The sequence below is a fragment of the Silurus aristotelis genome (genome assembly GCF_946808225.1).
Source record: "Silurus aristotelis genome assembly, chromosome: 4".
Taxonomy (NCBI): Eukaryota; Metazoa; Chordata; class Actinopteri; order Siluriformes; family Siluridae; genus Silurus; species Silurus aristotelis.
This window is the reverse complement of record NC_139577.1, coordinates 4398105-4507606: the sequence shown is the minus strand read 5'-3', so window position 1 is coordinate 4507606 and position 109502 is coordinate 4398105. Positions and strand designations below refer to the sequence as shown.

The following is a 109502-nucleotide window of genomic DNA, read 5'->3' as shown; positions in this document are numbered from 1 at the left end:
ATTATAAGTGATGTTCTTTCTGCAGTCTTATACAGTCTATATGGTTAGTAGCTCCTAGTTTTATAAGCTCAGCATTTGTGATCATCACAGATCCACCAACAGCTTCTGACAGAGTCATTTAAACACTCCAGTAGCTCCAATGTCAAAACCCCACATGTAGTGGGATCCAATTGGCACTGGTACATCTCTAGATGGTTCGGGATGTTTGCGAGTTCGGCATCTACTTTTTCAAAGGTCCATATTTTTCACGAGGGGGGAGGTGACTGGAGCTGGCCAAACCTCAGGATGCCTCGGGATGGGGAGGGAAAGAGAAGCAGTGGAGAGGAATTAGCGTAGCTGCTGTTCATGATATTAACAGCACAAGTTGAGAATGTGCATGTGATCAGATGTCCTGGAGCAGACGTTTATGATGTGAGACGTATGTTATGTGTAGGCTTTGCTAAAAAGATATGGTTTTAATCTGCACTTAAACTGGGAGAGTGTGTCTGAACCACGAACACTGTCAGGAAGACTATTCCAGAGTTTAGGAACAAAATGTGAAAATGATCTACTGCCTTTAGTGGACTTTGCTATTCTAGGAACTACTAGAAGCCCAGAGTTTTGAGATCTCAGGGAGTGTGACGGATTGTAGCGTGTTAAAAGACTGGATAGATACATGGAGATAATCCATTTAGTGCTTTATAACTACATATCAATCACATGCTGTAAATATGATACATGTTTAACACCTCCAAGCTGCCAGTTTTGGGCACCTGAGCAAGCCCTTAACTCACTACTGCTCATTTAGTAAATGAAATCATTAAGAGTCGCTCGGGATAAACACTTCCAACAGGAAGTGGCTATATCTCGCTATCTTTGTCTCTCTATTTTCTCTGTCTAATTGTCTCTGTGTCTCTTTTAGTAAATGTCTCTGTCTCACTGTATATGTCTCTCTCTTGCTGTCTCTCTATTTGTTTCTCACTCTTTATAAAGCTGTGTCTGTGTCTCTTTGGGGTGGAGAGTGAGAACTAACATGATTACTGAAGTATAAGATTATAAGTGATGTTCTTTCTGCAGTCTTATACAGTCTATATGGTTAGTAGCTTCTAGTTTTATAAGCTCAGCATTTGTGATCATCACAGATCCAGCATCAGCTTCTCCATGCCAGAGCCTTTAAACACTCCAGGAGGTCCAATGTCAAACTTCTCTAGATGGTTCGGGATGTTTGTGAGTTCTGCATCTACTTCTTCAAAGGTCCGTAATCATCATGAGGTTGGAGGTGACTGGAGCTGGCCAAACCTCAGGGTGTCTCGGGATGGGGAGGGAAAGAGAAGCAGTGGAGAGGAATTAGCGTAACTGCTGTTCATGATATTAACAGCACAAGTTGATAATGTGCATGTGATCAGATGTTCTGGAGCACAAAGTTATGATATGTGATGTGTGTTATGTGTAGGCTTTGCTAAAAAGATATGTTTTTAATCTGCACTTAAACTGGGTGAGTGTGTCTGAGCCCCGAACACTGTCAGGAAGACTATTCCAGAGTTTAGGAGCTAAATGTGAAAATGCTCTACCACCTTTAGTGGACTTTGCTATTCTAGGAACTACTAGAAGCCCAGAGTTTTGAGATCTCAGGGAGCGTGGCGGATTGTAGCGTGTTAAAAGACTGGATAGATACATAGGAGCCAAACCATTTAGTGCTTTATAAGTGAGTAGCAGTAGTTTGTAGTCTATTCGAAACTTAACAGGAAGCCAGTGTAGGGACGATAAGATTGGGGTTATGTGATCATATTTTCTTGACCTTGTGAGAACTCTGGCTGCTGCATTCTGGACTAACTGAAGCTTGTTTATTAATGACGCAGGACATCCACCTAGTAATGCATTACAGTAGTCTATTCTGGAGGTCATAAACGCATGGACGAGCTTCTCTGCATTGGATATAGACAACATGTTTCTTAACTTAGAAATTTTTCTAATGTGAAAGAAGGCTGTTTTTGTAACTTGGTTGATATGATATTTGAAAGACAAGTTGCTGTCTAAAATAACTCCCAGGTCTTTTACCGTTGAACTAGTGGTTACAGAACATCCGTCTAAATGCAAGTTGAGATGCTGGAGCTTCTGTATACTAGTTTTTGGGCCGATGAGCAAAATCTCAGTCATATCAGAATTTAATAGCAGAAAGTTATGGGTCATCCAATCTTTTATTTCCTTAACACACTCAGTTATCCGAGTTAATTGAGTTGTATCGCCTGGTTTAGATGAGATATATAGCTGAGTATCATCAGCATAACAATGGAAGCTAATTCCATGCCTTCTAATAATATTTTCTAACGGAAGCATGTATATTGTGAAGAGCAGGGGTCCTAGAACTGAACCTTGCGGCATGCCATAATTTACTTGCATTAGCCTGGATAGCTCTCCATTTAAATCTACGAAATGGTAACGATCGGACAGGTAGGATTTAAACCAGCTTAATGCCTGTCCCTGAATGCCGATGTAATTTTGTAAGCGATCTAGGAGGAGATCATGGTCTATAGTGTCGAATGCAGCACTAAGATCTAGTAGAACCAACAATGAGATGAAGCCTTGGTCTGAAGCTAAAAACAGGTCATTAGTGATTTTAACTAGAGCAGTTTCTGTGCTATGATGGGGCCTAAAACCTGACTGAAATTCTTCAAAGATATTGTTCTCTTGCAGGTAGGAACATAACTGGGCAGCAACAATCTTTTCTAAAATCTTAGACTTAAATGGGAGATTTGAAATTGGTCTGTAATTCGATAGCGTGTTTGGATCCAGATTAGGTTTTTTAATGAGGGGCTTAATAACTGCTAACTTGAGGGATTTAGGGACATGTCCTAACGATAGTGAAGAGTTAATAATATTCAGAAGAGGTTCACCAGTTGTATATAACACTTCCTTCAGTAATTTAGTAGGAATGGGATCTAACTGACATGTTGTCGATTTAGCTTTGGCAATAACATCATACAGCTCTTCCTGTCCTATACATGTAAAACAGTGGAGTTGTGGAGTTGAAGGTAACACTGTCTCAGGAGATGGTGTCAGAGGTTGAACTGCCACAATTGTTTTTCTAATGTTATCTATTTTTTTAGTGAAGAAATTCTTAAAGTCTTCACTACTAAACTGTGATGGAACACAATTTTCAAAGCCCTGATTTGTAGTTAGTTTAGCTACAGTACTGAAAAGGAACCTGGGATTGTTTTTGTTATTTTCTATGAGTTTGCTCAGGTGTTCAGCTCTAGCAGCTTTTAGCGCCTGTCTGTAGCTGAGCATACTGTCTTTATACGCAATTCTAAATACCTTCAATTTAGTTTTCCTCCATTTTCTCTCCAGATTACGTGTTGTTCTCTTGAGGGCATGCGTATGACTATTATACCAAGGTGCAGGTGCTTGTTCTCTAACCTTTTTTAACCGGATGGGGGCAACGGTGTCTAATGTGCTAGTGAGGATAAGGTTTATGTTGTTAGTTATTTCATCAAGATTATTATCAGTTATGGGTTTAGGGTAAAATTGAGATAAATCAGGCAGGTTATTTATGAATCTGTCCTTAGTGGTTGGAACAATAGTCCTACCAGGTCGATAGCGTGGTGAAACACGGCTAATCTGCTCTACCGGTAGTGTGTATAGTATAAGGTAATGGTCTGTGATGTCATCCCTCTGAGGTAAAATATCGATATCAGTGACGTCTGCTCCGTTGGATATTATTAAGTCTAGTGTGTGGTTAAAATGGTGGGTTGGTCTGGTGACGTTTTGTTTAACCCCAAAAGAGTTTAATAAGTCAACAAATGATAATCCTAGAGCATCGTTTACATCATCTACATGAATATTAAAATCTCCTACAAGCAGCACTTTATCAAAATTTATCAAGAGATCGGATAGAAAACAAGCAAACTCTTGAAGAAAATCAGCGTAGGGCCCTGGGGGTCTGTACACGGTGACCAGAGCGAGTTTTCTATGTATGTCTGAAAGTATAATTTTAAGAACGAGCACTCCAAATGATTTAAAGCTGAATCCTAATCTCTGACTAACATTAAGAGAGGCACTATAAATGGTTCCTACACCCCCCCCCCCCACGACCAGTCTGACGGGGCTCATGCTTATAAACATATCCTGACGGTGTCGACTCGTTTAGACCCATATAATCACCTGGTTTAATCCAGGTCTCAGTGAGACAGAGTGCATCGAGATTATTCTCTGTGATCATCTCATTTACAATCAGTGCTTTGGGTGCAAGTGATCTAATGTTTAAAAGACCGAACTTTAGAACTTTGTTGTGTTTGTTTATCTGCCATTTTTCAGTTTTAACTGCAATAAGATTATTTCTGGATCTTGTGTATGTAATTCTTGGTTTTACTACACGAGGAATAGATACGGTTTCTATAAACTGGGCTGTGTGTGAACTTGTAACTATTTGGTCTGTAGTATGCGTGTTCTTATAGTTGAAGATTTCCTGATGTCTTACCAGTCAGATGGTGTGAAGTATCCTAGAGATGTTATCTGATAGCACTGCTGCTCCAACTCTGCTGGGGTGCAGGCCATCAGGGCGGAAGAACCTAGGACGCTCCCAGAAACAGTTCCAGTTATTAACAAAGAGAAGTTTATGTTCTCGACACCATGACTGTAACCATTCATTTAGAGCTAAAAGTCTACTAAACTTCTCAGCCCCTCGCTGGTAAGTGGGAAGAGGTCCTGACACTATGATCCTCGTTGCGGGTGATGTGCTGCGTACCGTCTCCACCAGGATCCTGAAGTCCCTCTTTAAGATCTGTGTTTGCAAAGTTAAAGCATTTTTATTTATAGTGCATTTATCTCCATGTGTCTGATTTATTTTTAGTGGTAAGCCTACTGACACTTAATAGTGCACAATGTGCAGTTGTATTGTACTGTGAGCCGGTTAATTGAAGTTTTAATAGATTTTACACCCGCGGCGATTCTGCAGGACAACCAAGAAGACATTGCATTCGCAAAGAATCCAGTTTATTATTCAAGAGCAAAATCATGATTTCATCATAAAATCATCATAAACATTCATCATAAACATTCTATATGATTATATTCGTGTACGTGTATACAGAACTGCAATATTGTCCTAAAGATAACATGAAGGCAGATAATTTGTCCAAACCATTGATGAGACAAACATTTAAGCATCTTAGAGAAGTGAGATTAAACTTTTTTTTATTTAATTCTGGTTAGTCTAACACAAATTGATTCGATTTTGTATTAGATTTAAAATGTTACAACTGTAAAATTGTTAACAACCTTAGTGTGTCAATATGATTTATTGTATCTGGAAATAAAAAATTGTTTTTGTTTTTCCAAGTAATCAAATTTACTAAAATGGTTTATTGCTATTGGAAAAAAATTAAGTGGAGGTATTGTAATGTTGTAATTTGTCCAATAAGTCCACTGCAATTCTGTTTCTTTGTCTTTTGTGTGTGATTAAACCTTTAGTTGCAACATTAAATTGGTTGTTAAAATATCCAGATGAATTTCAGCCTACATTCAGCACGGTTAAATATATATGGGGTTTTTTTTTGTTATACTTTAATATGCATTATATACCTATGTTATATTTTATAGCTACAATACATGGACATTTGCAGCCTGTGTTAAATATTTGACATTAAATCTGAGTTTATTGCACTGTTTTTTGTTTACCAGCCTATAATTCTTTAAAGAATATTAAACAATATAATAAAATGAGTAAAAGACAGCAATTAGAAAATGTGCTGCCAGGGTTCTTCTCAGGGCATAGAAGAGGGTGGAGGCATTCACAAAGACAGGCAAATAGTGACTTTGCATTTGAGGGACCAAAAAGAAAGAGACAGCTGGTTAACAACCACTTTAAGATAAAGTTTCAACAGAGTAAATAAAGACTATTTAATCACAAGATTGAACCCATTGGGAAGCCTCAGGAGTCATGAAGGGCAGATTAAAAATAAAAAATAAAAAAAGCAAAAAAGCATTTCTGAGTAAGCAAACAGAGAGCTATCCAGGTTAATGCAAATGAATTATGATGTGCCACAAGGTTCAGTTCTAGGACCCCTGCTTTTCACAATATACAGTACATGCTTCCTTTGGGAAATATTATTAGAAGGCGTGGGATTAGCTTCCACTGTTATGCTGATGACACCCAAATATCTATCTCATCGAAAACAGACAATACAGCTCATTTGGCTCGGATAACTGAGTGTTTCAAAGAATTATAAGATTGGATGACCCGTAACTTTCTATTATTAAATTCTGATAAGACAGAGATTTTGCTCATCAGCCCAAAAACCAGTACATGGAAGCTCCAGCATTTCTAGTGGTTCCTAGACTAGCAAAGTCCACTAAAGGTGTAACGTATTCTCATGTTTAGGTCCATTTAACTTTGGAATAGTCTTCCTGACAGTGTTCGAGGCTCAGACACACTCAGATTAAGTGCAGATTAAAAACGTATCTTTTTAGCGAGTCCTACACATAACACACATCACATATCATAACCTTGTGCTCCAGTACATCTGATCACATGCACATTATCAACTTGTGCTTGTTAAAATTATGAACAGCAGCAACGCTAATTCCTCTCCAATGCTTCTCTCTGGAGTTTGGACATTAGACCTCTTTGAGTGTTAAAGGATCTGGCATGAAGGAGCTGGTGTTGGATCTATGATGATCGCAAATGTTGAGCTATGTTATGAGTTGCTCAGCCTAGTTCCATAATCTCAAATGACTGTATGAGACTGTAGAAAGGACATTACTCATAATCTTACATTCCAGTGCTCATGTTAGTTCTCATTTGCCAGTGTTCTGTATTGTTTAAAAAATATAATCACACCCAAATAAGGATGAGTTCCCCTTTAGAGTCTGGTTCCTCTCAAGGTTTCTTCATCATAACATTTAATGGAGTTAAAATTTACTTTGTATCAGAAAAGTGGATAGTTTATGGAAAAGGGAAGAAATTGCTAGAGTTCAATTGCATCCCGTATAAATAGAATAATATTACTGAAATACGTATTAATGTTAGGATTAATAATAATAATTTACATTAATATTTTTACGAAACGACTCTGCCATTCGACTCTCCTGAACAACAGAGTAGAATAGAGAATCGGCTCGATTCCTTTTGGGTGTTGATTCGATTCAGTTGAACGAGTACATACGGGTCCTCGTGACATTTTTTTTTTCCGTCTCAGTCGGTTTCGACGACGTGTCGTAGGATTGCGGATGGACGAAGACGCTTTCTTATAATTCCCCAGTAAAATCTCGACACCCCCGAATATCGTTGTGACCAGTGAGACACCAAAATGCCGGCGTATTTCCAGAGACCGGAGAACGCTCTGAAGAGAGCTAACGGTAAGCGTCCTCGCGTTTTGTGCCGTCAGCGCTACAGCATGGCGCCGCCGCCATCTTTTCTCCATTCAACGTGAAACCAGGCCATTGGCCGAATCGCAAATTTCCTCCTCTCATTCTATTTAGGGTCACTACGTAGGCGGGAGAATAATGGTCGGTGCACCTTCTATAGTGCTTGTATGTCCGATTTGGGACAGAGCCCCTGTTTCAGCTGCAATATGTCTTTGCTTAGCTAACGTTAATCTAGGTTTGTCGATTAGAGGGTTACCTAGGTAAATTTATAGTGCAATTGTGGCATTTATGTATATGTGTGTGTATATTTATATCTAAAGATGCTCGATCCCTCTAATAAACTTATTTCAAAATCTGCTCATCCTCCTCACGCCTAATAAAATTCAGTGTCTTCAAACTCTGTCGGTCTTATAAACCTTTCTTTTCACTCTTGCAGATACCCTTCCATTCCAAATCTCTCATTCGAAACTTCTCCATCCTGCCCTCTTTTGTCTTTTTTTTAACATACACTCCATTACTTTGCTCAGTTGAACAAAGGTATTAAAACTCACCCATATTTACCACTTCTGCTCCTTGCCAACCGACCCACTTTACTGCCTTCACTCTCTGTCTTACTTCTGACTTTTATTCCTCTTCTCACCTTTGTGTACCTCCATCTTTTCAGGTTCATCTCAACCTGCTCCCTACTCTCGCCACAAATCACAGTATCCTCTACAAACTAATACACACATACAAAAACCCATCTTCATTATACATAATGAGGATTAGATTCATGGGTTGGATAATTACATGCCTTGATGCCCCTGAAGAAGGTTAAGGAGTGTAATTTCTCTGTACTCAAGGCAGATCGCATGTTTCTGTTTCCACTTGCTTTTCAGAGTTCCTCGAAGTTGGTAAAAAGCAGCCTGCTCTTGACGTCCTTTACGATGTCATCAAGAGCAAAAAGCATCGAACATGGCAGAAGATTCACGAGCCCATCATGCTCAAGTACCTGGAGCTCTGCGTGGACCTGCGCAAGAGCCATCTGGCCAAGGAGGGCCTTTACCAGTACAAGAACATCTGTCAGCAGGTCTGTGTCTTTCTGTTGATGAACGTGAAGTTTTGTCTTAACTTTACAGAGTGTTGTATCCTCTATATTCAGGTTTATGAAATTCAAGATTGTTGGGCATCAATCTAAAAGATTTTGCTTTGCTTCTTAGGTGAATATCAAATCCCTTGAGGATGTGGTTCGTGCCTACCTGAAACTCGCTGAGGAGAAGACCGAGACTGCCAAAGGGGAGTCTCAGCAAATGGTGTTGGATATCGAGGATCTGGATAACATTCAGACCCCAGAAAGGTGTGTGACAATATTGAACAGTGTGTATAGATGTGCTGTGAGTAAGCGGATAAACGATAGGAGAATATAATCATTGTATCTTGTGTTTTTAGTGTGCTGTTGAGCGCTGTGAGTGGAGAGGACACTCAGGATCGTACTGATCGGTTGCTGCTCACTCCTTGGGTGAAATTCTTGTGGGAGTCCTATCGCCAGTGTCTGGACCTGCTGAGGAACAACTCCAAAGTGGAGCGTCTTTACCATGACATTGCTCAGCAAGGTCAGTGCATGATGTGTCAGATTTATAATACCACTTACATCACATGCGGTTCTTTACAAATGTAAATACATCTTTTTATCTTTTTATTTTACAGCTTTCAAGTTCTGCCTGCAGTACACTCGCAAGGCAGAGTTCCGTAAGTTGTGCGATAACTTGCGCATGCACCTTGGACAGATCCAGAGGCACCATAACCAGAGCACAGCCATCAATTTAAACAACCCCGAAAGCCAGTCGATGCATCTGGAGACTCGGTTGGTGCAGCTGGACAGTGCTATCAGCATGGAGCTCTGGCAGGTGCGGTCACGTAGAACGGTCATGAATGTGTTGGAATGGTGTAAACCTTAAGTGTTTCATGTACTAACATGAAACTGTTTGCATTTCAGGAAGCTTTTAAGGCAGTGGAGGACATCCACGGTCTGTTTGCCCTCTCCAAGAAACCCCCCAAACCTCAACTGATGGCAAACTATTATACCAAGGTGTCTACTGTGTTCTGGAAGTCTGGTAATGCTCTTTTCCATGCCTGCACACTGCACCGCCTATACCATCTCTCCAGAGAAATGAGGAAGAACCTCACCCAGGAGGAAATGCAGAGGTTATTGGGGTTTTTTTCTCAAGCTAATGAAAATGGAAAGTTTTAAATCAAAAGAAAAAAGTTTTAAATTCAATGTTTCCACAGGATGTCGACTCGTGTGATTTTGGCCACTCTGTCTATCTCCATAACCCCGGAGCGCACTGATATCGCACGTTTGTTGGACATGGACGGGATTATTGGGGAGAAGCAACGCAGACTGGCCACTTTGCTCGGCCTGCAGTCGCCACCCACCCGCAAGAGCCTCATCAACGATATGGTAATGTCCGTTTTGATTTGGTAAAACTGAAATAAAAATGTTTTAAATATGCAGCACCATGCTCAACAAATCATTAATGTTTCTACAGGTGAGGTTCAATTTACTCCAGTACATCAGCTCTGATGTCAAAGAGCTGTACAGCTGGCTGGAAGTGGACTTCGACCCCCTTAAACTATGTGCACGTGTCACCAAGGTACAGCCCTGAAATTTGTAAAATAACTGATTTAAATCAGAAATTGAGTCGTGATCATTGTACGCCTTTTGTTCTGATTGTATCTGTGGTTCTCCAGGTTCTGGACTGGGTCAGGGATCAGGCAGAGAATGAGCCTGACCTGCAGCAGTACATTCCTCACTTACAGAACAACACCATCCTTAGACTTCTGCAGCAGGTTGGTGTGCTGACTTCATTTCACACACACAGAACATGGTTTAAGATTAAACTGTAGAAACATTACACCAGTAAGAGTCAGTGATAAATGGTTATAAAAGTAATATTAACTAAAAACAGACTATAAAACATTTAGATGTGGATTTTCTTTCTTCGATGAGAGCTAATGTGCGCTAATCCTCTGGTATAATGCTTTCAGGTGGCTCAGATCTATCAGAGTATCGAGTTCAGCAGGCTGGCCTCTCTTGTACCGTTTGTGGATGCCTTCCAGCTGGAGCGAGCCATCGTCGATGCTGCACGTCACTGTGACCTGCAGGTAGTTTTCATTTCTGCTTCTTTTATAAAAAAAAAACTGCTTTATGTTTACATATTTTTATCGAACAAAAGTCTACAGGAGATTCAACATTGCTGTGTATTTTTAGGTCCGTATGGACCATACGTCCAGAACCTTAAGCTTTGGCTCGAATCTGAACTACTCTACTAAAGAGGACGCCCCAGTGGGACCTTTCCTGCAGAACATGCCTTCTGCACAGATCCGTAACCAGCTCACGGCCATGTCTTCTGTTCTGGCCAAATCGATTCAGATCATCAAACCCGCCTCCATTCTGGTAAGTAAATGGATTTTTCATATGAAGTTCTTGCACCTTTTTGTGTCTTTACATTTCTCTACAAGGGACGGCTTTTCATTTCCGTTTCTTTTTATATTAAACTTGACGTATTTTCAGGTAATTTCTGTCACGCTCTGCTGCACCATTCTAATTGTTGAATCTTCCTCCTGTAGCAAGAACGGGAGGAGCAGAGTCAGCTGGCCATCACTGCCTACCTTAAAAATACCCGTAAGGAGCATCAGCGCATCCTGGCTCGCCGCCAGACCATCGAGGAGCGCAAGGAACGTCTGGAGAGCCTGAACATCCAGCGTGAGAAAGAGGAGCTGGAGCAGCGTGAGGCTGAGCTCCAGAAGGTTCGCAAGGCAGAGGAGGAGCGCCTGCGCCAAGAGGCCAAGGAGAGGGAGAAAGAGCGCATCATGCAGGAGCACGAGCAGATCAAAAAGAAGACCGTGCGTGAGCGCCTCGAGCAAATCAAGAAGACCGAGCTGGGAGCCAAAGCATTTAAAGACATTGATATTGAGGTACAATGGGAGGAGTCCAGAACGTGAAATTAACTTTACACAATTCTATTCTGTTTCTGCCGAGTTCATGCCGATTGCTTTTAGTAAATTTTAGTGGCACTTGGTTTAGATTATGTGTTTCCAGCCTTCCAGAACGTTCTCCTAAAGGAACTTAAATGTTCTTAGAGCTCTGTTGATAACTTATTGGATGTCTTGTCATGGTTCTAGTTTAGACGTGTAACTGGGACAAATTTCCTCAGTATGTCTCGAAAACAAACAGTGATATCGCAGAATCTCGTATGTTATTTAGAAGATTGTGAATTTACCTCCAGGGTCGCTGGTTAACTAGTTTAGCTACTTGTTTGTTTTTTTTTTAACAGAGAAGTGGAATTGAAATAAGTTAGATATACACTTTATTATTTGTGTGTGTATGTGTGCTGAATTGCATGTGTGTTTATCTGTGCAGGACCTGGAGGAGTTGGACCCTGATTTCATCATGGCCAAACAGGTGGAGCAGCTTGAAAAAGAGAAGAAAGAGCTGCAGGAGCGCTTAAAGAATCAGGAGAAAAAGGTTGGGTTGTAGATTTCATGAAGACAATAATCTCATTTAGTCACACCTTTTGATATTTGATCTTACATTCCTTCTTAAACAGTTCTGACATTCTTTCATGATTCATTCTTCATGTTTATACTCAAATCCTGAACCTGGATTCCATTTTCCATATCTGTGAATTTGTAGGACAGGAACATTATTCCCAATATTGATAAGGTTAAATATTTAAGGGTTTTGTGTGATGATGTGTTTCAGATCGACTACTTTGAAAGGGCGAAACGGTTAGAGGAAATCCCCCTGATTAAAAAAGCCTATGAAGAGCAGCGCCTTAAAGACATGGAGCTGTGGGAGCTCCAGGAGGAGGAGAGGGTAATGGCTTACAGTTCATCTCCACAGTCTGTGCAGATCAGAAGACAGTCCTCTGCTTTTCTTTTAGCTCCTGACAAATGTGCATACAATATCCTTGGATTTAGATCATCCTCATACTCTTTGCCACTCAGAGATGTTTGCTTTTGCTTGAGAAGGTACAGTCTATGACTCGTTATACTCAGCTGGAATCAGAGAGGTGAATGTAAAGGTGCATGTGATGAACGGCATGTGTAGTGATGATGGGAGAATTTTGAAGCCGCTCGTGTTATTTCACACTGTTTAATTGTGCACATATTTTATAGATCAGCAACATGAAAGTGGAGCGTGAGAAGGCTCTCGAGCACAAAATGAGGATGTCCAGGATGATAGAGGACAAGGAGAACTTTGTGTCAAAAATAACAGCTGCACGAAGCTTCATTTACGAGGTAAAGGAGAATTTTCTTTTGTAAATTTAATAGCAGAGGAACTCATTCTGCAATGTGAGCTATGCATAATGGACCTTTTTTAATATTTGTAGGAAAAACTGGAACAGTTCCAAGAGCGCTTGGTTGAGGAGAGGAAAAAGCGTCTCGAAGAGCGCAGGAAGCAGCGCAAGGAGGAGCGACGAAATACTTTTTATCGCCAGAAGGAGGAGGAGGCTCAGAGGATCGAGGAGGAACAGCTGAAAAAGGGTACTGTTTGTGGTTTCGAGTACTTCAGTGTTTAGCACCTACTCTGTGTCCAGTTTAATTAGTAAACCAATTCAATTAAACTTTTAAAAAACTATAAACCTCAGTTACAACTGTAATAAATCTTGAAGATGGTTGAGGAAGATTTCAATGGTTGTATCAAAAGTTACTTCTGTAGCAAATTTAGCTTGCAAAAAAGGAAATATTTAGATTTAACGGGTTATAATTACTCCTAACTATTTAAATTAAGTTGTTGAATTGACTGTAATGGAATTAACGTTACACTTATTTTGTCTGTTCGTCTGCCGAACAGACAGTATAATGTTTTATCAATTCTATAAAAGGGGTATCGCCCCAGTCAAGAAATACTGGGGAGCTCATCCTTTGATTGAAATGCAGATGTCAAGGGTTAAAAGGAATTCCTGGGACATGAAATCTGAAAGACAACTAGCCAGACCCTACACTCCTCTATGAGCCTTAGTGTCTGTTACTTTGATGTGAACTTTATGGCCCAGTGGTCACGATGTTTGCTGGTTTGTTTCAGAGCGTGAGGAGCGTGAGCGTCAGGAACAGGAGCAGAGGGAGGAGGAGGAGCGCGAGTACCAGGAGCGCCTGCGCAAGCTGGAGGAGCAGGAGAAGAAGCAGCGAGCCAGGCAGCAGGAAATTGAGGAGCGTGAACGCCGCAAGGAGGAGGAGATACGAAAACCCCAGGAGGAGAAGTCTAGCAAAGTAAACACAGACGCACACAATTCACTTGGTCCCGGTCTCTCAATGGTGCCTCTACTGGCATGGCTTCAGTGTTTTTTAATACATTTTATAAAAAATAAAAATAAAAAATAAACTAAATTATGTGGTACTAGGACTTGTAGTGTAGACTGATGAGCAGAGTTGTTCCAGAGCAGGTCTCAGGCTTATTGTCTGTCTGTTACAGCAGGACTGGGCTGAAAAGGAGAGTGAGAGTGGCTGGAGGAGGCGTACAGAGACCACTGAATCGGAGTGGAGGCGCCCTGTTTCTGACGGAAGTGCGAAGTGAGTGAAGACCACCTATATAAGGATTATTTTAGGAGTTCTCACACTGACAGAATGAGCATTCTGCAGTCACATGGCTTTGACTATAAAGTCTGGTTTAATATGATTTGATTAACTTTTAAACAGGGAATGGCGTCAGGAAGGCCGTGAAGATAATGAGCGTGAGGAGCGTGAGCCTCCCTTCAGAAGAAGTGGAGAGGGTCCCCGCAGAGGCCCTTCAGATGACCGGGGCCTTCGTAGGGGCTTTGATGATGACCGTGGACCCAGAAGAGGGTTTGATGATGATCGCGGTCCCAGGCGTGGCTTTGATGAGGACCGTGGACCCAGAAGAGGGTTTGATGATGATCGCGGTCCCAGGCGTGGCTTTGATGAGGACCGTGGTCCCAGGAGAGATGAAGAGCGTGGGCCTCGACGCGGTATGGACGACGATCGTGGACCTAGAAAGGAATATGATGATGATCGTGTGCTTCGGCGGGGCATGGACGAGCCTAGAAGCTCCAGACGTGGTGCTGACAACGACTGGGGTCCTAGGAGAGGTGGCGGCGGTGAAGATGAAAAAGGAGGCAGGAGAGGCGGCGACGACTCCAGTACTTGGAAACCTTTGGGCAGATCAGGTACACCAGAAAGAGGATTATGAATAAACTATTAGAGTTTGTGTGCATTTAAACGGTAGCCTTGGATTAACCATAATCTTTCTCCTTTTTTGTGGCCGTATGATTATTTTTGTGCAGGTGGATGGAGAGAGAGAGAGAAGGCCCGTGAAGAGAGCTGGGGTCCTTCACGTGACTCTGGTGCTCGTGATGATGATCATGAAGAAGCTGAGCAGCATGATGGAGATCGTTTCGGAGAGCGTCGTCCCCCCAGGTACTTATCCTTACCAATATGGATATGCAGGGAAATGGTGATTCAGGTGCACTGGATCCAGTCTGAAACTTACACACACTGTGTTTGAAGGGAGGAAAATGCCTGGAGACGAGGCGGATCTGATGAGCCCAGCAGTTGGCGTGATAGTCGGCGTGATGACTTTGATCGCAGCGATCGGCGTGAACGGAGTGACATCAGAGATCGCCGAGACGATCGTGATCGTGATCACAGGCCCTCAAATCGAGAAAACGATGGCGGTAAAGTCCTTGTTTAAATCTGCTCCATCTCTGTAACTTCAATCTTTATACTCAGTGCCCTGGAGTTCGACACTGCATGCTTTATGCTTCGTGATTCAGGCGGATCCTGGCGCCGTGGTGGAGAAGACCGTCAGGACGACAGTAAGGAAGACCGTGACGGTCCTTCAAGACCTCGTGACCGTGATGGGGAGCAAAGCTCATGGCGCTCCGAGAAAGAAAAAGACATCCCACGTCGTACAAAGAACGAGACTGACAATGACGGCTGGACCACAGTGCGACGCTAAACTGTCTCTTAATGTCGTCCACTGCCTTAAGCTATTAATTAAATCAGTTATAGAAAGTTTGGCTCAACTGAATTCACTCTTAATTTTGGCACGACCATCAAACAGTTATGACAGATGGACGTTGAATAATTGAATAAATAAATAAAAAATTTATATGAAAACATCTGCCATAAATCTTTCACAGTTGGTTCCTTTTGTTCCTGCTCATCTATTGGGTTCGTGCGTATAAAGAACATGAAACTATTAGATGTGTAGCTGTTCCCTGTTTTATAGTGAATGTATGGAAGGAACTTTCTTCAGTGTGTTGTTGGAGTGGAGAACTTTACATCCTATAAAGATATTTGATGTGGTTCAGGTAAAAGGGTTTACAGTTTAAAATTCAGTCTGTAGATGTCTTCTGTTTGAAAAAGACAAAATTGGTGGAAGAATTAATGATTTAAACAGGCGGTTTGTTATATTCTGGATAATAAACTGACAACCGAATTACAACTTGCAGAGTTTCAATGGGGTCCTTGTTTCAGCTGCTTCATTCGGGGTCGCCAAAGAGAATCATCCGTCTCCAAACCTCCCTTGTTCTCTTCATCTGCCTCTTTCGACCCATCTACCTGCATGTCTTTTCTCACCACATCTATTAACCGCCTCCTTGAACTCTCTCCTTTCTGGTGGCTCCATCCTCAGCATTCTCCTACTGATGTACCCCATGTACCTCCTCTGCACGTGTCCAAACCATCTCAATTGTGATTCCCTCACCTTGTCTCCAAAACGTCCTACATGCACTGTCCCTTTACAGACAATCAGCTTTCTGTTGGCTAGAGGATTTCACACTGCAGAGGTGAGACTACATACCACAGCTTCTAAAGTTAAGTACTACATCTGTACCACCATACAGCTGTAGCACTTTGCTTAAATTGAATACATTCTTTCATGTTTCCTCGTGGTTGAGGAGGGGAGTTGTGATTTAAGGGTTTCCCAGCGTTTTTAAAAAAAAAGGGAAGTTCGCCTAAAATAATTTTCTTAGAGAAACCAGAAAAGTCGGACAAACTTTTTTTATTGTACTTTATGAACAGCATCACTGTGCGCATGTGCGATAATATAGTTATAAGTCCCGAGGGGAAAAGAAAGCTAACACACCCATAAAATGAACACAGCCCCCTCTTGTGGTATCACACCAAATTACACCCAAAAAGTTTTATATAATTAAACAATAAACCCCTAAAATAAGATGGTTATCCAAAGTCCTAGGTGGTTCAGTGGTTTAGATGGTGTGTGTTAGATTTTTAAATCCCAGGGTCAGTACTGTGCAGAGGTGGCAACCGTACACACATCCTTTACTTAAGTAGAAGTACAGATACTCATGTTTCAAAATACTCGGGTAAAAGTTGAAGTACTGATTATACCTTTTTACTCAAGTGAAAGTAAAGAAGTCTTGGCTCTTACATGTACTTAAGTAAAAAGTAGTTATTACTTCTGTTTTAGCTGTTAACTGGACCTCACATCATAGAGAGATAGAGAGCTGGATAAATAGATGGATGGATGTGATAGATGTGATAGCCTAGTGGGTTAATGTCAGGGTCCCCACGAGGATGAGTTTGAGATTTTAAATCCTGGTTGAGCTGGTTGCTGTGTTGGTAAATAAAACTTCTGGACCTTGTCCACTCTGAAAACATTTCAATTCTGTCCTTTCTGTGTTGGATTAATTTCTTGATTTCCTGGTCTTTAATGAAAGATAACTCCACCAAAAAGAAAAAAAAAGCACTTCAGCGGTAGCTCAGTGGGTTAAGGCTTGTCCCTGAACATGGTCCTTAATATAGTCCACGCTGGTGATAAGGTTTTAAAGCCAGTCCTACATGCCTTCTTTCTTACTGCGCTGGCATGAAACAAAGTATGAACCCTCCAAAAAGCACAGATGCCTGGATATTGCCCCCCTGCTTCAGGGTACACCCTCCGAAACCATCCACCCGTCTACGCAGCCATTCCTGACACCTTCCACACTCTTAACTTCAAGCCCTGGCCGGGGTTTGAATCGGCAACCTCTCAACACAGAGGCAAAGCTCTTCCAATTGAGCCACAGGATCTCCTGCAAGAAAGTGATTTTTAGGACCTTTTATAGTTCTTTATTAAAACTTTTTAAACAATTTAAAGGAAAGCTAAGGGGTAGGAATCGAACCGGGTGAGTCAGATAGCAGAAACCACATTACTAACCACTACACTACCACAGGGGTGGCAAACAAGGTTTTGCTTATTGGACCCTTGGTTTTCTATAGTTAAGAGATCACTGTTTTCTCTTAGTTCATGATTTCAGAGGGTTAAAACTTCTCCTTCCTGTACATTCTCTCAGTAACTCAAAGTCTATGAGAAGTGACCCAGGTACAAGAACCACATCTCCAACACCTGCACCACTGATATACCATGATTTACCAGCAACCAATTTTAATGATCTTTCATTGTTCTGTTTTTAAAAACTTCTTATAATGTTCAATATGAAACTAGAGGTAAGAATCGAACCAGGGAAGTCTTTCATCATAGATCACTAATGGCATGACTTCAAAACTCAAAACTTTGTTAGACATGTAAATAAGCAGGAAAGACAGAGACAAAGACAAAGAGACACAGACACAGCTTTAGAAAGAGTGAGAAACAAATAGAGAGACAGCAAGAGAGAGACATATACAGTGAGACAGAGACATTTACTAAAAGAGACACAGAGACAATTAGACCTAGAAAATAGAGAGACAAAGATAGCGAGATATAGCCACTTCCTGTTGGAAGTGTTTATCCAGAGTGACTCTTAATGATCTCATTTACTAAATAGTAGTGAGTTAAGGGCTTGCTCAGGTGCCCAAAACTGGCAGCTTGGAGGTGTTAAACATGTATCATATTTACAGCATGTGATAGATATGTAGTTATAAAGCACTAAATGGATTATCTTCATGTATCTCTCCAGTCTTTTTACACGCTACAATCCGTCACGCTCCCTGAGATTTTAAAACTCTGGGCTTCTAGTAGTTCCTAGAATAGCAAAGTCCACTAAAGGCGGTAGATCATTTTCACATTTAGTTCCTAAACTCTGAAATAGTCTTCCTGACAGTGCTCGTGGTCCAGACACATTCTCCCAGTTTAAGTGCAGATTAACAACATATCTTTTTAGCAAAGCCTACACATAACATACGTCTCACTTCATAACCTTGTGCTCCAGAACATCTGATCACATGCACATTATCAACTTGTGCTGTTAATATCATGAACAGCAGCTTCACTAATTCCTCTCCACTGCTTCTTTTTCCCTCCCCATCCCGAGGCATCCTGAGGTTTGGCCAGCTTCTGTCACCTCCCACCTCGTGAAGAAAATGGACCTTTGAAAAAGTAGATGCCAAACTCGCAAACATCCCGAACCATCTAGAGACGTACCAGTGCCAATTGGATCCCACTACATGTGTGGTTTTGACCAGAGGTGGCAAAAGTACACACATCCTTTACTTGAGTAGAAGTACATATACTAATGTTTCAAAATACTCGGGTAAAAGTTGAAGTACTGATTAAACTTTTTTACTTAAGTGAAAGTAAAGAAGTCTTGGCTCTGACATGTACTTAAGTAAAAAGTAGTTATTACTGCTACCTGTTTTAGCTGTTAACTGGACCTCACTAGATAGATAGATAGATAGATAGATAGATAGATAGATAGATAGATAGATAGATAGATAGATAGATAGATAGATAGATAGATAGATAGATAGATAGATAGATAGATAGATAGATAGATAGATAGATAGATAGATAGATAGATAGATAGATAGATAGATAGATAGATAGATAGATAGATAGATAGATAGATGTGATAGCCTAGTGGGTTAATGTCAGGGTCCCCATGAGGATGAGTTTGAAAGTTTGGTTGCTGTGTTGGTAAATAAAACTTCTGGACCTTTTCCCCTTTGAAAACATTTCAATTCTGTCCTTTCTGTGTTGGATTAATTTCTTGATTTCCTGGTCTTTAATGAAAGATAACTCCACCAAAAAAAAGGCACTTCTGTGGTAGCTCAGTGGGTTAAGGCTTGTGCCTGAACATGGTCCTTAATATAGTCCACGCTGGTGATAAGGTTTCAAAGCCAGTCCTACATGCCTTCTTTCTTACTGCGCTGGCATGAAACAAAGTATGAACCCTCCAAAAAGCACACATGCTTTTCAGCAGTGGTCGCTCAGTGGTTTAAGGCTTGTGCCTCATCTAAACATGCTTCCCAGTCTGATCTCTTCCATGGTGGAGTAGGTTAAGGCTGGTGCCTTGCTGATGGTGAGGATCAGGGTTTGAATCCTGCTTTCTGCCTGCTAGTTGCGATGTAGGTTATGTTCCTGCTTCCTAAATCTTTCTTTCGCTTTATAGTCTTGTGTTGATGGTTTAAAGGTAGATAGACCTGCTCTAAACAACCTTTTTGTCTTCCCTGATGGTTCAGTGGGTTAAATCAGGTTTCTTGCTTTTGGTGGGGTCCAGGGTTCGAATCCTGCTTTCTGTCTGCCAGTCACGATCAGGATTCACTTCCTACATCTTTCTTTAACGATATATTTTTGTTTTTAATGGGTTGAAAAGAAAGATAGACCTGCTCTAAATAAGCTTCATAGCCTGTCCTCACCAATGGTTCAATGGGTTAAGGTTGGTATCTCGCTGGTGGTGGGGATCATCAATTTGCTAATGTTGGTGGTCAGGGTTCAAACCTGGCTTTCTGTCTGCTAGTCATGAGGTAGGTTAGATTGCTGATTCCTACATCTTCATCTTCTTGTTTTGATGGGTTAAAAAGAAAGATAGACCTGCTCTAAACAAGCTTCCCAGCTTGTCCTTCCTGGTAGTTCAGTGGGTTAATGCTGGTTAATCCTGGCTAATGGTGTGAATCAGGGTTCGAATCCTGCTTTGTCCCTGCTAGTCATGTTATGGGTTTGCTTCCTACGTCTGTCTTTAGCATTATATTCTTGTATTAATGGTTTAAAAGAAAAGATAGACCTGCTCTAAACAATTGTTACAGCAGGTCCTTCCCGATGGTTCAGTGGGTTAAGACTGGTATTTCGCGGTTGGTGTGGTTCAAGGTTCGAATCCTGCTTTCTCTCTGGTCTGAATTGCTTGTTTTGAAGCATGAAACAAACGATAAACCCCCCAAAAAAAAGAAGGTGTGTTGTGGGACTTGATGGCTTTGTGATAAAAGCCTTGCCTCTGAGTTCAGAGGTTGCTGGTTCAAATCTGGCTTGTCCCCACACTGGGTAAGCTGTGTGGAAAGTAGTGTCTAGTGAGCAATGGAGTTGTTGACTGTGAACAAAGGCTGTGAAGACCTGCTGCTTCACAGCCTCAGAAAAAGTGAGGGTGATAGTTTTGCATATATAGGGAAAAATTTTGCCAAAAAACCTAAGTCGATACTTTTTTGGACGTTTTTGCTTCATAACCCCCTGTTTTCAGCTTCTCAGACACCGGGGGGGCAGATGCCCGGATGTTGCCCCCCTGCTTCAGGATACGCCCTCCGAAACCACATCCAACCTTTCACACAGCCATTTCTGACACCTTCCTTACTACTGCCACCGGAACCTTCCACACTCTTAACTTTGAACCCTGGCCGGGGTTTGAACCGGCAACCTCTCAACCCAGAGGTAAAGCTCTTCCAATTGAGCCACAGGATTTCCTGCATGAACCTGATTTTTAGGACCTTTTTTGGTTCTTTTTAAAAACATTTTAAACAATTTAAAGGAAAGCTAAGGGGTAGGAATCGAACTAGGTGAATCAGATAGCAGCGACCACTTCACTGACCATTACACCAACACAGGAGAGGCAAACAAGCCTTAGCTTATTAGACTCTTGGCTCTTCTATAGTTAGGAGACCAGTGTTTCCTCTTAGATAATGATGGTAGAGGGTCAAAACTTCTCCTTCCTGCACATTCTCTCAGTAACTCGAAGTCTATGAGAAGTGACTCAGGTACAAGAACCACATCTCCAACACCTGCACCACTGATATACCATGATTTGCCAGCAACCAATTTTAATGATCTTTCATTGTTCTGTTTTTAATAACTTCTTATAATGTTCAATATGAAACTAGAGGTAAGAATCGAACCAGAGAAGTCTTTTATCATAGATCACTAATGGCATTACTTCAAAACTCAAAACTTTGTTAGACATGTAAATAAACAGGAGAGACAAAGATGTACAAGCATCTGTACAGGGATTAAATATAAAGTCTATATCAGTGCAGAGACGTGTGGACATCATTTAGAGCCTTTGCTATGTTTCCACACGGACAGTTAATGAGGTGATACCGGAGAAAATGCACCTCTTCAAGTTGTCAGGAAGCTTTTATATATATATATATATATATATATATATATATATATATATATATATATATATATATATATATATATATATATATATATATATATATACAGTGAGGAAAATAAATATTTGAACACACTGCTATTTTGCAAGTTCTCCCACTTAGAAATCATGGAGGGGTCTGAAATTTTCATCGTAGGTGCATGTCCACTGTGAGAGACATAATCTAAAAAAAAATCCAGAAATCACAATGTATGATTTATTTAACTATATATTTGTATGATACAGCTGCAAATAAGTATTTAAACACCTGAGAAAGTCAATGTTAATATTTGGTACAGTAGCCTTTGTTTGCAATTACAGAGGTCAAACATTTCCTGTAGTTTTTCACCAGGTTTGCACACACTGCAGGAGGGATTTTGGCCCACTCCTCCACACAGATCTTCTCTAGATCAGTCAGGTTTCTGGTCTGTCGCTGAGAAACACGGAGTTTGAGCTCCCTCCAAAGATTCTCTATTGGGTTTAGGTCTGGAGACTGGCTAGGCCATGCCAGAACCTTGATATGCTTCTTACAGAGCCACTCCTTGGTTATCCTGGCTGTGTGCTTCGGGTCATTGTCATGTTGGAAGACCCATCCTCGACCCATCTTCAATGCTCTAACTGAGGGAAGGAGGTTGTTCGCAAAAAACTCGCAATACATGGCCCCGGTCATCCTCTCCTTAATACAGTGCAGTCGCCCTGTCCCATGTGCAGAAAAACACGCCCAAAGCATGATGCTACCACCCCCATGCTTTACAGTAGGGATGGTGTTCTTGGGATGGTACTCATCATTCTTCTTCCTCCAAACACGTTTAGTGGAATTATGGCCCCAGTCTGAGGGAGATTGACAGTCATGTTTAGCTTCTTCCATTTTCTAATGATTGCTCCAACAGTGGACCTTTTTTCACCAAGCTGCTTGGCAATTTCCCCGTAGCCCTTTCCAGCCTTGTGGGGTTGTACAATTTTGTCTCTAGTGTCTTTGGACAGCTCTTTGGTCTTGGCAATGTTAGTAGTTGGATTCTTACCGATTGTATGGGGTGGACAGGTGTCTTTATGCAGATAACAACCTCAAACAGGTGCATCTAATTTAGGATAATAAATGTAGTGGCGGTGGACATTTTAAAGGCAGACTAACAGGTCTTTGAGGGTCAGAATTCTAGCTGATAGACAGGTGTTCAAATACTTATTTGCAGCTGTATCATATAAATAAATAGTTTAAAAATCATATATTGTGATTTCTGGATTGTTTTTTTTAGATTATGTCTCTCACAGTGGACATGCACCTACGATGACAATTTCAGACCCCTCCATGATTTCTCAGTGGGAGAACTTGCAAAATAGCAGGGTGTTCAAATACTTATTTTCCTCACTGTATATATATATATATATATATATATATATATATATATATATATATATATATATATATACACACACACACACACACATATATATATAAAATTATAGACATTTTACAGATTTAAATGATGTATTGTTTTTATCTGTACGATCAATAATCATGGCAGATTTTGGTGTTTGATTTGAGACTCAGAAATTAAACAAAAGTTTACTGATTAAAAATATTTTTATCTGGAGTTCATTTATTTGTTTTATATCTAAGTAAAGAAATAAATAAATAATAAAATTTCGTGCCGTTTAAAATTATTTTAATTTTGACAGCCAAATATATATATATATTTATTTATTAATACAAAATTAATAAAAAATGTTGTTACCTAATGAATGTCCAGGCTGAAGATCCACATATAGAACACAAGCAGAGAAAAGATGATGATCAGAAATGTGTCTGTTCTCAGTCATGTTTACATCACTGACTCCCTCTGTCTCATCCACATTAAACCCAAACTTCTGACTGCCTTCTGCCCTGCTGATTCTTAGCTTCGTAAACTAGTCTACATCTGTGGTGAGAGTCAGGACTTTATACACCAGCGGATTGAAAAAGACGCACAGTAACAGGAAATCGGTTGTTCGGCTGAAATCAGCGCGCAGTGAAAAATAATATTTCACCAAATCAATGGATTAAAACTAAAGTAACGAGTCTGTTTTGAAAATGTAAGAAGTAAAAAGTACAGATATTTGTGTAAAAATGTAATGAGTAAAAGTAAAAACTTAAGTACAGTAACAAAGTATTTGTACTTCTTTACTCCCACCTCTGATTTTAATACATCCTTCATTACAACATACAACGGCATTAATAAAAGGTAACAAGCAATTTTGTTTATCTTTTCCTCCCCGAAATGCACCAAAATTGAACCACCCCCCGACTTAAAATCGAGGTACGTACCGAACCGTGAATTTTGTGTACCACCCCTAATTATAACTGAGTTGTTATATTTATAACAGAGTTTATTTGGTTTATTAATTAAACTGGACACAGAGTAGTTGATATATATTCCATATAACCACAAGCAAACAGGCCACATGCACATCTATTTCATAAGCAAATGCCTTTATTAATAGTTAGTTAGTATTAAGAGACAGTTTAGCGTCGCACTGTGGTCCAGCCGTCATTGTCAGTCTCGTTCTTTGTACGACGTGGGATGTCTTTTTCTTTCTCGGAGCGCCAAGAGCTTTGCTCCCCATCACGGTCACGAGGTCTTGAAGGACCGTCACGGTCTTCCTTACAGTCGTCCTGGCGGTCTTCTCCACCACGGCGCCAGGATCCGCCTGAATCATGAAGCATAAAGCATGCAGTGTCGAACTCCAGGGCACTGAGTATAAAGATTGAAGTTACAGAGATGGAGCAGATTTAAACAAGGACTTTACCGCCATCGTTTTCTCGATTTGAGGGCCTGTGATCACGATCGTCTCGGCGATCTCTGATGTCACGATCAAAGTCATCACGCCGACTATCACGCCATCTGCTGGGCTCATCAGATCCGCCTCGTCTCCAGGCATTTTCCTCCCTACAAACACAGTGTGTGTAAGTTTCAGACTGGATCCAGTGCACCTGAATCACCATTTCCCTGCATATCCATATTGGTAAGGATAAGTACCTGGGGGGACGACGCTCTCCGAAACGATCTCCATCATGCTGCTTCTCTTCTTCATGATCATCATCACGAGCACCAGAGTCACGTGAAGGACCCCAGCTCTCTTCACGGGCCTTCTCTCTCTCTCTCCATCCACCTGCACAAAAATAATCATACGGCCACAAAAAAGGAGAAAGGTTATGGTTAATCCAAGGCTACCGTTTAAATGCACACATACTTTAATAATAGTTTATTTAAATAATCCTCTCTCTGGTGTACCTGATCTGCCCAAAGGTTTCCAAGTACTGGAGTCGTCGCCGCCTCTCCTGCCTCCTCTTTCATCTTCACCGCCTCTCCTGCCTCCTCTTTCATCTTCACCGCCGCCACCTCTCCTAGGACCCCAGTCGTTGTCAGCACCACGTCTGGAGCTTCTAGGCTCGTCCATGCCCCGCCGAAGCACACGATCATCATCATATTCCTTTCTAGGTCCACGATCGTCGTCCATACCGCGTCGAGGCCCACGCTCTTCATCTCTCCAGGGACCACGGTCCTCATCAAAGCCACGCCTGGGACCTCGATCATCATCAAAACCTCTTCTGGGTCCACGGTCCTCATCAAAGCCACGCCTGGGACCGCGATCATCGTCAAACCCTCTTCTGGGTCCACGGTCATCATCAAAGCCCCTACGAAGGCCCCGGTCATCTAAAGGGCCTTTGCGGGGACCCTCTCCACTTCTTCTGAAGGGAGGCTCACGCTCCTCACGCTCATTATCTTCACGGCCTTCCTGACGCCATTCCCTGTTTAAAAGTTAATCAAATCATATTAAACCAGACTTTATAGTCAAAGCCATGTGACTGCAGAATGCTCATTCTGTCAGTGTGAGAACTCCTAAAATAATCCTTATATAGGTGGTCTTCACTCACTTCGCACTTCCGTCAGAAACAGGGCGCCTCCACTCCGATTCAGTGGTCTCTGTACGCCTCCTCCAGCCACTCTCACTCTCCTTTTCAGCCCAGTCCTGCTGTAACAGACAGACAATTAGCCTGAGACCTGCTCTGGAACAACTCTGCTCATCAGTCTACACTACAAGTCCTAGTACCACATAATTTAGTTTATTTTTTATTTTTATTTTTTATAAAATGTAATAAAAAACACTGAAGCCATGCCAGTAGAGGCACCATTGAGAGACCGGGACCAAGTGAATTGTGTGCGTCTGTGTTTACTTTGCTAGACTTCTCCTCCTGGGGTTTTCGTATCTCCTCCTCCTTGCGGCGTTCACGCTCCTCAATTTCCTGCTGCCTGGCTCGCTGCTTCTTCTCCTGCTCCTCCAGCTTGCGCAGGCGCTCCTGGTACTCGCGCTCCTCCTCCTCCCTCTGCTCCTGTTCCTGACGCTCACGCTCCTCACGCTCTGAAACACACCAGCAAACAACATCGTGACCACTGGGCCATAAAGTTCACTTTAATGTAGATCCAGTAACAGCCATCTTTTTTTATAGTGTATCGAGGTTTATAGTTTTTTAAAAGTTTAATTGAATTGGTTTACTAATTAAACTGGACACAGAGTAGGTGCTAAACACTGAAGTACTCGAAACCACAAACAGTACCCTTTTTCAGCTGTTCCTCCTCGATCCTCTGAGCCTCCTCCTCCTTCTGGCGATAAAAAGTATTTCGTCGCTCCTCCTTGCGCTGCTTCCTGCGCTCTTCGAGACGCTTTTTCCTCTCCTCAACCAAGCGCTCTTGGAACTGTTCCAGTTTTTCCTACAAATATTAAAAAAGGTCCATTATGCATAGCTCACATTGCAGAATGAGTTCCTCTGCTATTAAATTTACAAAAGAAAATTCTCCTTTACCTCGTAAATGAAGCTTCGTGCAGCTGTTATTTTTGACACAAAGTTCTCCTTGTCCTCTATCATCCTGGACATCCTCATTTTGTGCTCGAGAGCCTTCTCACGCTCCACTTTCATGTTGCTGATCTATAAAATATGTGCACAATTAAACAGTGTAAAATAACACGAGCGGCTTCAAAATTCTCCCATCATCACTACACATGCCGTTCATCACATGCACCTTTACATTCACCTCTCTGATTCCAGCTGAGTATAACGAGTCATAGACTGTACCTTCTCAAGCAAAAGCAAACATCTCTGAGTGGCAAAGAGTATGAGGATGATCTAAATCCAAGGATATTGTATGCACATTTGTCAGGAGCTAAAAGAAAAGCAGAGGACTGTCTTCTGATCTGCACAGACTGTGGAGATGAACTGTAAGGCATTACCCTCTCCTCCTCCTGGAGCTCCCACAGCTCCATGTCTTTAAGGCGCTGCTCTTCATAGGCTTTTTTAATCAGGGGGATTTCCTCTAACCGTTTCGCCCTTTCAAAGTAGTCGATCTGAAACACATCATCACACAAAACCCTTAAATATTTAACCTTATCAATATTGGGAATAATGTTCCTGTCCTACAAATTCACAGATATGGAAAATGGAATCCAGGTTCAGGATTTGAGTATAAACATGAAGAATGAATCATGAAAGAATGTCAGAACTGTTTAAGAAGGAATGTAAGATCAAATATCAAAAGGTGTGACTAAATGAGATTATTGTCTTCATGAAATCTACAACCCAACCTTTTTCTCCTGATTCTTTAAGCGCTCCTGCAGCTCTTTCTTCTCTTTTTCAAGCTGCTCCACCTGTTTGGCCATGATGAAATCAGGGTCCAACTCCTCCAGGTCCTGCACAGATAAACACACATGCAATTCAGCACACATACACACACAAATAATAAAGTGTATATCTAACTTATTTCAATTCCACTTCTCTGTAAAAAAACAAACAAACAAGTAGCTAAACTAGTTAACCAGCGACCCTGGAGGTAAATTCACAATCTTCTAAATAACATACGAGATTCTGCGATATCACTGTTTGTTTTCGAGACATACTGAGGAAATTTGTCCCACTTACACGTCTAAACTAGAACCATGACAAGACATCCAATAAGTTATCAACAGAGCTCTAAGAACATTTAAGTTCCTTTAGGAGAACGTTCTGGAAGGCTGGAAACACATAATCTAAACCAAGTGCCACTAAAATTTACTAAAAGCAATCGGCATGAACTCGGCAGAAACAGAATAGAATTGTGTAAAGTTAATTTCACGTTCTGGACTCCTCCCATTGTACCTCAATATCAATGTCTTTAAATGCTTTGGCTCCCAGCTCGGTCTTCTTGATTTGCTCGAGGCGCTCACGCACGGTCTTCTTTTTGATCTGCTCGTGCTCCTGCATGATGCGCTCTTTCTCCCTCTCCTTGGCCTCTTGGCGCAGGCGCTCCTCCTCTGCCTTGCGAACCTTCTGGAGCTCAGCCTCACGCTGCTCCAGCTCCTCTTTCTCACGCTGGATGTTCAGGCTCTCCAGACGTTCCTTGCGCTCCTCGATGGTCTGGCGGCGAGCCAGGATGCGCTGATGCTCCTTACGGGTATTTTTAAGGTAGGCAGTGATGGCCAGCTGACTCTGCTCCTCCCGTTCTTGCTACAGGAGGAAGATTCAACAATTAGAATGGTGCAGCAGAGCGTGACAGAAATTACCTGAAAATACGTCAAGTTTAATATAAAAAGAAACGGAAATGAAAAGCCATCCCTTGTAGAGAAATGTAAAGACACAAAAAGGTGCAAGAACTTCATATGAAAAATCCATTTACTTACCAGAATGGAGGCGGGTTTGATGATCTGAATCGATTTGGCCAGAACAGAAGACATGGCCGTGAGCTGGTTACGGATCTGTGCAGAAGGCATGTTCTGCAGGAAAGGTCCCACTGGGGCGTCCTCTTTAGTAGAGTAGTTCAGATTCGAGCCAAAGCTTAAGGTTCTGGACGTATGGTCCATACGGACCTAAAAATACACAGCAATGTTGAATCTCCTGTAGACTTTTGTTCGATAAAAATATGTAAACATAAAGCAGTTTTTTTTTTTATAAAAGAAGCAGAAATGAAAACTACCTGCAGGTCACAGTGACGTGCAGCATCGACGATGGCTCGCTCCAGCTGGAAGGCATCCACAAACGGTACAAGAGAGGCCAGCCTGCTGAACTCGATACTCTGATAGATCTGAGCCACCTGAAAGCATTATACCAGAGGATTAGCGCACATTAGCTCTCATCGAAGAAAGAAAATCCACATCTAAATGTTTTATAGTCTGTTTTTAGTTAATATTACTTTTATAACCATTTATCACTGACTCTTACTGGTGTAATGTTTCTACAGTTTAATCTTAAACCATGTTCTGTGTGTGTGAAATGAAGTCAGCACACCAACCTGCTGCAGAAGTCTAAGGATGGTGTTGTTCTGTAAGTGAGGAATGTACTGCTGCAGGTCAGGCTCATTCTCTGCCTGATCCCTGACCCAGTCCAGAACCTGGAGAACCACAGATACAATCAGAACAAAAGGCGTACAATGATCACGACTCAATTTCTGATTTAAATCAGTTATTTTACAAATTTCAGGGCTGTACCTTGGTGACACGTGCACATAGTTTGAGGGGGTCGAAGTCCACTTCCAGCCAGCTGTACAGCTCTTTGACATCAGAGCTGATGTACTGGAGTAAATTGAACCTCACCTGTAGAAACATTAATGATTTGTTGAGCATGGTGCTGCATATTTAAAACATTTTTATTTCAGTTTTACTAAATCAAAACGGACATTACCATATCGTTGATGAGGCTCTTGCGGGTGGGTGGCGACTGCAGGCCGAGCAAAGTGGCCAGTCTGCGTTGCTTCTCCCCAATAATCCCGTCCATGTCCAACAAACGTGCGATATCAGTGCGCTCCGGGGTTATGGAGATAGACAGAGTGGCCAAAATCACACGAGTCGACATCCTGTGGAAACATTGAATTTAAAACTTTTTTCTTTTGATTTAAAACTTTCCATTTTCATTAGCTTGAGAAAAAAACCCCAATAACCTCTGCATTTCCTCCTGGGTGAGGTTCTTCCTCATTTCTCTGGAGAGATGGTATAGGCGGTGCAGTGTGCAGGCATGGAAAAGAGCATTACCAGACTTCCAGAACACAGTAGACACCTTGGTATAATAGTTTGCCATCAGTTGAGGTTTGGGGGGTTTCTTGGAGAGGGCAAACAGACCGTGGATGTCCTCCACTGCCTTAAAAGCTTCCTGAAATGCAAACAGTTTCATGTTAGTACATGAAACACTTAAGGTTTACACCATTCCAACACATTCATGACCGTTCTACGTGACCGCACCTGCCAGAGCTCCATGCTGATAGCACTGTCCAGCTGCACCAACCGAGTCTCCAGATGCATCGACTGGCTTTCGGGGTTGTTTAAATTGATGGCTGTGCTCTGGTTATGGTGCCTCTGGATCTGTCCAAGGTGCATGCGCAAGTTATCGCACAACTTACGGAACTCTGCCTTGCGAGTGTACTGCAGGCAGAACTTGAAAGCTGTAAAATTAAAAGATAAAAAGATGTATTTACATTTGAAAAGAACCGCATGTGATGTAAGTGGTATTATAAATCTGACACATCATGCACTGACCTTGCTGAGCAATGTCATGGTAAAGACGCTCCACTTTGGAGTTGTTCCTCAGCAGGTCCAGACACTGGCGATAGGACTCCCACAAGAATTTCACCCAAGGAGTGAGCAGCAACCGATCAGTACGATCCTGAGTGTCCTCTCCACTCACAGCGCTCAACAGCACACTAAAAACACAAGATACAATGATTATATTCTCCTATCGTTTATCCGCTTACTCACAGCACATCTATACACACTGTTCAATATTGTCACACACCTTTCTGGGGTCTGAATGTTATCCAGATCCTCGATATCCAACACCATTTGCTGAGACTCCCCTTTGGCAGTCTCGGTCTTCTCCTCAGCGAGTTTCAGGTAGGCACGAACCACATCCTCAAGGGATTTGATATTCACCTAAGAAGCAAAGCAAAATCTTTTAGATTGATGCCCAACAATCTTGAATTTCATAAACCTGAATATAGAGGATACAACACTCTGTAAAGTTAAGACAAAACTTCACGTTCATCAACAGAAAGACACAGACCTGCTGACAGATGTTCTTGTACTGGTAAAGGCCCTCCTTGGCCAGATGGCTCTTGCGCAGGTCCACGCAGAGCTCCAGGTACTTGAGCATGATGGGCTCGTGAATCTTCTGCCATGTTCGATGCTTTTTGCTCTTGATGACATCGTAAAGGACGTCAAGAGCAGGCTGCTTTTTACCAACTTCGAGGAACTCTGAAAAGCAAGTGGAAACAGAAACATGCGATCTGCCTTGAGTACAGAGAAATTACACTCCTTAACCTTCTTCAGGGGCATCAAGGCATGTAATTATCCAACCCATGAATCTAATCCTCATTATGTATAATGAAGATGGGTTTTTGTATGTGTGTATTAGTTTGTAGAGGATACTGTGATTTGTGGCGAGAGTAGGAAGCAGGTTGAGATGAACCTGAAAAGATGGAGGTACACAAAGGTGAGAAGGGGAATAAAAGTCAGAAGTAAGAGTGTGAGAGTGAAGGCATTGGAGTGCCGTGTTCCAAATTATGCATTATGTAATATTAAGGTAGTAACTTTTCTGCTGTGGTTTGGATTTGAGAGGTCAAACGTCAAACAAACGTTTGTCGAAATATATTTAACTAGAGAATTTGTTTGACCTTCATTTACACAATGTTGACCACTTTATTTATGGCATGCCCACTAAAAACACAACATTCCATAGCCAGATAATTTTTTTATTGACATTTTTTCCATATTATTTGATTAATAGTGATGAGCGATGATGCTGGTGGCTTTGGAGTACCAAGAACCTCTTGATGAAGGAATCTTCAGAGGCTGGTAGTTGTGCATAAAGCTGTGATCCAAAGCTCACAAGGTAAACGGTTTGCAGGGGGCTCCAAAATACCTGAAGACTATTTTTAAATCTGTTTTGTTCACTGACGAAAGCTGTGCTACATCACATAGTCCAGATGGATGGAGTTCTGGATGACTGGTGAATGACCTCAATCCTATTGAGAACCTGTGGAGTTTACTCAAATTGAAGATCTATGAGGGTGGGCATCAGAAGAGCTCCAGACAACAGCTCTGGGAGGCAATGTTGGCATTCTCATATGAAATACAGACAGAAACTATACATGGACTTCAGGTTTAATGGATTAGAGTTGTTAAAGTCATCTCAAAGACATTTATGTGTAACTTGAAATGTACATTTCCTTTTTTTTATTGTTATTTGTAAGCTAAGTGTTGTCCATGCACCACATAGGACCGATTTGAATTTTGAACCCCTGTTGAATGTTTTCAAAGTGTATCCTGAATAATTATTCGGAACATAGTCTAATTTGCTAACTTTAGCTTTAGCAAGGCCTGTTGCGGCTAAAATGGCCTGGTTTCACGTTGAAGGGAGAAAAGATGGCGGCAGCGGCGCCATGCTGTAGCGCTGACGGCACAAAACGCCAGGACGCTTACCGTTAGCTCTCTTCAGAGCGTTCTCCGGTCTCTGGAAATACGCCGGCATCGTGGTGTCTCACTGGTCACAACGAAATTCGGGGGTTATAAGAAAGCGTCTTCATCCATCCGCACTCCAACACATACAATCCTACAGCACGTCTGCCCGGGAACGCCACGAGGACCCGTATGTACTCGTCCTGCTAAAGGGAATCAACACCAAAAAGAATCGAGTCGATTCTCCATTCTACAGTGTGGATTAGGAGAGTCGAATAGCAGAGTCGGTTCGTGAAACACTAAAATAAATGAAAATACATTTAAAAAATAGATAAATCCACTAAATGATCGTTTTTATAATAATAATAATTAATTATTATTATCATACAGGATACAAGTAATTACAAATGTTTCTGCACGCAGCTGCAAAGATCTGCATTATAAAATGGGGTGGTATTGTCTCAAATCATGAGCAATTTCATTTTTCATACTCTATCCCCATTGGTAGGTCATGGTGTCCTTGCTGAATCAACCCATCTCTTAATACCTTCGCTATGATACCACAGATATAAAAAACGTCAATATTATAGAGAAATGCAGTATTGCAGAGTGCTGCATCACATACAGGTATTTCATACACAGAGATGGCAAAAGTACACACATCCTCCACTCAAGTAGAAGTACAGATACTCATGTTTTAAAATTTTAAGTACCGACAACACTTTTTCGCTCACGTCAAAGTAAATAAGTTTGGGTCTTGACACGTACTTACGTAAAACGTAGCCATTACTACTACATGTTTTAGTGTCATGCTGGTAACTGGACCTCACATCATATAATCAAATTATTTTGTTATCTAATAAATGTATCCAGGCTGAACAACCACCATATAGAACACATGCAGAGAAAAGATGATGATGATGATCAGGTGATCAGGAATGTCTCTCTTTTCAGTCATGTTTACATCACTGACTTCCTCTGTCTCATCCACATTAGACATAATTCATGTTGTCCTCTGACTTGCTTATTGTTATCTTTGTAAACTAGCCTCCATCTGGGGTGGAAATGATACCACTCCACTCATCATGGAAATGATGAGTGGAAGTTGAAAAAGGCGCACGAATGACAAGAAATAGGTTGATGGGCTAAAAATGGCACACAATGAGAAGAACAAATATTATTAATGTCACCAAATAAATTATTATTATGTAGAATATTCAGATATTTGTAAAACATAGAGTGAAAGCAAAAAGTTCTGAATACCAAAAAGTACTGATACCAGAAAAATCTACTTAAGTACATTAACAAAGTTTTTGTATTTCATTACTTCCCATCTCTGTTCATACAGTAAGAATGAATGTCATTACTAAAGCAAGAAACGCAATGAACATAATTCTTCTTTCGCTGCCCACATACTAGCAGAAAAATCTATATAAAACTCATAAAATGACTCCAGGTTTTCAATGAATTTATTTGTTCCGAGCATTATGGTTTTCCCATTGATTTGAAATGAAGGCAAATTATGTGTTTTTGTACAAATTCTACAGAAAATCAAATGCAACCATTTTAATGGTTTTGGACCACATTTCCTTATTATGTCCAGCTTTTTTTTTTTTTAAAGTCATTCTTAAATTTGTCCTTGTAAGTGTATCTTTCTATCTGTGACCAAATCAGTTTCTTCTCCTCTGTAAGCCATTGTGTGGAAAAAAACACCTATTAAATCAATACCAAAATATCTGATATATGAGCTTTTGCAGTTTACTACAGATGCAGGTTGCGAGTCTGACTAGCCCACTCTCTGAGCATCCAATCAAAAGACGTAAAAATGCTGATGCGAGTGGCCAAATCGCAATCTGAATAGTTAAAGCCAAAGCTTCACGCAAGGTGGATTTTAACCTACTAAAAGTTGCTAATTTCTGATGGCCTTATAATAATATGATGCGATGACTAAAATCCTATTGGATAGAAACATAAAAATTTCTCTCTATGATGCAGCAGCAGACACGAAGAGAATGGAATATTGGATGAAATCTAATACATATTCATATACAAAATTACATGTAAATCAGTGATTCTGATAGAGTTTACGCCAGCAGAGGAGGCCTTGCTGGTCCTGATGTACGGCCACTTCTATATACTGTACATTATTCTGTAATGATTTGATCTTTGTCTTATCTGTAAATAAAAGATCAGCTCAGAAAGGCAAATGCCTTTTTTTTGGCAAACTCTAATCTAGCCTTCCTGACTCATGAGGCTTGTGTAATCTTCTCTTATAGTGGTTCTTAACCAGCTGTTTACTACTTTTGGTCACTTAAATGTAAAGGCACCACTGAAAAAGGTTTTGTAATCTAAATAATGTTCAATACAATGCCCTGAAATTAAAGCTGAATTGTCTGCACACTGAGGAGGAGTACTAAGTTCTCCATAGTTCATTTCTATAATGTTTGCAAGAGACAAAACTACAGCATTTTCAGACCTTACTGTATATCTAATCATTTATATGCCCAGCCTTTGTTAAGGTCTCCACCCTCTTCTATGCCTTGCAACTATCTGAGAAAAACACTGACAGCACTTGGCCTCATTTTCTCTTCGTTTTTAACTGCACACATACAGACCAGCGCTTAAGATAACAACTCCACCAAGTTTCCACTCTCATGTCTGTCTGTTATCTGATACAAAACAATAAAGCAATTTCATCCACCAAATTTAACTCATTTTATTGTCATATGTAATATGTTTTTACCAATCATAGGCAGGTGAACGATCAACACAGATTTATTTGCAATTTTATATCTCGCGCGTGTAATCGGTACCTCACATACACAGCTCTGATGAATTTCACTACAGCTTGCAGTGCTATAAACTCAGATATACTGCCAAATATCAAACACGGCTTTAAATGTCCATGTAGCTATACAATATATAGCATAGGTATATAATGTAGTTTGTGTTTCTACCTAGCTAATTATAATTATAATTTATGTTATATAAATTATAACATAAAACAATAACCTGTATGAAGGTTGAAAATATTTGTATACCTTTTACAAACCAATTGAATTTTAAACAATGGACATTGTTCTCAAGAAAACTTCGAGAGGAACCAGACTCAAGAGAGAACTCATTATAATCTGGGTGGCACTGAATGTCAATTCCTTCTAGTTTGATCATTCTCGAAGTGTACTGTTCTGTAAAAGGCACTTATATGCAGAACTGCTCATGCAAACTGTTGTCCAAAGCCATTGTAGCAGATTGTTTCTACAAATTACAGTCCAAATCCGTCCAGTTGTATTGTTTTATTACAGATCTAGTTATAAATAATCCATTGTCTGGATGTGAAAAATACAAATTCACTCATATATTCTGGATTAATTTATAGGCTTCTCAGATTATTCCTGGTCAGTGTGCTCTCACTAATGTATACTAAATAGGCAACACAGTCTTAAGGCATTTCGTGATATAGTCACAACATTTATTCTATTGATTTTAATCTATTGATTTGTGTTCATGGACACGAATTGGCCGCTTTTTTTTTTTTTTAGATACATTTTCGTCACTATATCATTAAATGACGTGAGACTGGACTCAATTAACACAATTCCTGCAAAAGTGACTTAGATTATCAGGGGTGCATGGATATCAACGTTGTCTGAAACCCAGGAAGACGCATGGCTCCTATAGCACATGAAAATGCGGTTTAGTTATGAGTCGTATTTACCAAGTTTGAACGCTAGGTGGAGCCATACCTTACTTTTTTCTTTTTTTTTCTTCAAAACAACCACAACGCACATAACAAACCTTAAGAGCAATATGACTGATAAAGTTGCAGAAAATCCCTCACAGAAACATCACTTTTGAATATAATGATCATATATGATTTGGTTTTTAGGCACCTCATATATTTGCGTGTCATATATTTTCTGCATGCAGTGTACATTTTTTATATTCTATGCACACTGTGATTATTACACATGATTCATGATTCGCTTATTTCCATTTTTTTTTAATGCATGGTCCACTTTTTTCCAAGTGATACTTCCTCACATCATTTATTTATTTGTAGGTGATATTTTCTTTACCCATTATTTATTATATTCATACAATTTGTTTATTTTCTAATGGGATCTTTTTTTTCCCCTACGATTGATTTTAACCCGCATTTCATGCATCACATGATTCATTTAGTTTCATGGCATAATTTTACCTAATACATTTTCAAACAATAAATGAATCTTTCGCATAAAATGTTTTTGGGAAGCTTTAGGGTACTCATGCAGACCATCCAAACCTGTGGATGTTGAGTTACAAGTGCAAAATGCTCCAAGCTAAGAAACTGCGTCCTTGGAATAATGGGCATGTCAGGATTTTTTACATCAGGCAGCAGCATACTTAAGTAAGCTCAGATGCTGGTTTATATTGTGTATATATTGTGATCATAGTGCATGCAGTAACTTCAGCAAATCTAGATATGACTGCATCCCAGTTTACCAACACTCTCCATGGCAATGGCTGTAAAAGAAATTTAACACATTGCTGAGTGAACCAGAGGTTTTTCAGAACTGCCAGTGTCTACCAGTGAGTACTAAAGGAGAACTGGAAGTCAATACCGTAGGGAAAAAACTCTGCTGTATTAGTGTGTGAAAAATTGGAAACAATCTTATTAGTGTTTTAAAGGGTAATATCTACATGAGCTTCAAATGAATCTGGAGTCAATAATTGAAATAAATTTTATTCAATTAAGCTTTATTTGTATAGCACCAATAGACATTGGCCTAAAGCATCTTTCCAGATATAAATAGGTTATGAAGTTGGAATTAAAAAATGTAGTGGCACACCTGGGTGGCACCGAATGTCCATTCATTATAGTTCCATCATTGTTGAGGTGTGCAGTTTAGTGATGTAGCAGACTGTTGATATTAATCACAATCCAAATCCATTCTAATAGTTCTTAAGATGCTCAGTAACTTCATGGACCTTTAGGCTGATCGCAGGTAACCATCCTGGAGTGCAGCTGCACAGAGGGGTCTTCATTTTAAGAAAACTCTATTCAGAGGTATTGTGTCAGGATAAATTAGGAAGATCTGCAGAGAAGAAAGTCACTGGTACCCTGAGGAGCATGTTTAACTCAACAGCGAGAGAGAGAGAGAGAGAGAGAGAGAGAGAGAGAGAGAGAGAGAGAGAGAGAGAGAGAGAGAGAGAGAGAGAGAGAGAGAGAGAGAGAGAGAGAGAGAGAGAGAGAGAGAGAGAGAGAGAGAGAGAGAGAGAGAGAGAGAGAGAGAGAGAGAGAGAGAGAGAGAGAGAGAATATATAGAGGGTCGACAAGGAGAGAGAAATCCTTATTTTTACATAAAAGTTTGAGTGTAGTGATCAGGGTGGAAGAGGCCAAAGAAAGAGCCAGAAGGTAACACAGACATGGAGGATCTCTGGGATCAGAGACAACTCATCACAACACCATTAACAAACCTGAGTAAATGCATGAGAGTGCGGAGACAACAGCATCCAAATATCCCAGTTCACCAAAACACTCTATATTCCTGATCCCTCCAGATCTGATCCCTTACCTAAGAAAAACCTACTATCAAAGGGCTTGACTAAAAAAATATGCTTTCAGCCTGGACTCAAACACTGAGACTACTCAACACTAATTGGAAGGCTTTACCATAACTGTGCTGCTTTGTCAGATGGCAAGGCATGGCAGATCATTACGGAATAAAATTTCGCTCATATATTATAATACGGGACTATTCAGTGCTCAACTCTGTATGGTCAGGATGGTAAAAAAATAATAAACGAAAAATAAAATATAATCACACAATGGTATTTTACTGTTGCACATGACGTAACTCGTTACATAATCAGAATGCCTACTTTTAACTCTAAAACTGTTCAGTTATCATTGTCAGCTCTTAATTTAATAATTGTATGGAAATAGATTTATAGTGTGTTCATGGTATTTTGTCTTTAATATTAGTTATTTTTCTTTATTTTGAGGAACTAAATGGAGGTCTAACAGCACACAAAGGACAGGCATTGCACGAAGGCTCACAGGGCAAACTGTACTTTGTAGCATATGCATGCACAGCTATATGAGGCAATAAGGAACTCCTTTATTATATCCACACTTGGTAGTATTATATGGCCTTTGAAATCTGTACAAATTTGGAGCTCAGTAAAGGAATTTGATCTCATGGAACTGTTCCGGTATATTAAATTGGATACAGGCAATCAAGTCAAGTAATTTGGTTTAGTTATCAGTTTTTTACTCTGAAAATAATAAATAACAGTCTTTACTAATCATTAATACCTCCATTAATATTACATAATGCTCTGTGTGTGTGTGTGTGTGTGTGTGTGTGTGTGTGTGTGTGTGTAAGGAAGACGGAAAAGACTGTGGTAATTCTCATTAAATTCAAAGTATCGTAGGGTAAAACTGACTCTTTCTTCTTTCTGGTAAAGTTGTCAGATATCTGGTTCGTAGTTCATGTCCATGTATCGGTACAATGCATATTTTTATGGCCCCTTTTGCCCAAAACACATACTTCATCCTAGCCTTTAACGTCTTTCTAAAGCAGAGGACTCCCACCTATTTCCTACGAAGGGCCAAAAATCAAACCTGAATGACGGCCATTGGCTTTAAATAAATGTTGCATTATATCAAACATTAGGGAAAAGAAGTAAAGTTTCCTTCTCGTTTATGTTTTCAGAATATTTAACATTAAATAAATAAACAGAAAACATCAATCTGTAATCTGCTTTACTAATGGAGTTTAATTTATTTTTTATTATAGTTCAGAGAAAATTATAGTACAATCAATTTCAGTGATTAATACAATTATTCAGTGACCTCATAATCAGAGAAATAAATCTTGTCCTTTTCCCCAAAAGTTTTTCCAAATGGAAAATAGTTTTTTCCTTTTTTCTCTCTTCTCATATACAGCATGGTGAGCCCAATTAAAGGTCGCTACAGGCCAAATTTGGACATCACTGTTCTAAAGTTTCAGGTCTTTTTACAGGCTGAGCAGCAGTAATCGGGCCCAAAAACCACGAGTGTAATATAAAAACACATTAACCAGAATAAGAGCATGCCAGCTGGCTCATCAGGAGCTTTTTTACCAGTTCCAAAACATCAACCCAATAATGTGCAACATTGTGATGGACAGGTATTTAAATCATCTGGCTGGCATGAAGTCAAGTTGCTCTCTCTTTCTTGAATGAAATCTGCTCAAGCAGGTTAAAATATAGTTGCTCGCCTCGGAGTTACTAGTTTCTTCCCAGAGCTGCTAGAAAGCCATCAGGGCAGGTTTGACTTACATGTACCATTGGCCAGATGACTACCACAACACTGTCCACATATGAACCACATATGCATGTGTATGTGACAAATAAAATTTGAAGTTTGATATGGCAGGTCAGTTGTCGCAATACATTTGTTCATAAAGTGTATATGGTATACTACTCATACTCATACTGCAAGTGTTTATAATACGGCTTCACAAACTTTGCCTAACAAGTCAAAAGATAATAGACAAAATATCATTTAGAGTGCAGATACTGTACCTGTCAATTATTCACCACCTATGAAAAGGAAATGTTTTTGATCAGAGTTGCTGAAGTAAAAAACAAACAAACAGCACTTCACACTTCCTGTTGCTGGTTTGTTTGTGTGTGTAAATATAAAAAAAAAGGCAAATAGATAGCAAGATGAAGCTTTGTTGAACAGTGAAACTTTCTTAATAGGTGTCTAGAAAATTTATTTCTTGTCATCCAATGCCATTGAGAGGCCCCTATATAACCCATGTATGAGTGTTTTAGTGTGTGTGATCATGGAGCCTAAATAATGTCCTCTGTAGACAGTGGCCATTCCACCATGCCACAGCAACATGAAATGCAAATTAGAAAAATAAAATGAATTGATGATGAACTTTCTGAAAGGAAAAACTTCCTTGCACCCCCCCAGGATTAGTTTTCTCCCTTAAATCTGTCCCAGTCTGCAAGATGCTTAAACTGAAAATTCTTCTGACAAAAACACTAAGCAAGCAACCTGCTCTGGAAAGAAACTTGGCTTTGGATGAATATGAGGTGACCCATATTGTGCTTGAACCTTGAACCCATGCTTGAACCAATATACTGTAAGTACCTTATGCATCTGCAAGTTTACATCACCCTACTAGAGACATAAACATGGCAATTATCTTTAAAGACCTTTCTAGTCAGTCCTAAGGTGCTTTAGTTTCACATGACACTGGATTGTTGGCATACCTTAACCAGGTGAGTTTTGCACACCTAAAGGAGTGCAATATGAGATTAGTTACATGTGTAACTATTCACTAATCGATAGCAGAGGGTTCAGGGGAACATTGCCAAAAGATAGTATTTATTGCAAATACGGTGCTGTATGTTACTTTATGACTTAGTTGGATATCTTGGCGTGCGCACACACATGCCTAATAAGGAAATATGTGACACTGCTCCTGGAGGTTATCCAAGGTAATCCAGCACAACAGAGTCAATTACAATTAAACAGAGGCAGTCGATTCTCAGGGATGCCCATGTTCTACTAATGGCGAATTCACTTAGTACAAAGACTGGGGGGAACTATTTGAAAGAAGGAAAATGGCAATCATTTTCAGAAACTTAAAAATCTATCTATCTATCTATCTATCTATCTATCTATCTATCTATCTATCTATCTATCTGTCTGTCTGTCTGTCTGTCTGTCTGTCTGTCTGTCTGTCTGTCTGTCTGTCTGTCTGTCTGTCTGTCTAATGTGCTAAAAACAAGTCTATTAGTCTTTTAACTATTTAGGTTCACCATATACAATACAAATATAATGAAATGCAACTTTCACATTTAAATATTAAAATCTCAAGTAACATTTTAAAATTCCACTTTATTAAAAAAAAAAAAAAGTATTAAAGTATATTTTTAATCATGGACTATACTGAAAAATGCTGCCTATTGTACAGTAGCATAGACATTAGAGGCTAAGCTGGGTCACAAACCTCTGCTTATCAACTGTAAAGACAAGAACAAATGCAATATAATTTACAGTAAAGATACTGTAACTGTCAATTATTGACCGCATATAATAGTGAACCGTTTGATGGTTTTTATTGCAGTAAAAATAAAAAGCAAACCTGTTGCCCTCAAACAAAAACAATGACTAAAAATAATATAAAAAAACTCTATTCTAAATGACTAAAAAAGTCTTAAAATTTAGACACTGCTTCCCTCAAAAAGTGTTCACTTATATGGCCTCCTCTAACACCGAATTAACCAACAATGCATTAGTTTTTACTACTATATACTTTTTGGACACATGATCATTGTATAGAATGCTGCAGGAACCAGACTCAAGAGGGACAACTGGGTTGCACCAAATGTCCATTTATTGCAGATATACAATAGTGATGGTCATCAGAAATCTCATCCAGGGTATCTGACTACCTTGTACTTAATGTTCTCAGGATATGTGACCCAACCAAGTGGATACTGAAGATGAATAAATGACTAAATGATGCACACTGGTGTAACCGCATGTATCCATAGCAATAATCAAGAAAGTATTGTGTGTGTATTAGTCACACAGATGCTAAACATGATTAACTGAATGAGATGATGGTAAAAATGTGCTGATTTTCATGTGCTTTATTCACAAGTGTGAACTGTATCCATCACCTGTAAGTCTAAGTCTGGGTAAATGATCTGAATCCTGTTATAGTGTAACGGTGTTTATGGGCGTCTACATATAAGGTGTGTATGTTTTCATATAACTCGAAGGACACACACGCGTCTCAAAGTTCATGTTTATCACTGTCGTTAACGTTCATATAAGGCAGAATACAGAAAGAGTGTTCTGTCTGGTTGCCAGGTATTAGCCAAGAAATATCACGCTCGAATAAGTCCAGGGTACAAGACATTCAGTGAACGGTTTGGGAGAAGCGGGGTCTCGGGAGGAGACGTTACCGGAACACCTGCTGTCTTTTAACAGTCTGGTGAGAATAAAGGACACTTTTTTGAATAAGAAATGGGTCGCTACACAGGGAAAAGCTGTCGCCTGGTTTTCATGCTGACCATGACCAGCGTGTTTTTCATGGCCGAGATTGTGTGCGGTTATGTCGGGAACTCTATAGCTCTGGTGTCGGACTCTTTTAACATGTTGTCCGACATCATCTCGCTGTCGGTGGGTCTGGTGGCGGCACGGGTTCGTCGCCACTCCTCCTCTCCACGCTGCACGTACGGGCTGGTGCGCGTTGAGGTGCTAGGCGCGTTGGCGAACGCCGTGTTCCTGGCCGCCGTGCGCTTCTCCGTGTCGGCACAAGCCCTCGAGCGGCTCGCACAGCCCGAACCCATCGACAAACCCGAACTGGTGCTTGTCGTCGGCAGCATTGGACTCTGCATAAACGTGGTGGGACTGCTGGTCTTCCAAGACTGGAGATGTCTGCGCAGGAAAAAAGGGCGCATGGAGCGCCGCCACAGCGAACCGAAGAGCGATATGGACACAGAAACAGGTGGAGCAGAGAGTGTGATGGTTTACTGGGTTTAATCTAAATCTAAAATACAATTATTCACCAATCTAAACCACCCCAACACATTAGAGTTCTAATTACCCAAACCAATAACACTTTCATGCTGAATCATGCATTAATTTGCATTTAATCACGATTAATGACATCTATATCTATCTATAATTTAAACAAAAAAAATCAACACAGTCTCTGCATTCCGAATTAATTTTGAGAAAATCAATTTGTGCATTAAGTTTTATTTGTTCGCAAAACTTTAAAAGTTTATAATCAATGTATTCATCATAACGCATTGGTTGTTTAACTGTTCTATTAAATGCAAATATTGAGCTGAGAAACTGAGCAGTTATTATAATATATAATATTTTTTTCAACAATGCTCAAATATCCGTTTATATACACTTAGTCTTCAAATGCTACTAATTCAAATTTCCGACTTCCAAACAACAGGACGTAATTTGTTACCAGTTTCTGACACAGATTTACCTGGTACAGATAATAAATGTAAAAATAATATGCTCTGTTTACAGGTGTCCATCAAAGAGATTTAGATGAAGAGGATGAATTTGAGGATGAAGGCCACCATCTTAACATTAGAGGTATGTCTGTACACATACAAAAAAAAAAAAAAAAAGGTCCATGCCACAAAGTTAAATTTATATATATATATATATATATATATATATATATATATATATATATATATATATATATATATATATATATATATATATATATATAAATAAATAAACAAACTACCACTTCAAAAAAAAAAAAAAAAAAAAAAAAAGGATCTATGCATTAATTAGTTTCGGAGGACATTCGACACTGATTTCTTTTGCATAACATATATAAGGCCACCATCTTAACATTAGAGGTATGTCTGTACACAGACAAAAAAAACAAACAAACAAAAAAAAAAAAAAAGGTCCATGCCACAAAGTTAAATTTATAATATATATATATATATAATTATAAATTTAACTTTGTGGCATGGACCTTTTTATTTTTTTATAAATTTAATTTATTGATATATATATATATATATATATATATATATATATATATATATATATATATATATATATATATATATATATATATATATATATATAAATAAACAAACTACCACTTAAAAAAAAATAAAATAAAAGTATCTATGCATTAATTAGTTTCGGAGGACATTCGACACTGATTTCTTTTGCATAACATATATTTCCCCATATTTCCTTTCTCAGGGGTGCTACTCCACATGCTAAACGATGCTCTAGGATCAGTGGTGGTCGTAGTGACCTCGGCTCTGTTCTACGTCTGGCCTAAGAAACCAGATACTCCATGTAACTGGCAGTGCTACGTCGATCCAAGCCTGACTCTGCTCATGGTAGCCATCATCATGCCCTCTGCCATTCCCCTGGCTCGGGAAACAGCAAGCATCCTGCTACAAATCATCCCTCGCGACATGCCCTTCAACAGAGTCTGTGAGTAAAATGAACATTGGAGGAAATATCCTCCCCTTTCCCTCTCAATGTTGGTTTTAGATGATTTTGCTTATTATAATTCAGGATAATTTACAATTCCCCCCCCCACACACACACACACAGTGCAAGAAGTGTGCAGCCTTCCTGGGGTCCTGAGTATCCACGACGCTCACCTGTGGGAACTGACGAAGAGCCGGTATGTGGCCTCAATGCATGTACGAGTCTCTGCCGAGCTCCACAGTTCTCTCAGCGGAATCAAAATACTCCACGAGCAGATCAGGAGCGCCCTTCATCATGTCGGCATCCACAGCGCGACCGTCCAGCTGGAATTTGGCGACGGAACCCTGGAGAAGAGCTACTGCAGCACTCCGTGTTCATCCCCCTACTGCATGAAAGTTTCCTGTTGCCCTTCCGATGTCGCTGGACTTCCATTGTTTAAAGCAAATCAGCTACCTTACCACGGAGAAACTCCAATAGACACGTATGAAACAAGCAACGTACTTAAAATATCGCCAGCTTCCTACACAGCCACAAAGTTTTAGCCATATGACAAATAATTCTATTCGACTTGTAACACAAGGCTTTACTAAGGCTTAACTTAGGTCAGAGTGAAATGCCACAGTCCTTGCAGAAGAGAAGCACAAGAGATTAAAGCTGTGAGCCTTTTTATTTTTAATAATGTGATTTAATGGTTTGTAGACTGCAGTCTAAAATTGGTTACTAGGCTAAAACTACAGTCAAAATACAAATCAACCCTGGACAACATGGATTTCACTTGGATTGTGTTAGTATTTAGTCAGTGAGTGACGGATCATGATGGAATGAGTCACGGAGTAAGATACAAGTCACCAAAGTTGTTCTTAAACATGTAGAGCTCCACAATCGTGTGTACATTCATGCATTCTTTTTTTCCATCTCTGCATTTTAAGATTTAGAAAAAAACGTTTTGTTATAATAATCTTATAGCTGTAAAGGAACATTGTTGTCTGTATACTTTAAATGTTAACTGTTTTGTAAAGCACCTTTTTCTATATAAAAACATACTTTCCGAAAATGTCGAGTATAGTAAGCGTTAAAATTCCAATTCATGAAAGGAGTTGAATAGTCCAATCAACCTTCATGGGTCTCACTTTTTGCACAGAAGTACTGTCATGCTAAAACGGTTGAAGGGAAGGGAAAGAAAACTAATGATGCAGCATCAAGAACTGAATACAAGTTCATGCTTTCAGATTTACGGCTACTGTTTGGAAAAAACCACATATGTGCATGATGGACGTGTCCATAGTGCCTTTTTGACTGCCTTTTTTAAGCAAAGCATCTCAACGTTTGCGGTGATTATAGGTATGACTTAAGGAGAAATACTTAGGAGAAACACACGGAATATCCTGTGTGCACATTGAAGAACCATCGTTTTAATTTATCTGTGTACATGTCAGTACATTGGATAAACGCAAACATTTTTTGAATTTAATTTTGCTTTGAACTCAAATAAATGGTACAAAATGTGCATAAAACAGTGACAATTCACAGCAACAAACATGCAGATTTGCACACAAACACAGATATTTAGAAACCTGAACACCTAAAAAAAATAAAGCAGGGGACAGATCCGACATGTCACACCCAAGTACAAGACGCAGGTTCTGGCCTGTGTTTGTCCACTTTTGAATGGCTGTGTAAAGAGGGACTTTATAATCACCTCGGATAAAATACACAACATGGTTAAAAGTGCTTGCAAAAAGGCAGAATAATCAAGAATGACATCGCATGAAGAATGATGCAAATTTGAAATGTCCACCTTTTTCACCAGTGTCAAACCGCAAGTATATAAAATCTCTCACATACAAACAAACACTACAGAAAAACATCCACAGCAACTTACTTTTTTCAAACAGAAACAAAAGAATAGTAAAAAAAAAAAAAAAAAGTGCAAAAGACCAAACTGGGGTACCAAGTAGATCCAGTTGAGATGATTTATATGAAAGGAGGCCTGAGATTAGAGTCATTAATACAGAGTGCGATGTGTGATTTGAAGTTTCAAAGCATTTGGCTTCGCTTGAACACCGGAGGAACTTGGGCAAAGCGGCGATGATCGCGATAGTTTAGGTTCTGCCATTCATTCAGGGAGAGTAGACGACTGCCGTTACACAGCCGGTAGTTTCTTTAAAGAACAGAGAAATTATGAGTTTATTCAATAGGCAGATATATATATATATATATATATATATATATATATATATATAAATAAATCTGCCTATTGAATAAACTCCGGATTGCTAATAAATGACTCCAAATTAAATGTGTAATTTGACCATAATTATGAAATCCCAGTTTTGTTTTTTATCATTGATATAATTATTAACTGTCTGCCCACTGTGGTGCCAGTGTTTTGATGTACAAGACAATAATCTGCCCTTTGCCTCCCACAATGCCAGAATACCTGCGTGTAAGGTCAGATGGGTGCTGCCACCTTCTCCCATTTCCTCCTCTCCCCTGATTGGCTACATCTTTCATGAGGCATAAAAGCTCAGTCATTACACCTGTAAAGTGGTCAGAAGTAAAGACACGTCAGCAAGTGATTATCACACAAAGAAATCATAATTGCTAATAAAACATTGTACAATCACAACTCTCCTCATTAATGATTGCTTTACAATGAGTCATGTTACAACATTAAACCTAATAGTGAGGCTTCCGTTTTAATCGAGGGAAAATTTTACCATGTTCAACTTTATCCGCCATGTGTCTCCTCACAGAGTCCACATACACCTTCTTTTCTTTCTCCCAGTCATCCTCACTGTACAACAACACCGGCCTGCAAAACCAATTCATAAAGAGGGTAACATGGCTAACATCTAGAAAAACAAACCACATCCAAGCACAAACCCTGATTAGTTTATTTAGCAACTAATAATCGGCACATCGCAATTCTACATGCAACATGTAAGAATTCTTCAGCTTTAATTTGGCTTATGCTTTAATTTGCAATCTTCTGCAAGGGTTATTACAAGAAAAAGAAAACTGTTAAAAGCTGGGATTAAAAGGACAGGAAAAACTTCAGGTGATGACTTCTCCTAAACATGCAGGCAGGTTAGCAGACATTAGAACCTGGGCCATATGTCAAACACAGTATACAGCCTAAATTTTGTTCACGTCTGACCATCAAACCCACATGTGGCTTTTAAAGGCACCATTCCAGATATAGTCCTTCCTTTTCTGTTATAATAAGCTCCCCTGGATTTCCGGTTCACCCCAAAAATAATCAGCGTGTTTGAGGTCATAGTCACGCTGGAAGAGATTTGGGGAAAATGCAATGCTACAGCATGCAAAAGAAATACATGCCTACTTTGTGGAAATAGTTTGAAGAACCACCACATAGGTGTAATGGTCAGGGAACCACGTATTTTGGCCTGTATAGCGTAAATCACATCCGAAATCATAGCTCAAATTGAGGTGGAAATGTTGGGGCTTCATTTAAAAATCTTTAGCAAACTGAAAGAGAAAATTTGGGGGGAAAAAAATACATGTCCAATAAATAATTCTTTTTCAAAAAATCCTAATTCATAACAGTATCATATTGCCCAGGTTTCATAAACATTACAGGTAATTCAAATGAATTGAAATGTATGATTTAATCTGGTGTGCAAACAGGAGTGCTTAAAGACGGCAGGAACCTTTCAAACAACTTCAAATGTCTGAGCTAAGGATCCATCGAAGAAAAGCTCAGAACTGATGAAGAGAAACGCGTCTTTACAAACAGCAGCAGCGCGCCCTCTACTGGTTAAAAAAAAATCCTATTTTCAGATATTTAGTAGATAATATTTACATCAATCTCATACCACAGTTTTTAAAAACTCAAGGAATTTGGGCACGTCTGTTTTTGAGTGTATTCAAATAGAGTACCTTGGGACGTCTTTGAAGACATTTCTTTGGCCCTCAGACACTTTTTTTTCTGGTTGTTGGTATGCATATTTGACTGCTCCTGGTTGCTGCTTGTCCGGTAAAACCACCTTAGACTTCACCTAAACATGACATGTTGGCTATTGTTAAGAAGTTTATCTGAAGCATATGATCATGTAATTCTGCAGGTCACTTTATAAAAGCATGTATGTAAATTGTTATTTTGTGTCAAACCTGGACCTCGAGCGGCAGCTTGTTCTCCGAGCCCGCCTGCTGCTGGCCAACAGAAAGTACTTCTTCGTCCTGCTTCACCTGGATAGCAATCTGCCTGTTGTCTGATGACTTGCCGATCGCAGTGCCTTTGTGCACCATGTTACCCGCTTCACTTTTAATGTTCAAGAACTCGATTGTTTTACCAGCATCCAAATTGAGAGAAATTGCAGAGGAAGCTTTTACAAGCTTGCAATTTATTGTAGGTGAGGACTGGCTCTTTTTGTCAAAATCGTTTTTCCAACATTTAACAAGCTCCCTGGATTTTTCTAAAGGGGTGGACATAATTGGGGTGGAGGCAAGCGGTGATGTATTTGACGAATTTGGGACAGTAATTTGAAGCAAATTTGACTCCGCTGGGCCACTGGTGCAATAGGATTTTGTAACATAACCCTCATCACTTGCACACTGTGTGTCTCTGTCAGTTGAATACTCCAATTTCCTTTGCCTTTGCTTTGAATAGTAGCATGATTTGTGGCCTTCCTCTGATGGACAGCTCTGAATGCAATCCTCCAGGCCATCAGCAATGGCATCAGCACAGTCAATTGGGCTCAAACACATTATCTCATCTACATCATAATCAAATGCAATAACATCTGCATATTTATTGTGTACCAACACCGGGCTGCTTGAGCAAATATTAGATAGTGAAGTGCTGCTTTGACTGGCAGTCATATCACTACCATAGGTCCAGTCCAGACCTAAAGACTTTTGACGAGACAAAGTTTTTCCTATCCTTTTCATCTCATCAAGTCCCACAGAAGACGACTGACTGGAGACTAGTTTAACTTGCCGGTAAGCATTAAAAGAATCTATTGTTGGTACGGAGGTTGAATGTGGAGAAAAGCGATTAGCCAGGCAGGGTCTTTTTGACGATCTATCATACGTCTCATCAAGACATGAATCATCCAATCGCCTTTTACGTCCAACAGATTCCCTGCTGTTAATTAACTCAACTTTCAAGTTCCAAAGAGGACTTTCGGGACTACAGGATGAATTGACAGAACAGGAACTGATGGCATTGCAGTAAACCTTGCGAGAATAAACGGAGAGGGGCTTAAAGTGTGAAAAATGTCTTGTCTCATCCGAGCCATGTTTGTGGGAAGCAGTCTTGATTAATTTCTTTGTCTCTGCCATCACGAGCTCCATCACTGATCACGGATCATTTTACACAGGAACAGTAACACTAATAAAAAGAAAAATTTAACCATTACATTTTGTATTGCAAAAAGTCACATATAAATCTCATTTGCTTAATTCTGCCTTTTGACTCTAAATTTATTTAATTTTTATGAACAAAATTTGATTTAATGATCTGAATGGGTTTTAATTCTGGACAAAATGAACTGGACCTAATAAGTTTAATCAGTGAAAACTTTGAAAATATATAGCTCTAATGCTCCAAAAACAGCAGGTACATTACTGCACATTTATACAAATAATAATCTTAATCTATGTCCCGAATGGTTGATTTGTGTCGCATGAGCTATTCACATGGCAATTTCAAATAGTAAATACAGTTTGGTTTCTTAGTGGACACTTTATTAGGTACACTGAGGTACCTATAATCTATTAATTGTGCAAGACAACAGTGAAGCGCTAGAGCAGGGGTTTTTATTAACTGGGTAATGTGTTTAATATTTTGTGTAAACAATCTGGGATTATTTACTTTCTACTTAAGATTTATCCTGTTCATGGTCACAGAAGAGCCTATCCTAGTAACATAGGCTACAAAATGAGAATACACAATTGGTGATATGGTGCATGTCATCACACAAACAATTTAGAGTGCAATTTAGAGTTACTAATCCTCCTGCACAGGTTTTTTTAAAAACAAATACCCATCATACCTATAAGTGCTTTTGAAATATCCAGATTCCAGAATTGGGCCCTGCTTTGTTATCCTATCAACCTTTACTCTTCTGGTGGCACACTTGGTTGTTTTAATTTATTCAGGGGTGTTCATTAGGGTTCAGGTCAACACCTAAAAACATTTTGGTTCTAAATCATAAAATGATTCCACTATTTTCAATACACTCACTGGAAGGTTATGGTCTTTAATTAAAAAAATAAAATAAAAATCACTGACATGACCACTGAAATGAGAAAACGTAAATCAACAATGCAATGTTTAACACTAAGCTGGAAGAAAAATGACCCAATTCAAAGACACAAAATCAAGCAAGTAAAATATTACCAAGTAGTAAAGTTACACGAGTATACATCGTTACACAAGCATACACATTATGTAATGATCTGATAGTGAACATGACAACACACTGTTTCATCTGGGCAAAATACAAACATATAAATCGCATATCTTTAGTCATAAAAATTCTCTGCTTATCATAAAGCTGTTGGTGTTTATCAAAATTTATCTCCAATAAATTTAATTCATGAAATATTTACAATAGCTACCTCTCGGTAGATAACTGCAATTAGATGTTAGTATTTATAGGAAGAGCATTAGTATAGAAAAGTGATTAAATTGAATGGAACAACCTCTGCACTCCAGCCAAACACACGAGTATACAGACATGGTATAAATGGGAAAGAAATGTCAATGATGTATCCAGAGTGATATGTTTTTGTCCTTTGATACAAATAACCATGTTAATAATTGTATATAGTATATTTATAGTATGATTTAACATCTGATTCAGTCGTCTATTATCATAACATTTTTAATCAAACTCCTGTTAGAAATTAAGGATTTTGTTTGTGACCAAAACCTTAAACAAATCTACTTTTTGATTACATTATTATGCAAAGAAATTGGGCATGCAAAGACCGTGTGTATTTGAGTTCCTCGATCATGATGTGAACACAAGAGCTAAGTGATAATGTCACACAGCAAAACGGTGAAACGGGAACACTTGTGCCTGCTTAGACCAATAAAAAAATATTCTTGACAGTAAACCTGCAGCAAACAGACTGCATCAAGTTATTAAATCGTGGAAAACTAGACTGTCATTAGCAACTCTATTGAATACATTCATTTGCATACTTGTATGATAATTTTTCAGACTTTAAAACTAAAACGGGATGTAAAAAATGCTAAATACCTGTCCATTAGAATGCAATAATTTTAAATGAACGTGAATAAAAAAACAACCACAAAACCATAATGTCTAATGCACTATAAAAACTCTTAGGGGTTACGTTACCAAGAGATTTAATTAAAAAAAAAGTAAGGAATATACACCAATCACGCCTAAATTTATGACCATCGATCAAGGTATAACATTATGACCACTTGCATAATACTGTGTTGGAGCATTAACAGCAATGCATCAATTAGCGTCTGCCGCATATGACCCTGTTGCCGGTTCACCACTGTTTCTTTCCTTGGACCACTTTTGATGGATACTGACCACTGCAGACCAGGAACATCCCACAAAAAAAATTAAATAAAAAAATGCAGTTTAGAAGATGCTCTGACCCGGTAATCTAGCCATCACAATTTGGCCCCTAGCTCAAATACTTACCCACTAACAGGTGCCATGCCGAACAGATAAACAGTGTTATTTACTCACTGGTCATAGTTTTATAATGTCATAATGTTATGCCTGGCTGGTGTATACAATACACCTCCTCCTTCAGTGTTTTGTCTGTCTTTTTTACCATTGTACATCAACGCTGAAGAAGTCCAAACTATAAAAGAACATGTATCTAATTATGTAGTACACAAAAACAAGTTAAACATCACACAAGGCCTTCTATTTGGTTCTTGAAATTTGTTTGGACTGATTAGCCTTCATTTGTTAAAGTACAGTATTTGTACAGATGTTGTATTAGCACTAGTAGATCTATTGACTTTGTACTCACCATCTTCTGCACAAGACATCTGATTAAGAATGCACAAAATGTCACAAGACACACCTGTGAATTGAACACCATTCCAGGTGACTAGCTCCTGAATCTGATAAGGGAATGCCATGAGTTTGCCACACCGTCATAAAATCTAAATATAGCTACTTTGGACAATCTAAAAATGTCAAACATTCTGTTTAGCACGTTTTTTTGTTCACTACATAATTTCATACGTACTCTTATCATGTGGATGTCTTCAGTATTGAATGTACAATGGCAAAAAATAAGAAAAATAAAGAAAAACCAAAAGTTGTCCAAATATGTCTTTTTTGGGGTGGGGGGGGGGGGGGTTACAAATACAGTGGAAAAAATAATATTAAGTGATTCAAAATATTAACAAACGAAACTTGTTAAAACTATTTTACACTGTAGGTGAAAATTTCTGAAACTTTGCTATTGACCCGTATAAGTAACGTGTGCTCATTAATTAGTTAATTAGTTAATTATTTAATAAATTAGCCGCTATCCGGGGTCTGTGCTACAGCTAATCTGTGCCGAGATTCTTTGCTAGCGTATATACAGCTAACAGGCAAAGTTACGAAAAATTTAATTAATAATTGTTTTTTTTACGTTTACTTAGATTTAGTTTTGGAATACGTGAGGTAAAAAAAAAATGCCTACCTCGAGAGTTGAATAAAGACCCTAGAAGAGCTGAAGCGACCGCAGAAACTTCGACGTACTTCGGTGCGACCCCTATTTATAAAGTTTGGCGAACCGTCTGTGGTCTGTGATTGGCTGATTTTTGTCCGTCCACGTGCATTCGTTTCAGGTGTTGTGTAGTGAAAACAGTGTGGTTTCTCAGCGGTCACTGTATTAGGTGCAATTTATAAGAGGCACCTACACTCATTATCAATTTGTGAAAGACAATAGTGCAGCTGTACATTGCCTGTCGGGTCATAGTAGTTTATACACAGACCAGGCATAACATTCATGACATTTTAACATTATTACAGGCGAGGTAAATAACACTATCTCTTCATCATGGCACCTGTTAGTGGGTGGGATATGTTGTCAGCACGTGAACATTTTGTTCTCAAAGTTGACGTGCTGGAAGCAGGAAAAATGGGCAAGCTTAAGGATTCGAAAAGAGCCAAATTGCGATGGCTAGACTGACTGGGTCAGAACATCTCCAAAATGTGCAGCTCTTGTGTGATGTTCCTGGTCTGCAGTGGTCAGTATCTATCAAAAGTGGTCCACGGGAAGAACAGTGGTGAACCAGCAGCAGGGTCATGGGCAGCCAAGGCTCACTGATATGCGTGGAAAGTGAAGGCCGGCCCGTGTGGTCCGATCCAACAAACGAGCTACTGAATCTCAAATTGCTGATTAATTTAAAGCAGTTAATGTTTGACGGGTCAGAACTGTTTTAGCAGCAAAAGGGGGACCGACACCATTTTCGACAGGTCGCAATAAAGTTATGGCTGATACGTGTATACTGGGTAATGTTTTGAGGAAACTATTTGAGATTCCTTCCTTGCTACCTTCTTGCTAAGTTTCTTGTTCAGGTCTGGGTTTGCAATAGAGCCTATCCCAGTAACATAGGCGCCACAATGAGAATACGCCACTGATGGTACGAGACACAGGCCACCACACACAAATAGGGCCTGATCTGAATCACGTTCTGCCAGAATAGTCCCACTGAGACATCCTCTTTAGTAAAGTAGTTGAGATCTGAGCCAAAGCTTAATGTTTGGGATGCATGGTCAATACGCAACTGAAAAACTCTAGGAACATTCAACAGTGCTATGGACTTTTGTTGAATAAATAAGTTAGGAAAATTCTATCCAATCCAATTCTATCAAATCACATGATGTCAGGGTCAAAGACTTCATCTTACAGTCTAGGTTGCTTGAACAGTTGCTTTAACCAATCAGATTGCGAGCTGGAGTCGCTGTGACCATCTAGAAGGCACCGAACGGCATTTTCACATACTTTGATTGGATGGTCTTGAGACTTGCTGAATTGTGTTAATTGGGTTCCTTGCTTTAGTAATGCTAATTTATTCTTACTGTATGAGATACCTATTTGTGATGCAGAGCTCTGTTATATTGCGTTTCTGTATAATATTCTAGTTTCTATAGTCATGGCATTTTTATAATGGGTTCTTCAACATCATAAAATGATTTCACTATTTACCACATACTCACTGGTAGGTTAGACTTTACTGGTAGGCATTTGTCTTTAATACAAAAATGTGTTATGCGATGCAGGTCAAATTCACTAAAATGAGCACTGAAATGAGAAAAGGTAAATCGAAACAATGTAATGTTTAACACTGAGCTGGAGTAAAGTAAAAAAACAAAACAAAACAAAAACAAAACCCAAGCATATAAAACCAAGCAAGTGAAATATTACCATGTTATAAAGTTATGCACAGCAAGTACACATTCTTTATGTAATGATCTGATAGTGACCAGGATAACTCACTATTTAAACTGGGCCAAATACAAACGAACAAACCACATATCTTTAGTTGTGAAAATGATTTCCCTGAAATTAAACCGTGTGCTTCTGGCAGGGAGTACAAAAATACATTTCCAATAAAAAAAATATTAGAAAAGATTGTCTTTAGTATAAACTCTTGCCGCATATTTTTGGTTGCCTGTGATGTAAAAGCTTTGCCGAAAAGCCGAAAAAAGCTGAAAAGCAAAAAAAATAAAAAAATAAAATAACAACAATGTCAACAATTCCTCCATCTAACCACCAGGTCATACACACCCCAGTCTACCTTCAACACAGATACCTTAACATATTAAGTAACAACAAAAGTGGTGGTAATCTCTCTACATGAGAGAACGTTACAGTGTTACGCTGCATAGACCAATTCTTAAAGCTGACCTGAACCATTGCAAAAAATTTACATACTATACAAATCCATACACGCCGATCTCGTCTCTGCAATTATCATACAGGTATTTTATATAGCTTACACAAAGATTTAGAGAATCAAAAATTACAAATAAAAATGCAACAGAAAGTATATTCATACAAAAGCAGACTAAAGCCAAATACCGCTCACACGAATAAAAAAAAATACTATTATTGCTTTGGTCTGTGCAGTTCGTGGATTCTAAAGACGACGACGCAGCATCTGTTTCGTTTCCACTCAGTCCCGTTCATCCGTCAGCAACACGATCTGCCTCTTTTCCCTTTTTACATTTCCATCCACCGTCTTTTCTCGTGCTCTCAGAAGCCGAACGCATCTTCGCTGTCGAATTTGTCCCAATTGCAGGGTGACAGGCACTCATCAGCGTTGTAGTCCTGAGGGTTTAGCCCAGTGTCCAGGACCTGGGGGTTAGCACGACACTCAGCGAGTCTGTATGTCACAAACATAGAAAGAACTATTAACTATTAATAAGCAATTCAATTGAATAATTACATTACAGGCTACAAACCTAAAAATAAAGGGCGGCAAAAACCCCCCAGCAAAAAAGACGGTGAAAACTTTCTAAACCTGGTATTGCATTCTACAGGTGCACTCTACAACACACTGACCTTCACACTGAGTTCTTTTAGGTATAGATTTTCATCATTTAAATAAATTTTTCGCCTCAATTTTTTTAATATTCGAAAAAAAGTCTTTATGAACCATGCCATAATGTATTTTACAGTTGAATTAAAAGTTTAAATACTATTTTTGCATAAAAAAAAAATGCTGGAACTTCTCTCAAAAGGCAAATCAGAGCCGATTTCATATTTAGTGGCATTCGTGTCATTAGACAATTTTAAAAACACTGCATGCAGAGCTTTGTTCATTGCCTAAAAAGCACGATGCTCCGCCACAAAATGTATATCGTTGGCTCTTATTCGATATGACAACAGTGTCCCAATCTGATGGCATTTTAAATTTTGTAAGTATAATGTACGATGGGATGAACAAAATGCACTAATGTGTACATACATGAAGAGCGAAGGCCTATTTGTAGTAAGTCAGACTGGATTTCCGTTTAATAATTGGGAGGAATTGCTTGGCTTGACTGTGTGGTACATTCTAAAAGGTCAGATCATGAAGTTTACATTCAGGGTCAAGATTGTAGGTTGAAATGAAGAGCCTTCTCCTATTCCAATTTTCAAAGGCTCTTGGTTGGGTCTTCACACTGACTTACTACCATTAGGCAACAGCACAGATTAGAAAATCTACAGTAGGCAAAAAAAAAAAACCCTGTCACTTCTAAATGGACTGTCATGCATTTTTGTGACAAATGAGCAGGTTCTGAGCAGGATTTATCAGCCAAATTAGAGAATTCTACACATCCGCTATGGTGACGGCTACCACTGGTGAGACCTGGTGCTAGGTGTAATGGCGATGTAAGTGGAGTAAAATGGACAGTGGAGGACGACAACACAAAACTGGTATTGACACTATGCACTGTATAAAGAACGTCTTTACCTGAACATGTTTCAAAACTATCCAAACTGTGGCTGAAGAGAAACAAATGATCACAAACACCCAGAGTGAGTAAAGACAACCCAGCAAGAAAAAGTTAATCTGCTAAACTAAAAAGAGTGAAACGTTTCCCCCTCGGCCTGTAGATGGCGATTTAGTACTGTAGTATCCTGTGAGTGTTTTGACCCTCTTAATGGACCACACGATGACAATCCTTTAAACACTTTACTAAAGATCAATCAGTGCTGAGGGAAAAGGTCATAAGGTGTGTGGTTTCGTTCACGATTATGACAAGATACACTATATTGCTCAAAGTATTGGGTCACCCGGTTATAAGTACAGTATGTGATTTTTGAGCATTACATTCCACATTTAGTCCCAATTTGCTCTTACAATTCGTCCACAATTCTGAGATGTTCCCCCAGATTTTGGTGTGTGCTTATGGATATTTGTGTTCATCAGCCACAAGGGTATTTACAAAAGGCAGGTACTGATGTAGGTGCGGTGAGGAGACCTGAGGTGCAGTCAGCGTTGCAATTCATCACAAAGGTGTTCAGTAGGCATGAGATCAGAGCTCTATAGCAGGTCACTCAAGATCTTCACTCAAGGAGCTCTTTTTGTGCACAGGGGCATTGCCATGCTGGAACAGGTTTGGGTTTCCAAGTCCAATTAATGCTAAATATTATTATAGCGCACCTAAAGACGTCCTGTACAATTTAGAGCCTTCAGCTTTGTGGTAACAGTTTGGAAAAGAACCACATATGGCAATACAGTGTATGTATAGAATATCTTCATAGGAATACATAGCCAGGAAGAACGGAGACAGAGAAGAAATAGAAGTGTTATTGTAAACTTTTTTCTTCTAAAAACTTGTATGAAGATTTTGGATTATTGGAAGGAGCCTCAAGTGTTAAGAACTTTTTTTGTGAGTGCACCACAATTATAACCACCAACCAACGGAGGATGAAACATTATAAAAAAAATAATTAAAAACAAAAATAATTAACTCATATTGGTAACAGTAACTTTTTGTTTCTGGTCATTTTCCTATTTTCCTATTTTACCTACCAAAAAAAAACCAAATTTGAACTGAGAAACCATCAAATATTTTAAAAACGTGAATAATCGGCGCAAAGAAGACTTTAAATTAGCCCCTACACCCTTACAAAAATACCTCGACCGCATTTTCTGAGGGTATGTGTTCAATTATTGTGTTCAACAATAATCCTCATTTGTTCACAACTGAAGTAATACATGAATCCACATTATTTACAATATAATAAGAAAATAATCCTTCTAAGCCTTCATTTGCTAAGGACAACGTGCCCTTTAAAGCATGTATCTCTGTTTTTTCGCAAATACTCAGGACATTTTCTAAACACCATAGCAACAGATCCAGTCACTTCACATTCATTCTCAGTGCTATCGCCAATGAAAATGGAAAAACGTGCCAAATGTCCGACAGTGAACCTGTGGCTCAAAGGCGAAGGGCTAAAGGTGAGTCTGTCCCCCTGTGAACCTGCTACACCTGCTCTGATCCTCTTTGTAAATAAACATTGAACCGAGACATTGAACTGAGACAAAGAAAATATTTCAGTAAGATTTATTTCTGGTTGCTTCAGTTTCACTGTATGTTACCATTAATTTATAGTAAGGAAAAAGGACACCTAGGATATAAAACCAGGTTGCAGATGTCAAAATTCTTCAGCTCATAGACAGAAAATGATGGCCTCTTTATTTTGGTGCTTGTTTTAATATCTCTATAAATTTTTTCCTTTATGTATCGAAACAAATATTAGTGATTAATAAAACATTTTTATTGGTTGCTGAGGAGTGGAAGCTCAGTGATTAAGGCTCTGGGTTATTGGCTTACTGATCGGAAGTTCGGGGCGACTACCAAGCTTCCTGTGTTGGGCCCTTAAGCAAGGCCCTTAACCCTCTGCTCTAAGGACAATGTATTATGGCTGACCTTGCCGTGTGGGAACAGCTACAAGAAGACAGTCCAATAGTCTAGCTTCCATTGTTTTCAGAGACAAAGAGTTAATACTGACTGGTTTATGATTAAATAGGTGGTGTTTAAGACTTAATACTGCAATCAAGTAATCAGCATTACATGGATGTCTGGAAAAGGTACAATTACTACCATAATACTGGAAGTAAACACGCAGTAAAACTGAAAAAAAAAAGGGTTTCCCATTTTGATTAAATTCATAATTAGTTCTAGAGTCTTAACATGGCTGGCAAGCAAAGCTGTCAATGCTTATGCCAGAGGTGACAGCTTAAAACCTCATGAAAGTTCATTACATGGCTAAAAACAACCACAGGGGCACGCCTGGCACTCGTAATTCAGGATGAGGCGAATTTTATTGTGTTTAGAATGTTATAACTTGACTTTCAAGCAGAATGGTCTGGAAGCGATGTCATGGCTACTAACACTAACAGCAGTGAACTCTAGATTTTGATTAATCCTGCCTAATGAACCATTAAAAGCTCATAAACAAGCCTGTTACAAGTCAAGACATAACCTTTGCAGTTTATTAAGCTTAGCTATAAGGATGGTAGCTGTCTTTTCTGTTGGATGCACACACACACACACACACACACACACACACACACACACACACACACACACACACACACACACACACACACACACACACACACGGCAGGCTTAAGTAGCTTAAGTTTCCCAGCAGCAACTGAAATGTCTGATATTAGCTCTAACTGGAATGAACCTGAGCGTCTCATCATATTGATTACATTACAGCTGGGTATGACTAATTGAATGTGTAGAATTTGCCCAGTCTAGGCACTCGATAAGCAGAATAATACAGGAGATTGAGAAGATTTTAGATCTTTGGGGCTCTAAGTTGTGAGCTCTCGTAAAATACATTTGGCTCCCAGTTTCTGGATATAGTAAAGAAATCTTAATGGTTGCAGTAAATGAAGGTACTTCTTGCTCGTTAATCAAATATTTAATGAATAGAACTGTTTGCAACATGAATTTTATTATTCTAAGAGAAAAAACATGCAGAACTGCATAGTTTAAATGCATTACAAATTGCTTCAGCCTATGTGCAATTCACTACTTTTATTTGGATAGAAACATATTTAAATGTTGGCAAGTTCATCTGTTTTTATCTTCTGCACTACAAAATGAATCTCCAATTTATCACTTCAACCAGTTAAATATTCAATAATGATGGTTTGAATAAACCTCACCTATAATATTTTTGAATGGTGCAATAACAGACTTCATGCAACACAGTTCCTATATGAAAAAATAGGAATGGGCGTTTTCATGCTCAAAAGTAAAACCATAACCCCGCGGTTTATTTTTAGAGCTGTGAGTGACGGACAGAAATGAATCTCTCGAATATGACTCATCAGATTCAGTTTTATAGTGCATAATGTCTGGTGTGGCAGTTTAGTAAGTGGTCAAACAACAAACGGATCATATGGGGAAAGCTACCATATGTATGACTTATTTATATAATATATGGAGAATAGTATTGAGACATGTGTCTTTTACAGCCATATGTGCTTCCTCCCCAAACTTTTACCACAAATTTGCAGATAATTGTATAGGATGTCTCAGGATGTGATTGCATTACATTTTCACTTCAGTTGAACTAGGAGACCCAAACCTGTTGACAATGCCCCTGTGCACAAAGCTAGCTTCATGAAGATATGCTTTACATGGGCTGGAGTGGAAGATCTGCAAGAGAGCTTCGGCCTTAAACATAATTAACACCTTTGCAATTAATTGAAAAATAATGCTGGCTGCACCCCAGGGCTCCCCACCTCACCTACATCAGTAAGTATACTTCAAGGCTTTTCTCTGTACTGGCACCAAGGTGGTGAAATGAACGTCCTGGAGTCCCTGGCTATCTTCAAGCAATGATTGAAGACCTACCTCTTCCTGAAACACTTAAATTAGCACTTTCCAAGTTTGCTTTGTAGAATTTAAGAGTTAATATAAATATAAGTGTGTAATCTTCCATACCAGTGTGGATTTTTCATCCCTAGACCCTCAAAGCACTTTTGTACGTCGCTCTGGATAAGGACGTCTGCCAAATGCCGCAAATGTAAATGTAAATCAGTACTAATACCCATCTTCCCAGAAAAGTGAAGGTTATTGTAACAGCAAACTGGGACTTAATGTGGAATCGGATGTTCAAAAAGCAACCAGTCTTATGGTCAGGGGTCCACAAACTTTTGTCCATGCAGTGTACATAGAAACCTGAAGCTGTGCACTGTAACGGGGTCTGAAACTGGTTAGATTTTTAATGTAGCACATTAAACTTTAAATGCAAATGTTACATTAAAACAAAGTTGTGCACCATGAACAAAACTGAAATTTGATCGATTGAACAATTCATGACGGATTTATCCGAGATCTTCGTCCAGGAACCACCAAAAGAAAACGCAGACACAAGTCTGAAAGCCTACTCATAAACACAAAATCGTCTCTATAACTAAGAGTTTTACTAAGAGATACACACTACATCCATATTAAACAAGGGAGCAGCTGTGAAATGTATTTGCAAAAATTTTAATAAGATTAGAGTTTTAGTAGTAGTACTAAATCTACTTAATAGTCTAGTAGTACTCTCTTGACTATGGGGGTGTTTAGAAATAGAGAAATTATTGTTTTACCTGGTTCATTTAAAATTTTTGTAAAATTCATATTTTCAATTATATTTAAATATATTATTGTTCATTTTCCCATTTTAGTTAATCGGCCCAAAAATCCAAAACAAACACTGGCTTTCTGCATCGCTACATGAACATTCTTATGGTTAAGACAGTGATGCATATAAAAAATAAACAAATTACGAATTGTTTGCTTAAAAAATGCAACCTAGAAAAGAAATAATGCAACATGATAACATGCTGGTCTTTTCCTGTGCGCTTCAATACTGCGAGTTAATCTGAAGTGAGTAAATAATATGCTGAAATGTTCCACACAAAAAATTTATTTCACTAACCTCGAGAAGGCTTCATCCAGACCATCATCAAGCTCCTGCAGGAAGAGTAAAAAAGTATAAGGCATGAATATTACAAGAAATACAGTATATGAAAATTCAGCACTAGAAGTAACTGTTGATTTCCTTGGTTCTTTAACCTGCAGCCTTTCTTCCAGCTCTAAATTCGGACTGGTGCAATACCCCGAGCTCTTAATCCCATCATTATGACTTCTGTCTACTGGGACGAACATATTTAATCTACATAAATTGTCCTGTCTAGACGGCCAAACACAGAGCTAATGAATGTAACCATGAATATTGTCAGTATTATTAGATATTTGAGCTAATTTAGGAGTATTTGAGTTTATGATGATTAATCCATGATCATCATTTTAAAAATAATTATACAGTATATAAAAATAAATTTAAAGGAATAGTTGCTTAACAATCATACTTGTATTTAAGTAAATTTTTTTAAACTAACATTTTGTAATATTTGGTAATAATAAAATAATACAAATATGCTGATTGGCACATCAAAACACTGCACCTTTGAATTCTCCAATTTGATTGGTCAGAAGGTCTGCTCTGACAGCAGTTTAGATTGATCTGCCGGTTCTAAAATATGTCTTATGTGTTTTTTTCTCTAAAGATATGCTTATATTGGACAGACTCTCCACTGTTGGCGTATTTGTAACAGCTAAATGTCAAACTGTAAATTTTCCAACACAAGAAACACGTTGCAGTTTCTCAGTTACATTTTATATTTATGCCATTTGGTGGACGCCCTTATCCAGAGCAACTTACACCTGAGCAGTTGAGAGTTAAGGGCCTTACTCAAGGGCCCAGAGGTGGCAGCTTGGTGGCGCTGAGATTTAAACTCCTGAACCTTCACCACTGAGCACTCAGCTCCAGTTTCTATGTAATGTGACATCTTTTGGTCTTGTTAATTCCAAGAAAAAAAAACAACAACTTGTTTACAGAGTTTTACCTGCTATATATATTTTTTTATAAATAAATTGTCCAGATTGGTAAATTGCTGTAGAATTTTACAGTTTACAGTTAATTTAAAATAGTAAACTTTGGAGTAGAAATCACAAATTAACACATGATTTACGGTCAAATTTTTACGATACAGCTTGTATCTATAAAAATCCAAGACTGTCCATTTATCTAAATCCTAGGAAAGACTTATTTTTGTCCTAAGAGAAAGCTAAATTGGTCACTGCTTCATGATTAAGCTTAAGTAAACTTACAATGATCTAGTCAAGTTTGGGCATGTCACACAAAAATGTTTCATATATTACAGTGTATTTCCTGGAAACCCAGTAACTCTTTAATCCACTCTTGCATTAACTGGAAAAAAAAAGATTTTTTTTTCAATGTTATGGCAATAATAACGTGACAGTTTGAAGGTTCCACTTATGGGCAATTAAAGCTTCGATCAGCAAGAACAGGCAAGCTGAATGAGTCACATGACGCACACCCAGCGTGATGAAGAATAAAGACACGCTGAATGTGACTCAACTGAACTTCCCATATGACAAGCTGATTTATGTAGAGAAGGTGAGTTCAACATTGTTTGTTCATGAATAGCGAGGCATGCCGAAGCACTGCTGATCGTTTATGAACCTGACGGGACGAAAAAAAAAGAAAAAAAGAAAGAAAGAAAGAAAGAAAGCAGTTACAGGAACCAACTGGTTCCAACACTGATTCACAACACGGAGCATCCCTCCTTACACGTCTCTCTCTTTCTCTCTCGCTGGTGTTTCACTCGAGTTTCACCTTCAATCATGTTGTACGTGATTAATTGATCCCACCTGCTGTTTTGGCACTCCTACGCTGCTTATTAAAACACAAACAGCCCCCTACTGATCAGCCCTAAAAAACCACAACAGGGCACTTACTATCACCCCTGGCTTTTTTCCTCGTTTTGGGTATGTGTTCAATTTGTTAATCAGTCCTTTTGTCTTTGTGCGTGTGCGTGCGCGTGCGCTCGCGCGCGCGTGTGTGTGTGTGTGTGTGTGTGTGTGTGTGTGTGTGTTACTCATACAGTGGTGGGTTTGTCTCTATGAACAAAGAACAGTTGAATTTTTTGTCAGGTTTAAGGAGGAATTATAATAGTTTGGATTCTGCAGTAAAAATCACAGAGCTGCTATTCTTCACCCAATGGATACTACTGTCTAACACACTGTGCTTCTTTGTCCTTAGCGTGTGTGTGTGTGTGTGTGTGTTTCTAATTCTCTGTACTGATGCTCAACTCTCTTAATTCAAACACACAATCTACATCTGTCACAATTATTGATGGACAAGCCACACAAACTGACAGCTAGACAACCAGCCAGAGACAAATAGCCAGACAGATAGATAGATCATTTGTTCCAGAATTACTGCCACTCTTGGGAATGATATTTGTACACAATGAACAACTACTCTTTGTTGTCATTTATTCTTTGTGTGTGTGTGTGTGTGTGTGTGTGTGTGTGTGTGTGTATGTTTTTGCACTTACCCAGACAATGTTGTTGTTCTCTGTGCTGATGCTCTGTGCTATATGTGCACCATCATCATCATCAGGTCCTGAATGTATAACTGCACCTTCCTCCAAGTTTAACAGATTTGCTGTAGCCACTTCTACACACACACACACGCACGCATGCACACGCACCCAATAAACATTCACTTTTATGGTTTGAATATATAACACACAGAATGCGGATGTAAAGCACACATAATTGTCAGCTTCATTTAGTATATTTATAAAAGCATTTAGTGAATGATTGCATGAGCAGACGTCTAAGGTACGGATTACTTGTTAGAGTGAGCTCTACTTCACAGCAGAGTTTAATGCAACAGTAGTCTTTTAGCACAAAACAACACCAGAGACCCGTCAGTCTAAATGATTACATTTCCCTGTGTCAGTGGTTCGTTTTTCACTCAATGCCTCATTGGCTTCCTTTGCAGTTTTTTCAAATCCGTCTGTCTTTCTGCAGCAGACTGAACATCTCCTCTTTCACAAGCAGAGCAATTATCTCAGGTCTACCGTGAAACCCAATGAGTGTGTGAATGTGTGTGTGTGTGTGTGTGAGGAGTGGCATGTCCATGACCTTTCAGATCATGCCAACCATCAGTCTTATTCTCTCTCTCTCTCTCTCTCTCTCTCTCTCTCTCTCTCTCTCTCTCTCTCTCTCTCTCTCTCTCTCTCTCTCTCTCTCTCATCCTTCTCTTTTCTTCACACACACACACACACACACACACACACACACACACACACACACACACACACACACACACACATATGCAGTACTGCAAAGTCATCCTCCTCACATAACACAGAGGAAGCTTGCTGGTTACATGTAAAATTGCCAAACTGAGTGTGTAGAGTGGCTCTTAACCATGACCTTTCAGTCCCTTTATTCAATCTCTCACTCAGTCCCTGACTCACTCATAAACGTACTTTCTCCCTCCCTCACCCCTTTAATAAATCCCTCAATAATTAATGTCCTCTCTCACTCATTCACTCTCTTTTTAAGATTCTCCCTCCCTACACCCCTCACATTCACTCTCTCATAAACTTACTTCCTCACCCTTTCATTCACCCCTCATTAACTTACTTCCTCACCCCCTGCATTCACTCTCTCAAAACCTTACTTCCTAACCCTCTTAATTTACTCCCTCATTCACCCCCTCATTAACTTACTTCCTCAACCCCTCCTAAACGTGCTTCCTCACCCTCTCATTCACTCCCTTATTAACTTACTTTCTCCCTCCCTCACACCCTCATTAAATTACTTTCTCCCACCCTCACACCCTCATTAACGCCCACATTTACTGCTTCATTCACTCCCTCACTTACTCTCTCCCTCATTCCCTCCCTCATTACCTTACTTATACACACCTTATTCAGTCCTCAATCACTCCTTTACTCACAATCCTATTACCAATAACATTAACCATTAAACTGGTGTGTGTTAGCAGCCTCGTCATGCTGAATAATCTTGACAGTCTCTTGACTGAGACGGCATTTCTAGGTATGATATTCGCATCGGTATTTGATGTGCTCGCCTATTAAAAAACCTGTTTTAAAGCATGAAACGACTGGACACAGCCTGAACAAGGATGCACGGAGTAATAAACAGACAGAGAGAGAGTAAAAAAAAGAAATAAAAAGAGAACCTCTCACCTCCTTCTTCCACACTTTCTGAATTCTGTGCCTGAGAGTTGCTGGGTGCAACCGGGTCCGGCTTTACTCGCTTCTCTTTTTCTAACAGATGAGGAAAAAAAAGAACTATTAGCATATTTAAATAATCAATAACAGAACACAGCTTCTTTTAAAGCCAAAAAGGTGGTCAATATCCGCCTTATTGGACCGTCTAAAATCAATAATGAAATTGATTCAAATACATAATGTACTAAAATTTGTTTGTGCGCTGGTCTGCAGAAAAAATGCCCAAAATTGAGTGGACAAATTATTTCAAGTGACAAGTAAAGCTTTTTTACCCCTATAACAAAAATGGTTCCTTCTAATCAGATAGTAGCTGAGATGGCAAAAGTATACACATCCTTCACTCGAATAGAAGTGCAGATACTTGTGTTTTAAAAGTAAAAGTTAAGAATTTAGAGCTCTGACATGTACTTAAGTAAAAAAATAGAATATAAAATAGCCTTTATTTGTCACATATTCTTTACAGCACAGTGAAATTCTTTCTTTGCATATCCAGATAGCTTGTTTGGAAGCTAGGGTCAGAGCACAGGGTCAGCCATGATACAGCGCTCCTGGAGCACAGAGTTAACGGCTTAGTTGTGTGGTGAGTTGGCGATACCAGGGCTTGAACCCCAAATCGAGCACCTTAACCACTTAACTAAGTTTCCAATTCTACTAAATGTTTTAGTTTCACGCTGGTAACTGGACCACGCATCACATTGATATATTAATAAAAAAGAATTTCAGATTTTGTTATCTAATAAATGTATCCAGGCTGAAATTCCACCATATAAAACACAAGTAGAGAATAGATAATTATAAGGTGATCAGGAATGTGTCTGTTCTTAGTCATGTTTACATCACAGACTCTCCCTGTGTCATCCACGTTAACCCCGTACTTCTTATTGCCTTCTGCCTGGTTTGTTGTTAGCTTTGTAAACTAGCCTACATCTGTGGTGTGTGAGAGCCAGGAAACGATACAGCAGTGGAGGTTGAAAAAGCCACGCGATGACAAGAAATTGGTCGAAAAACGCCACGACGAGAAGAAAAATATTGATCGTGTCACCAAATATATTAAAACTAAAGTAACGAGTCTGGTTTAAAAATGCAAGAAGTAGAAAGTACAGAAAACAAACTAATTGCCACTAAAAATACAAAGTGCCACTAAAAATACAAATCTAAGATTACGAGATAAAAGTCGTAGCAATACAAGAATAAAGTCATTGAGAAAAATGGCAGACTTACGAGAATAATGTCATAGCAATATGAGATTTAAGTGGTAATATTTTGAATAAAATCACAGAAACGTTTCGCTGTTTTGCATAAAATGGATGTGGTGGATTTTGTTTACTTTGAAATTTAGCAATTAGAAAAAATGTTTGTCTTTTTTTTTTTTTGCATTATCATGGAGTTATAATTAGTAAACTGATACTACAGCGGAAAAGTAATTTATTTAGAAGCATAAACCAGACAGACATTGAGGAAATTGCCTCTTTTGTGCAGTCTGAAATAGCGACCAGTGTCGACTCCAAGCATATTGATCGTTACATCTGCGTGCTATTCGAAGAGGATATGTTGTTGCTCAAGAGACAATCATGATCAAAGAAATCGAAGCTGAAGCCATTTTGACTTTATTCTCAAAATAGTATGATTTTATTCTCGTAATTTGGACTTTATTCTTAAAATATTTCGACTTTATTCTCGTATTGCTTTGATTTAATTCTCGCAAGTTTGAGTTTTTTTTCTTTTCAAATCAGAGACAGAGACATTTTTAAAAGTGACAAAAAATGGAGTCCATACAGTGCAAAATCAGTACAGTGCTAGAATACATGTGGTATGTTTTTGTCTTGAAAGGAATTGAATGTACACTTTATACATAATATTATATATAGTGACATCAACAGGATATTGTGGTTTAGTTTTTGTGTGTTCACAGCGAGTAGTGAGACAGAATGTTGAGAATGATCTTGACAAGGATTTTTTTTTTTTTAGAAAGAGCATAATGTGGGAAAGGAGGTGCCAATAATTAGGAGCAAAACCTATACCCACTGCACAGTGTCTCCATGGATAATGTACAGGTAAACATGCATAGCGCATAACAAAGCCATCAGATCAGCGTCTAAGTGAAAGCCTGCAGCCTCGCAATTCTGCATTAAGTTTCACAAGTACATTTCACTGGGTGGTGCTTGGCCCCTGCAATCGCTGCTCAAGGAGATTTCCTCACATCTATATAATGAAGTGTTGAATCTTAGGCAAATGTATGTGTGAGTGCCCACATTTTGATAGCTTTTTACAAGTTTAACTTCCAACATCACAGCACACAGATATATACACACGGTTTCAAACAGACATTAATCGGAATATTTAACATATTTACCTCGACAACAAGCCTGAAGCCACTCGCTTAGAATCGATCAATTATTAAATAGTGCTCGACTTAAAACTTAAAGGCGTATGTTTAAAACTGACTAAACATGCCAACGTGTCAAAGGATAAGCAAACACTTCAAATATGACACTGAGCGAGACACACACACACACACACACACACACACACACACACACACACACACACACAGAAAAACCCTCATACCATCTCTGCCTATCTCTCTCTTTCCCTCTCACTGCCTTTCAAAGGGGTCTCACCTTGGCACATACACTCTCCCTTTCTCTCTCTCTCTCTCTCTCTCTCTCTCTCTCTCTCTCTCTCTCCATCTCTCCCTCTCTCTCGCCCACACATTCACCTTTACAGACACATTATGTGTTTCAGTATTTAGATTAAGGGCTTAAAAAAAAAAAAAAAAAAAGTGTGGCCTTTCAGTTTTAGTGAAGAAGGCGTAGTTTAGGTGCCGGCCAGTCTTGGTGAAGGAGTCGTGGCCTCTGCGCCGGTTAGTCTTAGTAAAGGAGGCATGGCCTATCTGTTTGCCAGTCTTGGTGAAGGAGGCGTGGCCTCTGTGCCTGTCAGTCTCAGTGAAGGAGGCATGGCCTATCTGCCAGTCTCGGTGAATGAGGTGTGGCCTATGTGCCTGTAAGTCTTTGCAAAGAGGGCATGGCCTTGGTGCCTGTCAATCTTGGTGAAGAAGGAATGTCCTCAGTGCCTGTCAGTCTTGGTGAAGGAGGCCATGACCTGTGTCTGTCAGTCTCGGTAAAGGAGGTGTGGCCTATGTGCCTGCCAGTCCTGGTGAAGGAGGTGTGGTCTCTGTGCCAATCTCAGGCAACATTTGTGAAATCTTTAATGAAGCACTGATTCAATTTGCAGCATTTGTGTAGCTCAGTCTGTACATAAGAGTGTGTGTGTGTGTGTGTGTGTGTGTGTGTGTGTGTGTGTGTGTGTGTGTGTGTGTGTGTGTGTAGGCTTTAAGTGTATGGACACATGCTGTATATTACAGAGCTCTGATACCTTGAAGGGAAATCTCGAGGAGTGTCCGAAACGTAATCAAGTGTCTGCATCTTACACACTTACACACACAAACACACACGCTCTTACTCAGCTCAGACTGGGCTAAGAGCCAGATTCTCATTGTTTTTCAGTTCATTAAATACAGAGGATACAGGAAAGGGGTGGGAAATAACCAGTAAAAGACTGTTCACACGCATCTGACGAGCTGGCAACAGGAAATGTTTAACCCAAATGTCTCGTTTTCAAATAATGAAGAGAATAATTAGAAAGTAAGAACTCAAAGAACATGAGCTGTTTAACAGCTGACACCAGAAAGAGAATATCAGGGATCGTACCTTCCTTGGCGTTCTGCCAAAACTCAAAGGCCACTTTAAAGGCTTGTGCTACTGTTAATGTCACCGCCTGTGCCTGAGAAAGGAAAGAGACAAAAAGACAGAAGCAAGCAAAAAGGTGAAGAAAGTGTGAGACTATTAATACATTTCAATGTTATCTGTTTACTTTACAAGATATATGAGTCGTATGTCTTGAAACTGTGCAGCTATAGTCAAACTAGAATTATGTTATGAAAATTAAACTGAATTCGACTGTTCATCTGTATCTGTAATTCTGTCCATCACGCTACATTCATTAGTGTGTCTGAGTATCTTCATCTCTCTCTGTCCCATATGGCATATTAGTTGTGTAACTCAAAAACTGTGTAGCTGCACTCAAAGGAGAATTGTGATAATGTCCATTGTTAAATCTGTTATGCATTCAAAACAGAATTTATTCTCTGTCCATCTGCCTCGGTCATTATGTCCATCGCTCTACATTCATCCGTGTGTTTAAGTACATCTTTATCCCTCGCTGTCCAAATCATTCATCCTTCATTCTCTAAAAAGGAAGCATGCTCATGGTTACCGTAAATTAAGCAAGGGGAAGGAAATTTAGGGAGTGTCCATGCTGTCCTCTCCCTAGAGACACCCAGCTATGCATCCATGTCGTCCAAGAAGACAAAAAAAAAAAGGAAGAATCTGAAAAACTCAAAACTCACTAATTTCTTTTTGGTGCAGAGGAAGGCATGGCACTCGAGCGTCTCATTGCGTTGGCTCTGAGCGATGTAGGCAAACACCTTGTCGTGCATCTTATCAGCAGTGCAGTAAGAGATCCTGCGGAGAGGAGCATAATATCTGCGAGTTACATTGAGACAGACGAATGAAATCGCAGCCAAAAGCAGAGAAGCAACAGCCAAAACTGTGCAGTGATAGAGAAATAAATTTAGATCGCCGCTGCGTCCTCTCATTTTGGCCTATTAAGCTTTTAAGGACCAAGTTTGTTTTAGAAGCACACAAACTCTCAAATCTATTATCGTTTAAAAAAAAGAAGAAAATAATTCAGTACCACACAGTACAAGTATCAGTATCACTATTTAGCTTTCACTCCCAATTAGATGAACGTGTGAACCCATTTTGCTTCCTTCTACAGTACTTATTGTACTTATTGTAAGTTCTATCTTTTTAAGAAAAAAGCATTCACATTGAGTTATTTCCATAGAGCAAAAGATAATGACCTCACATCACAAGCACAGCTGTGTTTTGTCCTGTGCATGCAATCTAACGTCACAGGAGACATCACGTCTCTGTCTTCCTCATCCAGGATCCTCCCACCAAACTGTTTTTTTAAACAAAACCCAAGGACGCTGCTGCCTACTTTCTAAACCATGTATTACAGTAAAACACTAACCATGGCTAAAAGTATATATCATTGAAGTAGAGCAGGGGAGGCTGTAAATGCAACGGCGCTACCCAGGTATCAGGAAAACAGCCGCTTGCGTAGCATGAAGAAGAATGAAACAGATCAGCAGACTGACCTGTAAATGGAGACGTTCTCGATCAGCTGATTTGAGACGCTGTCATACAGGATGATACCTCTTGGTGAAACCTTCAACATGACCTTCTGCAGCTTCTTCCCACTGGCTTTGGCCTGACCGAGATAAAAAGGGGGGATAAATATTTACATTTACAGCATTTGGCAGACGCCTTTATCCAGAGCGAATTACAACTAAGGGGTTAAGAGTACAGGGCCTTGCTCGAGGGCCCCAACGTGGCACCTTGGTGAACTCATGGCCTTTTGATCCAAAGTCCAATGCTTTGATGACTAAGCTCCATCCTCCCCAAAAAGAGGCAGAGAGAATTGAATAGGGATAGGCAGAAGTCGAGAGACAGAGAGACAGGGAGTGACAAAGGCTGAAAGATAAAGAAAAAGTCAGAGAGAGCGAGAGAGAGAGAGAGAGAGAGAGAGAGAGAGAGAGAGAGAGAGAGAGAGAGAGAGAGAGAGAGAGAGAGAGACAACCAGACAAAGAAGCAGGAGGTAAGACAGACAGACATACACCGATCAGACATAACATTATGACCACCTGCCTAATCTTGCGTTCCCCTTTTGCTGCCAAAACATCCCTGATCCATCGAGCATTAACATCATTAACTTTTCTTCAGCAGTTTGAGCTACAGGAGCTCGTCTGTTGGATCAGACCACACGGGCCAGTCTTCGCTCCACACCTGCATCAATGAGTCTCGACCACCACTGTTCTTTCCTTGGACCACTTTTAATAGATACTGACCACTGCAGACCGCCACAAGAGCTGGTCGTCTAGCAATCACAACATGGCCCTTGCCAATCTCACTCAAATGCCTACACTTGCCCATTTTTTCTGCTTTTAGCGCATCAACTTTGAGGTCAAAATGTTCACTTGATGCCTAATAAATCCCACCCACTAACAGGTGCCATGATGGAGAGATAATCACTGTTATTCACCTCACTTGTAATAATGTTATAATGTCATAATGTTATGCCTTAACTGTGCATAAAGATACGGATAGATAGAGCGAGTAAAACAAGATGGAGAGAGGAAGAAAGGCGTATTTAATATAAGTGCACGTTTGTGTCCCGCTTAGTGCCTTTGAAATGACTCGGTGAAAAGGCCAGAGAAAAGGTTGAGGCTATTTTAAAACCATTAATGATGTTTGATTCGGACTGCACTACCTTCACTACCTTCACTAGTTCACAGGACATTGCATGACTTCATGCCAGGATAAGAATGTGTGGAGAAGAATTGACTGACAAACAGCTGGACCTGTAAACCTGTTAAAACTTTTGAAAAGTTTTTTTTGAAAATACTCGATATTGAATAATATCTACGTTTAATTAAACGTGTATGTATATCGGTAAAACTCATACAAGAAACCCACAATCGCTTTGTTAGGGGTGCCAATAATTCTGCAATCCGAATTCACTACTTTTTGTTGTAGACAGTATGTAGGAACGTTTCCACATATGTTTTATATTATTTTTATTTTAATAAAGGTAATGATGCAGCTGACTATGAAAAGCGGGATTTTCTGGCCCTAATTCTGACAAGAGTTCAGATTTTTTGAGGGGTGATCTCAGGGGTTATCTCACCGTAGCAACAATCCTCTTGACTGCGGCGGCTGACAGCTCCTCTCCTTTTGGCTCCTCAACCAGTGTGACACCAAGATACTTCAACTGAAACGCCATGCCCTCCAGCAAGGTCTCTCGTGTATCTGTCCAGTTCTCCGAGAGCTCTGTGGAAACCAGGCACAAAATGTTTAATCCTTTAGAGCGAATAAAGTAAATTGCTCGAACATAAATTGTTCGTAAGTTAACGTTTCCAAATTATAAACACTTGAATATTTACGTCATCTGATAATCAAATCACAATATAAAACCACAAAGTAATGGCGATTCCTGCATTAATTATTTTTATTTATTTATTTTTTTTATCCAATTTTATCCGGCAGCCCTCCTGCGAGGAACAAATCGGCTCATGAAATCTGCAATTCTAACAACGGGATCGCAGGAGTGCAAGACAAGCAAAACCATCTACATACTGAACAACGCGAAAGCGCCACGTGTGCACACTTCAATCAGCACTCCTCTTTCCGCACAATCCCTTTTGATTCCATAGAAACCTCACTTAACCTCGCAGGCGCTTTTTGTAGCACAAAAGACATAAAGCGGCGTGCTTTGTTGTTCCGCTCGCTACACGCCGTCCTCCGTGACCAGCAACTGAGCGTTTTGATTTGAAAAATATGCTATGAGACTTATATCCGAGAGGCTATTCTAGTTTTATATAAAAACATAGTGATGAGGACAACATGCTGAAATAGCTCTATTTATATTTCATGACTCTGGGGTATTTCATCTCAGAAACGCCTGGCCAATAGAACGTGGAAAAAATTGTAAGAGACATTGCGTTTCTTGCTGTCTTTTTTTTTCTCTAATGAGCAGAATCACTTAGGGCCAAGACAAGGTCAAAGGCTTGACGGCAATCAGCCCCTTTTCTATAATTCAGTGCACTGTGGTCCACTGAATCACATTCTGAAATGCCAGTTCTGATACGGCAGGGGAAAAAAAAATAATCACGCTCTCTCGAAATCAAAAATGGTACACGACTGTGCAACAACCAAAAAAAAAAAAAAGTCTCTAAAATGAAATCAATAAAAATATATACAGTGGAACAAGATAAATTCGTTCCTGAAAACCGCTCGTGTTCCCATACGCTCGTGCTCGCATGTTAATTTTCCCATAAGAATGAACGTAAAAGCAATGAATTCGTTCCCAGACCTCAGGCGATCGCTACTTTCAGGCCTTAATAACAGTTTTATGCCTAATTGAACACACAAATATACTTGTAACAAAGTATAAATAGAAAAAGTAATAAATTCTAAAAAATAACATGCCATATTGCAGACAAAGATCTCGTGTGCGGACACTACGTCCTTCAAAATTAATTGTGAAATAAAACAAAAACACTAGAAAAACAGAGAAAAAGCACAATTTTCACACAAGAGAATGACGAGAACGCATTCAGAACAATGTCTATGAAGCGACTGAGCATGAAGCATAAAGACGGGTGACGAGAAGAACGCGTGACTGGAACCGAGCGTCACTAACGTTTTAAATATCAATCTACATTAGAGGTTGCAAGTTAAATTCGGTAATAGCCAGATTAGCACTTTATTTGAAAGATGATGCTGAGGATGATCATGATGATGATGATGGTTTGATCCCAAACTTCCACTCGGTAGCACGGCTACTTAAACACTGAACTTCTCCTGCCACATCAGCTTTCAATTCAGACAACTTGAGCTGCACATTTTGAGAGAATATTAATAAAACAAGTGAGAGTATAAATAAGGCATTAGCGTTATATAAGCTGTATGTATAACTTTATGAATAAAATAGGTTCAAACAGCTGTGCTGCTGAAAGTCATGAAGAAGTGTCCCACTTTACAGCTTCTGTTCGCATTTCCAACACGGCTCTTGTTACTCTTTTTATCACAAATCTAAGCTTCAAATCCAAGAATGGGGCATTTGCACTTTTGGGAAAGATTGGAATTGCGGTTGCCACATAGAAACACAAAATTAATTCATTTCCACAGACATAGGGGTTTATTACTTTTAGTCACAAGGTCATGCAGATCAAACTGTAGGCTCTCAAACATAAGAGCTGGAATATCTTAGCAACCACCTAGCAACAGCATACCAACTACCTAGCAACACCCTAGAAACCACCTAGCAACCACCAGACGTAGCATAACAACCACCTGGAAAATCATAGCGACGCTTTAACGCTTGGATTTCGTCCTTTAAAGATTATAAGGCCGAGGTTATAACGGTTAATCTTTGTAAGCTGTAAAAAACTGCTCCGTGGTTAAGATGGTGGCCCAAGCTGCCACTGCAGGGCCCCTGAGCAAGGCCCTTAACCCTCCAATGCTCAGCCGTATAAATTAGATACGCAAGTCGCTCCGAATAACGGCGTACACCGCAAATGAAGTTTCCACAGATGTTTCAGGCCTAAAAAAAAATCTAATCCACCCACAGCTAGAATTGACAGTTGGGGTTAAAGGGAAGTCAGTATTTCTTAATATGTCTATAACAAACGTCTACTTTGAATACTGCTGCAACAGAATTTAGGGTAAAATGAAACTAAAGGGGAGGAGACCGCACTCACGTGTACACATACACACACTAAAGTAACTGACTGTTGTATAATTGTCCCACCAACATGGAATAAAAACAATTAATACATGCATTGATGGGTTGTTTAGTTTTTTATAGAAACCTCCTTTTCTCTCCTCCCAGCAAGCACATGAATAGCAGATGATTGTGACAAAATATGTCACAATTTCCCCCTTTCTGCGCAGACAGTATTTTGACCCCTTTAAAAGCACTAACACATGAAGAACAAGGCAGCAAAATGTTCCCTGGTATTTATTAATCTCATAAATATTCATGCTCTGGTTCGCTTTTTCACATTTGCTGCGACTTGAGAAACGTAAAAATGATCCAGCGAATCGAAAAGCAGAACTGAAAAACTGCACGATGCACAGAAATAAGACATGGGCTCATGGTACATTTTGCATAGTTTGTATAAACCAAACATATGTTCCTTTTGTGGGTTTGAAGTCTTGATCAGAAGACTTCAGTCAAGTGATCAGTTTTCAAAGTAGATACTATTTAAATATTTTTATTAGGAAAAAATGTACAAGACAATCTTCAGATATTTCTTTATCAATTCTACTTTTTTTTTTACTCGCCCTTATATAAGGCTTTATATAAGATGGCCTTGCTCAAGGGCCCAGGACTGGCAGTTTGGTGCGGTTGGGATTTGAACTCACGACCTTTGGATCCAAAGTCCAATGCCTCAACCACAAAGCTAAGAATGAGGACAGAAATCAATCGCACAATTTAGCCGCTTCCTTTGCCCAAGACTCATAACTCACCCATTATAGTCTCCCTTGTGGGACCCTAAAAAGCTGGGATCAGGTGGGAAATGAGAGTACTGCCCCACCCACACCCCTCCCCCAGCCCCTGTGTGTGTGTGTGTGTGTGTGTGTGTGTGTGTGTGTGTGTGTGTGTGTGTGTGTGTGTGTGTGTGTGAGAACAAGGTTGACAGCTATGCTGTAAAACCTGAGGCCAAAAAACTCAAGAGGTCCAGCCCAGTATTTCTGAGAGAAACATTAAATTTTTTTTTTAGCTCAGTGGGTGTGTGTGTGTGTATCAGACCACAGATGAAAAGACACACACAATATCAAACCCAGAAAGGTCAGACAGAAGGGTGCAGGTGATTTCATTTAATCCTTGGAGAGACACACACACACACACACACAAACACACGGTTGTCAGAGCTGCGGAAATGCTTTTGTGGAGAAAATCCCACTCAAGAAAACACACATACGCGCGTGCACACACAGCATTACGGTGCTGACTCACTACACAAGTCAAATGAACACGAGGTGCTAATGCAATAAAGCAATCGTCAGAATCATCTCCACCCCTGCACAATCATATGGCGGGTGTGTGTAATGGGTTTTAGTGAAGCAGAGCATGAAGGGGGCATCAGGATTGTGACTCAATTACTGCTTTTACACACACAAACACACACACACACACACACAAAGATACTCCGAGAAAAAAAAAAAGATTCTGTATTATCTTGCCACATTGTTTGTCTTTAAAGCAGCACAGGAAGGAACATACCATACCGATGATATCAGACTGCCAGGAGCGACGCGGATTCGGGAAGTGAAACTCGACATCTCCCAAATCCACAATGCAAGGTCAGTGACCGCAGAAAGAGGAGAAGGGTCGAACGAGTGGAGCGTGTTATCCACGCCACAGTGCTGCGATCACAAGAAATAACAAGTGGCACGGGAAAACCGAGAGGGAACGGGCGACAGACGAGAACAGGGCCGAGCGCCGGAACGATGGCAGATGGTGAATGGGGCATTGTGTGTGGCCATCAGCCCACCTGCATATCTTCGTGTTCCACCAGGCACACAATGCTACTTTCAGCTCGGCACAACTCGATACAGGGCACACACACACACACACACACACACACACACACACACACACACACACACACACACACATACACACACTGTATTAAGTTGTATTACTATTTCGCTCCGATTAACTTGTGTAATGCCAGAGCTAGGTATTTCCAAGCCTAACCTTCACCTCATTTATTAAAAGAAGAAATGTTTTCTTGCTTTTACGAATACAAGAACCATTTTGTGTAACATTTTTTTGTACTAGAACCAAAGGAAAGAAAGAGAAAGAGAGTGAGAGCGAGATAGTGTTGCTCGAATAAGTGTTATGACATAAGTGAGAAAAAGAACTCATTTTTCTTTCCGCCTTAAATCTTTACATCAAAATATAAACTTAAAAAGAAACGCACAGTTAATGTTTGGACACACCTTCTCCATCAGTGCTTTATTTTTCTCATTTTCAACATTGTAATTTTAATACTGAAGACATCCAAACTAAGACAAAAACCCATATGGAATTATGCAGTAAACACAAAATTTTTTAAACAACCCAGAATATGTTTTATATTTTATATTGTCCAAAGTAGCTACATTTATGTGTAAGGACAGCTCAGCAAACTCATCATCAGATTCTCAAGGTAGTCACCTGGAATGGTGTTCATTTTACAGGTATGTCTTTTCAAAAATGGAAAAAGAGTGACATTTCTTGCCTTCTTAATGTGCTTTAGACCAGTGGTCCCCAACCTTTTTTGCGCCATGGACCGGTTTAATGTCAGACAATAGTTTCACGAACCGGCCTTTAAGGTGTGGTGGATAAATACAACAAAATAAAATGATATGACCGGCATAAAAACTGGTATTTTCTAAAAATAATAAGAAACGTGAATCCACCGTGTTGTTTTTTGTTCATTTTGCTCGCTTGGGGGTTTCAATTTAGCGGTAATGTATTATGTTTTAGCAGCCAGAGCAGCCCCTTTAAGAAGGTAGCGGATGGAGGTAAGACATGTGACCGAGGCATCATGACATGCATCAAGAGTGAATCATAGACAGATGTGGAGGAGAGAAACTGGTTCTTTTCCAAAATAAAACATCGTTCAGAATCAGATAATAAATAAAACGGAAATAATGTAAGTTATGTGTTCTTTCTGTGCGGCCCGGTACCAATTGACCCACGGCCCTGGGGGGTTGGGGACCAGTGCTGAGACCATCAGTTGTATTGTGCAGAGGAAAGGGTGGGTACAGAGTCAAAAGCCCTAGAGCCAATACAACAACAATACAAATCCATATTATGGCAAGAAACACTAGGTCAATTACTTTAAGAAATGAAGGTCAATCATTAAGAAAAATCTCCAAAATATTCGAACGCTATGATGAAAATGCCAAGAGCTACCTCTGCTGCAGAGGATCTATTAGAATTACCAGCTTCAGAAACCACAGATTAACATAAATGCTTATCGTAGTTCAAATGGTAAATGGTATTTCAACATCAGTCACAATTTCTTTTCTTAACACTATACAGCTCATTAAGAAAAGCTGCTGGTTAACGGTCATTAATTTTTAATGAGCAGGAAGTACTTGCATTCATTTAGCTGACATTATACAATCGTGCCTAAGGCTTTGTAATCACCGTCTTTGTGAGTACCAGAAAACATAGTGCCCAGCTCTGTGATGGAATTGTAATGCCCATAAAAAAATTACTATGCCTTAAGGTGTGCCTGAAAAGAAGCCATATGAACTGCAACTGATTCCATAGAAAGTGCAGGTGTGATATTTCAGACAGTCTTACCAGAACACAGGGACACCTGCAGAGTCAATCTGCAATAGATAGATACAGCATTTCATCTTTAGAGATAGAGTCGGTGCGACTTTTGGTTATTTAAGAGTGTTTTCCAGACTCAACATGACGAGGCAGAAAGTGGAATCAGCACTGAGCACTGGAGAAGCCATCAGACCTTTTAGACACTAATCCGATTCCAGGAATCAGAAATTCTGCACGGTGTAGTCAGCTGGGCAAAAACAATACACTGGACATGGTTGTGCTCAAAAAGCATGCTGGACTTTCTTGGGGATGTTTAATTCAAGGTTCTTTCTATAGCACTTTTGCTGGACAATGGACATTGTCTCATTGTTGCATTTACAGAATGCAAGGCAAGGAAAAAACTCCAATAGATGGTATGAGGAAGAAACCTTGAGAGGAACCAGACTAAAAAAAAAAAGGAACCCATCCTCATCTGGGTGACACCAAGAGTGTGATTCTAAATAATAAATAAACGTCATATAAATATCATGTGCACCAGAGTGTGTGATTATGAGTAATGCCCTTTCTTCTGAAAGGAACATCATTTTAGTCGTATACAGTCAGTTGGTGCTGTGGAACCAGGTGCTCCTGAGCAACTCATAAATTAGCCCAACATGTGAGATCATAATAGATTCAACACCAACTTAGGTTTGGTAAATTACTTTGTTTTTTTTTTAGTATTGATTAAGAGGTTGTTTTTCCTCAAAGTCCAATGTCCAAAGTCTTTCTGAAGTGGGAACTTACAGTTACATGTGAATTGGCTGTTCATATAACAGTGTTTTGTAATATGACATTAGGAATTTAGGACATTAAACACACATGAGAACATCAATACTATCAAGACCAAAACTGATGGTAATGGAAATATTACAGGATAACCTCTAGCACATAAAGGATCATTAGACCTCGCAAAACTACCGCATTACAATGAGGGTTACAGGGCGACATGGCGATTTGGAAAAGGCACGATGTGTGATCTCTGCGCGATCTCTGTGGTCTCTTTATGCATTCGTTAGTCTCTATAAATAATTCATGCTTCCTTAAAAACCTTTTTTTTTTTTCTTTTTCAAGAATAAAAAGTGTAGCTGCTGTGAAACACACGTGACGTCTTTCAAGTTGCCAGATGCCAACTTGCAGAAAAACCATCCAAACAAAATGTCATGGAGCATTTTAGGAGGAAATCCACAGTAACTGGTAAAAAATAAAATAATTCCATTCCCTCTCATTCACTTCTGAAGCCAATTCTGAAATCTGATTCCCAAAGCACCAGCATTATAATTGTGTTTCCTGAAATATGGTCTCAGGGTCCCATACTTGAATTGCACAAGTCAGTGTCAATCCGAACTTAACGATGACATGTAAACGTGCAATTACAGTGCATCCAGAAATCATTCACAGCGCTTCGCTTTTTCCACATTTTATGTTACAGCCTTTTTCCAAAAAGGATTAACATTATTATTTTTCTCAAAATTCTACAAACAATTCCCCATAATGACAATGTTAAAGAAGTGTGAAATCTTTGCAAATTTATGTACATGTACATAAGTATTCACAGCCTTTGCCATAACAATAAAAATTTAGCTCAGGTGCATCCTGTTCCCACTGATCATCTGTGAGATGTTTCTACAACCTGATTGGAGTCCATCTGTGGTAAAGTCGATTGGACATGATTTGGAAAGATACACACCTGTCTATATAAGGTCCCATAATTAACAGTGCATGTCAGAGCACAAACCAAGCCATGAAGTCCAAGGAATTGTATGAAGACCTCTGAGACAAGATTGTATCGAGGCACAACATTTCTGCAGCATTAAAGGTCCTAATGAACATAGTGGCCTCCATCAGGCACCTGAAGGACTCTCAGACCATGAGAAACAAATATTTAACTCTTTGGCCTGAATGCCAAGCATCATGTCTGGGGTAAACCAGGCACCGCTCATCACCTAGCCAATACCATCTCTACAGTGAAGCATGGTGGTGGCAGCATCTTGCTGTGGGGATGTTTTTGAGTGGCAGAAACTGGGAGACTGGTCAGGACTGAGGAAAAGATGAATGCAGAAATTTAGATATCCTTGATGAAAACCTGCACTAGAGCTCTCTGGACCTCGGACTGGGGCGAGGGTTTATCTTCTAACAGGACAACGACCCTAAGCACATAGGAGTAGGAGTGGCTACAGGAGAAACAAAATAGGTGGCCAAGCTTGTAGCATCTTACTCAAAAAGACGTAAGGGCTGTAATTGGTGCCAAAAGTGCTTCAACAAAGTATTAAGCAAAGGCAGTGAATACTTATGTACATGTAATTTTTTAATTTTTTTATTTGTATTTAATTTGAAAATGTTTCAAACAAACTTTTTGACGTCGCCATTATGGGGTGTTGTTTGTAGCATTTTGAGGAAAATAAGGAATCAATTTCAAATTAAATGAAAAATTAATAATAGTCTGAGTCTGGAATGGGAATTCCCACTTAAATCCAGGAAAATTGCTCAGGATATATCACAGGATATCATAAACTAAAAGAAAACAAACAAAAAAACCCTGCAAATGTTTAGTTTTACGTTGGAATGAAACACACTCAGGCATCTTAGATGAAAAGATATGATAAGAAATCAATAAAACAAAAAAATAAGTCTTTTCACAGTAATCACCGAGGTGGGGAAACGACTCTAGACTCAAAGCAGAGGTATTGTTACGTATTGTTATTTCACCAAAACAGCACATCCTGAAGTGCTTCATTTAGTTTACAATGCATTCTGATAATAATACTTTACTTATAAGCCATTTCTAGTTGCGTTTGATGTTGAAAGTCTATAAAAAAGCAAGTCCCTCTGATAAGTTACATTATAAACAGTTATAAACACTGATTTTAATTAGAACTCAAAAATCCCCATATCCCAAAAAAAGCTATAGCTTTACCACTGACACTGGAGACACAAGTCTACATGAATCAGCTGCTACTAGAGAAATAATAACTTATTTAACTCTTTCAGTGCTCATAGTATATTCAATTCTGACCAATCAGCTTTGAGAATTGAACATCTCAGGCACTTACAGCTACATGTTACTGTGGACTGTTTAATAATTACAGTTTGTAGGGGTCAGGGCGGCAGAAGCGTGAGACGGAGCAGCAAAGTTGATACGTTTGCAGAACCTGTGCAAAGCCTCCTATAAATATCCTGCTGCTTTAATGGGATTTTAAAAGCTGGGGAGTTGCTGTAAATAGTCCCAGATGGACAATTTGGATTGCTTCAGAGCTTAAACAGCAAAATTACAGATGTGACTGCGATAAAAAAGCTTTTTCAGAGCACCGACAATGATGATTATATAAATTACATATTACAATAAAGCATTGGGACACCTGATTTTTTCCAGCCATACGTGGTTCTTCCACAAACACAACATTGGAGGCACACTTTCAACTCAAACCCAAACCTGTTCCAGCATTAAAAAAATGCTCCTGTGCACAACGTCAACTCCGTAAAGATCTCCTGCTATAGAGCTCTAAAGCCTATTGAACCACTTTGAGATGAACTTAAACACTGACTGCACCCCAGGCCTCCTCGCCTCAACTACTTCGCTACCTGACTCTACAAACACCCTTGTGGCTGAACGAGCACAAATCTCCACAAAAACAATCCAAAATCTGGTGGAACACAGAGAAGGAAGTCCAAACGCAGTAAAAAAAAACCCCACAAAAAGCCATCAGTTTCCACAAAAAGTTTAAGAAAAGAAAGTGTAGGACTTTCTAGTTATTTCTAGTATTTGGACAACTGTATAAGATGAGCAGTTCTTTATTTATACAATATAATGACACCTTGATTGGTGTATTTAACCAGGTTCAAGCTGAACCAACAGTCATTTTTAGAGATGAAAATCTTTAAGGCTGAAGGTTAGGATCCGGCTCTGAACTAAAAGTTAGTTCCATGAAATTACAGTGTAAGAGAATATGAGACGCCGTGCCCCGGCTTTGTGGTTTCCAACAAGGTGCTGAACAAGCAGCACCAAAACCCTAGTCTTTAATCAGTCGTTCCTAAAGGGGAAAAAAATGCAGAAGAGTCGGTTATGGTGGAAGTGTCCACTATACACAGTCGAATACCAATGGGATAGATGACTCTCCTTTTGATGGTTCCTTTTTCAAGGGGAATTGTACATGTACTGTAAACTTAACAAAAAAATTGTGAATTATTTTATATTTTATTACAATAATAAAATGTTTTTTCAAACATTTTCATGTCATTTATTAGTACAAACTCTGGCTCAAATGTTACACCAAACTTTTAAACATATAAGATTTTTCGTGAGTTACTATTTCAAATGAAATGTCCCGAACTATCGAGATTGCGAGTGTCGAGGTTCCACTGTATTGGCGCATTCGGCCATTTAAACCCCAAAAAATAAAAATAATATTCATAGATGTTTAAAGGAGTTAAGTTACTAACGATACTGTGGTTCCATCGCCACAGAAATTTCCAGGGTCTGGCAGCCATTAGAACTTGGCAAACACAGCCACTGGGACGAAGTCAAATGTAGCAACATGACAATTTTTTTCTTGCAATTAAAAGAAACACATTTAAATAAAGGGTAAAAAAAAAGCCTGGTTTTTTTAATTTATTTATTTTTAGGATTCATGGTTGTGGTTTCTGTTAAACGTTTTTATTTTATAAAATAAAAAACGTTTTTCGAAGTACTATCTAAAATTATCCTCAGTGCGACCAGACTTTCCATAACATTATCAAGCTTTAGCAAGTTAGCAAGCATATGATCTTTTGTGTTGTGCTTTCTGTCCAGACTTTCTGTCTCCAGTCTTAAAACAGTAGTAGAATTAAGAGTGGTAGTAGTAGAGAAAAAAAAATCCCACAAGAAAGAGCTCTCACTGGAGTTTGGGTGTGGTACCATTTCCCCCGAGGATGTGACCATCACACGCTTCCACAATGAAAGGAGGATGGCTGTAATTTGCATTCACGATGATCTTAGTCAGACTGATCCAATTTCCCCAAATTACACTTTCACAATATTTACGAGCAATATGGCTGCCTGGAATTGAGTGCCGTATAATACAATACAATAGCGTTCGCACTATGCAAATGATCATACAAGTGTGTATGTGTTTAAACACCGGCGTAATCCTTTGAGCTGCCGAGGAAACGCCGGCGATATCCCAATCCAGAACGCATCAAAACGCATTATACTGTATACATGAAGCCTTAATCTATACACACACAACATCGTAAAAATAATTTGCTTAAACCTGCCATTCAAACCGAGACAAACAATGTAAGAGTCTGAAATCGTCAGCCCTGCTGTAACGCCCATCCGAAAGCAATCCATGACGTAATTGGTAGCTCTTCATTGTGTAAACCGACCCCAAGAAAAGGTCATGACCCAGGCTGTAACTAAATTTAGCCAGGATTCATCTTCCTGCTTCGCTGCTTTATTAAGTATAATGCATTCTGTAGACTTGATTCCTGACAGTGTAACATATGGATAATCTGTGTAGGTTTTCAGTCTTTCACGAGAATCTGAATCTGTTCACGCTGCTACGGTGAGGCTACGAAGAGAAAAAATAAAAATAGATCCATCTGACATTCACTAAGGTGTTGTATTTCTGTTATTTTTGCCGTCACGTCTGTCAAAAGCAGACAGATGGGAAGCTGAAGTGATTTTTTTTTTTAAATATATACTAAAATTAAGGAGGCAACTTGCAATATGGCAACTCGGTATCAGGCTGTCTTGCTGGAAACCACTGATTTTGACTTCTACAAGGCTCTTCGTGAAAAAAAAAAAAGGGGGGGGGGTGTTCCACAGATGCCTCTACTTCTCTGCCTGTTAATATTTGACTTGTTTCTCCACCAATAACAATTTGCATGAAATGTGCTTCATAGAACTACGTTAGTATTGGTTGAGATTAACAGCAGGGACAGTGTGTGTTTCAGTGAGGTTTAAAACATCAGTGCTATTGATTAACATACCGCAGTGCTGTACGTGGTTAATGAATATACAGTATTGGATTTGCAAAGTCTGGTGCTGCTAAATAAACTTTCTCATAATCACCACAGCTCGAGCAGGTGAAGGCCGTGGCCCGGACGAAACAATTTTTTTTTTAACATATGCGAAAGGCACTGTACCACGGCAATTTATGATACAGCTGACAAGCCTGGAAGTGCCGAGCTGTCAAAACGGTGGTGCTACAGTGAGTTTCACCCTTCCTGATAATCCCTTTGGCTCTGGTGAAGAAGAAACCGGGTTTCCGGCAGCCACTGAAAGCAGATTCTTGGCAACCAGAGAGAGAGGAAAAGAAGGAATCAAGGTTGAGGGGTATTTTTTTCGGCACTGATTTGTAAAATAAATAATAGAAAAGTTTCTAATTGAATTGATTCAAATGCTGCTTTATTCTCTAATTATGGATCAGAAGTATTCAGACATTCATGAGAGGAATGAAGGTGAATAAAAAAACAGCATGAGAACGTGAAATTGAATTTCTGTTTTTAAATACGTTTTCTGCTTTTTATTATTGTATTTATTTGTACAAAACTGCATTCAAATTCCTTTTAACGCCACGGATTTTATAAACGCGTGACCAATGCAGCACGTTTTCGTTTTTATTCAAAATTTAAAAAAAATATAGAAGAGGCGAAATTAAAACCTTTAACGCAACACACATTTATTCATGATGTCCTTTCTTCACTCAGATATAAAAAATAATAATAAACTCCCCCGAAAAATTAACAAACTAAACATTTGTTTTACTGATACGCCAAGTCTCAAATCAAGCACCAAAATCCACCATGTTGCACACATCCGGCAATTAAAACCGTCCGTGTGGAAACATAGCAAAAATTCCCTTTAGTGTCCTGATGATTTACTTAATTAAAAACACCCTAATTAGTTTAAAACATGTACAATTGTATTGTCTTTATGCTCCATGTTGAATATGGTTTCACTAATAATAAACATACATTTGCATAAAGCATCCAAAAATTTGTCCATGCCCATGTTAGTTAGAGAATTAAAAACCTGAAAAGTATAAATTTTTGGTACATTTAGAACAGATAAAAATGTGTGATTAATCACGAGTTAACTCGTGACAATTATGTGATTAAATATTTGAATTGATTGACAGCCCTAATTTATAAATATATAAATTAATTAATGAATAAAAATTTGCTATGTAGAAAAAGACTAATATAATCTAATAAATCTTAATAACCCTCGGAACTGTGAATTAATGTTTTTTCTATAATAACAGGCAACATCGATGCAGCTGAAGTAATGAAGATTTGTGGCCTGATTTCTACAAAGTTCATATGAAGTAGATGAAAATTCTTCGACATGTGAAACGGTAGTGGTGGACTATTTCCTGTTACAGCAGTCTGTCAAAGTGCAACGGGCTGCTGCAAAGTTGCTGTCAGCCGGAACGCCCTAAACAACTTCAAATAAACGTGCATCGCTTTGTGTGCAGGAAACAGTTCGCATGCGATGCAGAAAAGTGCGCTGCCACGCTGAAATGACGGCATGTACCGGACTTTAGGCACCTCGGTGTCATTGCTGGATTAAAAACTCGTGCATCGAACAAATATGTCGGCTTATAGCAGTGCTGTGTTTCGAAAACTGACTCTGATGAAGGGCTAAAGGGAATCGCTGCCGTTTATAAACAGCCGACATGCTGAAACATGTCTAAAATGCAGGGAAATGCTGGACGTCTGGAGAATGTCTGAATTCTGCATACAGTCCAAAGTATTTTTTTTTAAAGCAATCAACTATTAAAAACATGTAAATGTTTCGGAAAGTTGACTGTCATTGAATGGATTCTACAATCGAATTAATGGAAATGCGAATTTTGAGGTCCAGGGATTTGGGACGGTCAGTAATGATAGGTAGTAGGGTCCCCTGGTGGTCTAGTGGTTAGGATGCGGCGCTCTCACCGCTGCGGCCCGGGTTCGATCCCCGGTCAGGGAACCAACCCCAGCCACTCTTAGTGCCAGTCCCAAGCCTGGATAAATGGGGAGGGTTGCGTTAGAAAGGGCATCCAGCGTAAAAACATGTGCCAAATCAAACATGCGGATGATCCGCTGTGGCAACCCCTGATGGGAGAAGCCGAAAGAAAGTTTTAGTAATGATAGGTAGTAATGATATTTTACCGCCCACTCCTAGCATCAGATCCACACCACACTCGTTTGCATCGGGTCCTGCGGTGCTCCCGTGGAATTGCAGGTCTCTAGACCACAGACAATCGTGCGAGGCCTGCGATTGGTCGTTATGAACAAGCAGAGCACAATTCATGCAAGGAACTACAATTGTCCTCGTGGCATTTTAACAGCGCCCCCTGCAGCAGCGGAAAACTTGTTCAAGACAATCGACTCAGACACTCTCTTTGTAGTCGTCACTATGCAGCGGAAGTTATCACCCACGTTCCGCATTCGGTTCTTGTGCCCAATGGGGCTGGAACAAGCTTCCTTCATCAATGCGCATCGAATGCAGCCACTAAAGAAAGCAAACAAAAGCATTAGATGTTGCCCTAAAGAGACACACGTGCTGGCAACAGGCTGCTCAGCTGGAGGACCGGTCGAGTTTCCCCTTACACAGGCAAACAAAAGGGATGGCAGGCAGCTAAGCTCCTGGCACGGTGGGGATTTTTCAGTGAAAGCCCGCTGCAGCACGACTAAAGTAATGCATCTCTGTTTGGAGTGTGAACTCAATCGCACTCGCACATCGAGATCAAAGTCGTGTCTAAATCCTGTGGGACGCTGATGTTTTCCAAGCCAGCCACCACGGCTGTATCGACCCACCAGTTACGCTTCACTCGGTCCGTCCACATGAGAGAGGATTGAGAATTCGAGAGATACTAAGATTATATGAATTTGACATATAGAGACAAAAGTGGACACTTTCACCCCTCGTCCTGCGACGAAGGGCAAAGCACACTGCCTAGCAACGCTATTTTGTGTCTGTCATCCAAGGATTACACAAGGATTACACATCCACAGTGAGTAAGCAGAGGGGGCCAAGCTAATTAGCTCTTCCACTGATTAATCAGCAGCAACAATGTTTACTGGCAGGCATTCAGGCTGAGCTGATGAATTCTCAACTCTGATTGGTTAGAAAGTGTTGTTTTTTTGGTTTTTTTTAACAGCTGCTCAGACAGTAGTTTATACTGCATGAACACACTCTTTATAATACACCACAGGGTCAGTAATAAAGCCGTAGTAGACGTGTATTTGACATTTTTGGAAACAGCGTCAGCAACAACTGACATTCAGAAGTAAAACTGAAAGGTTTTTCGTCTTCGGGACTCTGAGCTTGCTGGTTTTGTTGTTATGATGACAAGCTGCATTTTTGAGCTATGATTCAATTGGCTTGATTTTGTAACTAGGAATTCCTACTCAAAAACCTCCTTAACTCAGTCCACCGAGTGATGTCAATGGCCGCTTACAGAATCAGCAGTTAACACACAGGCACATCTTTCCTCCAACGTATATATTAGAGTACGCTTCAGATTAAACTACATACATCTCTCATCACAGTTAGCTGGCTAGCTTGTTACAATAGCAAACCTGGAGGTCGAAAATTATGTAATTCCCAGATCACCACAGTCTCCAGAAATTCATCTAAAATACAGGTAATAAATCCCACTTATTGCATGTCAATTTTTTGGCTGTTCACAAAATACCTGAATTACTACTACTTTATTTTCTTTAAAGTTTCGAGGGGGTGGACATGCAGATGAAGTCCCCGGGCGACTTCTGAGCTTCTTTGCCTGGGAGCAGGAACGGAGGCTTCCACACCCATGGAGGTCTGTGATTTGACTCCGGCAGCTGTGTACATACTGTATATGAGAGACAGAGTTCTCGGTGACGTGGCGAGATGATGGAAAAAAACAAAACACAAGCCGAGAGGAAGTGTAGAGGATTCAGGGATTAGTCGTGTAGAGACTTACAGAGTCTAATAGACATAATACAATCCAAGCTGAGAGGCACAGGAACCTGAAGAACGTCATGGGAACTGAAAGCCTGCTGTAAAAGCTATTAATCGGTGTGTGGACAGTGTTTACGGAGAAAAGACATTAAATAAACATTTCTTCTCACTCCATTTCTATTACTAAAGCAGAAAAGCCAACAGCTCATGTCCATGCTTGATTTAGTGTTTCCTCTTTTCAGAACTATCAGAAGAAAGGAACCAAGAATTACATCATGCTGGCAAAACGTGTTGCTGTTGTTACTCTTCTAGATGGTGTTCTGAGCTTTTAGGAGAACATACATAGAAAACCGAATTCAAGTTACACTGTTACTGCTTAGACTTCATAAACCAGCTTTACCATGGAAGCAAGAACCGGAAAAGGAATAAAAACTTTCAGCGCTACACAGATACAAGCCTCGTCTCCAGGACACGTTCATACAGGTCGAGTGTCACTGCCTATCAAGGTTTCCGGATATCAACTCACTTTTGTGTCTCCCTGAAGCCCATGACTGCTTGGCAATGCTGGGGCTCCGGATGATCGCCCGGCCCGCCGATTTTAAAGCGTCCATAACGCGTTGCCCTGATCGGGAGGTCAGACCCCGCACTCCTTTTCTCCTCCGTCCCTTTCCACCCCCTTCTCAGACCCTCAGCCCGTCTCTGTACTTATCCAGTCTGGGGAGAAACAACTACTTCTACTTCTTCTTCTCCTCCTCCTTCTCCTTCTTGTTCTTTCTGCCCAGGCTGGATTATATTCCTCGCCTTTTTTGAAGCGAATCCAGCCAGGATAGTCCAACACGCTCACCACACCAGGCGGGGGTAAATATGCAAATAATCCCGGCGACGTAATGACGCAATATATCAGTGGGCGGAACTTAATATTTTAATGAGCCCTGAAATATAGTAGCGCACCAGCCAATAAACGGCGAAAACATAAATGCTGCAATCAGTCTATAGTATGACACACACACACACACACATTGTATTTATACTGTATTCATAGTTAGTTATTGAATTAATTGTACTGTATTAATTTATTATATTTATGTATTTTATTTTACTGTATTAATACATGCCAGTCAAGAAACAGTAATTAAGATGGTATAAAAAAAACGATTATATACCATATAAATATGTATAAAAACGAGTGTTATATACACTGTAATAATCCAAAAAACTTGTACATATACTGAGTTCTTATATTTAAAGCTTTTGCAATACTGCTTAAATACTGTCCACTGCAATTTATTTAAGCATTTCCACTTAATACTTGAATCATTTTCTCTAATATATACATACATACATACATATACACATATATATATATATGTGTATATATATGTGTATATATACATATATATATATATATACATATATATATATATATACATATACATATACATATATATATATATATATATATATATATATATATATATATATATATATATATATATATATATATATATATATACACACACACACACACACACAATCAGCCCCAGAGGAAGAGACAGGACGTATTCAGGAGGACAATCTCACTCAAACCTTAACCATGGGGGGAAAAAAGTGTAAACCGGCAAAGCGTCTTGTGAAGAGGGGACGAATCGGTCTGTCAGTTTCACCCCGGGTCCTGTAGTGAAAGCAGAAATGCAGGAAGAATCCAGTCCTTCAGCATTCCTGAGTGCTGGTGATTCTGCTCAAAAACACACCGGGCTTCACAGCAGAGACATGAATTTTAAAAGGGCTCGAGTTCAGATAATTATAGTGTACAGTGAGCTCTGGAAGGACTAAAGGGCTCTTGCTTCCTTTAGACTGAGATGTGATCAGTGGCAGCACCATCAGCTATCAGGTGGTCAAACATTGTGTTGATGAAGGACAACATTAAACAACACAATGAAACAAGTTTGAAGATCACATGGTTATTTAAGATCAATACACAACTCAGTGTGAGTGCTTAGAGACTGCAGACTTCTGCAAAACCTGGAAGCACAAATGGGCTTAACGTAAGCTCATCTACTAGCCTCCTCTGTGAAGCAAACAGCACCAAGGACCGAGACCTTTAATTATGTCCACTTACCAGTTAAACACAGGCTAGTCCTCAAAACTTAAACACACTGTGCTGGAATATTTGCTTTGCAGATTTTAGTGCTTGACAGAGATAGAGAAACATAAATAGAGGCAGCCAGAGACTTAGGGTGCGAATGAGGGAAATTAAAGATATAGGAAATGGGTAATTTTTTTAAAATGATAAAACGTGCATCTGCATTAATGTTGTCAATACATTTCCCCAGACACTCAATTAAGGATAGCTTAGTGCAAAAATGTCATGGAAAAAACCTGCTAAGCCAGGTGTACATGAGCAAGCGCACACACACACGCACACACACACACACGCACACACACGCACACACCTTAGCAAACAAGGCAAAATGTGGAAAGCTCCTGTGCTCGAACAGAAAAATGCAGGTGTGTATAAAGGAAAACTCACTCCAAAAATCGAATTATTAGCATCTAATATTACAATAGCACAATATAACAAAATATTGTCATGATGGACTTTTCTCAAAAGGGTTTCATATAGAACCTCACCCCTTCCCACAGTGCTAGATAGAACATTTAAGTCTAAGAATGCCATTCCATCCCCTAAACCAAAGCATTAATTCTAAATCTGATCCAGGCAGGACATCAACATCTAATCTGAAAGCTTCATCTGTTCCATTGTGCCACAGTTATTTTCTGTTTCTGGCAATAAATAAATATATTTAATTGAAAGTAATCACAAGGTTGTTTTAATTTTGTATTACTAGCCATTGAATTCTTAAATTGTACTGACGGTTGTTCTGTCATAACTATAATTCACGACATATGTCTTAAAAGCATACGCATGTTCAAAATGCTGCTTGTTCTATCACTTAAAGTGCTTGAGGTGTGTTTGGAGAAACTCAGCCCTGGTCAGGGGAAGATCCTGTGTAATTAAGAGATTGCTCTCATTTAACTTCCTGAATAAAGTCAAAAGTCAGACTGATATTAAGTTTTCTTCCCACCATCTAATGGTTAGATTGCAGTACTTTGACCTTGTTTAAAGACCAGACCGGAAAAGCTACCAATTGAATTTTCCATCCTTCCCAATGATACAGAGCAGACAACACGAAGACCTCGGAGATGCCAGGAAAAAAAAACTTTTATTCCTTGAAAACCTCACAGAGTGAGAATGCAGCCACAGTACGGTCTAAAGAAATAAAGAAAGAAAGAAAGAAAGAAAGAAAGAAAGAAAGAAAGAAAGAAAGAAAGAAAGAAAGAAAGAAAGAAAGAAAGAAAGAAAGAAAAAGAAGAAGGGAGGGGTGACATCGGGCAAAGAACTCAAACAAGTGCTTTCTTCTTTTCACTTGAGATTTTTTTTCCGCGTCTGCAGACCAGTTAACATCGATCGTCGGCGGACGTTAACGATCCGAGAACACTTCAGGGACAAACTGTCCATAATTTAAACACAAACGCACACTCAAAAACAAAATCACCAATGACAACCATCGCTGATTACTAGAACACCACAGAGGACTCACCGGGGACATCCCGATCTTAGTACTGAAAGAGCAATACCAACAACGGGCTTTTTTTTTTTTTTTCTCCTTCCTTTCAAAATTAAAAAAAATCAGAAGCCTTTTCTTTCCCAAGACGCCTTTCAAAATACGTTAAACCACACTTGTCATGTTATCATCTCATCACAGCTGGACAAGGGCTCCATCTGTAGTTCAGGTACTGATGTTGCGATTATCCCAGAAATAAAATCCTTCAGTAAGTGCATTATTTTATATCCACAAAACAAAAACAAAACAAGGCAACCCCTAAGCAAACCAAAAATTCAATCGAAGGGTCTTGAGAAAGACGGCAGGCTGGCTTTCAACACTCACGTCATTAAGAGCAGGGAGTGAACTCTGCAATACTGAAAACCAAATACTTTCCTATGCACAATAGCGCCACCATGTGGCAACACCAAAACGGCTCTCCGCTATCAAGACACTGAACTAGAAAATACACTCGACGGTTCGGTTCGCTGCTTCAGTAGTGCAGCACATCACTGTAGAACAAAATCACAGTCCTAGCTACTTGGCACTGGACTAAATTTTAATTGGAACAGATACACACTTGCCTGGCTAGTGGAATCATCCGGAATAATCTGGAACATGCTCAGGCTCGCTGTGTATGCTGCACATTATATACGCAATGATTTTTTTTTTATATATATCCCCCTTCTACACTACTCTTTACACATTGTTTCAATTGACAGTGCAACACAGGCCAAATAAACAGGCGTAAACAAGATTTCAAGGCCGAATCCGAATTCAATGTTGGAGAGATGCTGCTGTGGGGGGGGCGATGGCTCCAGATCAGATAAGGAAACGTTCGTAAAAACAGGGATCTGAGTTTAGCAGGGGACAAAATCTTTCAGATTCACCGACGTGGTCCTGTCTAAAGGCACTGGGGTATCTGGCGGTCAGGAGTTTATTGAAAATTTGATGAGTTCTATCACTTTGTCCACACGTTCTAATTTGACCAGATGCTTTTAGCATAGTAAATGGGCAGTGATTTAGTGAATTATCCTTTTATACGAAAATAAAATTCCAAAGAGTTGTATATCTGAAAACTTGTCCCCTCCTTAACAAAAAAATTATTTAAGGCTGATAATAATGTACAGGAAAAATGAAGTGAGAGCCTTATTATTATTATTTTTTTTTGCACTAAAGATGGGAAAACAAACAAACAAAAAAAAAAAACACAACCCAAAATGCACACCAACGTCTGTGAGGTTTCTAGACAATTACAAGAAGAAGAAAAAAAAAAAAGATATTCCAACAACAGCAGATTTCTACTCAGCGGGTGATGTCTCTTAAAAGTTTTTTTTGTCTCTTTTTTTCTTTTTTACTACAACAAATACAGTCACAAAATACGACATCCTTCTGACCAGGTGAGAAATAGCAGTAGAAGAAAAACAACAAGAAAAAAATTGAGAGAGAGAGAGAGCGAGAGAGAGAGAGAGAAAATCCCCAAACATTCCTAAGGGGGCCAGGTCTGGACCTGTGAAGAAAAAAAACAAAACAAAAAAGAAAACCGAAATAAAGATAAAAAGCACGAGAAGGAGAGAAAAAGAGAAAGGAAAAGAGAGGGAAAGAGAGATGAATGGATGGATGGATGGATGGATGGATGGATTGTATGGTGAGCTGGTGCAGGCATTCATTTTTTCAGGGGCTGATAGACAGATGCATTGGGGTCCAGGCCAGATGGACTAGTGTCCATAAACTTGGAGGAGTAGTGAGGGGTCACTGGGTTCATGTTGCTGGTATCCGTTGAGTAACCAATGCTGGGCATGACTGCCATCACCTCAGCAATCTTCTGCTTCAGATCTTTTATCTCCTGATCTTTCTGCAGGATCTGACCTGAAGGAGAGAGAACAAGAATCTTTAGGGTTCTGGATCAGAAAGCGCACTGTGTCTCTATCCAAAGATGCACAAATCGGGGAAAAAAAAATCTTCAATGAAATAAAATTATTACAGTTGAAGAGGATAATAAACCACTTTGGGATATACAGTACCAATATCTTGCCATCTCGTTGTATATTATTTGCCCAGGGTGGTTTATTCCTCACACGTGGGTGTGCGCTAAAACCCATGGGTGCCAATAGGAAAATAGGTCTAACAAAGAAACCCTGCTTCCCTATTAAAAAAAAAAAAAAGTATTCAATTTAAAAAAAAACTGCGGACCTTGTGCGATCTCCAGCTGTCGTTTGGCGTCTCCGAGTGCAGAGAAAAGGTCCAACTTGATTCTGGTCTCTGCACTCAAGCTGTTCTCCAAATGCTGGGTCTTATCCTGCATGGCTGAGAGCGCAGACATCAACACCTCCGTGTCCTTCTCGTTCTCTTTATATTTATGAAGCTCCTAAAAAGGACAGACCCTTAAAATAAGTCTTGATCGTCGTTTTCAAGCCATCTATGTGCACTGTCAATGTTACTGTCAATGTTACTCACCTGGACTTTGAGCTCGAGCTCACAGATCAAGTCCTCTTTGACTTTAATGTCCAGTGTGAGTTTCTTACACTCCGTCTCCAGCTCGGAGATCCTCCTCCTTAGAGACTCTGTACATTCACCCCTGCAAGAGACAGAATAAAAAGACAAGTCCTATAAGACACAGGGGCAGTTTTTCAGCGGCCCGGGCGATGGCATTTCCAACAGCACTGCACGGAAATAGATGGACTGGATCGTTTTGGATATATTAATGAAGCCAGGCACAAAATTAATTCTGGACTTGACCTCTAGTCCAAAATCAGAACTGGAATAACTGGTGTATGTTTTAGGAGCACTGGTTTATTTGAAACGGCATTGAATAGAACTGATTTAGGAATAATGAGTATGGTAAAGTTTGTGACTGAAAAGAGAACCTGCATGATGCTTCAGCAGTATTAATTCGGGGTTCCTACATATTTTTCATTTTAAAATTCCATACATTTAAATATGAATATTCCCTAGAGATTTTTAAGACAATATTTAACATCTGAAATAATAATTTTAAATTCCAACTCCAATCAGAATCTCTGATGCTTTCAAAGTGTTCAGTCGTTCGATCCGGGGGAATTTACCGTCATGCCTTACAACACAACAATTAATCACAGCTTTGCAGATCCAGTTTAGCGCCAATCTTTTTGCAGTGCTAAGATTCTGCTCCTAGCTCCACAAAAAATACTTTTGCCGTGTCCACACTAATACGTTTTCGCTTAAAACGCATATTTTTCCTCTCTGTTTTGGTCTTTTATCCACATTGAGTCAAGAAAATTCTCTCCGAAGCGGATGAACATGAAAATTACGCATTCTTAGTCATTGCTGTGATGTTTCAAAGGCCTGAAAAGTAAACGAATGCCAGGTCGAAGCATCTTACGTTTTGCTTGTGCACAGTAAGATGCCGTTTTCAAATGTATATGGATTCGTGTAGTGCCTCCGTTTTATAAAAAAAAAATTATAATAATAAGAATAAAAAACATTATTTGAACAAAATATTTGATTTCTTAGAAAACTGAATATGGCAATAATATGGAAACGCAGTGTCACCCCCCCCACCCCCCAATGAAATTCAAGACTTTTTTGATACTTTTCCAAAATGCGTAGGAACCCTGATTAATAGTCCTTTTTAGAAGTAATAGCAGTAAATACAAATAGCACATTAACAGCCCCCCAAGAGGTACCTGGATGCAGCTGCGAGGGCGGCAGCTCTGGCTTCTTCCAGCTTCTTACGCTTTTTCTCCTCTGCCAGCTGCCTCTCTGCAGCCGCTCGTGCCTCTTGCTCCACCTTCAGACGCTTCTCCAGCTGCCCCAGTGTCTGCTTATCCTTTTGTTTTGCCTGCACTGCATTATGGAGCCTGCAAAAAAATATCAAATAAACATTGTTATGCAGCTATATAAATCCATACGACATTCACACGCGTGTGCACACACACACACACACACACTGCCCTAATGATACTTGTCTCACTTGTTCTGCAGCAGCTCGTTGTCCTGACGGAGCTGGCTGAGTTCAGAGCGTACACTGCGTTCTGACGTGCCCAGAGAGCCCAGTTGGCTGCGCAGCTCTTGCTCTGTCTGCCTGCTTGCCTGCAGCTCGGCTTTTAGCTTCTTCACGTCCTGCTCCAGCCTAGGGTTAAGAAGCAGAAAAAAAATTACGAGCAGAAGTTTAGTGGAAAGTAAAACTGTCCGAAGCACACAATTATTTATTACAGTATTATTATGACTTTGTAATTGTGTCAAAATAATAAAGTAAAAAACACACATCTTGGTTAACTTCTTAATTCTAACCAAATTAGCGGCCTTTTCCATGGTGGGTAAATCCCCATTTAGAAATGGCCTGAATAGGTTTTCACATATGCAATATATATTTGAACCCTACTGCATTTACTCCCAGCTGATTGGAAAGGTCTGAATAATCATTCTGGACGCGACTGCTCGTGTGGTTTACCTGACCAGGGCCTCAGGCTTGCCGAGCTGGTTATTGGGGATGCAGTTATCTGTTGGATCTCTATGCCCGCCTTTGCCTCCACACTTCTGCTTCTTTTCGCCCTTCCCCAAAGATGAAGAAGGTCCTGTCGAGGAGGGCACGCTGCCATTTGCAGTCCCGTGGCCGCGAGGCGACGAGTTACCACCACCCCCAGTGCTTGTGTTTTTGTGATTTTTCGAGTAGGTGGAATTCGAGGAAGAGGACGAGCATGACGATGAAGAGTTGTCCTCCTTCAGAAGCAGGTTCTCGGTGCTGCCCAGCAGCTCAGAGCTGCTCAGTCTCTTGCTGTTCACATTATTCTCCATGTACTCCAGCTCCTGTGCTTTATTATAGTCCACTACAGGCAGGATGCTGCTGTGATGGTTCTGGTTCTGATTGTGTTGTTTTTTAGACTCGGCCTTGCCTCGCTCTTTCTCGCGATATTCCAGTTCGGGTAAAGTATTCGATGCAGGCTTCTTGCCACCGGCAGAGCCGTTCTGAGTTGCGGGGGCTGATTCGGCGTCCTGTGCACTTTTCGCTGCTGTTCCGGTGAGAGCAGAGATTACATTTAAAATTGCGTCTGACAAAGTAAAAAAGAATTTAAAAAAAAAGAACAATTCTGCTGTACACACTGCATCACAGTGCATCACATATTTCTTAAAAAAAAATAAAACAAATCCTTAAAACAATAAAAACTGTGCCTTTTCTGTTCTCCACCTAACTCATAATTCCCTGCACCCTGTCTCACTGCAGAGTACAGGTTCCCTTTCTTATGGTCTTGTTTAACATTTCTTCCTCATGACTTTCAGGGTGTTTTCCCTCACCAGTCACCTGTGGCTTCCTAGCCTAAATCTACATCCGGATTTGTGTAAAGCCTCTTTGTGACAACTTGTAACATTTAAAGCACTACAGGAAAAATTAGGAAGAGGAGACAGATACAAGCCACTTTAACTTCCTCTTCCTCTTCCCATTTGTCATTATAAAAAAAACAACAACAACAACTGCCGTTTATGGCTCAATTTCAAGACCGAGTTCAACAAAAACACGATCATTAATCGAAAAAAAAAAAAAGTAGGGCAGATTAATATGCTTGATGTTGGTTTATGCATCCGTTCAGACTATGTCTAAATATAAACACCACCAGAGTGCAGCACTACTGAAGAGTCAGGGTCCAGCAGTTTCCCTGCTCACACATTAGGTTCAGGTGTCCTTGGGGAACTCAAAATGTTTTAGACACTGCATGTCCAGAGCTACAAATGTATATACTAAATCACATCACTTGCTCTATCCCTTACCCTCTTCCGCCTCTCGCTCTTGTTTCTGCAGCATTTGCTGTTCTGGCGGCAGGGCCTGCTGGAGGAGCTGCATGTAGAACTCGTTCTCCTTTTGCACCTCCTTCTGCTTGCGCAGACGCATCTTGTAGCTCACGTAGCTCTTAAAGCCGAATCCCAGCGTCACCACCGGGTATCCGATACTGCACGGAGATGGATTAAAAACTGCTGAGTGCACTTGACTTGCACTCAAACTTTATCTATACACATAGAACCATCAGATCTGGCCTTCAAAACATGATTCCGAATGAAATCATTTGAATACAATTTGTTACAATGAGTTTTCAAATGAGGCCAAGTGTAAATTCTGTGTATTTGTCTTTAGAACAAATTAAAACTACAAAAAAAATTACAACCGATACCCCCCAAAAAGGCTGTTAGCATTTATCGCAGTTTCAGTTCTTTAGTGAGTTGTTGGAATTCAAGGTACTACTTTGGACTTTCCACACTAAAGGGCTGTTGAAAAATGTGTTTCTCTTCCTCTGACATTGGAGAATAAGAAAATGCTCATATTCCTGACTCGTGGGCAGTGGTGGACTGTAATGAAGTAAATATAATTTGTTACTGTACTTAAGTATCTTTTTCGCAGATCTGTAACTTTACCGCAGTATTTCCATTTGGCGAGAATTTAACTTCGCTACATTTCAAAGTCAAATAATCTCAACTGCATTCTGCAAAATCAGACGTTTCTTTTTTATTTATGAGTGGATAAAGCCACGACAAGCCACCGATCAGGGTCGAGCGCGTGCTCCGTTTTGATTGCCGCTTGGTGTAGCTACTTTTTCACCGACATACAGTTCATTTTCAGTCCAACAGGCAAGCAGAACATTTAGAGAGGAATAAATGATGGAAGAAACTCCTTAATCTAAATAGCGACAGCACCTGTGGCCTTATGTGCACAATTTCTTTGAAGTAGTTTAAAAGGTTTTGGGTTCATGATAATTGAAATAGATATCAACCATTGTTTGACTCATAAATATCATTCTATGAATAGATCGTTGTGTTGGGAGTAACAGTCTTTTCACTTTAACGGAGTTAATTAAGCATAGTGTCTTGTGACAAAAATGCTAAAAGGAACATTATATCGGTAATATATCAGTACTTTGGATACTTAGTTGCATTTGAAGGCAAAAACCTTTGTACCTTTTTTTTTTATTTTATTTTTTTTACACTGGAGTAATATTTTATATCTTTAACTCAAGTACATGGTGTGTGCACTTCGTCCACCACCCCATGAGCTTGACATGTCACTTTCTGACTGGTTTAAAAGGATGTTTATCAGATCGAAGACATTCTTCGCACACCAAACATGGTATTCTATGCATGAATAGGTGCATGAGACTGAATGATCGCGACAAGACAAACCTCATGTGAGACAAACCTCATGTGTGGGTCAAATGGCAGAAAAACAATGTACACTGAAAAGCATACAGCATCACATGTGTAAAGGTGTACGAGGGTGTGTTTAGGTAGCATCCAAAATAGACCATGTGTAAAGAACAAAAATTCCATAGAGCCGGAGTCAGATCTGATCCAGTTCCTCCTACTGGGGCAGAGCCAAAAGGTTCAGTGGATGGAGGATGCTTCAGCCTGGTTGTGCAGTGGGTAACATGGGTTGGGCTTAAAGTAGTCATTAGATGAGATTCAGCCCCACCCTCCCTCTGGACCTTAGTGTTAGAAGGTGTGACGAAAAAGCTACTGGTTATTATGTGCTGCCAGATTCAAGCCCCACCTTCCACTTGGGTGTGAATCATGTTCCCATCTGCCTGCGCTTTGTCTTTGCTATCTGGTGAAACATTCCTCTAAAATTACAGCACCTTCCGATTGCAGTGGGATGACACGGATGTCAAGAGACAGTGTAGTGAAGTCACCTTTAAAAACAGAAACGAGGTGTGCGCTCGCTCAGACCGATTTCTTACCAGTGTGCAGCGAAGGGACGACACAGATCCACATGGAAGTCCTTTAGATCTTTGAATCGTATCGCCGCCTCGATATAAACAAAGAGGATCCACAGAGACACGGTGGGGAGGCAGACCCCTCTTTCTGTACACAGGAAAAGACCGTTTATATAAACTTTGCGTTCTCTATTCTACTCCACAGCAGAAACACCTCAATTAACCATGTATAGGCAACAACAAAACATTTTTACTATTGTTTTTTTAATAAGATAACAGAAGATAATGACAAGTCCATTTTAGAACATGAAAAGTTCCTCGGTTTTGTGCGTTTTGTATAGGAAAGACAATCTGGATGAAGTGCAGTTTTGTCACACTGACACTAATTACCAGGTCTGTTTCTCTCAGCTGAGAGCAGTTGGCTTTAATTGGAATGTCGTTACCGAGTGCAGAATTATACCTACTCCCAAAATGTTCTCCAGAACCATGGATCTGCTGCCTCATTCAAGAGATTCTTTTTCGGCGGAGCCATTAAACCCTACGTGGTGTTAGATTACCAGTGTCGCCATGTTTACACTGACTGTTTAATTTCAAACACGCCTTAAAGCCAGCATGTCATTATATTTGTTTTATTCCGTCTTCAATTTTGTACATTTTTAAATCCATCTGTCTCTCCATCTGTTTCTGTCTCGGTCTTACTACCTTTGAATCTGTATGTCTCTGTACCTGTTTCTCGCTACCTTTAAATCTGTACGTCTCCGTCTGTTCCTGTCTCTGTCTACCTTCAAATCTGTCCATTTTTGTCTGTTACTGTCTACCTTTAAATGTGTATGTCTCTGCCTTTCTCTTTCTGGCAGCATATCTGTCTCTACCATCAAACTGGTCTCTTTTTCTGTTCCGGTCTGTGCCTTTTTTTCTCTGATGACATCTTTTTTTCTCTGATGACCTCTCTCCCTCTCTCTCTTTCTCTGGCTACATATCTCTCCCTACTTGTAAATCTGTCTGTTCCTCTCTTTTTTTCCTCTTTCCCTTTTAATGCCTGTCTCTCTCTCACTTCTTATCTCCATCTCTCTCTTCCACTGTATGTATGTTTCATCCTCTCTGTCTGTGTCTCTCTCAGACTGTGTATGCCACACAAACAAGAATCTGCACTTGGACGCATGCAGTAAAAAGCTTGAGTGAACTGATACGGAAACGTCCGCACCAGTGCTTTGCTTTCTTTTGATTCCTCTGCACTTTCTGTTTCCTGGCACTCATTAACATGACACGCCTGAGCCATGGACAGGCCCGGGCGCAGCTTGCTAATAACCGGCCTTCACTTTCTATTCATCCGAACACGGAGATGAGTGTCAAACACACTTGGACTGATTGGATATGATCTGCATTGTGTATTGGGTTCAATTATTCCTCCACTGTTAAGCACAATTATCAGCAAGTCGTATACTGCTTACATTCTTAAAAAATTATATATAAAATATATAAAATATATATAAAATATATATAAATATATAAATATATATATATATAAAATATAATATATATATATATATATATATATATATATATATATATATATAGGAAATGTTGCACCAGAAAAACAAATAATTAAATTAAATAATAATTACAAAATTAAGAAATATTTGCTGACAAAAATATGTCTGGCTATGTCTGGTCTCTTTCCCTACACCATGTGTCTCTCTGCCTTTCTTCTGTCTCTCCCTTACAGTCAGAGAGAAGAGACACAGAGGCGCTAAAGATGGAGAGGGTAAAAAGAGAGCGTGGAAGATAGACTGACAGATAGAAAAAAGAGGCAGGAGAAAAAGGAAAAAAAGAGTTGAACAAAGTAGAGGAAGACAGAGCAAATAAGAGAGAGAGGAGAGAGACAGAAGGGGGGGCAGCCAAAGATGGACAGAGTAGATGGAGAGGGTGGAAGAAAGGCAGACAGAGAGAAAGAAACAGAAAAGGGTGATGGACAGAGTAGAGGAAGAGAAAGCAAGAGAGGAAGTAGAAATAGGGGGCAATGAGAGATCTACCCTGTCCATCTCTTGCTGTCCCCCAGTCCATGTCTGTCTCCACTCTCCCATTACTCTGGCCATCTCTCGTTGACTCACTTTTTCTCTCTTCCATGCCACCTCTCTCTCTCTCTCATGCTAACATACCATTTTTCACTGTCTCTCCCTTTCTATTTGTCTGCATCTCCCTGTTCTCTCTTTCTTATTCAACCATTCAGTCAGTCACTCACTCTCTCTCTCTCTCCGTCTTTGTCTTTGTCCGTCTATCCCCCTCTAATTTCTCCCTGTCTTTATTTCCCTCTCTGGAAATTATTTTCTTTCCATTGCTCCCTCTAAATCGGTCCATCTTCCTCTGTTCTCTTTTATTCTACCATCCCATCCCATCCCATCCCATTCTCTCTCTCTCTCTCCCATTCCATCTCTCAATCTTTCTTTGGGAATCTTTCTCTTTTTATCACTCCCTTTTCACCTGTCCATGCACTGCTCTTCTTTTTTGTTCTATAATCCCACCCTTTCTCTCTCCATTTGTTCTCTTACTTTTTCCCATTACATCTATCTATCTCTCTCTATCTCTCTCTCTCTCTCTCTCTCTCTCCCTATCTACATCTCTTCTCTCTCTCTCTCTCTCTCTCTCTCTCTCTCTCTCTCTCTCTCTCTCTCTCCCCTGTCCACCTCTCTCTCTCCATTCTCCCTCTTTCTCACCATGTCTTTTTCGTCAAGTTCTCGTTGTCAGTGAATAGGCTATTTTTAGCTGCTAATCAATTCGTTCAGAAGCGTTTCTTCTCCGCATGCTAGAAGTTACGCGCGGCAGATGGCAAAGCTTTTCGCACACTATTAAGCTGAATTCCACTTTTCCGCAATGTGGAAACCCATTACCCACGCAACTCTTCCATGGCATCGTTTATCTGAATCGTCTGCTTTTAATTATCTTTCATTCACAGCTTTACTGTTGGTGGTACAAAAATAACACTACTCACTGCCTCGCTGGATAAACGGGACAATAAACTATGTGTGCGCAAGTGAGAGAGACAGAGGACGTCTTAAACAGTCAAATATTGCTTTTCTATTTGTGTGGTTTAAACATGGCCACAAATTTATAAAAATAAATAAATAAATCTAAAAGTTGAGCAAAAAAGGGACCCTGACAAAAATAAATGCCCCAGAGCTTTTAATTATAATTTTTTTTTTTTTTACAGATTTTAGCTGCTGAAATTTACGTGTACGTCTCCATATCGCATGAAATAATGCAGCATTATGCAGTAACTCTGTGTGAAATGATGTCAGGATCAAAGACAGTTCTGTTGGTGTTACCTGTGTGCCAGACATATTGCACCCACACGTATGTGCTGGCGGCAAAAAACAGCCACTGCACAGGGATGAAGAGCAGGCAGATGATGTCGGATGTAAACGCCACACACACAAAGAACACTGAGAAAGCCTGAAAGAAACGACAGCGCGTACAGGTCTTTTTACTTCACAATATTGCACAGACGATTTGTTTAAAGACGGCAAGACAAATCAGGGCTTTTTATGCAACTTAAATAAAACATCACATAGAGGAGAGATGCTCACCAGGCCCTGATATCTGAAGGAGTCGTACACGCTCCGGATGAACAGCCAGAAGGGCCAGAGGTACTCAAACCGGAACTCCAGCACAAAGTCGGCCAACAGCACCAGCGCCCAAACCACCAGGAACTTCAGGTACAGGAAGGTGCTGAGAGACACAGACACACACACCACATCATTAGTTTCATTCTGTAATTTAATTAATGTAGGAGATTGTAATTAGGTGATGAACCTTTGGCACTAAAACAGAAGATGAGAAGTTCTGCCTGCTTACTACACCGACATACATAAAGGGGCAGGGCTAGTTATAATGCTTAATTCTGATTGGTTATCCTGACCACACAACTCGATAGATCAACCGTGAGGTTCTGAAAGCACATAGAATGTGTAGGATGGAAAACAGTTACACTGCACATTACACTTTAATCTTAATTGATCAGTTGTTTGTTTAACCCCTTTGATGCTGTAACACAGTGTAAACTAATAAGAACTTTGCTCCAGAGTGATCTGAGTGTGAGAAGACACAAATCCCAACCACAAAAAGTTATAAACAAGGAAACTATAATTGATGTAAATGTAACTTTAAAATGATACAAAATTTGTTTTTTGTTTTTTTAATCGGAAGGTCAGGGTTTATGCACCGACACCCTGAAATGCTGGGCCCTTGAGCAAGGCCCTTCACCCTCTCTGCTCTATCATGGATAGCCCTGCACAGTGACCCTAGTTTCTGCTAGGATGTGCTAGAAAAGGATTTCACTGAGCTCTAATGTATATATTATAGGGTTGAAACGATTCCTCGAATAATTCGAATAAATGATTTGCCTCGATGCCTTAATGCCATTTACCCACACACGGAGCTAAATCACTCGATTACTAAAATAATCGATAGCAGCAGCCCTAATATATTACAAGTAAAACCTTCTTTTTTCTCTCTTTTCTTTAATAACTAAAAGGTGTTGCTTCTCACTGACCCCCTGCTGTGTGGTAAAAAAAAAAAACGCTTCAATATCTAAATAATCGAGTTCGTATCAAGGTGACGGGAGGAACTTCGCTCCGTCGCGTTGGTGATTACATTCGTTTAACAACATGCTGTGTCGTGTTTTATTTCCACAAACAGCGCAGGTGCAGGTCTAAATCCCACACTATACTGTGTGGGTGTGGGTGTGTGTGTGTATATGCCAGTACGCTCCAGGCAGTGTTAGAAGGTGACTTGTGGAGCCAGAAAGATGGCATACTTGTGTATTATTATGATTATTGCTCGTCTATTTGTAGCTGGGATTGCAGCTGCTTTCTATCGAGCAGTTCTGAAGGCAAATATTATGTAGCTGTTTGTCAGCCGTCACACACTGCTCAGGTTCGCTCCCAGACTAAAAGTCTGACGCGATGCCTCGTGCGCCCACAGAAAAAGAAATGTGTCTGGTTTGAAAACAAAAAGTAAAAAAATTTTTTTTTTTTTTTTATGAAAAAGTGTGAGTTTGTGCGTCTCTGAAACATTCACAAAAACAATATGAATTATATGAAAAGAACAAGCCGACACTCATCACTTCTTGGTTTTGACCACCTGATATTTAACACCCGATTTCACTTCTTCTTTATCTAAGGCCTGTCTGAATAAGCTACGTTTGAGGGTATGTGATGTGTGATGTGTGTGTGTGTGTTTTGCATGCCGCATTTATTAATGTTAAAGTGTTTTCCACAAACTGCCAGGCTGCGGTAAAGTTATGATCACTATTATTTTAATGCAATTGCGTGTGTGTGTGTAAAAGTTTTGCATGTAAATCCACCAAACAAAAAGGTGACGGGTTTCTATGGCAACTCTTTTCAACGTGGATTCATTTCACCAGATTTTATATCTCTGTGTTTGAGCTGCAATGTGTGTGTGTGGGGGGGGGGCTAAAAAAAATTAATAAATAAAACAAACACCACCAACCATGGCTGCCTCCTCGGCTGCCTTTTATTAGTAACATGCTAACCCTGAGGTAATATGTACATCAGATACATTTCCACTGGCATTCAATGTGAAGATGTAAGGAATACGGGTTCTACGTATTGAGACTAAAATCATATAATAAAAATAAATAAATAAAAGACAACGGATTACAATCCATGATTTAGAGTGGCTTCTAAAGGTTTCACAAATTTCCTTAAACACAGTCTCGTTTTACTACATGATCCAGGTGAATATACAGGGGGTGGGGTGGGGGTGGGGGGGGGGGGAAAACAACGTCCGAAAGCTGGGAGTAAACTAGAAAACACGTACATGCAGTTAAGAAAGGAGCAATGGTGAAATATCATTCACTAAATATTCAAGTAACCAGGTGACTGTATGAGGTGAAAAAGTTGTGCCTGTCGCTCAAATTCGACTCTTCATACTGTAAGGATTTATAACATGTACAGATTGTCTCAGTGGTCCGGTGAACGAAAGTAACGGTAAAATTAAGAATCGTGCAGTGCAGATTGTGCAGGATTTTAAGGAAACACCGAGGAAACATAACGACTCGGAGTAAATCAGCTGAAAGACGTTAAATGTAGTAATGATAAAAGGAAGCAATCAAGAGGAGCACCATGCCCCACACACACACACACACACACACACACACACACACACACACACACACACACTACAACGATGCTTCTTTGTCACATTTTCAATGAGGACAATGAAATCACCAATACAGCACATGCAGATGTTATTCAAGTGTGTTCAGTCACACAAACTCAACTCTCCAAGCCAAATCATTAAAAAATTATTTATAGCAACACTACAATACACTTAATACACATCTCAGTAGCGTCGTCGCGAAACTTGAACCGAAGCGAGGTTTACAGTCTTTTTATTAAAAATAATCTGAACGCATTTTTTTGATGCATTTTATTAATTTGTTATCTTTTTAAAATAATCTGTTATAAATTTAATATATTCCCCGTCCTGTTGGCAAAAACCGAGCTTGTGTCTTGGGTCGTTGCCTCGTCCAGGTTTCCACGTTCAGTCACAATAAACAAACTTTCAGAAAAGAATCTGCTGCGTTGTGGGAAAAAATTAAACAAATAAAAATTGCAGAGTCGCTGCGCTTCTGGAGGCTTAACGAACACGAGATGATGCTTCGTTTATTGCTCACCCTACACAATTTAATGCAAAGTTCTGTTTTCCTGTTCGCCCGATTGATTTTCAACTTTCCCGAAATTTTCTTCGTACTTGCGTCGGCATATCGATCACCTGGAGAGTGCACGCCCCTTTTCCGACGCAGCTCATTTGCATGCGGCAACGCCTACAAAACGCCATAAAAGGTCAGGTACAACAGACAGCTGGGAGGAAATGAATGATCAGGGTAAAGACTAAAACGGTGCAAGGGGAAGTTATTTTACTTGACATGAAAGTTTAGGTTGAATCCTGGAGAACAAACGCAAAATTTATTTGACTCGAAAATAAAAATATTCAATACAACATATTAATATTAATTATAAGCTAAATCTATATATCTTTTACTAAGGCTTACTATATCTTTTTGTTAAGTCAGGCAGACAGAGACAGACAGACTCACACAGGAACAAAGTTAGACAGACAGTCAGACAGACAATCAAGACAGACAGACACAAATCCTCGACTTCCACACACACATTTCAGTTACCAGGTAAATGATAAGTTTTATTTGTCTAAGTATTTGGGTTTGTTTTAACTTTTTCTTTCTTTTTAAATTCTTAAATTGATGGACGTTTTTTTACAAACTGTTCTCGACGATGAAGTCTGTTCATACCACTATATTTTTAGACGCCTTTTTCACAGTCGGAACTTTCAAACGCAGAACTCTTGCAACTCCATGATCGAAACCCCTCTCCTGTTGATTTGACTAAAACTGCAGGTAGAGTTAAATGAAACCTGTTCCCTCTCTATCTTGATTACATTCTAGCCTAGAAGGTGACCTTCAAATGAGAAACCTCATCCTTTTCTATGACTAGAAATAGGTGTATAAACATTTTAGTGGAAAACCCACTAATTCAGGGGGATTGGTGTAGTGCACTAATGGAGCTGCTAAAGAATGAACAACTTCCTAGTAGAAAACCTCTTGGTATCTTCCTCCTCCTCATACTTTTTTTTACATTTATATACTTTTTTTTTTACATTTATAGTCAATAATATCTAAAAGAACTTTGACAGCATTGGAAAGTCATCATGTCTTCAGGATCGTAAGTGTGTGTGTGTGTGAGTTCTGCTCACTGTAGTGCACTCAGTAGGAACCACTATTTAACATGGAGCCCTCAGGGATCCCTTCCTCTCTTTAATCCTGTACATAAATATTTCAGTTCAATATGTAATAATCTGCCTCCACTTTGTGAGACCATCGCGGATGAGGAATGAAGGCCTGGCCCTGCCTACCAGTCCAGGAGCTAATTCAATTAGCTAGCTAACTCGGAATGGAATGTGTTTTGTTAACGCATCCACATTGGCACTGCCATCAAGAACGTCTCTGAATGGGTACACATCTGTGCGCCCAGACGAGTATCCAATAGTTTCCCGGAAAGCCGCACGGTACTAGCCAATCGCGTGCAAGAAGGCGGGACTTTGTCGGAATATAGGTGCAAGGTTGGTATAACGCTAGCTAGCTAGACGGTGGCTGAAAATGACTTAGCCAAACAGCGTTAGCAAGGTAGTGTGAGGTTAAACGGAACCCATAGGGCCAGCAATGTCGGGTAGAAACAACACCACAGGCCGGAAAGCTGGACTTAAAAAAAGCAGTTAGGGCTGTCCAGGGGTTAGTCTACCTGCCCCCTACCTGCCGTATATGCCCTCGGTGATTCGGTTCCGTTTTAACGGCCGCCGGAGTTTGCTGCAGTCTGCATTGCGCCGCTTCATCCTCCTTCCCTTCTCTTCGGCGTTGCAATACCTAGCGGAATAAGGTCCAGTTTGTCGCTTCGCTCCAGCGGAACAACATTGAAGTCCCTCTAATGTGAATACAGCTAGCTAGGGTTAGCTAGCTAGCTACCGCTCCTATTATTGTTATTTTTTTTTCTTCCCCGGACTCGAAACAAAGAAATAAATAAAAAGCCTCACTGAAAGACCCTCCTCCTCCCTCCTCTCTTCTCTGTCCTCACAGCCACGCGTAAACCGCTTGACGTACAGCCGCGCCAACCAATCACATCGATCGATTAACTGATTGATCGCTATAGCCAGCTGCGTCGCTCTGACCCAATATCAGCAGCGCCTTGTTTTGTCAAGGGATCAGAAAAAACAGCACACAGATATATTCCATTCTTTGAGACAACCCTTTTTTCCACCACTCCACCAATCTTTTCCTTTGTGGACAAATCAGGTTGTGACACCCAGCCAATCAGATAGCTGCGCAGGCGGGTCTTGGCTAGGGATGTCCAATGAAAGTGACATGGGGGCGTGGTCTCTACGCTACTTCCCTAGAAAACCTATATATATATATATATATATACACACACACACACACACACACACACACACTCACACTTCCATCTTATATATTTGTATATATATATATATATATATATATATATATATATATATATATATATATATATATATATATATATATATATATATATACACGTATATAGCATCTGGCATAATCGAATAAATACACACACACACACACACACACACACCTTTTGCACACACTGGCAAATAATTATCACTTTCTTATGCATCGTTATTACTATTATTACTAATACTATTACTATTATTACTATTATTTAGTTATTTCCTCACTTAACAATTTAATTGTACAAACTGTCACTGATAGCTGTACATATGACAAATAAACTTGAGACTTAAACTTAAAATTTAACAAGACATTACATATTTAGATATTAAAAGAATGAACTACAGGGTGTTCAATGTAAGCAGAACATATAATTCAGGGTCCAAGCATTAAAGGCACAAGAACCCACCTTATTGCTGGAGTAAGTCCCTTCTCCAAAATTCCACCCGCTTACATTTGTGATAAATAAAATAATATATAAAATTTCATTTTGAGAAGT

At 39.7% G+C, this 109502-nt stretch overlaps 6 protein-coding genes across 15 annotated transcripts; 2 read left to right on the top strand and 4 right to left on the bottom strand.

The window, feature by feature from the left end:
- Positions 1 to 7108: 7108 nt before the first annotated feature.
- On the top strand, positions 7109 to 15793 carry LOC310725446 (eukaryotic translation initiation factor 3 subunit A-like). Of its 4 annotated transcripts, none has more exons than XM_083540388.1 (23): positions 7132 to 7335; positions 8223 to 8413; positions 8544 to 8680; positions 8773 to 8936; positions 9031 to 9230; positions 9320 to 9528; positions 9613 to 9784; positions 9873 to 9977; positions 10075 to 10173; positions 10372 to 10488; positions 10595 to 10780; positions 10954 to 11301; positions 11747 to 11851; positions 12089 to 12202; positions 12505 to 12627; positions 12720 to 12873; positions 13415 to 13599; positions 13802 to 13899; positions 14026 to 14198; positions 14257 to 14513; positions 14631 to 14763; positions 14854 to 15020; positions 15120 to 15793. In XM_083540388.1, the coding sequence occupies exons 1-23, from the start codon at positions 7287 to 7289 to the stop codon at positions 15435 to 15437; spliced, it is 3804 nt and encodes a 1267-aa protein (XP_083396514.1). In that variant the 5' UTR covers positions 7132 to 7286; the 3' UTR covers positions 15438 to 15793. The 4 variants fall into 4 exon arrangements, with proteins under 4 accessions (XP_083396516.1, XP_083396517.1, XP_083396514.1 ...); XM_083540389.1 differs by having other exon boundaries at positions 7142 to 7335; positions 13805 to 13899; XM_083540390.1 differs by having other exon boundaries at positions 7109 to 7335; positions 14026 to 14513.
- An 8304-nt stretch (positions 15794 to 24097) lies between these two features.
- LOC310725447 (eukaryotic translation initiation factor 3 subunit A-like) lies at positions 24098 to 32301 on the bottom strand. Of its 4 annotated transcripts, none has more exons than XM_083540394.1 (23): positions 32121 to 32300; positions 30703 to 30893; positions 30436 to 30572; positions 30180 to 30343; positions 29886 to 30085; positions 29588 to 29796; positions 29332 to 29503; positions 29139 to 29243; positions 28943 to 29041; positions 28628 to 28744; positions 28335 to 28520; positions 27814 to 28161; positions 27264 to 27368; positions 26913 to 27026; positions 26488 to 26610; positions 26242 to 26395; positions 25861 to 26045; positions 25561 to 25658; positions 25019 to 25434; positions 24917 to 24988; positions 24662 to 24794; positions 24432 to 24571; positions 24098 to 24332 (listed from the first exon to the last, which is right to left on the bottom strand). In XM_083540394.1, exons 1-23 carry the CDS (start codon positions 32167 to 32169, stop codon positions 24148 to 24150), a joined length of 3702 nt encoding a protein of 1233 aa, XP_083396520.1. In that variant the 5' UTR covers positions 32170 to 32300; the 3' UTR covers positions 24098 to 24147. The 4 variants fall into 4 exon arrangements, with proteins under 4 accessions (XP_083396520.1, XP_083396521.1, XP_083396519.1 ...); XM_083540395.1 differs by having other exon boundaries at positions 24917 to 25210; positions 25271 to 25434; XM_083540393.1 differs by having other exon boundaries at positions 24917 to 25434; positions 25561 to 25655; positions 32121 to 32301.
- A 9676-nt stretch (positions 32302 to 41977) lies between these two features.
- Positions 41978 to 45978, top strand: LOC310725609 (calcium/manganese antiporter SLC30A10-like). Its single transcript, XM_083540602.1, has 4 exons — positions 41978 to 42607; positions 43153 to 43221; positions 43861 to 44100; positions 44224 to 45978. The coding sequence occupies exons 1-4, from the start codon at positions 42124 to 42126 to the stop codon at positions 44640 to 44642; spliced, it is 1212 nt and encodes a 403-aa protein (XP_083396728.1). The 5' UTR covers positions 41978 to 42123; the 3' UTR covers positions 44643 to 45978.
- Positions 45484 to 52931, bottom strand: kop (askopos). 4 transcript variants are annotated; one of them, XM_083540599.1, is made up of 7 exons: positions 52765 to 52931; positions 51862 to 51924; positions 48235 to 49456; positions 48004 to 48122; positions 46821 to 46915; positions 46541 to 46640; positions 45484 to 46261 (listed from the first exon to the last, which is right to left on the bottom strand). In XM_083540599.1, exons 3-7 carry the CDS (start codon positions 49417 to 49419, stop codon positions 46138 to 46140), a joined length of 1623 nt encoding a protein of 540 aa, XP_083396725.1. In that variant the 5' UTR covers positions 49420 to 49456; positions 51862 to 51924; positions 52765 to 52931; the 3' UTR covers positions 45484 to 46137. The 4 variants fall into 4 exon arrangements, with proteins under 4 accessions (XP_083396725.1, XP_083396724.1, XP_083396726.1 ...); XM_083540598.1 differs by lacking the exon at positions 51862 to 51924 and adding an exon at positions 51527 to 51646; XM_083540600.1 differs by lacking the exon at positions 51862 to 51924.
- A 1354-nt stretch (positions 52932 to 54285) lies between these two features.
- On the bottom strand, positions 54286 to 89493 carry ldlrap1b (low density lipoprotein receptor adaptor protein 1b). Its single transcript, XM_083540603.1, has 9 exons — positions 89167 to 89493; positions 72536 to 72678; positions 70947 to 71059; positions 70131 to 70245; positions 69433 to 69505; positions 65678 to 65758; positions 64007 to 64128; positions 61519 to 61553; positions 54286 to 55456 (listed from the first exon to the last, which is right to left on the bottom strand). The coding sequence occupies exons 1-9, from the start codon at positions 89249 to 89251 to the stop codon at positions 55327 to 55329; spliced, it is 897 nt and encodes a 298-aa protein (XP_083396729.1). The 5' UTR covers positions 89252 to 89493; the 3' UTR covers positions 54286 to 55326.
- Positions 89494 to 91845: 2352 nt separating this feature from the next.
- Positions 91846 to 108821, bottom strand: maco1b (macoilin 1b). Its single transcript, XM_083539588.1, has 11 exons — positions 108272 to 108821; positions 103506 to 103647; positions 103245 to 103371; positions 99946 to 100069; positions 97991 to 98169; positions 96678 to 97236; positions 96198 to 96356; positions 95911 to 96084; positions 94703 to 94823; positions 94439 to 94613; positions 91846 to 94114 (listed from the first exon to the last, which is right to left on the bottom strand). The coding sequence occupies exons 1-11, from the start codon at positions 108349 to 108351 to the stop codon at positions 93912 to 93914; spliced, it is 2043 nt and encodes a 680-aa protein (XP_083395714.1). The 5' UTR covers positions 108352 to 108821; the 3' UTR covers positions 91846 to 93911.
- Between the last annotated feature and the right edge of the window lie 681 nt (positions 108822 to 109502).

Bases quoted from the DNA above. Each gene is read 5' to 3' on its own strand.
- kop (XM_083540599.1), bottom strand. From the start codon at position 49,419: ATGGAGCTCGTGATGGCAGAGACAAAGAAATTAATCAAGACTGCTTCC. The intron at 46,916-48,003 runs GTACTCTATTTG...TTGGTTTTGCAG, and splicing joins GTCTTCAAAGACGTCCCAAG to GCCGGTGTTGTTGTACAGTG. The intron at 46,262-46,540 runs GTATTCTGGCAT...TGTTCTTTAAAG, and splicing joins CCATCTGACCTTACACGCAG to AAACTACCGGCTGTGTAACG.
- LOC310725447 (XM_083540392.1), bottom strand. From the start codon at position 32,169: ATGCCGGCGTATTTCCAGAGACCGGAGAACGCTCTGAAGAGAGCTAAC. The intron at 30,344-30,435 runs GTGTGTGACAAT...TTGTGTTTTTAG, and splicing joins AACATTCAGACCCCAGAAAG to TGTGCTGTTGAGCGCTGTGA. The intron at 29,504-29,587 runs GTTATTGGGGTT...ATGTTTCCACAG, and splicing joins ACCCAGGAGGAAATGCAGAG to GATGTCGACTCGTGTGATTT.
- ldlrap1b (XM_083540603.1), bottom strand. From the start codon at position 89,251: ATGGACGCTTTAAAATCGGCGGGCCGGGCGATCATCCGGAGCCCCAGC. The intron at 61,554-64,006 runs GTAAGTGCAAAA...CTCTTCCTGCAG, and splicing joins AGAACAACAACATTGTCTGG to GAGCTTGATGATGGTCTGGA. The intron at 55,457-61,518 runs GTTAGTGAAATA...TGTGACATACAG, and splicing joins CTGGATGAAGCCTTCTCGAG to ACTCGCTGAGTGTCGTGCTA.
- LOC310725446 (XM_083540388.1), top strand. From the start codon at position 7,287: ATGCCGGCGTATTTCCAGAGACCGGAGAACGCTCTGAAGAGAGCTAAC. The intron at 9,231-9,319 runs GTGCGGTCACGT...TTTGCATTTCAG, and splicing joins TCAGCATGGAGCTCTGGCAG to GAAGCTTTTAAGGCAGTGGA. The intron at 9,529-9,612 runs GTTATTGGGGTT...ATGTTTCCACAG, and splicing joins ACCCAGGAGGAAATGCAGAG to GATGTCGACTCGTGTGATTT.
- maco1b (XM_083539588.1), bottom strand. From the start codon at position 108,351: ATGAAGCGGCGCAATGCAGACTGCAGCAAACTCCGGCGGCCGTTAAAA. The intron at 103,372-103,505 runs GTGAGCATCTCT...CGTTTCTTTCAG, and splicing joins CCTTCAGATATCAGGGCCTG to GCTTTCTCAGTGTTCTTTGT. The intron at 98,170-99,945 runs GTAAGAAATCGG...ATCTCCGTGCAG, and splicing joins CGTCCCTTCGCTGCACACTG to TATCGGATACCCGGTGGTGA.
- LOC310725609 (XM_083540602.1), top strand. From the start codon at position 42,124: ATGGGTCGCTACACAGGGAAAAGCTGTCGCCTGGTTTTCATGCTGACC. The intron at 43,222-43,860 runs GTATGTCTGTAC...TTCCTTTCTCAG, and splicing joins CCACCATCTTAACATTAGAG to GGGTGCTACTCCACATGCTA. The intron at 44,101-44,223 runs GTGAGTAAAATG...ACACACACACAG, and splicing joins CATGCCCTTCAACAGAGTCT to TGCAAGAAGTGTGCAGCCTT.